Below are 116,004 nucleotides of genomic sequence, written 5' to 3'. Positions count from 1 at the left end.
TAGAGTATTCCATGCCGAGGGGGGAGCAAAGCTGAAAGCTCTTTTTCCTAATTCAGTCCTTACCCGAGGAACAGATAGAACAAGTGTAGTACAAGAACACAAGACATAGCGACTGCTTGTTCTCTGCAATAAAGCACACAAATATAAAGGAATCAAGCCTAAAAGAGCCTTATAAATTAGGGTCAGCCAATGTGCGTATCTGCGTGCACTCAAAGAAGGCAAGTTCGATTTCAAATACAATTCACAATGGTGGTTGAGACGACTACAGCCAGTGACAAATCTCAGTGCCGAATGAAAAAGAGTGTCCAAGGACTTGAGACATTTGGATGACGCACTCAAATAAAGCATGTCCCCATAATCAAGAATGGGCAAGAAGGTTGCTGTCACTAATTTCTTTCTGACCCTGAGAGAGAAGCAGGTTTTATTTCTAAAAAAAGAACCCAAGCTTCATGCAAAGTTTAGTGACCAGATTATTGATATGAGCTTTAAATGAATGCTCCTGATCTAGGATAAAACCCAAGTACTTGTAGTTTAAAACCTGCTCTATAGGTTTTCCTTTAGATGCTACAATATTTATAATGTTCTGTGGTAGCACCTTTGTATGAGGGAAAACCATGAGACTCAGGTTAAAAATATGTGAGAGAGGATCAGCAATAAAATCAGCAGCCAACTTTAAGAAAAATGTTTCAATTTGATCAGGTCCTGCTGCTTTACTTGTGTCCAGCCTCTTTAGTGCATTGTTTACCTCAGTGACCGATACAGACGTAAACTCAAACGGGCAAGTGATGGGTCCACTCACAGCCTGCGGAGTCAAGGGTGTGTTAACACTAGCCAGTCCAGCATTTGTCAGTTCAGGGTTTGGTGTATTATAGTTTGGTTCAGGAACGGCAACACAACAGAACGTAAGACCCTACAACGCACCATGAGAGCTAATGAGAGGATCATAGGGGTCTGTCTCCCCTCCATCCAGGACATGTTCCAGTTTCACACTGTACCCAGAGCCTCTTTCATTGTGAAGGACCTTTTCCACCCTTACACATACTGTGTCCCCCTCTTATCAGGCAGGAGGTTAGAAATGTATTAATTATCTACTTATTTATTCATTTACTTATTCAGTTTTCAAATTTTTCACACTGTGAAATATTTCAGTGACAATGCGTATTATTTACATCACCCATTGTATTCATGCTCAACAATAGCCTATATGTTTCACAGCTAGTTGAAATCATTTGGACCACACCTTGTAGTCTTGTTTTATGTTATCTTGTTGTTTTAAAGACATTTATTTGATTTGCACTAAACTCTCTTAACATCTGGTCTGTGAGAAACATCATTAGATTCAGACCGGTTTGGACCACGGGACGTGACGTCACGAAAGTAAGGACAAAGGCGTTCTGCACATGCGCTGCTGATCAGTGCCATCAATGACGTCATTCAAGACGTCACAGATTTGTCGAACCGAGGTTATGAATAGAGTCTGTTCAGACCATAAAGTAACTCTGGGACCTTGAGTTCCAGGGGTCAGGGCCTGCTCTGGGGAGTTTGCATGTTCTTGCCTTGCAGGCGTGGGTTAATCCGGGTTCTCCGGCTTCCTCCCACAATATCAAAACATGCTCGTTAGATAGGACGGCTAGTTGTTTGGTTGGTCGGATTCGTCGGTCCGTCCGACACAAACATATAGCCTATACGCAGCCGCGCGCGCGCACACGTACACGCACACACACTCGCGCGCACACACAAACAAACAAACAAACAAACATAGTCTATACATACATGTAGGCTAAATTTATATTAACAGAGATAGATATATTCATTTTGGAGCCATATTGGGCTTTACTTGTTCATTTATCTCTGTTCCAAGGATCCAGGTGTTTGGAGCCAGATGTGTCAATGCATTGATCTCTGTTTGAGACATAGATAATATTTTGTATGTAATTCACAAGTTGAACACTAGGAGGAGTCTTGGTTTAATAAAGCCAAGGCTCCAGGTGTTTGGAGCCAGGTGTGTCAATGCATAGATAACAGACAGACAGACACACAGACAGACAGACAGACAGACAGGACTGAATAACACACAGGAAGTGGCTTTTCATAATTACCGTTCTCTCTGACAAAAGATAAGATATGGAAAGGTATTCTGGTGTTTTGTCTGTTTATATATCACCTCTTAAGAGCACCTACCTACCTACTTACTTATGGGCTACCTATTTACCTACCTCCCCTTCTACCTACCTATACTTACCTTCCTCTCTCCTTACCTTCCTCCCTACCTGCCTCGTCTCTGAGGCTCTCTTTGGAAGAGAGTCTTTCAGGGATGACGTTGGATCATTACACCTGTTTTGAAGCTGCAGATTCTTAAGAAATATACAGGAACAATTCCAAAACCCACGTTTCCTGTGTTGAAATAAGGTCCAGGTTAAAAACTGTGGAGTTACCCTTTTCTTTACTACACCACCTTTGTTAATAAAGTTTCCCTATTTTAACAAACTGATTGTCTTGGAAATGTTCAAATCTAGTATTGTGTTTGTTACAATTCCCTTTCTTACCTGGATTTAAACTGAGATTTATTTTTATGTGTAAAAACTTAACAGGTGCTGAACCCTCAAATCAGAGGTCAACTTTCCCTGAAAAACATTTCTTACTTGATTGACACCAAAATATTTACAAGACATCTCCAGACAGTCCACCACAAAAGAAACAGACAGATTTTGTATTTCTCTAAACTGAACCCATTTCTACAGAAGCCCTTAGCAGACATGTGTCAATACATTTGATATAATTCTGTTTTCCCATAATTACCAGTAACTTTCAGTTGCCCACAGGAGAGAGAGAGTCAGGAGCACTATTAGTCAATGTGCACCTCTATGATGTCTACACCTCCCGGGGAGACTGATGAGAGCCAGTTTAGCCCCACCCATCCTCTCCACCTTATAGAGGTACAGTGGACAGAGTCCAGGCCAGCTGTATTTATTAACCTTTATTTAACCAGATAAAGAACCCATTGAGATCAGGATCTCTTTCACAAGAGTGACCTGGCCAAGAGGTCAGCAGCACATGTCATAAGAACAGTTACAATTAAGTGACAGTACAGATTAACAACATAGTGTTTTCAATAAAAAAGAAAGTGTAGGAGCTGTGACACAACAATAAAACAACAATTTAAGATTTTAAAAACACAGGCACTGTTCAGTGGTCTCACGCTGTCTGTCCCTCAAGATAGAACGGAAAGCTCCAAGTGGAATAAGTTCAGGTAGTTTTAATTCAGTCTGTAGAGTATTCCATGCCGAGGGGGGAGCAAAGCTGAAAGCTCTTTTTCCTAATTCAGTCCTTACCCGAGGAACAGATAGAACAAGTGTAGTACAAGAACACAAGACATAGCGACTGCTTGTTCTCTGCAATAAAGCACACAAATATAAAGGAATCAAGCCTAAAAGAGCCTTATAAATTAGGGTCAGCCAATGTGCGTATCTGCGTGCACTCAAAGAAGGCAAGTTCGATTTCAAATACAATTCACAATGGTGGTTGAGACGACTACAGCCAGTGACAAATCTCAGTGCCGAATGAAAAAGAGTGTCCAAGGACTTGAGACATTTGGATGATGCACTCAAATAAAGCATGTCCCCATAATCAAGAATGGGCAAGAAGGTTGCTGTCACTAATTTCTTTCTGACCCTGAGAGAGAAGCAGGTTTTATTTCTAAAAAAAAGAACCCAAGCTTCATGCAAAGTTTAGTGACCAGATTATTGATATGAGCTTTAAATGAATGCTCCTGATCTAGGATAAAACCCAAGTACTTGTAGTTTAAAACCTGCTCTATAGGTTTTCCTTTAGATGCTACAATATTTATAATGTTCTGTGGTAGCACCTTTGTATGAGGGAAAACCATGAGACTCAGGTTAAAAACATGTGAGAGAGGATCAGCAATAAAATCAGCAGCCAACTTTAAGAAAAATGTTTCAATTTGATCAGGTCCTGCTGCTTTACTTGTGTCCAGCCTCTTTAGTGCATTGTTTACCTCAGTGACCGATACAGACGTAAACTCAAACGGGCAAGTGATGGGTCCACTCACAGCCTGCAGAGTCAAGGGTGTGTTAACACTAGCCAGTCCAGCATTTGTCAATTCAAGGTTTAGTGTATTATAGTGTGGTTCAGGAACTGCAACACAACAGAACGTAAGACCCTACAACGCACCATGAGAGCTAATGAGAGGATCATAGGGGTCTGTCTCCCCTCCATCCAGGACATGTTCCAGTTTCACACTGTACCCAGAGCCTCTTTCATTGTGAAGGACCTTTTCCACCCTTACACAGACTGTGTCCCCCTCTTATCAGGCAGGAGGTTAGACATGTATTAATTATCTACTTATTTATTCATTTACTTATTCAGTTTTCTAATTTTTCACACTGTGAAATATTTCAGTGACAATGCATATTATTTACATCACCCATTGTATTCATGCTCAACAATAGCCTATATGTTTCACAGCTAGTTGAAATCATTTGGACCACACCTTGTAGTCTTGTTTTATGTTATCTTGTTGTTTTAAAGACATTTATTTGATTTGCACTAAACTCTCTTAGCATCTGGTCTGTGAGAAACATCATTAGATTCAGACCGGTTTGGACCACGGAACGTGACGTCACGAAAGTAAGGACAAAGGCGTTCTGCACATGCGCTGCTGATCAGTGCTATCAATGACGTCATTCAAGACGTCACAGATTTGTCGAACCGAGGTTATGAATAGAGGCTGTTCAGACCATAAAGTAACTCTGGGACCTTGAGTTCCAGGGGTCAGGGCCTGCTCTGGGGAGTTTGCATGTTCTTGCCTTGCAGGCGTGGGTTAATCCGGGTTCTCCGGCTTCCTCCCACAATATCAAAACATGCTCGTTAGACAGGACGGCTAGTTGTTTGGTTGGTCGGATTCGTCGGTCCGTCCGACACAAACATATAGCCTATACGCAGCCGCGCGCGCACACACGTACACGCACACACACTCGCGCGCACACACAAACAAACAAACAAACAAACATAGTCTATACATACATGTAGGCTAAATTGATATTAACAGAGATAGATAGATTCATTTTGGAGCCATACTGGGCTTTACTTGTTCATTTATCTCTGTTCCAAGGATCCAGGTGTTTGGAGCCAGATGTGTCAATGCATAGATAACAGACAGACAGACAGACAGACAGGACTGAATAACACACAGGAAGTGGCTTTTCACAATTACCTTTCTCTCTGACAAAAGATAAGATATGGAAAGGTATTCTGGTGTTTTGTCTGTTTATATATCACCTCTTAAGAGCACCTACCTACCTACTTACCTATGGGCAACCTATTTACCTACCTCCCCTTCTTCCTACCTATACTTACCTTCCTCTCTCCTTACCTTCCTCCCTACCTGCCTCATCTCTGAGGCTCTCTTTGGAAGAGAGTCTTTCAGGGATGACGTTGGATCATTACACCTGTTTTGAAGCTGCAGATTCTTAAGAAATATACAGGAACAATTCCAAAACCCACGTTTCCTGTGTTGAAATAAGGTCCAGGTTAAAAACTGTGGAGTTACCCTTTTCTTTACTACACCACCTTTGTTAATAAAGTTTCCCTATTTTAACAAACTGATTGTCTTGGAAATGTTCAAATCTAGTATTGTGTTTGTTACAATTCCCTTTCTTACCTGGATTTAAACTGAGATTTATTTTTATGTGTAAAAACTTAACAGGTGCTGAACCCTCAAATCAGAGGTCAACTTTCCCTGAAAAACATTTCTTACTTGATTGACACCAAAATGTTTAAAAGACATCTCCAGACAGTCCACCACAAAAGAAACAGACAGATTTTGTATTTCTCTAAACTGAACCCATTTCTACAGAAGCCCTTAGCGGACATGTGTCAATACATTTGATATAATTCTGTTTTCTCATAATTACCAGTAACTTTCAGTTGCCCACAGGAGAGAGAGAGTCAGGAGCACTATTAGTCAATGTGCACCTCTATGATGTCTACACCTCCCGGGGAGACTGATGAGAGCCAGTTTACCACCACCCATCCTCTCCACCTTATAGAGGTACAGTGGACAGAGTCCAGGCCAGCTGTATTTATTAACCTTTATTTAACCAGATAAAGAACCCATTGAGATCAGGATCTCTTTCACAAGAGTGACCTGGCCAAGAGGTCAGCAGCACATGTCATAAGAACAGTTACAATTAAGTGACAGTACAGATTAACAACATAGTGTTTTCAATAAAAAAGAAAGTGTAGGAGCTGTGACACAACAATAAAACAACAATTTAAGACTTTAAAAACACAGGCACTGTTCAGTGGTCTCACGCTGTCTGTCCCTCAAGATAGAACGGAAAGCTACAAGTGGAATAAGTTCAGGTAGTTTTAATTCAGTCTGTAGAGTATTCCATGCCGAGGGGGCAGCAAAGCTGAAAGCTCTTTTTCCTGATTCAGTCCTTACCCGAGGAACAGATAGAACAAGTGTAGTACAAGAACGCAAGACATAGCGACTGCTTGTTCTCTGCAATAAAGCACACAAATATAAAGGAATCAAGCCTAAAAGAGCCTTATAAATTAGGGTCAGCCAATGTGCGTATCTGCGTGCACTCAAAGAAGGCAAGTTCGATTTCAAATACAATTCACAATGGTGGTTGAGACGACTACAGCCAGTGACAAATCTCAGTGCCGAATGAAAAAGAGTGTCCAAGGACTTGAGACATTTGGATGATGCACTCAAATAAAGCATGTCCCCATAATCAAGAATGGGCAAGAAGGTTGCTGTCACTAATTTCTTTCTGACCCTGAGAGAAGCAGGTTTTATTTCTAAAAAAAGAACCCAAGCTTCATGCAAAGTTTAGTGACCAGATTATTGATATGAGCTTTAAATGAATGCTCCTGATCTAGGATAAAACCCAAGTACTTGTAGTTTAAAACCTGCTCTATAGGTTTTCCTTTAGATGCTACAATATTTATAATGTTCTGTGGTAGCACCTTTGTATGAGGGAAAACCATGAGACTCAGGTTAAAAACATGTGAGAGAGGATCAGCAATAAAATCAGCAGCCAACTTTAAGAAAAATGCTTCAATTTGATCAGGTCCTGCTGCTTTACTTGTGTCCAGCCTCTTTAGTGCATTGTTTACCTCAGTGACCGATACAGACGTAAACTCAAACGGGCAAGTGATGGGTCCACTCACAGCCTGCGGAGTCAAGGGTGTGTTAACACTAGCCAGTCCAGCATTTGTCAATTCAAGGTTTAGTGTATTATAGTGTGGTTCAGGAACTGCAACACAACAGAACGTAAGACCCTAAATTTTTCACACTGTGAAATATTTCAGTGACAATGCATATTATTTACATCACCCATTGTATTCATGCTCAACAATAGCCTATATGTTTCACAGCTAGTTGAAATCATTTGGACCACACCTTGTAGTCTTGGCGGCGCGGCGCTGTGCCATCAATGACGTCATTCTAGACGTCACAGATTTGTCGAACCGAGGTTATGAATAGAGGCTGTTTAGACCATAAAGTAACTCTGGGACCTTGAGTTCCAGGGGTCAGGGCCTGCTCTGGGGAGTTTGCATGTTCTTGCCTTGCAGGCGTGGGTTAATCCGGGTTCTCCGGCTTCCTCCCACAATATCAAAACATGCTCGTTAGACAGGACGGCTAGTTGTTTGGTTGGTCGGATTCGTCGGTCCGTCCGACACAAACATATAGCCTATACGCAGCCGCGCGCGCACACACGTACACGCACACACACTCGCGCGCACACACAAACAAACAAACAAACAAACAAACAAACACAGTCTATACATACATGTAGGCTAAATTGATATTAACAGAGATAGATAGATTCATTTTGGAGCCATACTGGGCTTTACTTGTTCATTTATCTCTGTTCCAAGGATCCAGGTGTTTGGAGCCAGGTGTGTCAATGCATTGATAACAGACAGACAGACAGACACAGACAGGACTGAATAACATACAGGAAGTGGCTTTCCATAACTACATTTCTCTCTGACAAAAGGAAATCTTTGCTGGTTTTTTGGCTGTTTATGTGATATCACCTCTTAAGAGCACCTACCTACCTTCCTTCCACCCTCCCTATTTACCAAACTACCTTCCTCACTCCCTGCCCACTTACCTTCCATACCTACCTGTCTGAGGTTGTCTTTGGAAGAGAGTCTGCTGGTGACTGGTCTTTTCTACATATATAAATGTTCATTTACCACAGTAAATTGTTATACATTAAAAGCAAACAAAAGCTATTAAAAATATGAATTTGTGCTCTAATTGTAGCTTCTCATGTAGGCCTACCTGTTTTATTATGTTGTGCCCTGACCTCTATTCTTTTGTTTATTTATTTTTTTAATAGTTTCTAACATATCAATCTTTATGGCTCATAAGAAACGTTAGTCTATCTCAAGACACTTTACAAAAGAGAAGGTAAAAAGACATTACTCTTTGTTATATTATCTAAGATCCAGCATTAATCCATCATGAGCACAAAGCAACATTTAGCAAAGTTACAGTGGGAAGGCAAAACGTCCTTTAAGAGGCAGAAACCTTGAGCAGAACCAGACTCATGATGAAAAGCCGCCTGCTGACACTGTGCTGGGCTTGGAAAGTGAAATAGAAGGAGATGTGATGAAGGAGAAGGATAGAAACAAACAAAGTACCAACACTGAATAAGATATATGTATAGGTACAATATCAGTCATAATGGTAAAAATATGTGTAGTGTAAGCAGAAACAGCTAAGTGTGATAATAGACTGATCAGTCTAATATGAATGTTAGAAACTGTAAAGGTGATGAAATAGGGAGCTATGTTATGTTAACGATATAGAGGTTGAAGCTGAGCAGCTCTGAGATTGACTTTAATATTCATAATAATGACAATATGTTAGGCTGTTATTAATAGTTGTAGCTCTTAGATTCACTCATATTCTCAGACACACACACATTTCTATGTACTTTTATTGTCACTTGTATTATTCTATGTTTACATTTCTACTCCGAATAAAGTTTAGGCCTACTGAAAATAAACTAAACTAATACAATTTTAACATTTTGTTGCAATGTCAAATGTAATGAGACCAATGTATGTTTTCTAATCATAAAAAAAAAGATAGCCATAGTGTTAAACAGATAGTCAGAGGGTGTTATCGTTCCTCCTATGGAGGGCAGTAACACTTGTTGAGGCGGTTAAACTGCCAGAATTTATAGAAGAAGAAGAAAGAGACCGGAAAACCCCGCCTTTCCGGGTGTGTATTGGCCAATCAGGAGTCCACATCCTGAAGCACCTCACTGTAACTGTGTGGCTCGAAAACAGGACTGCTAGTTAGCTTAAACGCTGGCAGAAAGCTAAAAACAAAACCGTTTTTTATTTATTATTTAGAGCAGTTTGTCGTCCTGAACTTCAGCCAGACTACCAGCTCACACACCAGCCGCAGACTGTACCATGGTGGGTGTCAAAGTGATCGGGAGCGACCCGGATTTCCAGCCGGAGCTAGCGGCCGCCGGCTCCAGGCTCGCCGTGGTGAAGTTCACAATGGCTGGGTAAGCTCGACAACCCGGCGTCGAGGCCGCGCAAGTCTCCGTGGTTACGACTTAAGTCTCTTCTCCAGGAAAACAGAAGATATGAGAAGTAGTCTGAGCTCGTCGTTAAACTGTTTTAGACTGTTAACAGTGTATTTAAGTGTTCTGACAGGAGCTGCTCTCTTTGGCATGCTAGCTGTGGTTAGCTCACTAGCTGTCCTGCTTGGGATGACATAGCACTTATTACAGTGCTGAGGTGTCCTGCGATTCAATCAAGTGTTGACCAACTAAATGAAGAGTTGGAAGTCAAATATACTTAGCAATCTTCACCAACAAAAGCAGGATCCTCACAATTAATTTAAATTAGATAAAAATGAAGCTGTAGCTTAGCTTACTGTTCAGTGTGGTTAACCTTTGTCATTTACCTGGTACATACTTTAGATTCTGTAGGACTGGTAAGTTAATCATTTCCTTATTTGATACATGACATGTATATATACATCTATAAATTGCGATATCTTTCTTCCCTTTGATTTGATAAAAAAAAAATCCATAATATGTTCTTACATTGTTAAATATTTCAATAACAAAACCAAGGGCAGTAAATAAACACATTTTAAAGTGTGCATATTAGCTATAACTCAGAAAGAAATGGACACTCTTGATTTGAATAGTGAAAAGTGAAGTTTGTTCACCAGAGATGCCTCTCAAGTTTATTTTCAATGTTCTGCCCTTTATCTGTTGAGTTATAGAACTACAAGAAAGCCTTTCCAAATGTATGTTAATATTCTGTTTTGGTGTAAGGAGGTGTTTTAGTTTTAAACACTTTTTAAACCATAGTATTGATTGAGATATTACCTGTACTTTTGTGACTCCATAACAGAACATAAAGGGTCAGATTCTTTGTTTTTGGGTCTTATCTTCTCCTGGATGTACAGTTAATCTAATCTGAAGTACAGTTACAATAACTTACTTAATAAAGAGTAGGTTTACTTGGTAATTGTGATACTTGCTACAGAAATGAGCAGGCAATCTTTGCATTAAATAAAGCTTAGTATTTTCAAATAACTGAAACATTGTATAGATTACAGTTGTCCGTTTCTTCTCCGTACATTGTTTTGTTTAATTGTTTGACATTGTTAGCAGAAGAAACCAGAGCTGATGAAAAACACTCTCCTCTGCCTCCTCAGGTGTCGGCCCTGTGTCAGAATTTCTCCGGCTTTCAACATGTTGAGCACCAAGTACCCACAGGTCGTCTTCCTTGAAGTAGATGTTCATGTCTGTCAAGTAAGTCTGAGCTGCAGCTTCCACCACCATGTTTTAATCCCACAGAGTCTTTTTACAGTTTGAGAGAAGATACACAAAGAGCAATATTTATTTCATACTGTATATCTAGAAAACCAGGTATAGCATGAGCCCTATTTCTTCTTCTTTGGTCTAAGTTACCAGTAGACCAAACTTTCTGCAAAAGGGATCTGGAGGTTGTGGAGATTTTAAGGGAGAGTTTTTTCTTATTCAATATTTTTATTCAACCAAAAGCAGCAATGTGTGTTGCTATATTCAGCTGCGTGTTCCAATAATGACGTTCTAATGCTCAGAGGAAGAAGATATCAGGCCTTACACACACACACACACATACAACCATTACTTGTTGTAAGGATGTTTGTTGTTGTTTTTTTTTCTTGAAGATTTGGACATGAGAAGAAATACAAAGCTTATCGAGACTTATTCTTGATCTGAAATGCACAGAAAATCTCTACATCAGCAAGATGTTAGCATCCATTATTTGGCTTTTAATATAGTGAATGTGGTGTGTGGTGAAAACCGTGATATTCATACAACTGACACAAGTCACCAGAGCATACTGGGAAAGATACGAAACAGGTAGATGCAAACTGTTGCAGTTAAAACTTGGTTTGGGCGGCTGTGTCTCAATTGGTAGAGTCTGTCATATCTCAACTGGAAGGTCAGGGATTCGATCCCCAGCTCCTGCAGCAACATGTCCAAGGTGTACTTGGGAAAGACACTTAACCAACCAAGTCGCTCCAGCTGCTTCGTCAGCAGCGTGTGTATGAATGGGATTAGTTACTTCTGATGGACACTTTACGAAGCAGCCTCTGCCATCAGTGTGTGAATGTGTAGGTGTGACCTGCGGTGTAAAAAAGCTTTGAGTAGTCAGAAGACTAGAAAAGCGCTTTGCAAGCTCAAGTCCATTTCCCATTCACAAGGTTCTGATGATGCAAAGCTAATTTTTCAAACTGTTTCTCTTTGTCTCAGGCGACAGCAGCAGCTAACAACATCTCAGCCACACCGACGTTCTTGTTCTTCAGGAACAGAGTGAGGGTGGATCAGTATCAGGGGGCAGACGCGTCGGGTCTGGAGGAGAAGATTAAACAACACACAGAGAACGACCCGGGAAACAGTGAGGACTCCGACATTCCAAAGGGATATGTGAGTGATCGATATTTCTGGTTGTTTGTGTCCCCTTTGTTGTACAATATGTATATAGTTGCATTTAATCAATTCGCAGAAACAGCGATGGCTGGATGCATTATATTTCTGGGATGTCTGTCCATCACGATAATAATAGAATAGTTATAAAAGTTGGTTCAATTGCACCTGGTCATGGCTAGTTGCACTTGCCCTACATTGATCACAGTTGTAGTTCTTAAACAGAGTTCAGTTCCTTCATAGCACTTGAAACTTGAAGGGATCTTTAAGAAGCCTTTTTTCAAAGCAGTCCAGGTGTAAACCTCTTCAGTCATTTTGTAAAGTTAACCTTATGGAAGGAGAAACACAGTTTATGTAACGATGCAGGAAACAGATGAAGCAGTAACTCTGCCCAGCTGTCATGTTGAATGTAGTGAACATGACTCAAGCGGTTGCTTTTCACATGTTTTTGTGTTTTAATGTAAACGATGAACGTGGTTGAAATAGACTGAGATGTTGTTTCTGTCTTGTTTGATTTCAGATGGACCTCATGCCTTTCGTCAACAAAGCCGGCTGCGAGTGCCTCAACGAGAGCGACGACTGCGGCTTCGATAACTGCTTAATCAAAGACTCCACCTACCTGGAGTCTGACTGCGATGAACAGGTATGAACTTCAACCCCTGACAAAGACAGGGCTTCTTAAAATAACGAGATTGAAGGAGAAGAATATACACAAAGGCCAACCTTATACTCTCTATTATGTTATCTTCTTGTACCTTCTGAGTTCAGCTGTGTGATTTATTTTCAACATGTTGCTGTCTTTTGATTTTGTCCAGTTGCTGATAACCATGGCCTTTAATCAGCCAGTGAAGCTCTTCTCTATGAAGCTGCTGTCCTCAGACTTTGGTAAGTCTTTTTAATACTGCTCTACACCTGAGTCATTCACCCTCTCTCATCTGGACGTATTTCAATCTAAATTATTGCCCTGGAAATAACCATCCAATCCTTTGATCCATCCTTCCTTTTCTCCACCTTCCTTCTCCTGCTTATTCCTCTTTGTTTGTGTCAGCCCAAGCCCCTAAAGTGGTGAAGGTGTTCATAAATCTCCCCCGGTCGATGGGTTTTGATGACGCTGAGAGGAGTGAAGCCACCCAGGCCCTGGAGCTTTCAGAGGAAGACTACAAAGAGGACTGTTTGATCCCTCTGCGCTACGTCAAGTTTCAGAACGTTCAGAGTGTTACGGTAAGAAGTAGATTTGTAACAGCTGAAACTCTGCCATGGTTAACAAATATAACAGACTGTGGGTTCAATTAAACCTAAAAAATATCAAAAAACGGAGCACACTCAAAACGATTACAAAAAGACTACAAAGAAAACAAAAAGGTCAACACATTAATTGTCCTTTAAAGTTTTCATCTGGATAGAGCAGCAGCGTACAGGTCAACAACGAACGTACAGATCATCAGACAGCGAACAGATCATCAACAAGGCGAACATTGATGAAGGTCTTGTGATGAAACACGTCAGTTGTCGCTGCTATTCAACCCAGATAATACATACCTTAAAGGACATTTAATGTGCTGATTTTTCTGTTGTCTTTCATTTAAATGTTCCAATCTTACATGTTCAAGTCATGCAGCAGTTCAAGATGTTTATAAGTTTGTCTTTATACCTTTTACCTTTGAATTAAGAGAAACCAAACCTCCAGAAAGGCTGACATGACCAAACATGTCTAAGACTGAAACATGGATACATTGTCTGCGGACACGGCTTCACACTCCCTCCAGCAGGAATGATGTTGGATCACTTGATTCAGACTTCTGATTAGGGGAAATTAAAAACAAAGTCAGACTTTGCCATCAAAAATCCCTTAAAAAAAGATGAAAAGGGGGATTGACTTAAGTGGATTGAGTTTCTCATATGCTAAACTTGGTTTCCTGTGATCTTCACTACTCCTGACCTGTTGGGAGCTGCAGGGAAATTCTTTAGAGGAACATATACATTAATGTAATAAAGTATTCTTGATACTGACAGTTGTTTGTGCCAGAAATGCCCTCTAATATTTTAATAGACACAGTTTAAACAGTTCATTTGTGATATTTCTCTTTTTTTCATACCAGTTGTTCATCAAGTCAAACCAAGGAGACGAGGAGACGACAAAAATCAACTACCTGACATTCATAGGCACGCCTGTACAGGCCACCAACATGAACGACTTCAAGAGGGTGAAGACCAGCCACAGCACTTGATCTTTATTCATGATGAGGATTGTTTGTCAAATGTGTTTTACTGATGTTTTATCCTTTATGTTGTGTGTCCGTGCAGGTTGTTGGAAAGAAAGGGGAGAGTCACTGAGTAAGACGACGAATGCCACAATGAGAAGAAGAGGAATAGGAGGCTGCAGATACATCCACAGACTTTCCCTCTGCCAAAGCTGCCACACACACTCACACACACCTACACTCATGCACACAGACGGACACACACACAGCCTCCAGCTGACTTCTTCGAGATCTGAATGAATTCTTCATCCTTGGAGAGTCAACCTTTAAATCGTTTGTATTGTAATTCTAATGAAGATCACTGTAAATAAAACACAATCCTTTTTCAAAGGCATGTGCGTTGAGTCTGGCTTCTGTGGGAACGGATTGACATAGAGGAGTAGTGGTAGTATTTCTGTCCTCATCTGTAATAATACAGGCAAACAAAAGTAGCAGTAAGAGTGACATAAGAGCACAGAAACAGAAACATAAGTTCATGTATGACCAACTGCATATGATATTTGCATTTTCTCTGTGGTGTTAACAGCTCTCTGGGTTCTACTAATTTTACAATCAGAAGCTCTGAATACTCAAGCTGTTCAGGCTTGGGCATGAAACAGGCAGAACATGTACATTAAAAACTTTTTCATGACAATTTGATGAGCCAATTAACCAGAAGTAATCACAAAAAAAGTGCATTTTCCACCACTTATGTAACCTACTGTGTGTCCCTTTCTATTAACCGTCCACAATCAAAAGCACTAAATCAAACCAAGGAAAAATGAATTCACAAAGGTGTTTGTACATGGCAGGTATAAAGCTCCAACCAGTGAGACTGCTGAAACCCAGGTGTACCCGATTATACTTTTATTTTAGCAGATTTATAACAGGCTTCATCAGGAAGTTGGTAAAGTCATACTGAGTTTACTGCTGTCTGCTCTGTTTGATGGGATCATGGACTAGTCTATGGGACATACACCAGAATGCTATGAATACAGTTATCAGTTATCCCCCTGATAAATTCCCCCAATGGTTCTCATCTAGTATAGCTTTGGGACTCACCACTAACTCTTAAATGAAAAGTTTTGAACCATATTTCTGTAGCAATCAGATTTATTTAATTAAAAATAGTGTAGTTTAGAACTCAGATGGTATGAAACATCAGACAGAACCAAGAAACAGAACAAAAACACATTTTAAAAACCGCATTTTGACACAGTTTTTATCCTGCCTCCCATTTATGGGTTGCGACCCACTTATGGTGCCCTAAACTCCAAAAAGTGTTAGTAGAAGTAGTGACATTGGCTCAATTAGTTTTTTTTAGTTGTCCTTTAAATTACTATTTTAGTTTACTTGTTTCCCTTTAACTATTATTTAATTACTTCCACATATTTATTTTTCATTGTATCATTTTATTTTATTTAAACTGATTATTTCTTATTAAAACTCTTCTATTTCCAGCTTTATTTTATTATTGCATGACTGTAATATGTACAGTCTATGCTACAAACCCTTTTTTTAATTTACTTTTTTCCTTTATCTTTTACTAATTATTTTCATATATTTATTTTTTATTGTATCTTTATTTTAAGATGATTTTTTAAAACTATTTTAATTCCAGATTTATTGTATTATTGCATCACTTTGACTAAGTTTGACCTCGGACAATAAATTAAATATTTGTTCCTGTGCCATCAACCTGTTAACTGACAAGAGAGACCACCAATGGGATTTACTGTTTCTGTAGTGACGTGGTAACACTAGCCAATCAGTGCTCTTTGCCCCGCCCTCTGTTCTTTCCTGTGTGGATGACGGCGAGCTGACGTTAAGTTGCATGTCCACGGCTTCAGAGTCGCCACCGGTAGGCAGTCGCTCCTGTGGTTTAGTTTCTATTTCTTAAATAGAAAACATTTTAGTTTCCCATCCTCAGCGGACTGTCACATCACCTGGACTGACATGGCGACAGAGATAGCTAAAGGTGTGGAACAGGTCTCAGTGGGTAAGGAAGAAAGTGGCTCAGTCTGAGCTAGCCTGATAGCTAGCTTTGTTAGCTAGTTCCCATAGACATGTGAGTGCTGCATATTGCATCAGTTTGATGTTAGCTGTTAGCAAGCAGGCTAATGCTTATTTCTGATCGTGTAATTCTTCGGTTTGAGTTATAATGAGCAAGCTTACACAGTCAATGAACGTATGTGCGTCCCCTGAATGAATGAAAGTCTGGGGATTAAAAGTAGAAGCCGAAATGTTAAAATATCTGAATATAATTCAGCCATGACAGCTGTCAGGTTGTATTACAGCAGCTAACAGAATGTATGAGACCGACCTTGATGTGTCATTTTACTCTCTGTATTATAAAAAAGGTGTAAAATAGACAGCAGGACCAAGTTCTGACACATTTTTCAGTCATTTGTCACCTGTTCAATGTAATTAATGTGGTTTCGGTTTCGTCCCTGCGTGACACCTGAACGTGTCAGAATCAGCTTTGACTGACCAGGTGTGGTTACACATACGAGGTGTTTGACTCAGGTAAACTGTGCTCTCCATGAACAAATGTAGAGCATAAAATATTAAAAACGAAACGAAAAGAGAAAGAGTACACGCCTACACGAGACACGAGTGCAGTGGTGAGGAGTGCACACAATAGTTAAATTAAAATGATAATACCTTATGTAACATGAGGTAGACTTTTTACTGTTTTTTACATCAAGGCAGTGTGCATAGGATGACGTCAGGTGAGAGGGATAACAGTATTTACATGATTAAGTGAGTGACCATAAAATGTGTGTAAATAATCTTATTTTCTTTCAGTCATTGGTTTGGTTATTTCACAGTGTTTATCAGAGTGACTGACAGTCTGAGAGGAGGAGATTGAACAGTTTGTGTCCTGGGTGTGACTGGTCTGCAGTGATGTTACCTGCTTGTTTCCTGATCCTGGACTGGTTTGAGTCCTGAAGGGAGGGCTGTGATTTTTTTCTGCAGTCTATTGATTGTCTGTGTCTGTCCTGTTTGGCTGCAGATACAAACCAGACAGTGTTGGAGGTGCAGAGGACAGACTGGATTATGGCAGTGGTGTACTTTATTTCATTGTCTTTATGTTTTATGTTTGGCTGGAATCATACGTCTACGCATATCGGTACTTCTCAGTACCGATATGCTTGTTTGGTATCCTTAACAAATCACATATCAAGTCTGTGTATCGTGCACAAAATCAAAATAGCAGAAGGCTGGTAGTTGCTCTAACTGAAGTAAAGCAAATGGAGAAATTTGAAGGTTTAATTCTGTAAGATTTTACACAAAACAAATGAGGTTAAAAACTTGAAGAGGGGTACACTATTTGGCCAAATATATTTGGTAACCTCTGCACAATTTGATGCATTTTTCACAACATGGCTTGTCCTCTTATCCCTGGTACAGTACGGTACGAGCTATTTCTCTCATAGATAACAGTCAGACTGTGTGTGTGTGTGTGGGGGGGGGGGGGGGCAGTATTTTATAAAAAAAATTCTTTAAACAGCTGAAAGCTTAAATGAATCATATGTGACTCAAACAGGAGTAAGTTCATCCAGGTGTCTGAAAGTGTTTACCAGTTCATAATGAGTTAATTTTTCTACATTCTGCCTCTGATCCTCAGGTGAGCTTTATGTGTCGGACAAATGTGGCAACGACCAGGACGGAGACGGCACGGAGCAGAAGCCTTTCAAAACTCCTCTGAAGGTGAACAGTCAAGAAGCTTAATGTTCCTCTGAAGTGTAATGTTGTTGTATTCAGGCATGTGATTGTTGTTGTTCTAATTCCCGCTGGTTGATCCAGTTTCACCAACACGTCTGACAGCGTCTCATTTTGTTGTTTATTTTATCCTCACAGGCTCTGATGTTCGTTGGGAAGGAGCCGTTCCCCACCATCTACGTAGAATCACAGAAGGAAGGAGAGGTTGGTTTCTCTTTTCTACCCGTTACATAAACAAGCATACACTTGGCAGATTTGATTTCAAACAGAGCTGCAGGGGCTGTTTCTAATAGTTTATAAAGTAGAGGCTTTTCTACAGCTCTACAATTCATGCAGCAGACGTTTTTGTCCAATGTGACGTACATCAGAGAGACTAGGGCTGCTTGATTATGGAAAAAGTCCAAACTGTGTTTTTGAGGTAGTGTTGATGTTCTCTTGTGGCCCATACTGCAAACACTTAGACACATTAACCACACATGACAAAGCCTGTGGACAAACCGAGTGTAACATTGAGGCACAGTAATGGTTTAATCTGGATTTTCTCGTTTTCATGGTCGTGGGAAGCCAAAATCGTAACTGAAATTGAAAGTGGATTAAAAACCTAGCCTTATATAAGTACTACACAAGCAATGTCAGTAAGTGCAAACAAACAGCTTTAAGTTTGATTGGTCACACAGGTGTTGACAGGAGGTGCAATTGCTGTTGTTCTTCTTCCCCTCATGAAGCTTCTGTAGTGTTGGGCTACAACATCAGGTCATCTTACTTCCTACAGTACATACAGTAGAGGGTGACACAATGCATCAAATATTCAGTCAGTCCAACAGAGGGACAAGTGGAGCTGCCAAAAAAGTCTGCATGTCATTTTAAATCTCCATGTACAGGGAAAATGTGACTTATTATGGCTTTTTATTTGACATCAGTTCACTGTGTTTTTCTCTCTCCTCATGTTTCTGTGTTTCTCCTCTTCCTCAGCGTTGGGCTGTGATCTCTAAGACGCAGATGAAGAATGCAAAGAAGGCCTTCAACAGGGAGCAGTCGAAGAACGAATCCAAAGAGAAGAAAGAGGTGAGTTTGTTCTGCCGCCAGCTCCTCCGACAGCAACATAAAACAGAAAGATTACATTTCTGGAGCCATAGGTTTTACTCCCAGTAATCAGTGACTGGATGTTTCTGCTCCATGTTTTTGTGTGCAGGCCGAGGACACTGACAGGCGAGAGAAGAACCTGGAAGAAGCCAAGAAGATCGTCATTGAGAAGGACTCCAGCCTGCCCGAGCCTGACGCTGTAAGTTTGTCACATGTCATTTAGTTTCAGCTCTTAAAGCTGCACAGGAAAATATGATTTCATTTTAATTTGGGTTGAAATAATATTTTTAATTTAATTAAAACAACAACAAACGGCGCTGGTAGCCTAGTGATAAAAGCTGTGCAGAAAGCAGCCGTGATGAAGGTGGTTTAGCATTGTAAACGCTGCAGCCTTCTTTATTTATACTTTTTTAATAATGATAGTATATCTGCAATTTTAATTTTGGTTTATATCATACACTATCACTTTGTAATAGTTCTCAGAACAATCAGGATATTTAACTTTACAAACAGGGTACCACACTCTGAATACGGTTGTCAAAAGCTATTTTAAAATATGCTTAACATATTAAACATATACACTACAATATGTAGATAATTCAAAGAAAAAATGTGGCTGTTTGCGTTCACACATACAGCTCCTCCTTCAGATCTCTGGAGTTTTTCTGCAAGTGTGAAAGCCCTAATGTTGTGTTATTTTTTTACAGGTTAAAATCCAACATCTTGAGCCCAAGCGAGGTCAGAGAGTCAAAGTGTTTGGATGGGTTCATCGCCTCAGGAGGCAGGGTGAGCAGCACGACACAACTTTACAGTCATAAAGTATCTGACGTCGCTCGTCACTCACTCACTGTTTGTGTTTTTGTCTCACACAGGGAAGAACTTGATGTTCATCGTGCTCAGAGATGGAACTGGTTTCCTCCAGTGTGTCCTGTCTGATAAACTGGTAAACATTTCACTTTTCTTTTCTTCTGCTTTCATTTTTAGCAACTTACCTGAAAGTGAAACTGAAGTCACGTCTTCACTCGTCTCTGATCAGGGTTGTGTTTCTCACTCCTCATTAGTGTGTGGCAAAACACTGATATCATTTTATTTATTTATTTATTTCATGCTTATTTAAATCGGGACGAGTATGGAGCCAGTAAACGGATGCCACACACACTTCAGCATTTAGCTAGTTTGTGATGCTCGTCCCTAGATGGGCCTCAAAAACAAGTCAACAACAGAAGTGCATCAATAAACAGAAGAGGATACAAACGATCATACAATCAAACAAAGTAAAACAGGAAGTGCGAGGTGCCAGTAGTTAGTGTGCCGCTCTCTCTCGCCCCATATAAACCATGTTCTTATCTCTGATTCTTGATCTAACTTGTTTTCTCGTTCCTGTCTTCAGTGCCAGTGTTACAACGGCCTGGTGTTGTCCACAGAGAGCACCGTAGCTCTGTACGGCACCGTCACTCCAGTTCCTGAGGGGAAACAGGTAAACACACCTGCTGCACAACATGTTTATATAAACCTGCAGAACGTCCACATGCACAAATGGAAAGGGGTTACACAGAGAAGTCAGGTTTGTCGGGTAATCAGTTGTAGCAGTCTGCTCCCTGTTATCAGCTTTCTGTCTGCATCTGTCGACAGTTTGTTTTGAAGATCAACGAGCAAACACAAAATATTCTTCCAGTTACACGGTACAATCTAAGCTTTTGGTTCTGATGCGTGCGTGCGTGTCAACAAGTCGCACACAGTAATGTTGTAGGATAACTATAGTGTAAAAACCTGCAGAAGGTCTTCAGTGAGTTCTTGTCTTCCTCTCCCAGGCGCCCGGAGGCCACGAGCTGCACTGTGACTTCTGGGAGCTGATTGGTCTGGCTCCAGCAGGCGGTGCCGACAACCTGCTGAACGAAGAGTCCGACGTGGACGTCCAGCTGAACAACCGGCACATGCTGATCCGAGGGGAGAACGTCTCCAAGATCCTCCGAGTGCGATCCACCGTCACACAGTGCTTCAGGGACCACTTCTTCAACCACGGATACTACGAGGTGAAACACTCAGACTGAAAGGACAGAAGCGTGTTCATAGTGTACTTTTTGATGTCCCTCATGAGGTTCCTTATCCCCCCCTTTGTATTTCACTAAAAGCCATCAGCCTGCTTCATCAGAACAAGACAAATATTTGTAGAGAGACGAGACTGTAACAACATTAGAAGACCAATAACATGTATTTCAAAATAAGAGTCATACAACAGTGCACAGGATCGTCTGGCTCTATAACTTTATGTTTGTCTGCTCCTCTGGTTGTAGATCACTCCTCCGACCCTGGTGCAGACTCAGGTGGAGGGCGGCTCCACGCTCTTTAACCTCAACTACTTTGGCGAGGAGGCGTACCTGACGCAGTCCTCCCAGCTCTACCTGGAGACCTGCATACCTGCCCTGGGGGACACCTTCTGCATCGCCCAGTCTTACCGGGCCGAGCAGTCCCGCACTCGCAGACACCTGTCTGAGTGAGAATGCTTCTTTTTTTTTTCATAAATCCAAAAAAGCTTAATTTTTTTGTTCTTCTAAAGGTTCAGCTCTAGATGGTATTTGTATACAATCCAGCTACTTTACAAATCAAAGTCGGAGTCGTTTACAGGTCATTGTATGAACTAATTTAAAATGTGTGTTAGGACTGGCTATTTCCCTCAACCCCAGGATACGATACAGAGGCCACCATACGATGCATATGGTGATATGACCATGTCCTACACAGAATTCACTACAACAGCTGTTCTTTATTGTTGAGAATAACAACAGAGGCGTAAGGATCCTCAAACACTTCAATTCAGGTCCTCAGAGATCCAGAAATATTTGAGTATTTATACAGAGCTCTGGCCGTAGGTCAATTGTTCACAGCTTTCAGAGCTGTCATCACAGCAATTCTGTAACATCTTCATCGATACATGTATTTACAAGGAGCACAGGACCATATATTGCCATATCGAGTTTTTGAGCACAGCCCTAATGTGTGTGCAGCTTTAATGATCTGCAGACCGATAAGATTATTTTCTATGGGGGCTGAGCGTGGACTGCACGACAGCTTAAATCTGATAATTAAATGATGCATTTAAATGTATGCAGCTATTTATTGATGATTTCGATTACCATTTAAAAAAGAGTTAAAGAAATCATCTGAAGCACTTGCTGTAATTTGTCGAGACATTCTTCGATCTTAAAAACACAAAACAGTGTTACAGCCGATCAAATCATCCTGCCTTCTGTTTTATTTATTGATGTTTGATAAATGTGTTACCTGTGTTCAGATACACTCACATCGAGGCCGAGTGTCCCTTCATGACTTTCGAGGATCTGCTGAACAGACTGGAGGATCTGGTGTGTGAGGTGGTCGACCGAGTGCTCAAATCTCCCGCTGCTGAGCTGCTCTACGACATCAACCCCGTACGTCCCCTTCTCTCAATATGACCGTTTGACTGTTTGTTAAATCCAGACTGTGTGATGAGGTAGCATCCTGATTAACACTGACACAAACCAGTTAGACTTCATGATGAGGTTTGTAGCATTTAGTCATGTTTCTGGAGCTTTTTGTTTAAGATGTTTAACAGGGATGCCAACAAATTCTTAAATGTATTTTTTAATATTTTTGAAGAACTTCAAACCCCCCAAGAGGCCGTTCAAGAGGATGAACTACACCGAAGCCATCGAGTGGCTCAAAGAGCACGACGTCAAGAAGGACGACGGCACCTACTACGAGTTTGGAGAGGTGACAACCAAACACACGAGACTGTCAATCAGATCATTGTTAGACAACAGTCGTCCACAGGGCTTTTCTCAAACATCCCTAGTTTATTCTTTTTCCTCTGGAAGATAATCCTCTGTGTTTTTGTCATATGTCTGAATCTCAGGACATCCCTGAGGCTCCAGAGAGGCTGATGACCGACGCCATCAACGAGCCCATCCTGCTCTGCCGTTTCCCTGCTGAGATCAAATCCTTCTACATGCAGCGCTGTGCTGACGACAGACGCCTCACTGAGTCGGTACGTACCTCAGGGGTATATCGATCCAAAAGGCAACTGGACTGGTTGAAGATCTTGAAGACCACCTCTCCTCTGAAAGGTGAAACGTCTTCAAGATCTTCAACTGTCCCGGTTGACTTTGGATCAAGCAGCGATTCACCATGACCTGGATGACTGAGAACCGACACAGGTCACTCGGGGGTCAAACATGTAATGAGGTTACTTGATATCAGGGTGTGTGTGGTACTGTTCTGTAAACCTGTCATGGAGATAAAGCTACAAACACACCAACATGTCTGTTTCTCGTCCTCCTGTGTAAAGAATGACTTTCCAATCAGGTATGAGGGATGGTAATGATACTTTTGGGATGTTAAGGCTTAGCTTCACTGACTGAGAGGAGACGTGGATGTCTGAATAATGAGCTGTGTTAACATCTCTCCTGATGTGTTTGTCTGTGCTGCAGGTCGACGTGCTGATGCCAAATGTGGGTGAGATCGTCGGAGGCTCCATGCGTATCTGGGACTCTGAGGAGCTGCTGGAGGGGTACAAGAGGGAGGGGATCGACCCGACCCCGTACTACTGGTACACCGACCAGGTAACAGAGAAGTGCTCTCGTGTGTGTGGAGGAAGAAATCATTTGTGATGCAGTTTACCATAGACCAGTGGTTGTCAGATTTAGTCTACGTGCAAAACACTAAAAGGAACACGCTCCGTCTTAAGACAAAAAGACACGTGCTTGCAGAAGTTGAGAATGGACAAAAGCCCTGCTGAATGGTGGATTGCATCAATCTGTCGAGAACCTGTCCTTTCTGGGTTGCCGTACTTCGGTGTCAGTGTGTGTGTTAACAGGACGGTGTGTGTTTGTGTGTTTCAGAGGAAATACGGCACTTGTCCTCACGGCGGCTACGGTCTGGGTCTGGAGCGTTTCCTCACCTGGCTGCTGAACAGACATCACATCCGAGACGTCTGCCTGTACCCTCGATTCATCCAGCGCTGCCGACCATGAACACACACACACACACACACGCATTAATGACACACACGCAGACCTGGCATGCGGCAGCACTCTGTGCCCTCTCAAATGTGTCCCAGCTTTTTTTTTTATCCAAGAATTCTTTGTTTTCCTTCAGCTGTTTAATTTTCTGCAGAGTTCAGATCGTCACGCTGAACTCCATCATCTCCATTTCTCTCTCAGAAAGTGAGAAATCTTCACAGCTTCCTCCTTGTTTGACCTGTCACTTGAACCCTGAACATGGATCATTTTCGTCCTCTGCTCGTGCTCTTTGCTCGTTACTTAAATAGTAAGAAAAAGCAGCTTGAAGTAGTTTCCTGTGATCGTACAGAACGTCTGCCAGTCTTGATAAAAAAAAGCCTAAATATTGCAAATGTGGTCTTGATTGCTTCTACACAACAGCTTGTTCCTGTTTTTACAAATCCCTTCTAAAAAAGATTCAGTAAAGTGTCACATGTTCTGTGTTACTCTGCAAAAAGCATTCAAAAGAAATCTAAAGAATAAGAAGGTTGAATTTACAGCTGGGCGTTTGTAGTTTTCTACATCACAGATGCTTGGAAACGAAACGCAGGAATTCACATCCGATCTTTGAACAAATACAATTAAGTTGCACAAAAAAAAGTTGCATTTAAAAAGTAATGTAATGCCAAGTTTGTACTGAAAATTAAAGGATCACCTTGGTTTGTCTGAAGACGACAGAAAGAACTGAAGGACGAAGTGAGTTAATTTGAAGACGCTAAAGTACAATTTGTTTCTTCAATCATTATAACGCAGCTCTGCAGAAAACATCCCCGATTTGCTTCTTGAGTTTACATTTTTATCTTGGTCACATACACTTTGGAGTGCCGATACAGAACATCTGAATCATGATCAACGCAGCACTGCCCCACACACACACACACACACACACACACACACACACACACACACACACACACACACACACACACACACACACACACACACACACACACACACACACACACACACACACACACACACACACACACACACACACACACACACACTGTCCTGTAAATCAGCTGTTCTATCTGTGGTTCTGTAAAGTTAGATGCCGCCCCTGCTTGGTTCAAATTGAAGTCACAGACCCCCTGTGCTCTGCTTTCGTGCTCTTTTCTTGTACCTGGGAAAATGACACTTCCTGCCTGACTTAAACGGAGCAGACTCTGGAGATCAAAGATGGAGCTGAAGGCCTGTCACGCGATTCGTTCAGTCTTTGGTGGTTCAGAAATCATCATGTGTATGTGCTCTGCCTCTTCATGTGAAAATACAAACTTGCCTCAATTAAAAACTGCACTTCAATAGAATCTGAATCAATCAGAGTATACGAGGGTTTCTTTTAGTCCGTCCTCATTTCAATCATTTCCTCTCAGACACAACCTGCCTCGTCTGTCTGAGCCAAACATGTCGCTCACTGCTCACAGGTTTGAATTGTTTTATTGTCCTGATTGTACATCCCTTCATCTTAAAGCAGGTTTGTTAATGTTGCACCTTTTTAATAGAGAAGCATTAAGATTTCTCTGCAAAGGCTTCAACGTCCCCTCAAGAGCAGCAGGCCACTAACCATCCCGAGGAACCTGCGAGACATGAGGGCTCAGAAGATGAAAAACAACTTCCTAAACACATGATATAAAGAACAAGATGTACAGAAGGTGTGATGGAGGGGGGGGGGGGGCTAGGAGCTGGTCAGGGGTGTTATTAATGAGGCTGGCAGCAGATGGGAAGACATTTATTATTCAGAATTTGTTATATTATTTGCCTTTATGAAAAAAGTGACTTTTAAAATTCTGATTGTGGCTTACTGTGTGTTAGCAACATTTCCATTGCTCTCAAGCAGAGACAAAAAGAGGAGACGAGTGGTGACATTAGTGAGGCTGCAGTTCCTCTAACGGCCGCTAGATGTTGCCCCGTGAACTGTGCAGTAAACAATGAAGAGAAGGAAACTCAACTCTCCTTCAATGTGGAGTAAAAGAAACTCTGGCGTCCAGGTTAAAATCTCACTCTTTCCTTCTCTCTCTCTTCTTTATTTCACACAGAAATCACAGGTTGACTTCCACAGATGTGTGCACTGTGCAGGGTGACCGAGACAAAATAGCAGATGCTAGGGGATAAACATTATGCAACAGCAAAGCCAGAGAAAATACAGATTTAGATAATTATATTAAAGAGGAACGGATTTTGTTTTTGTTTTGGGAAGAGAAAACGATTTGAATGAATTGTTTAGTTTCATGTTCCAAAACAAAAAACAGGGTTTACAGTTATTACATTTGGATTTGTGTAAATTAAATGTGGTTAAGAGAATGATCACATTAATAATAGACTGCTTGTTGCCTCTATTGAAACAAACCAATACATATAGACACAGAGTAAAAACACTAACAGTTAAGAGGACTAGAGCCCTTCATATAAAAAACTTTATTTCATTTTTTAAAAGTTCTTTTTGGGCTTTTTAAGTCTTTAGTTAGAGATCTGGTATAAAGAGTGAGGAATGACATGCGGGGATGAAGCCACAGGTCGGACTCAAACCTGAGCCGTCCGCTTGGAGGACTACAGCCTCTGGACATGGAGCCCAAACACTAATCACTATGCTACCAGCACCCCATATTTTAGAATGCTGTTAGATCCAGAGGTGTAGTGGTGCCTGGAGAAAACTTTTTTTTTTTTTTTTAAATGTCCATCCTGCAGAGGACAAACAGCCTCTGTTATAAAATGTGACATGTTCAGACTCTTTGAGTCATGTGCTGCTCGACTTCAGGGAGTTGGGATTGTTGTGAAATTAATATTAGCCACAGAAGAGGAGCAGATTTTATCATTTGAACAACAAGCATCTAGATTTAGCAAACAAGATAGTTAGAGTCAGGCCGCCTAAGTCAGCTGGTCACTTGGTGTATTAAAGTTTTCCTCTTCCTTTACAGTATTTCAGTGTTTTCTTTGAATGGATAGATTTCACATTATGAGGGAGAGAAGCTGATGGAGAGTGACAGCCAAGCTTACGACTAAATATTGTGAACCAGAGGGGATTTATACCCTATATAGAGACTGAAAAAGAAGTGGGTAAACTCTGTATGCATGTGTAATAATATACTGCACTAGGTTGTTTTCAAATATCATCCCCAGTCATCAAAATGATCAACATATTTATCACAGAAGGTTTATCATGTATGTTTGTCTGTGTTTGGGCTTCTGTTTCATGTTTTTATTTGAATTATATTGAATTAAATATCGTTCAGTTTCTGCTTCCTCTGAGCTCTATGCATCATTCTCACTCTCAAGTGTTTTTTTACAAGGAAGAAGGAAACAATGCTTTCAACCTGAGTTATGGACAAACTGGTTCGGGTTGAATGAAATGTGAGAAGGAAACGATCCAACAGAGACAGAAGATTTCTTCATCCTGAAGCTGTTCAGTTGATTAAAGCTTTTCAGCATAAGTTTTTATTTTCATAGCTTGACCTTTTTTTCCAGATCTTGAATCAAATATTATTTCTATTACATCTTTTTTTATTACAAATATACATACATATTTTTTTTTTTACAATTTTCCTTTAGCTTTTTATTTTATTGTAATTGAATGTAACTGACTGTCCATCCTGCTTTATTTATTTCTGGTAAATGACCACCAGGCCAAACGTGTGTGCACAATAATAGCACATAAAGAGTAATGTGAACAGGTGTGTCTAGCTGCTTCATGAACCAGGAAGTAGAATATGAAAACATAAGCACTGTTTAAAATATGTGTAGGCTATTTAAAAAGAACAATAACAGTGGACCAGCTACAGCGCACCTTGTATTACAAATCCCAGACACACAGTGAGCACACCAGATTCCATTCATAGTTTTTTGGTAGGCTTGTGTCTCTCTTTTCCTTCTTGCTTAAAAAAAGTAATTTCCTCTTTTCCCCACTCTCATGTATTTTTAATCCTCCATTCGCCTTCCCTGACTTCTGTCCTACATCTTAAACAGGTTTAAACAATCACTGTTATGCGTGAATATTGTAAACTACACCTTACACAATCACACACACACGCACGCACGCACGCACGCACGCACGCACACACACACACACACACACACACACACACACACACACACACACACACACACACACACACACACACACACACACACACACACAACACTTTACTGAAGTGGCAGGCTCTACGACGTGGGTCGTCATCGGCACGAGTAGGGGGCGGGGCTTGCTGATCATTTAATAACAACGTAGTTGTGACGTCGTACCAAGACACCAGCTCCACGTCAAGTGTTTCAAGGTTAGACCGGAATTGAAGCCAAATGTGTCTCTCAAATAAAAGCACGTCATTTCATCCTATCTCTAAATTTTCTCAAATGAGTTTCAATAAATATTTTTCAAATATAATGAAAGGTAAAAGTACCTTTTTACACCAACTCTATTTTTGTCCTCTCAGATTGCTATTATGTTTTTAATACCTTTCTGCAAACTTCAGACTCATAGATTAGAAATGTAAAGCTCCTAAGAGGAACTTTTGGTTATGTCAATTATGCTTCCCCTGGCCAAAGGACAAAGCATGACATTTTATCTCTTTGATGATCTGTGCTGTATAGCCTTCCCTTTTTCTCTTTCTTTATTTCCATCTGTCACTTCTAAAAGCCTTCCCTGGGACATGTGTTGCAAATGAGCAATTTTGCTATAAAGACTATGAGCAGTGCATCTAGGACTTGTGCGTGGTTAAATTTTACAGCACTTATGTGCTGTATGTCCATGTTAAATAAACAGACAAATGGTAAATAAATGATTCTTTAATAGGTGCAATATGTAGATTTGGTAGTGAAATTGAAGAAGTGAAACACTTCTATGTTATATTTTCTAAACTGAATACACAAACTTACTCCAAGAAAAAAAATGGTCCCTGGATCACTGTTTAGAGCTTAAAAGCTACCAGGAGAGTTACAGTTTCACTGTTGCGGGCCCCCCACTATAACTTCTCACATAGCATTTTATCTTCAGTGTTACAGGGTACACATTGTTTCTAGAGTTATGGACATATAGGCCTACCACAGAATATGTACACTTCTCTAACTTTCAAATGTCTTTACCAAAACTACATAATGCACCTTCAAACACGTGTCATCCAACCCTCTCGTTTTGATGGTTTTATTTTGAATGTGCAAACCGGAAGTGTAGAGGTTGCCGTTATGACGCTTGACAGGCAGCCGGTGGTCGCTGAAGGAATCTGGCTCACTGGGCACCGAGTCACACACGCACACCGGGGAAAGTACTCGTGGATTCAGCTGCTGTGAGGACAAGAGTCTGGCCTCTATTTCAGCGGGAAGAGAGTCTTTTATCGGCTGTAAAAACAGGAAATGACCATGATGGCTGTCCTTGGCAGTGCCGGTCGCCTGATTCAATGTGAGTGTGACTCTGCAGCTAAGTTAGCCTACTCAATGCTGTACACTGAAATATCTCGCTGTCACGAATACGCGTTTTATTTGAACATTTCACACTCCACTGTACTATTATGTTTGTGCACTACTGTTTGCATGCTGAGTCTAGTGACGGGATCGGCGTTACTTAGTGTAATGTAACGTTAACGTAAACTCAACAACACGCTGACATTGGGATGATTTCGTAAACGATCGTTATGCTAACAGGGATGTAGTGGGGCAGTTTCCTGTCTTTGACTTTCACAATAAAACTCGCGCTGTATCTTTAACCCGTAATATGGTGTATATTTGACATGTTAGACGTTGAAACCCCATTAATGCTCACTTTAACCACCTAGGTTTTTTGTTTTTGTCATTATTTGTCAAATGACGACGTCAAAACTCTCCCTTTGCGGAAGGCGACAATCGTTGATTTGCTTTATTTTTGTCAAACTTCCGCAGTTAGTCATGAGCTAACTTCCGTTGACTTGCCGCAGCCTCAACATTACAGTTTGTTACAGTTTAATGTTAATGTTACATAATATACTTATCCAGGACTTGTGCTGAATTAAGTAACATGCAGTTGATTCAATACGTTATCCGTTCACGGTTCGTGCCCGCAGCGAATTAGAAACAATTTAACATTGTCTCGTAGTTACACAATTCCAATGTTGTCAACTTGTGTAATAGCTGGGTCCCCTGGTGGCGCCTGTCGGTACTGCAGCTCAAGTTTAAAGTTAATCTGAGGGTACAGACGATGTTTAAATGCATTTACTGTGACTAGGTTCACATAATTCAATACTGATTAGCTTCTGTTTGTCCTCTAAGCTTATTGTATACACATAAGTGTTATTTCACACCCTGTTCTTGATCCCTGGGCTGCTGGTTATTAAAGTGTGTGTAAGGTCACTGTGTGTCCTCATGTGACTTTACGTCATTCATTTTTTAGACTTACTAAAATAAAGCTATAGTGCAGTTTAATGCATACAAATGTATCAGGTCTACACATGCAATTAAAAAGTTTTAATCAGGTCAGCTGGTAGCCTAGTGGTTAGTGCACACACCCCATGTGCTGTATGGAGGATACAGTCCTCGACTTGGGTTCAGATCAGACCTGTGGCTCCTCTCCAGCATCCTCGAATGCCACAAAAAGTTTTTATTATTATGCAAGAAATTTTTTTTGTGGTATTCCAGCTAGTGCGCACAGTTTTCCCCACAATGCACTGCCTAAAGTAAGATTAAATAAAGAACCATTCATGGAGTTGAGAAAGCCCCTGAAGCTCCCCTTTTTTACTAAAAACTGTTGGATCATTTCTGAGAATGGTTTTGATGGGCGAGTAGTTAACTTTACATTCATTTAGTCTCAAACTTCTCAAAATCTGGAGTCCGCCCAGTCTGAGACCGAGACAAGACCTAGTAAAAATGCTCTGATTCCGAGATGAGACCGAGGCCTTGAAATACGAGTCTCGGGTCCGGCCTTGAGGAGGTATGGAGTGTACAAATGTTCATGATGAAAAACAAACGGCATGCCCACCGTAACCCGTCTTCTCTCTTCCTTTAGTCGCCAGGAGCAGCGTCAGTCTGAGTTTGAGGAGACGATCCACTGCTGCTGCTTTAGCCCAGACTCCAGACACACAGGAGAGCAAGTGAGGCACTTAACACACACACACACACACACACACACACAGTGAGTCTGGTATCCCACTGGCAGCTTTAGAGGTCGCTGAATACATTCTGTGAGATTACTGTAATGACACATGCAGCAACCCTGACACAACAACACAGCAGTTGAACTTCAGCCGTCTGAGTGCTGTTTGGACGTCGTTGAGCATCTGTGACTGACAGTCAGTCTCTCAGATGGAAGCTAGTTAGCTAAATCTGGTACAAAGCATCTCTTCTCTTCTGAGACTAATGTTTTTGTTTGTACAGTTTCCCTGATTCAAATAAACTAATAAACTAAATTAGAACCTAAACTGACAACAATCATAATGAACTCAGTCATGAGTGCAGTGTATGGATGAGTAAATTGTTGTGAAGTGGAAACAAAACCAAACCAGCTGGTGGAGGCCTGAGAGGGAGAGAAGAGATGTTAGAGTGGAAGATACTCGGAAGAAGACGAAGCCTGATGAACTCAGGTGTACACACTTTCCTGACGTCCTTCCCGACTCTGCCTATTGGCTGCTGAGCCAGGAAGCCAAACCAACAAAATCCCAAGCAGAGGGGCAGAGAGGGCGGGGCGTCCCAAAGTCATCTGCGTCGTGAATGAAAGGTCTTTGAGGTTAAATTGTTGGTTCAACACAACAACAACAAAAAACATCCATTTAAAGGCTTCAGCTTCTGATAAACTCTGATGTGCTTTGTGAAAACTCAGTGATGTTTTATTGGCTAAACAATAAATCCAACAATGAAAAATGTAATCTGCAGATTGTTAAATTACATAATGAATCTCTAGTTGCAGCCTTCCTGTATTGATACAGTTGTGATTTTTTCCGAACTCAGCAATAAGCTCCTCATTAATTCACCTAATCTTCCATGTGAACCTTGTAGTTTGTATCAACATGTTGTTAAAACGTTGTAAAGAAACAGTGGAGCAGTCGGCACACAGATGTCCTGATTTCACCTTCCTGCTGCTTTTCATTAGAAATGTAACCGTCTGGATCTGTGCCAGGCGTCTGTTGGTAGCTTCTGCTCTCTGCTGATTTCTTCTCTGCTCTCCTGGCTTCTTTCTCTCTTATCAGTCATTTTGAAGATGGCCGCCAAACAGTTAGTTATGAATGAGTCTGCAGATTCTTCAGGAGCAGGCTGGAACGTGTTCAAAGCCAGAGCCGTCGTCATACAATCACTCTGAGTACAGTTAAGGTCAGGGCGCACGGCTGAAGCCTGTGCAGCACCCGGCTGAACTTAGTGACAAGCTAATGTTAGCTGGTTGTGCTAAAGTTGGCTCAACGGGGCAAGACGAGTTCTTATTCGGGACTTGAGCCATCTTGAGTTTCATTAACAGCACAAGCTCATACATGCTGCTCATAGGACTGATGAAGCTTCACATGAGCTGCTTGGACTAACAATAATTAGAGCCCGACCGATTAATCAGCCAGCCGATAATATCACTCGATATTAGCATATCAAATGACTATCGTATCTGCACATTTTTTGGCAGATATGAGCTGATATACCTAGAGTTATTCACCAGTCAAGTAGCATTACATTTGAGCATCAGAGTAGCAGTTCCCTTTTCTTTCATAACGAAAAGTACCAAAGCTTAAAGAAAAGTAGAGGTGCCCATCCCCTTTTTTCAGTTCCCAATAACGAAACTGATTCTGATATATGAAAAAAAAATCAGAATTAATGCTGTTGTTGTTGTTTTTGCTTTTATTTGTACACTAACACAAATCTGTAGTAAACCCATTTCCTTTTTTTATTAAACAAACAAACGCATAAAAAAGATTCCAAAGAAATGTATCTGAACTTTCGCTGGCTTCAAATTCAAACAGGAAGCAGCAACAACCGTCCGGTTTTCAAATTAAACCCAAAGCTGCAGCGGGAGAGAAAGAGAGAGCACAGTCTAGAATGACCACATGATAAACATGTGATAATATACAATAACAGAACATATTTTACAAAGATTCTCTTGAATAATGTATAAAGTGTGTGTTACTGATCTCTTTTTCTGTGCAGGAAACCCAAGACGGGAATCTTGATGCTGAACATGGGAGGACCAGAGAAACTGGAAGACGTTCACGACTTCCTGCTGCGGCTCTTCATGGACACAGACCTGATGAAACTCCCTGTACAGAAGTATGCACTATGGACACACACACACACACACACACACACACACACACACACACACACACACACACACACACACACACACACACACACACACACACACACACACACACACACTCTCTCAGCATAAGTAGATAATAATCAACACCTGCACGTCTCTTCTTGTTTCATGATAAAAGGCGTCCCAGTAATCAGCAGCCAGTCAATAATCATGTGTTATATTCACAAAGTATTAAGAGTATATGCAGCATGGTTGGTCTTGAACTCGCTGCAAATGTGGCAAAGAAAAGCACATGTGAAAACTTTTAGAGATCCTAGGGGTCCGCTGATGGTGAAGGTTGTTGGGTCACAGAGCGCTCTGCTGCTCTTCTGCCTGTTTCACAATAACTGACTGAACGAACAAGTGACTGTGTTAACTGACTGAACGAACAAGTGACTGTGTTAACTGACTGAATGAACAAGTGACTGTGTTAACTGACTGAACGAACAAGTGACTGTGTTAACTGACTGAACGAACAAGTGTTTCCTGTTGCGCCTCAGTTCCTCTGCCTCAGTTCCTCCTTTCACATGAATGATGACCAACACCGATCTCTTTCTATGATTTTTTTCTGTGCTTTTAAACGAGACAGGAATAAATATTCGCTTTTTCCCCCTCATGTCAGGTGTTATGGCTTTAGCGTAGCTGTGATTTCTAAGCACTATGAACAAAGACATCTTGTAACCCCACACGTTTATCTTCCCTCACCGTTACTCTGACTTCACCAAAGAATAAGGAGATCATGATTTGATCAAAGCTTTTATTTTGACGGTGATGTAACAGGAACTATGTGACCACAGTTCACCGTGTGGGGCTGAGACCATGACTACAAAGACGCTTTTGTTTCACGATGCAGAAATGCAAAAAAACATGCAGTTCCTCAAGTGTCCACTTGAGGCTTGATCCCAAAAGCGCCGGGAGTCACATACACACCCATTCAAAAACGCCCATTCAGACAGCAACAATTAACATGTTTACACAGCTGTTTTAAGCATGCTGATTGGCTTACATTTATTTGCATGGAAGTAATCTCAGCACATGCTACTAGGCGCGCTTGAAGACCATTGGTTTTCAGTTCAAGTGTTTCTTCTTTTTATGAGACTTGTGGGTAACATGTCTAACACATCACCATGGAAACAATTACCAAAATGCACAGAGAGACGCTGATCTGTATATTATCTCTTCATCCATGTGACAGACGTTTTCTTCAAATGTGATGAAATTAAATCTTTGACTTCATTGAAAGTTTTAGGGAATTTATTTCTCTTTGTGTTCTTTTTCACTCTCATAATGATGCCACCTCATCGTCTTTTCTTTTGGTGCTTTTATCTTCATATGATCAATCTGCTCTAAGAAAAACTCAGGAGTTAATAGATCCTTCCTTTTGCTCTGCAGTAAGCTCGGCCCGTTCATCGCCAAACGTCGAACGCCAAAGATCCAGGAGCAGTACAGTAAGATCGGAGGAGGCTCGCCCATCAAACACTGGACCTCCATGCAGGGCGAGGGGATGGTGAAGCTGCTGGACGAGATGAGTCCTGAGACAGGTGAGACGGTTTTAACAGGCAGGGAGGGTCATCCTGCACATGTGAGCGCTCAGAGCTGCGTAACACTGCTTTCAAAACGCTGCTTTGTGTCCTACTGGTCAGTTCATCTGTTAGCAGAGGAACATGTGTGAAGTTCAGATAGTGAGGGTGTGTCTGCACACGCCCGCTAACACCTCACTGATAAAAGCACAAACAGTGTGCAGCTGTTTGAAAACTGATCATATCTACATCTGCTTACCAGAATTTTCATCATGCCACATAAATGAATCTCTCTCTCTCTCTCTCTCTCTCTCTCTCTCTAGCGCCTCACAAGTTCTACATCGGTTTCCGTTATGTTCACCCTCTGACGGAGGAAGCCATCGAGGAGATGGAGAAAGACGGAGTGGAGAGAGCTGTGGCCTTCACGCAGTATCCTCAGTACAGCTGCTCCACCACAGGTGACCGTCTCAAACATTAAATATCTAACGTGTAGCTCCTTTAAGCAGCTAGAACGCTCACTTTCTGCCCTGAGGCTGCTCAGAGGTACTTACCACTTTTTCCAAGAAAGAAAATATCGCTGAGCCTGTTGGTGTTGCCACACCCAGAGCGCCGTTTCGCCTGTTACCCTCTGATAATCTTACAGAGAAACAGAGAAACCAGTTTCAGGGTGTTGCAAGATTGCTGTCAGTAATTAAGAGTAAAAGTCATAAAGGAGGAAAAAAAACAATGAGCAGAGTTCTTGGAACAAGAAGCAAACAGATTCTGCAGACCAGGAAGTCTGTGAGTGTTGCGATTAGTTTACAAGTCCAAAATCCATCTTTGAATAACAACTCAGATGGCACATCTTCTTTTTGTTGATTCAAATAGCTTCTGTCAGCTGTTTTCAAAGTTACCCCAGATTGTATTGATGCAATTGCCAAGAAATGCTACGCTAATTAAAATTGCAAGAAAAACTCGAGTTATAAAAAGAGTTATAGACTCATCATGTTTGCTTGCTTTGACAGTCCTGCCTTTGAGCAAGCGGCAGCGGAAAGAGGACGGTCTATGTGCAGATAAATATGATGTATTAATGTGTTTGACTGATATCCACACAGGGAGCAGTCTGAACGCCATCTACCGTTACTACAGCAACAGAGGCGAGAGGCCAAAAATGAACTGGAGTGTCATTGACCGATGGCCCACACACCCTCTGCTGGTGGAGGTTAGACACACACACACACGCACACACACACGCACACACACACGCACACAAATATGTCCTCACAGTATAACCAAAGTTCACATCAGGTTTTGTGAAAATAAATTGACAAAAGCAAGAAGTCGTCATAGCAACTAATGAGCTCAGAGTGACCATGAATGGTTATCATAGCAACCAAGAAGCATTACTGGGTTTTTTTTTTTTTTTTTTTAGACCAAAGCATCTTGTCTTCCTGGTGGAAAGCACGGATGAGTTGTGTGAAATTAAAGTCAAATAGAAAATAAGGAAGATGTTTGAAATCTAACTGATGTGTTCTGTGTGTGTGTGTGTTCAGTGTTTTGCAGAACACATCAGTAACGAGCTGCTCAAGTTTCCAGAAGACAAGAGAGACGACGTGGTCATTCTGTTCTCTGCACACTCGCTCCCCATGGCTGTAAGTACCATGAACTCCTACAAGGACTGCTGATAATAGAACTGCTGCCTGCTACTCCTCCTGAAGATGCTGATAATGTGTTTATACATACTCATCTATATTTACAGATTCCAAATATAAAAAGTAGAATCTGCACTCTTAGCGCGACTTGAGTACTAGAAGTGTTCTGGTTTTTATTTGACATATGTTTGATCTGTAGTCTGGTATGGTAAAACATGCTGTCACTTCACTTCAGTCATATAACCCACAGTGCTCCTGCTGTGTTTCTGTGTGCAGGTTGTAAACAGAGGAGACCCGTATCCTCAGGAGGTCGGAGCCACAGTTCAGAGAGTCATGGAGAGACTGGGACACTGTAATCCTTACAGACTGGTGTGGCAGTCCAGGGTGAGTACACACACACACACACACACACACACACACACACACACACCTCCACACAACACAGGAGCTGAGACTTTGACCTGTCCCGTCAGTGTTATAAATAAATCAGTGCTGCCCTCTGGTGGTTGTTTGATTAAACTGCAAAGTGACTTCAAATCTGATGTGAGTAAAAATGCTCCTTACCTTCGTTAGTGACACATTTAGTTCACGTTATATCTGTCAAGTTTATAGTCAAGTTTAGTCATATGGAACATTTCATATGACAAGCATAGACTCAATGTGCTTAAAAATACAATGATAATTCAAGATAAAAATGCAGGAAACAGCAACACAATAAAAAGGAGTATAAATATTTAAATATAAATAATATGTTGTAGATAAAGTGCAAAATGTACTCCAGTTATTTATGATTTAGCCAAAAGCTTGTGCAAAGAGAGATGCTGTAAGTCTGTCTTTAAAGGAAGACACAGGTGGAGCAGACCTTAGGGCGCGGTCACACTGGCCATCTGTACCGTGCTGTACCCAAGCACAATTGCCCCCCCCGCAGCGGCATTCCCCCGCTGGCCGGCGAGGCCCGCGGCCACACTACACAGGACTATCTGTGCCTAAGCATGATTACCTCTTTTACATAACGTCTTAATACAACACATGCACGCTTTATGTTATTATGAAGCGTGCTCAGTTTACAAACAGGCGGACGAGAGAGATAGAAAAAGAGACGCGCAGTCGAGTCCGCGTCTGCACATCAGAGAAAAACACAGAGAGCATGACAGCTACTTTACTGACTTTACAGCTTATTTTAAGCAATTTTAATCAGACACAGCAATAAATAAATAAAAAAAATAAAATAGACGTGCAGCCGAGTCCGTGCGTGAGTCCGCGCGGACGCCCGCACATCGGAGAACAACACAGAGAACATGACAGCTACTTTGTGTCTTATATTGTGTAATTTTAGTCAGATACAGACATGAAACTCTGGATTTCTCCATAATGAAGGCTGTCAGCGTTGTGTACCCGCGTGCTTGTGCTCGTGCATGAAGTGTACCATGCTGAAGCACACCTCTCTGAAGTGTGCCGTACCTGAGCACGATACAGAGCGGTCACACTGGTCAAACGAACTGGACTTTAGGGTTGAAGGTTCACGGTACGGATGGCCAGTGTGACCGCACCCTTAGTCCATGTGGTAAAGATGTGTTTCCAGAGAGTGAGCAAACGGAAGCCCAGAGGTTGATGCGCGCGCCCCCCATGTATGGAGGCTCAAGTCCTGCAAGCGGACTGCGCAGGTTCGAATCTGACCTGTGCCTCCTTTCCCGCATGTCTCCCCCCCCCCCCCCTCTCTCTCTCTCTCTCTCTCTCGCCCTGATGCCTGACTCTACCCTCTGTCCTGTCTGTAGATAAAGACATAAAAAGCCCCAAAAATAAACATAAAAAAATAAAATTCCAGAGAGTTGGACCATGTCTTGAAGCACCGTGAGCTGATCTGGAAATAAGTTTAGTTATGTCATTAAGCTGACAGTGAAATACTAACAGGCTCTTGCTAATTATGGATAATCTTGGTTTTGTTCATTTATTTAGATAGAAACTGGATAGAGTAGGTAGAGAGAGAGTGGGGGGAAGGAGTCACAGGTCAGGTGTGAACAAGCGGACCTCTTGTGTGACTATAACCTCTGTACATGGGGTGAGACGTAACCGCTTGTGCCCCAAAGTAAGAATGATTTTTAACTGGATGTGGAGTTTTAAGACATGAAGGAAAGGAAACAGGATGCTGCGTTGGCGCCATCTTGCAGGACTATAACTGCACACGCTGCAGGTTGTTCGGCTTGGCTGACATCAACAGATCCATCAGTAGACACAGTGAAAGATAGAGACTCAGGAGCTACAGGTCAAAAGATGACATCATTTCCTGCTCCTGGTTGTGCATTCATTTTACAGAGTGATCTCTAAACTCTTGCTGAAACCATTTTTTTGTGTCGATTTTTTATCTTCATCTTCAATTATTTACCTTTTCTTTTTTAATGTTTTTATCTCATCCCATTCATGGCAATAACCTGACATCTGAAGTGTACTTCCTGGTATTTTAGAGCATTGTGAGGATGTTAGTTGTATTTCTTTTGCAGCCAAGTCATCACAAAATCAGACCTCCAGTATTCACAAAGAAGTGTTGTATATCACAGCAATCTATAAGATAAGTTTACAACAGTGTGGAAACTGTTCTCAGTAGTTTGTTTAACTATGTAACTACATCCATAAACCGTTTTCAGAGCAGTTTCCTGTTTATTCTGGAGGAACCCTCTCTAGTCTGTGCTGCTGTAACCAATGTCACCACAAGATGGAGCCACTTGTCCACCTAATATTAGAGCTGCATCAAAGCAGAAAACAGCTTTTAGTCCGCAGGTCACAAAGGCTGACACTTTACAAAACTAATACCACGACATCATGAGTAGATCTCCCAGCCAATCAGCTGCTCACAATAAAAGAGGACAGGAAGGGGCTTTCCGTAACCAAAAGTATAGTTTTAGCTTCTTTACAGGATCTAACAAGAGAAGGGTTTCTTTCTCTTACAGTCATTTGGGCGTCCTCTCTCCTTAATGAAGCCTCCGGCAGTAGCTGAGACTTCGGCCTGTTTCAAAGGGTTGGATCAGAAAGGCTTTGTTCTGTCTGTAACAATCAACCCTGACTGTTGTCCCGTGTTGTGTTTTGGTCCTTCAGGTGGGTCCCATGGCGTGGCTCGGCCCCCAGACAGACGACGTGATCAAAGGTCTGTGCGAACGAGGGAAGAAGAACCTCCTGCTGGTGCCCATCGCCTTCACCTCCGACCACATAGAGACTTTACACGAGCTGGACATCGAGTACGGACAGGTGCTGGGGGAGGAGGTAAGAGGAGGAGAAGCCCCCAGGCTCTTCTATTTGCTTCTGTCTGCACGATTGTCCATCGGTTCCATTCAGCCATTTCCCTCCATGTTAATGTTAAAGATCCTGTGAGGAACTTTCAGTCGATTTTAACGCCCCCTGTGGGCAAGGGAGAGTGTCATCTCTCTCTTGTGTATTTCTGCACAAAATAATGTAAACAAAGTCTGTTCATATGTAAGAGGTGTCGGGTTAGTAGGTTAGTAAAGGTGTGTGTGTGTCTGTGTGCAGGCACCGGTGAGGTGACCACCAATCAATGTGACTGGTGCCACAAAGACACTCACACACACACACACACACACACACACACACTTGCACTTCTATACTTGTAAGAAACATTTTAAAATATCCAAAGCCTTCCATTTATCCTTCAAAAAAAAAAAAAGAATCCTGATTTTCCCAAATATTCACTTTTTAAACTTGTCAGCCCTTTCAAAGGTGTCCATACTTTCTAACATGTCCTTACCTGTTTGAATGTATCGTCAACTCTTTAGGCTGGCACATTAATATAAAAAAACCTAATTTATAACCAGCCACATCCTAACATGTCGGAAGTGTCCAAACTTTTCAAACATGTCCTCAATTGCCTAAAGGGTCCCCACTTTCTGAAGCGTCCTCACACTCGAGGTTCAAAGTTTAAACTGGTCCTCACAAAGACAGAGGTAGCAGACTACACACACACACACACACACACACACACACACACACACACACACACACACACACACACACACACACACACACACACACACACACACACACACACACACACACACACACACACTGTGTCCACAGTCAGAATGACTTTGACTTTTTACTCAGCCTGATGTTTGAGATAATTAGAAAAGATAAAAATGCTTTTTCTGATCTGACAAGATGACAAACTTTTTCACGTCTTGATCCTGAAGGTTGAACTTCCTGTAACAATATTTCTTGCTGAAGTTGTTTATAAATGCATATGAACTCCATGGGTTCTTTTTTCACCTAATATTATCATCATGGTTTACATGTTTGACTTTCTCCCTTTCTGTCTTCCTCCCTCTCTCTGTGTGCAGTGTGGGGCGGAGAACCTGAGGAGAGCAGAGTCTCTGAATGGAAACCCTCTTTTTATGAAGGTGAGTTCACACCGAGCTGAATCAAATCTACAGACATTAGAAAGACTGATGTTTACTGCTGGCAAATTCTATTATCCTGATCCCTGTTTTAAAACTCGCAATGCTGGATGTCCATACTGAATGTGGGCAAAGTTTCAGAAAACGGATGTTGGAGTCATACCTGGACAAGTCTGCAGATGGTGCTTAACCTCTTGTTCTGAAAATCATGTGATAGTTCCCCGATATGAGACGGCTTCAAGCCTTGTAAGCTGTTGAAACCTCTTACATAGGATCTCTTCTCCCAGCACTGGGGAGCAGCTCTCTCCTGGCAGCCCCGCAGGGTATAATATGGGATCTTTAAAAACAGATCAGGTTGGATTGTTTCAACGTGATCTTTTGTGTGAACAAGATGATTTTAACTCCGAACAATACAAACAGAAAAATACTAAAATAAGTTAGGACAAATGAAGATGATAAAGTTCTCATAAAAAAAAAAACTATACAGTGAAATTCAAAAGGAGGAAAGACAAGATGTGGTCACTACATAGATTCCTCTGTCCTTCCTTCCTTGTTTCCTCACCTCTGTCTCTCCCTTGTGTCCTTTCATCCCTCCTTCCTCTCCCATTCCACCAGTCTCATCTCCTTCATCCTCAGCCCAGCAACCTTTCATACAACAGGCAACTCCTCCAGCTGTAACAGCTGTGTGTGTGTGTGTGTGTGTGTGTGTGTGTGTGTGTGTGTGTGTGTGTGTGTGTGTGTGTGTGTGTGTGTGTGTGTGTGTGTGTGTGTGTGTGTGTGTGTGTGTGTGTGTGTGTGTGTGTGTGTGTGTGTGTGTGTGTGTGTGTGTGTGTGTGTGTGTGTGTGTGTGTGTGTGTGTGTGTGTGTGTGTGTGTGTGTGTGTGTGTGTGTGTGTGTGTGTGTGTGTGTGTGTGTGTGTGTGTGTGTGTGTGTGTGTGTGTGTGTGTGTGTGTGTGTGTGTGTGTGTGTGTGTGTGTGTGGGGTTTATTAAAGGAAGGGGGCAGATCAATGGGAACCTTTAGAGCTGACTACAGTAGAACTGAACCGCCCGGCTGGCTGGCTGGTCAAACCCGCCGCGCTCAGAGACCCCTCGCCAGGTCTCTGAGAGAGAGAGTGTGTGTGTGTACAAATCAATATCCAGAGGATGATTAGTTGGTAGTTACTGAAGGATGGTTTCCTCGGTGTAGTTTTAGTTTCTCACTGAGCTGCATCAGTCTGCTGCCGTCTGCAAGCTGGAAGTAAAAATTACTTTCAAAATCATTTTAGCTGCAGAGACGTGTTTATGTTCTAATCAACCTTTAATCAAAAATAATCTAACACCATTTATTTCACTCATCTTTTAGACATACTTGTTCTTGAATTACTGCTTTTTTTCTGATTGCCGTAAAGAAAACACAACATGGGTTTATGGTGCGTCCCATTTGATCTGGGAAGCTGAAAAATTCAGAGTAGCAGTTCTGATATGTCATCAGTAACGCCCCCTGAAGTCTGAAATCTGACTTGGAAACTCTGAGAACCTTTATGTAATCAACTTAAGAAGTTTCTTGACAGATTTCAGAAAATCCAACATGGCCGCTCCATGCATCAACAGTCATGTTTAATCTGTAACTTTTATATTTATTAGCAGCTTAGTTTATCTTTTTGTGTAACTAAATCGATCACGCTGATATTATCGTGCAAGTTCTATCTGTGAACATGTTGTCATGTTATTTACGAGCACAAACGATCATGTAGTGTGACGTCAACACCAGGTGTTAGATAACAAATCAAAGTGGAGACTTTTGGCTGAGGAGCAGGTCCTGGTTCAGGAGGATTCACATGTTCCTTCTTCTGAACTGTCTTGATAAGCACCTTGAGTGACTCCAGTACATCAACTTATTACTATCTTTTGTCTACAGTGATGAAATACAAACAATATAAAAACTAATGAGCAGAGCCAATATCAACCCGTGTAGTCGTCAGTCCATTTAGAAATTGAAAAGTGTCTCTGGAGCAGCAACAGCCAATCAGGAGTCGACTAGTCTTGTCTGGCCAGAGGAAACAAGGTGTTAAAACACTATAAGGAAGTGCATCAGACCACCAGCTGCTCAAATCAAGGCCTTCGAGGGAGAGACATGTCTCTCACAGCTCACAGTGTTCACGGCTGTTTTCTGTCTCAGTATTGAGTATATCTGATGTTCTTCTCGTTCAGGCTCTGGCAGACCTGGTCCAGTCCCACCTGAAGTCCAACCAGCCGTGTTCCCGCCAGCTGACCCTTCGCTGCCCGCTGTGCACCAACCCCACCTGTGGAGAGACCAAGGCCTTCTTCGCCAACCAGACGCTCTCATAGAAACACACACACACACACACACACACACACACACACTCACACTCTCTCTCTCTCTTAAGGCCTTGTTGAGTAAACAGAAGACTCAGACACACAAATAAGCGCACACAGTCTCTCCAGAAAGATTGTCGTTTACAAAGAATACAAAGAACTGTCCAAATAGTTTCTGCAAATTCCTGTCGACGTTTGTTTTACCCGGCCTTCGTGTCACTCTGGAGAGTCACAGCATGTCTGTGATAAAGTTAATTCATACATTAGTTCCGGTCATAGGGGAGTTGATACTTAGCGCATAGATGTGATTGTCCTGAGTCAGCACTTTCAGAGAGAAATAGAGGAGACCAATGAGCACTGAAATTATTTAAGAATGCACTTGCATCAAAACTTTCAACTTGAACCAGATTAAAAATACAATCATTGCAAAGGTTGAGTCCTTGTTGTCTTGCAGGCAGACTCGAAAAAAATAATTTATTGTTCAAACAGACCCCTAAAATTTTAAGGATTGATAATATTTTAAAAAACACAAGAATTTGCAGAAACTATTTTGTAAAACTCAATGAACTGACGCTCTGCAGAAACAGCCCACGTTGAATCAAAGCTTCAGGAAAAAGACACTTTACACAAGTTTATTTTTTTAATATGGCTCCCCTGCTTACATTCCTTTCACTAAGCCCCTGCAAAACCCCTACAGAGACCCTGTTGCTCCTACTGCTGGCGCTAATTAAGAAACAGTTGGCCGTAATGACTGCGGTGCCATCCTGCTGCAATCCCTGCAATGTGATTGGAGGAGGTTAGTTCTCCTTAAAGTGCTGCTGCTTGATAGATTGAAGCCAGGATTGCACGGCTTCTTTAGGTAATTAACTTAAGCAGTGTCACTTAAACCATGCATGGATCTCAAACTACACTTTGGACTGTGTAAAACATTCAGCGATGACTTCAGGCCTTTAAAGAAGATATTGTATTTCACTCGTACAATTCAGATCTTCATCTTTGTCTAGCTGCACAAAAAGCAAAAAAAAGGGACAGCACAAATGTTCAGCGAGGCGGACATTTTTAAGTAGCAGAATCGTGTCAAACATCGCAGACGGCAGGTGTAGAACTAGTTTTTTTTCAGACTTCTGTCTGATACAGTTCTTCATGTTGCTTTGTACACTCAGACCTCCTCGATCACATTGCAGTTACTCAATGTGAGAAACGTTTGATTGACAGCTCCTTTTGGTTATTAAAGAATGCTAACATAGTTTCACATTCAGGTGCTACACCTCCATAGAAATGCTGAAACGTCGGAGGTTTGATCCGATCTCACGTCCTGTTGGTTTGGATGCGACTCCCTAACAATGTGTAAATATGTGACCCGTTTACATGGGTATGTTATGACGTCTGCTTCCCCTTTACTCTTTTTGTCCTGTTTTTTTTTTGCAACGATAATGTGCCTTTAACACTGGCTGAACTAGAAAAACTGGACTTGTGTGTCTTCATGTTATTTTTTTTGTTTTAGAGTGCTTAGCCAAATATTGACAGGAAAAATCCTCCCACAAATCTGAATTTTCATGTGCCTGCTGTGATGAAAAAAAGGTCCTGACCGAGGTGTTCAGAACGAAGCTAAACAAAGAAGCTTACCTTCGTCAGCGAGATAAAGGAAAACAGGCGCACATCCCCAGAAACCCTGGGTTTATCCTCGGGTAGCTTGAAGAGGCAGCAAAGTGAATCCAGATACAGTTCTTGAAATTGGTCAAATTAAGAGAACCTTGTGTGCCTCGAGATTATGTTGAGATCCCAGATACCAACCTCAGAAAACTCACTCGCCCACACATAACCGACCGAGGGAATTAAAGACGAATAATCCTGCAAACAAACTTTGTGCAAGGACAGAAAGGCAAAACATTTGCTTCACTTTTAGTCTGAGCCTTCATGCTCGCTGTAGTGACGATACAGAGCAAACAAAAAGACGCCAATACACTTCTTGTTGGTGTGACGCTGAAGTTGTTCCAACACCATCCAAGACTTAAAAAAGACCAGAGTCTCTCATTCCCCTCTTGTCTTTGTGTCATCTTGGTGACATTAAAAGGCATCAAGCTTGTTGCTAACACTCAGGTCATCCTTGTTTCATGGCAGCACAGAGAGCATGCACGGTACTAGTTGCTTGATTTTGGTGCTGTTGGACGTGGTTGCCTTTTTTGAGACTATGTTCCCACAACACGCACTGTAACAAGGATCCACCGTTTATAGCGTCTTTGTACTTTCATGTTGATTCTGCAAAAGCGTGATATTGGTGTCCCAGTCTGTGATTTCACCCCTTGTAGCGCCTCTGATGGCGGTACAGAAGTGGGATGACTTGGTAGGCCTCTGTGACATTCATAATAAGGGCAGGAAGTCACAGGGGTGAAATATCGTGCCTTGAACAGGCGATCTGTATCGAGCTTTTGAACACCATCTAAACGTCACCATGTTAATGTGAAGTTTGAAGACTTAAAAACCCCAAATCTAAGTCTTTGCTTTGCATGTGTAGCCTCATCAAACCTCCTACAAGCATTTCAAATTTCCAACAATGTTTCCACGAGTTGTACAGTTGTTTTTAAGGGGTACAGTTTCTTCTTCCACTGTGTAATTCATACAGCCATGCACTTTTATCAACTGTCATACACCACAAACAGCGTTATTTTCAGAACTCTTCCACGGACTTCAAAAGGGATTCTTTAGATTTTTTGAGGAAGATCTAAATTAAATTTAGAGGAGCATTTTTCTAATTTTGGCTGGCTTATCTCACACGTATTGAGGACTCAAACCAGAATAAACTTTAAAGGTCACATATTATTCAAAATCCACTTCACCATGTTCCTCTAACACTGTCTTCTACAAACCCTCAAATGATGACAAAAGTCCATCCTCTCCGTCTTCTGCCTGCTCCACTTTTCAGAAAATGTGTGCTCAAACAGGCCGTTTGGAGATTTTCCCTTCATGACATCACAAAGGGCAGTAACCCCTCCCCCAGGTGGGTGACACTCCCACAGCAAGGTGTTTGTTCTGCCCTCTGAGTCTGCCTTCTCACCATAAACAATAGAACATGGAGCAAATAAAGACATCCAAGCCCTTCCAGAGAGGAGGCGTGGTCAGACACAGCTCATTTACATTTAAAGGTACAGACACAGAAACAGCCTGTTCTGAGCAGGGCTGAAATAGAGGGGTTTATAGTCATGATCAAATACAGGATCAGAGTGGATTTAGAACAAGAAACTTCACACATGTTTTGAGGAGCTCTGAGACTTATTCAAACTGGTTGATGAGGAGAATAATATGTGACCTTTAAACGGTATGTTTCTGTACTAATAAGAAAAAAAAGTCTATTTCCTCCAAAATCAAAATGATCCCTTTAATACATTTAAAATTTGGAAATGAGTGCAGGGATGACTTCATGTTTAGCTCACAGCAGGAAGACATGCTAATGCCTGTGATGGGTGGGTTTTTCCTCCATTAACATGTTTCTTATTTATTTCTTGATTATCCTCTGTGTGTCAGTTTTACAACGATGTGTAAGAATTCTGTGTGTGGGGGGGTGTGTAGTGAGCAGTGAATTGAACTCAGTTTGTACATATTACAAAGTCGCTAAAAGCTTTGTTTCAGTCTCGGCATACTTCATTTTTGGTTTTGTATTTTTTCTTGGATTTATTTATTCATGTTTTTTTGACGTGTTCCAGACCACACAAACCATCTATCTCCACTGTTTGACGTCTTTTTTTGATATTTGAGAGTCACTGTATTTACAGTGGGATAACGCATAACGAGTCTTCCTCTAAAATAAAACTATTTGCGACTGATAAAGAAAGTATTTGTGTGTCTTCTTTGTGAAAAACGTAACACGGTTTGCCTACCTCCTGTTCTGTGTTTGCACCAAAGAGAAATCTGCTAAATCTACCTTTGCCTGCACATTACAATCGCACGTAGCCTCGCAGTCTTAAAGCAACGATATGTCAATTTCCCACCTTCAAACAGTACTTTCAGAGGTCGATTTATGAGCAAAATAACTTTCAGCATGGGGGAGAAGGGCGTCTCTCTCATGCCCACAGAGTGACCAAACGCTTGTTTACTGCACTATGTAACTTTAGCAGCGTGCAGAGGTCAACCTGCAAAAAGTGTGTTCGGCTTTATGGCACTAATTCACACGTAAGCCTTTAGTTATAAGAAGAAGCCAGTTAGCCCGTCTCTGTTTGACAACGGCTTCATCATCTAGCTTACATATTCCAAACCATGAAAACAACACAAAGCAGTTTTACGAGGTTAGGCTGAAGTGACGCCTCCTGACAAGCGTCACAATGTCTCCTCAGTTTGTCCCATGTTTCCCTTTCACCTATCCTCCCTCCCTCCCTCTTTTCTCCCCTCCTTACCTTTCTCTCCCTCTTATCGTTTCCAATCTGCTGTCCTCCCCCCTCCCCCTCCCCTCCCTCTCCATCCTCACCCCCATTTTTCCTCCTTTTCCAATCTTCTCCTCATCTTCCAGCCCTCCCCCCTACCCCCTCCTTCCCATTCATTCCTATCTCGTTCTCTCCCCTCTCCTCCTCCCCACTTCCCTCCATCTTTTTTTCCCAGCAGTCCCCTGCGGTGTTGCAATCACCTCTGCTGCTGTTGATTAAGCTGAGAGAGATTGGCTGTCCACGACCCAATAACCCCTGAGGGCGCCAGGCTGGGCGCCTCCTCCCCCTCTTCCTCTCTCCCTCCCTGCATCTGAGCCAGCTACAATCTCTCCTTTCATTTTATTTTCTCCTTACCTTCTCTTTTGTCTTGTCCACCTCCCTGACCTCCTTTTCTCCTTTCATCTCTTCCGTCTGCTCTTCCTCTCCTCCCTCCTCACCTCTTGTTTTCTCTTAATTTCTCTCCTATTTTATCTCTGCTTTTTTCTTTTCCTGTTCATTTTATTTTTCTTCTCCTTGTTTTGTCTCTTCCTCATCTCTTTTAACTTCATTTAATTTCTCCTCCATGTGCTATCAACGGTGGTCTTTCTCCTTTCCTCCTTTTCCTCTGACCTTTCTTATCGCTTTCTTTAAATCCCTCCTTTTTACACGTTTCCTCAGGCCTCCCCTTGCCTCCTTTCCTCCTCTCTTCTCACCTTTCTTTGAGCTCTAACTCTGTCAAACACTGGCACATGGGTTGATACAACTTTAGGCTCCATTTATTGTCTTTTTCACATTAAACCAGGAAATAGTGCAACACAAACAGCAGTTGTTCCACTGAAATCTATGGAGAAAAATAACGTACACATTGCTCGTTGTAAGTTAACATATTTGGCGCTCTCTAAAGAATCATGTCAGGTCGCATTTTTAAGTTGTATGTTTTTTGTTTCAGTCTCTGTTCATTATCAGAGATGTAATCCTTTATTTGAAGAGGGACGGGGTACATTAATCAACATTCGGACGGATATAAACGTACCTGTGTTAGCCGAAAGTCTAATGTTACAGCTATTTAGATTATGCTCCTGCAGGCTGTCAGCCCGTTTGCCCGTTGATGCTAGATGCTAACCCTACATGTGCAACATTAGCTTGAATTGTATTAAATATTATATGATTATGTATTTGTTATTTCATTCTGTGGCATAAAGAGGAGCTAAATCTGGAACCAGAGAACAGGGTTCAAGTCCCCAGAAGCCAAACTAAACAGAGTTGTATTATTAAAGCCAAATTCAAATGATGTCATTGATCCTAACTGACTAGTTCTGTTGTCTTAACTAAACTGAGTCCACTCCACATTTATCTTTGGTCAAGTTTAAGCACCAGACTTCTTCTTCTTTCAATTTGAGTTTAGTGTCGGACAGAAACAGAGGTCTCTTTTGGTTTCTCCGTTTCAGACAAATAAACCTTCTGAAGCTTAAAATGCAAAGTGACTCATGGATTTCTTCACAGTGTAGAAGGGTTGGACATGCTGCAAACTTCTGCAAAGCATTCGGACAGTCGCTGTTTGAATTAAACTTTTTTAAATATCCCAGAGTTGGCTTTATGATAAAATGTCCGTTTGCCATCTATAGTGGGGAAACATCCAGTAGAAAAAGATACATTGGTAGTATAGGTTGATCTTTATGAGAATACTGAAACAAACAAGAAGGCTTCACTGACCCTTCAGACTCGTCTCTGGAGGTTCTGATGGCTGTCAAAACCACCTCCATGGGGGTCTCAACGAAGACTTTCAGCAGACTCTTACCTGCTTTGGGCTAGAACTCTATTGGAACTTAACGTTTAATTACCACCATTTACTATTACAACCCTTTTTTCTGATAGGTGACTAAATAGTTAAGTAGCGGAGGTTTATGAATGTGGTCACAGTCCTCAAGTTCAGAGCGGGTCATTCACATTCAGCCTGAGAAAGATCTCTTCTTTTCTTTTGAGCTCTTCCTCCTTTCACCTCCTTGTCCTCTTTCTTCTCAACATCCAAACAGCTTTTTGTCCTTTTTAAAATCTCTCCTCTGTCTCGTCTGTCTGGTGGCCATGAAGCTCGGCTTGGGAAGTGTGTGTGTGTGTGGGTGGGGGGGTTGCTGTTCAGGACGAAAGGTGTGTGTGTGTGTGTTGTGGTGACTGCAGGCTGCTTGTAATTGAAAAGCCGGGACGTCAGTGCCTGCAACCCGCGTGACCTCCTATTGAGAGAATGACCATTGATTTCTACGAGAGAGAGAGAGAGAGTGAGGAAGTCAGAGAGACATTTAAAAAAAAAAAAAAATTGGAACAGAACGGGCTAAGATGCATGAGGGGAGGAGAGTGTAAAGGAAAACAGAAAAAGGTGCATGAAGGGAGGATGGAGAAAATATTATGTAAATTTGCAGAAGAAGTAGAGTGGTGAGCGATCAAAGGAGGAAAAATGATAACAGTTGGGGAAAAAAGGAGGAGAAAAAAACAGGAAAGGTAAGAAAGGAGGCATGCATGCTTACTCAGCAAAGAAAGGTGGAAAAAAAAACACAAAGAGGGTCCAACAGGAGAACTGAAGTGTGTTCGAGATCAGTCTCTCCTGTCTCAGCAACATGCTCTATTTAAACTCTCTGCAGGATGAAGAGACAGACCGCAAGTTTGTAAAATATGATGATGTGCTGACTTGTTCTGTCATAAGATAAACGTATGACCACACAGCGTGATCTGTCAGTCGTGGATGCTTGAAAATGTGTTGAAAATTTCAGAACAGCCGGCCCCTGACAGTTTCATGAGTTCCCTTTGTCAATCATAACCCCTCACTGGTTTTTTTTCAAAAAAGTGGAAATAACATGATGGCGATGACACGCTCCATTAAACAGGTTATGTTCTTTGTTTTTTTGTATATTTTCATTACTTCCTGTTTTATTTTGTAGCCTTTACTCACCATAGTCTCTGTCTTTAAAGATCCTGCTCCTCTTGTTCCCGCCTTGTGTATCAGCACCGCCCTGTTTACCCTCACCTGTGTCTCGTTATCCTTTAATTGTCTGTTTATTTAATCCCAGTGTGTTCCCCCTCATGTTGCCAGTTCTTAGTGTTTCCCTCGTGTTCCTAGCGGGTTTTTTTCTTATAGGCCTAGTCCACATGTAGGCGGGTATTTTTGAAAACTTCTGTTTTTCAGTGCGTTTTGGCCTTTCGTACACAAACACGTTTCAGGTCACTAAACTTGTGCCTTTTGGAAAACTCTTAAAACTAAACTCTGTTTAAGGTGTTTATGTGTAGACGGGGACAGTGGCGGTTCTAGACCACTTTTACTGAGGGGGTCAAACTGGGGCCAGTTGTTTTGTCAGAGGGGAACATTAAACCCAGGTGAAAAATGGACAAAGATAATCGCTTTAATAGATATATATATATATATATATATATATATACATATATATATATATTATGCCAAATAAAAGCGCACATCATTAAATAACACAACATAAAATACCATGATTTATGTTTGTTTCAGTAACAGAATTAAATACTAGATTGTGAGTCAAATACTGTGTATGTGTTGTTAGGGGGGCTCTTCCTTTTTGAGGGGTGGCCACAGGGGGGGACCAAGCTCAGTTTTACAGGGGCATTGGCCCCAGTTGGCCCCTGCCTAGAACCGCCCATGGACGGGGGAAAACTGAGTCTTGGTCTTGTGACGTCACACTGTGCGCTGATTTCTCCTCCATTTGACGCCATGGTGCGACGCTGTCACTTTTGTGTACATGAGATTAGTAGGATAGCAGACGTAACAAAACGAGTGCTCCCACTATGTTGACATGCAGAGGCCCCTGAATTGAAGTTTTTCTAAGAAGGCTAGCAGGAAAAGTCTGGTGTAAAAATCCAAAAACTGTTTGTGTTCACACATGCAGCCCACATTTGTACTTAAAGTCTCTGTGTTCCTGTTAGAAAAGGGAATCAAATAAGTGTTAGTTAGGGTTCCAGTTGTTGTCCAATGGGAGACTTAAATCTTTGCACAGCGTTTGTCGGGCTGGATTTGAAATGAAATAAATCCTGTTGAGTTTGCAGTGTTTGATTCTGAGTGTGTGAAGGAGTACAAAGGATGTGGGATTGATGTAATATAAAAGACAAATCTAATGTCAAGGGCGGCTCTCACACAGCCTCAGGGTGGGCTCAGGTTGTGTCAGATGGTGTCACAGAAACTGAACATAATCACCATCATAAAGACAGAATAACGGCTCGTTTACACGCCTGCATGTGAGAATAATGTAGTTTAGCGCCGTTAACATGTTCCCCTGCAGGCTGCTCTGTCACTCGCCTTAATGAAGACCAACATTTTACAAACGTTTAAGAGTGAGTCGCTCTCCGGTTTCCCACCCTTTGTCCTCCTTATCAGGCATCTGACCCGCAGGTAATAGAAAGACAATGTCACCAGATTAACAGCGGCAGAATGGACTGCTGTTTCCCTGGCAACAGAGGGAGAGGAAGAGGAGTAGGTGGATGGGACGGAGTGATTAAAACAGGAGAGGAGGAGAAGTGAGGAGGTGGATGCTGGGATGATTACACAGACAGAAAACAGAGAAGAAGAAAAGAGAGACAGACAGGAGACAGAGGAGGCGATAGAGTCATTAAAGAGAGACGGAGAAGAAATAGATGATGGGAGTGAAAATGAGGAGGTGAGAGGATACGCTGACATAACTTTTTAAAATGTTGGCGCTGATGATGCTGTAACAATCTCTGAAAGAGAAATTATTCCACAACTCCAAAGAGAACATCATCAGTCAGGAGGAGCAAGAGAAAACAAATCACCTCTATTGTTTGTCTTTTTTTGTTTTTACATTTATTTAGGATCTCTTTGTTTTACGTCTTTAACGTTTAAGTTTATCAATGGAAAACATCACAACCTGAAAGCTGATTAAACTAGACATCTCAAATGTGAAAGAGCATGAAGATATGGTGGAGCTGAGCTAGCTTTAGAATCAGGCCCGGGTCCATGCTGCTTTGATTGGGGGGCATTAAGTAACATAACTGGTCACTTACTGCCCGACTTAAAAGCCTTTTTCAAGCCACTTTTTTTTTTGTTTTTGCAAAAGTGCCGGAACGAAGCTCAACCATCATCACGTCTTTGGCACAGCAGGAGCTCCACAAACACACACAGTCAGACATGCACACACACAGAGCGCTGCCCTCCCCCGCTGGCTCCTCTGAAACCGTCTCCCCTCTGTACCTCTGAAGAGAATACAGACAGGGTATCCCTTCGTCGCCCCATTACACCAACGGGACATTCAGATTGAAGGTGAAATGTCACAGGGGCGTACTGGCCTTCTCTATATGCGTGTTCTTTAAGCCTGTAAGCTACAACCTGAAATGTTTTTTTTTTTATATAAATCTAAAGCCTTAGAATCTAAAAAAACACAAGTCATAAAGTATTTTATTTTTAACCCACTGCCCACCCTCGCTTATTGGTGGACAACTTTATTTTTATCTAACTATTCTTACATGGACTGAGACCCCCAGGAGGCAGTACAAAGGTTAAGGTGAAAAAAAATACCCTTTGGATAACCAGACACCTTCGTATAAAAAGTATGTGTATATCTACAATATCATTGAGGGAGTGAAAAAATCCTCACACTGGTGAGCAGAAGAGTATAAAGCAGCTTCATTTACTGCAAGAGGAATACACAAGTTGTGACTGTGGATATTTTTTTTTTTTTTGAGACGCCAACAACGACTCTCTTCCTACATCCACATGTACCGTGCAGATCACAGAATGGAATGGGCCCTTGCTGGGTGGATACGACGGTTTAGGAAGAGACAGGAGCGGTTATCATGTCCGGGAATCTTTGGGTGTCTCACCATTCGATTCGATTTTGATTCTTGGGGTCACGATTTGATTCAGAATCTATTTTTGGTTCAAAACGATTCTGGATTCATGATTCAAAGTCTATTTTTGAGTAAGTACATACTCCAGGATCTACTCCAGTCATCTTTGAGACATTTGGCATTTTACTGAGTGAAAGAGCTAGCCTTAGCACTTAGCAGGGAGTGACTGATTAGTCGATTTTTGGAAGTTATGAATCTATTTAAAATCTCAGAAGATAAGAATTTCGATTGTTACATAAATGTTTTTTTCCCCTACGTCATACAGTGGTCCACTTCCTTATTTGAGCACGGTTACATATATGTTTCCAGCAGACTGTATTAGAGTACACATTGTGTCAGAGACCATCTCTTCAAGTGGACCTCGGGCACAGTAGGACTACGGTACGTTCACACTTATCAAATGAACTGAAATTTGGGGTCAAGCGTTACTCAGATCCGAGCCCGGGTCCAGATTGTGAAACCCCCCAAACGACTTCTAATCAATCCAAAACACAAAGTAATCTAAGCACATGAACGTTGTATTGTCTCCCATTAGGGCGGAGAATAAATACCAGCAGGATCAATTGTACATGGATAAGACCATTGTGATTTCTTTATTGATTTTTTTCTTCTTTTATACATTGAGTGGAACAACATTAATTCTTCAAATATCTCCTTCATGTTTTTGATCATCGTTTTATTCCACACCACAAGTTTTCAGTCACTTCTCTTTTTCTGTTACGACCGAATGTAGAAAATTAAAATTAAAAAAAATGCATCATTTGATTTTCGGTTACTATGACAACCATGAGAGAAAATGAAAAGAGTAAAAATAAAACAGAAAAGTACAGGAGAGAGAAAAAAAAGGAATGAAAATTTGATCTGGGATGAGGTGAGAATTCGGTGGGAGAATGTGTGATAATATAAATTTAATGACACGTTGGGTTTGGGGCTGAAAATGTTTGGACGTGTTTCGCCTGTTTGTGAAGCTTTAAGGACCCTGCGGCAACTTAAAAGTGGATTAAATATGATTTGACCTTTGACCTCTTGCTGTTGTTGCTGCTGTTCTGTCATTTTCTCGTTATTACAATTAAAGGTGCATATTAATACGATCAGGTAATATGATTTGGTATCACATGAAGCCGGTGAAGACATAAAAAATTAGATTAAATCGTTTTATTTGTTGTTTTGTGTGTAAAACTTAATAAATTCATAAATATCTTTTTGACCAGACTTCAGGGACTCTTCAAATGAGCGTCTCACTGATTGCAGCTCAGACAATGACCTTACTTGAGCTGACATTCACAGATTGAACTAAGATAGTGTGATATCAGCAAGCTCCTTAAAGTAACCTTAAAATGACCTTCAGGAAAAAGTCTGCATCAAAAGTGACAACAACCCTAACCCTAACCCGGGTTGTTGAAAAGCCTTAAGAGCAAAATCCTCCTTGTAGTAAGATTTGACATAAATCTTGAATCTAAATTTGATGACTCTGCATAAAATAAATATAAACGTATTCAATTTGTCGGCCAATTGGATGCTGTGAGCAGTTATGGAAGACAAGTAACAATGGAAGTGCTCCAAAATGAACTTCGACCCTTTTTTACATAACACTGCAGGAACTTGAATACAAAAATACAACACTTTGGGGTTTTTTTTTTGGCCGTTTTTTAAATCATTGAGTTGAGTTTAAAAACACCTTTTGATCTTCCTCTCATGAAACACTGAAGTAACATTTAGCAAAACTGTCATTTGGTCTGTTAGTCCGTTAGTAACTGAAAACTGAGGTTCATTTGAGATATTTTTCTCAGCTGGTCTCGTCATTAAATAATACTTTTGGTTTCCCTGGCTGCTGATGTAACATCAATCTATATTTATTAAGATCTGCCCATTGGCTCGTTTGATCTGTGGCTCCCCCTCTCTCCATCTGCTACCTCTGCAAATAGATACTGCAGATAGCGAAACAAGCACTCAAATATGATTAAGTTACTGTGTGTTTGACCATCACAAAATATTTTTGATGCCTTAAACGTAACTAAATCTGATCAATTATGGCCTCTAGTCACTTTCTTCAGAAAACACTTTCAATAATTATGGGCTTCGTTTGTATTTTAATAAATTAAATTATTGGATCGCTGGTCGATTGGTTCTATCTTGCTCAGCGATGAACAGATCCAAACTGTATCTGACAGTCATCCGCTCACGGTTTCTACCTTTTATTTTTTGAGGTCAGTCCACTAGGTTTCTACTTCCTATGTGTCACATTGTATTTTGAAAATGTCTGGTAATTCAGGGCACGTCTTTGGCTGCTCATGAAAACCTCATTATTCCTTCTCAGATCTAAATGGAGTAAAACTTTACAAGTCAGCAGGTCAGAGGTCAAACTAATGTAAGACGCGATGCAAAGTTTTGTCTGCATAGCACAATGAGACTCAAATGAAATGAGAGGATGATGATAATTAGGTCAATAATAAGAATCACAATGCATTACACGGCTAGCTAATCGTAAATATACTCATGCATAAAATCTGGGCTATAGCACTGCTGAATGGGTGATGTAACTGTGATGCTACAGAAGCATTATAACACAGGACACCAAAAAGAGTTTTGAAAAAATGATGCATGAAATTAAAGTGAACTGTGGTTGGATTTAAAATAAATTTGATGGTTCAAAGAAGCCGGTATTATTTTGGGTAGAAACACGTCAAATTCTGGCATCGTTCCAACAATGTTCCCAATCCCCAAAAATATCCACATTTGGGGACAATAACCCCTCAAAAAAAGAACCAGAGAAAAATAAAGATTTAAAATCATAACTCCCCTCAATCCTCGGCAAATCGGACCGAGAGAAATACATCAACAAGAAAGAGAGCATAGAAGAAGACAAGCATTTTTCATTTTTGGTTTCGGCGCACCTTTTTCAAACTATTACAAAAAGAATTACAACTGAAAAATGTGTAAAGCTTTTTCCCCACATTTGTTTAAAGTTACAGTCACCGAAATAAAAAAGGAAGAAGAGCAAGTGAATAATTTATGACATACGCTATTATAACATCATCCTAACACTAGTGTCTATGAGGTATATCTGCAACAGTTTGGTAAAGAGAGCACAGTCTGCGCACAACTCTCACACAAGTTTGTCTCCATGTTTTTCTACATTTAAAGCTTTGCAACCATTTGAGGAAAGATGAGGAGGAGGACTGAGAATGGGAGGGAGCTACTTTTCCACCGAAGAAAGGTTCAAATATTTATATGTAATCAACATTTCTTGTGAAAACATTTTCAAATTTAGCTTTTAAGCTTCTTTGGCCTTTCATATAAAAGCCAAAGCTCATCATCTGCTGCACCAACCAGCATGAAACAGACAATTTCCAATCGATAGACGACTAATTTACTGGTATTCTGCACCTTTCAGACATTGCAGCTGCAGTTTCATTCGCTCATATCTGTGTAAAACCCAAGGACAATCTGATTTGACTTGATTCTCCTCTGCACAGCTATGAGAAAATGATGAGATCTGGGCTACAAGAAGCTGAAAAACAAGACCTCTCAAGTGGAAACCAAGCTCAGAAAAATAATAGAAAGAGAGAGAAAGGGGGGAATCGAAGAGATGGGTAGAACAGAACAGGTAGCCTTTGGTATTACCTCTGGATTCCTTTGCATTGATTGCATTGCAAAGTACCAGAGAACAGAGAGGAAACTCAGGCGCTCTGCATCAGCAGCGCTCAAGGTTCTTCTTTTCCAGGAATAAAAAGTTTACAGCACAATAGAGAGGTCAAGACTTCGCTTTGGTTCAAGCAAGGCACTCATCCAAGGTTATCTCATACTTTGCAACTAAAGCGCTCTCTACCTCTTTGTCATTGGAGTGGCCCAATTTGGAAATGCAACAGTGAGAGTCTGAAAACTATATCTCAAACAAGAACAAGTAAAGGATGTGTTGCCATTTGGCTTCCCTGGTTGATTTTTAAGCCAAATGCTTGTTGGAAGGGAAGCCAAATGGCACAGCTGGACGTATGGATGCCAGGTTTCTAATCCTACTTGCATATAGTCGCAATGATTCAAATTATAAAGAGATGCCAGTTCAAAGTTTTACAAATATATGTGACTCTTGAGCCTTTGGATTATGGGCTTGTATGTATGTGATGTGACTCCTCAACCTCTATTCTTAATGCTGGTGAAAGATCTCCCAACTTGTAGTTCTCCTGCGTGATTTTAGCCTACTTTTATTCCCCAGACAGGAAAGTGTCATCAGCATAAGGTCAAAGCTGCAGTTCAGTATTCTTGTATGTCTCTCTCTTTTTGGGATGTCCTGTTACATTTTTTGTGGATGTTCTTTGGTGTTTCGTAGCATTCGTTTAAGGACCCTGTAATTCTGTTTTAAAGGGTGTCTTCTTTGTATCTAACACTGGTTAGGTGTGTTTCAAAATATCCTTTAGGCTGTTATTTTAGGTATTCCTTTGGCATTGTGTGGCCCTACAGGGGATAAGGAAGAACACTTTTTGTTGCGTTTGTTGTGCTACCTGGTTGGTTTAAAGCATACTGAGGCCTTAAAACTCAAGTTTTCTTCTTCAGCATTGGTGGGCACCCAAACTACTTGGTTAGTTTTTAGGAAAAAGTCATGGTTTGGGTTTAATGCCTATTTACATATGTTATGTAACACCACTCAAATCCACCTGTTAAAGCCAGAGGGGTTAGTGTAGAGTTGATCTTTTGAAATGTTTGCCAATGACAGCCTACGGTATTTGACAAGTTGGGAGTGGGAACTGATGTTCATCTTATCTTTACTTGACGACAGTGGTCACACTGGTGAATTGGGAATGAAAACGTACACTCCCAAAAGATGTAGAATAGTCTTTTTCTGCTTGTGTTACCTGATTTCCAGCATACAGCCTGACCCTGCACTACACCTGCCTCTTTACCTTCAACACTTATTCTTTTCAAGGGGAAGAGACAATGCAAGGCCAAGAGAGTGGGGTAAGAAAGAAAGAGAGTAAAAGTGGAGGGGAAAGGGGAAAAGAGGACTTAATGTGTCATCGTCCTTAAGAGAAGAGCGAGAGCAAAAGCATGGAGCTGAGCGCAGACCGCACTGAAGAGGACAAAAATCTTTGGTTTCTTTGGTTTCATCAATACGATTAAAAGGACAAATGGAAAGTCAGTGAGGTAGCCTCTCTGGTTCTCACTATTGAAATAGAAAGTTTTTTTCTTTTTACATACACACAAAGTCAGTCTTGGAAGCAGCTAGCTTTAAGGGACTCCTCAGTTTTCCTTCCTAACAAGTGAAACAAGTTGGTGTGTTTGCATTCACGCAGTCAAGACCACACAGCTGGAGATATACCATACAGGTGGTTTTTGGTAACCTGGATAAGCTCTTCAACGAATAAGTGGGACTCTGTTTCGTGCTTGTTTTTGTTAATCTAAATCTTGGAGTTACTTTAGAATACATTTTCTCTTGATTCCAGTTTTCCATTTACTTGTGCAGCTTATGTTGAGATTACAAATGAGTAAGGAAGCATTGTAATCTAGATCTGGTTTAAATAAGCATTCATTTTAAGCTACCTTAAGCTATAGTCAGATGTTTTCACAAATGCATTCCTGAAAATGTCTTGGTTTTTTAGTCAGTCTGCCCCTGAAATCTTCCTTTCTTGCTTGTTCACACATGCACTCCCACTCGCTTGCGGTGAATGTTCCTGAATATTTCCTGCTATATTCTCACATAAGCTTGACCTTCATGTGAAATATTTTCTATGGGGCTGGCAGGAAAAGTTTTATGAGTTTTAAGCTTGTGAGAAAACCCCACAAGAGAATTTGGGACATTTTGTAATTTAGTTTGAACGGTGTTTGAGCTATGCAGCAGGAAACAGGCAATTCAGTAATTCAACAAATAAACTTCATGTGTATGAAACTACACAGACGCTCATTTTACATTCAGTTGTTTTTCTTTGTGGAGTTTGTTTACTACAATCTAATTGGACGAATAAGACCTTAACCAGGCTGCGAGCTGCGTGGATGTAAACACACTCTGTTTTATTGGCCTCTCAAGGATTCCAGTTATCTTTGGTGAGTCAGTTTATATCAACGTGTGGCCCTTACGTCACCTGATCAAGTGTCACTAGAACATCAGTCTGAAATTCATTGCTTGTTCAACAATGGCCAGTGGGATGCAAACAAATTAAAAAACAAATCAACCAATAAATTAGCCATTAAAAATCACAAGGAAGAAAAAAAACTGATGCAGTGCTCATCATTTGGTCAGTTTTTTTCGTCACAGCGAGATTGCTTCATTTTAGAAAAAAAGAAAAATCGTATCCAGGACAAAAAACTAGATTGGCTAAAGAGTGAGAGCAAGTGTTGACATTCAGAAGTACTAATAGTCTAATCCGACATTCCTACTTTGTTCTGTCATCAAATCTAAACATTCATAAAACAACATTTCATTTGCTTCTTAAAGTAAAGCTAACTAAGAATAAATTAACAGGCCTGGCATAAGCACTGCATCTTTGATGCAACTAACATTCTTAAATACTCATAAATATTCGTCAAAAACAATTACATCTAATTAAATAAGGTTAAATTATTATTAAGTACAAAACTAGCGTGTTCTAAAACACCTCATAAATAAATACAGCATTGAACAAAAAGAAAAGGGAACAAACAATGTAAACTTTGGCAAAGCTAATCATTAAGGGTAAAGGGTTCAGAGGGAGATTTGGCAACAAAATTTGTTCGCTTAAATTAATTCACAAATTAAAGAAAAACATAAATCACATTAAATAAAAAATCACATATTGCAAAAACCTAAGAAGGAACATAGTAGTAATAACAGACACATACGTATTGGCAAATAATTTGTAAGTACTTAAAAACAAACAAGCAATGAAAACCTCTTTGGGAAAGTTTTTTGGTTTCATACCCATTTTTCTTTTTTTGGTTTGGCAGGTTTAGCCCGTGTTACATCCAGACAGAACTGCAAGTGGGAATGGAAAATGGCCGCCACCCCCCTGAGCCATAGACCACGCCCCTCCTTTGGGCGTGGCCAGCATGATGGGAGGGTCAGGTGGGCGGAGGATTTCTTTGGACTAGAAGCTTTACATACAGAAAAGAGAGAGAGAAAACTCAGGATAAAGCTATTTGACCGATATTTAGCAGTTTCTCTCAGCAGGTGTAGCATTTTTTGGTTTTGTTTCATTTATTGTTGTTGTATGGAGCAGCAGCTTTGTTCCTCCCCCGTAAAGAACTAGCTAACGTGGGTTTGTTAGCTGTGGACAGTTAACATGTCCAATAATCACTCTTTGAGGTGATGGCTTCTCCTCCAGCAAGGTAATAACAAACATGGATGTTATGACAGATATTTCCAAGATTTTGCTCTTCAACTATAAAGCTAACAGAATTGGTAGCCAGATTGTGACCAAAACAATCATTTCTTTGTATGGTATCATTTTTCTGAAATTTAGCAATCCACTATCGTTTTTTTTTCCCTTTATGAATTCATGTTATTTAGCTAACTTTGTACATATCTCAAGCAAGGAGCCTGTCTTCTATTATCTTAGATTTTAAAGGTTTTAGTTGAAAAGTAAAAACTTGGAGTAGGTTAGTTTAACAACAGTTACAGACTTAGTGAAAAGTGATTAAAAGGGCTATGGCCAAAAGAAAGGGTGCCAGTGTGCTACTGTTTGTACAGCAAAAAATCTTTGGTATGCACTGTACGTTTCACATAGCATTTCTTTGTCACTATCTCCGCAGTAGTAAGTGTGCCAGACAACAGAGACTTTAACGATAATAAGCATGTTGTTTGAATCCCAAAACTGGGAGGAAGCAAAAATGGAAGATGGAAGCATTTGAGTTTTCTCAATGCTGACACACAAAGCGGCTTCCTGTCCGGATTTGTCAAAACATGAATAAACCGTCCCTGTACTGTTGTCTGGCAGCTTTTGTTACTACTGATGGAGATTATTGGAGGTAGACTTTGTCCTGTGGAGCAGGTCATGACTTATGGCGGGAAAAAGAAAACAAACACAAACAGCTACAGAAGCCATCTTAGAGGCTTTTTACTCTTTTGATCATCAGACGTTTGTAAAAATGAAATAGTTCATGTGTGTGACAGATTAATAACTGTGATGGATACCATGCTGGAGGAACACCAAAAATCAATCCTGAATGTGTTAGCACTCTAGGTTAGCTAGATGTTTGTTAGCGTTCAAGTTAAATACTGGCCCTTCTGATCTGAATAATGACGAGCATCATTGTTAAGTTTGTTACCTAATGAGGGTATAAGGATGAAAGAAATGCTTCTAGCTTAAAAGTCAAATTTATACCGTACATGCTAATTTTGCTAGCATCAAATGTAGCATTATGGTTTGTAAAAGTTGAGATTTTCCTTTAAGGGGGAGGAGAACTGCTACTGGAGTTAACGGTGAATCTTTGGTTTGTTAGCTGATGAGGTTTCTGTTGTTCTTTAACCATTTTTTACTTTGAAAAACTGCATAGGCACACGTTAAAGACACTCTTCAACCGTGAGAGACACATTAATGTTCTGCCTTTTTGGGGGGTTGGAGGGAAGAAAATGGGCGACGGCATCCTCCGTTGGTTGCTTCCCTCCTTCCCCCTGTGGATTAACCCTTTTCAGTCCCAAACTTGCTTCCCCTTAAAGATGGCCTGATGCAACATCAGGCAGAACAAAGCTACTTCTTCACCACTCCCTTGATGTCGTCCTTCTTTCTATCCCCCCTCCATCTCCTCGTCGATGACGTCATCCTCTATCCTCGACATCATCACCACTCTTTTTTTTGATTTTTTTTTTCTTTTTTGGTAATAATTCTCTTCCATCTTCAGTTTTTTCTGTTTGTTGGAACAGTTAGGTGCAGAAAAAGGATTTCTTTGGTTTCGATTTGTCAATAAATAGAAAAAGTCTCAAGTGTCCATTTTTATTTTAAATCGTTCTTGAAGCCTTTGGCTTGCCTCTAACCAGGCCGGGACTCAGCCTGGGGTTTCTAAGGAGCAGGGGCTGCCGACTGACGCCTTTCCTTTGGTTTTGTTTCTTTTTTGGTTCAATAGCTTGAGTGAGAGATGATTGATGAGGTGATTGCGGATGGTGAAGCCTATTAAGACAGAGTAGGAGGTGGTGGTGGTTGAGGTTTTCTTAGTATTTACATCAGGCTGTACAGTGTGACAGTATGAAACTAAAACCAATGGGTTTAGTGGGATTTGGTAGCGAAGGATGCTTGGTGAATACTGTAAAGACAAAACAGTCAGACAGGAAATGTCCGTCTGTCTGTCTTCAATCGTTTTTCTCAAGCAGCCGACTCTCCTACGCTGCAACCAAATTAAATTGAGTTTGTCCTCCAAAACAACTTTTAAGGGGAAGATTTCTCTTTGTCTGAATAAAAAGTCTGACTTTAATAATTTGTTTGCAGCTTTTATCCCTGTTTTATTGTTTTCCAGGCCGCTGACCCTCTGAAAAGGACGGACCTGCCAAGCATCGTCTTTAGATTGTCCTCTTTAACTATTACAAAGGCCCTGATTCGCCTGGACAGTTCGCCCTCCGAGGGATCAGACGGTCTCCTGGTTCTGTTGCTGTGACAGTCACTTAAAGTGGTTAGTAAGATTTTTGGTTTATCTGGTTATCTTTGATGGCAGCTGGAAGCTTCCAAAAAGCATCTTAGTTTTGAAGATATATTTACATCCAAAGGTACAATCTGGTTCGTAAGGCATCGAGCAGCCAAGAACCTCGTCACAGTCCTAAATTTGCACACAAAATCTGAAGAAGAACGCTTCAATATTTGATTGATCTATGAAGAAAAGGTTTTGGTTTGGTATGGAACAAGTTTTTATAGTTAAATCACTCTTTGGGTTACAACAACGTCTAACAAGGACAGATTGTCCAAAGAGTGTGTGCCATTTGACTGTATGGAGTGAATTTGGTATTTGGAATTGGTGAAAACTCTGATGTCATTTAAATGTAGTTGGAGGAGTATATTGAGCCTCTTGTTTTGCACTTTGTGTGCCGGTCTCACAATGATTCCATTTAAATTTAAAAAGGGAGAAGTCATTTGTCTGAGACTAAATACATGTTCCAGTGTGAGCGTTGTAAATGATGCTTTTCAATCCCAAATTTTCCTCCAGCTCACCACCAGATTTGGCTCTAATTTGCTAGAAATCACGGCTAGAGTTAGGTTGTTCTACTAGTGCCAGTTTCACATCTACGGGCATCTTTGGTCCGACTGAAACAAAGATTGTGCTAATGCTAAGATGCTAAATGGAAGCTGCTGCCTTGATTATGTATGAGTTGCTATGGTAACACAAATGATGGGTGGGTGAAGCAAGGGTAAACTTGGAGCTTAGCTTTGGTTTTGCTGAAAATGTTTGTGTCATGGTTGGAATTTGGGTTCTTTGTTCAGTAAATTACTCTTTAAATGATGAGAGTGTGTGTTGGTCAAGCAGATGCATTTGCTTGTCGGCAACTAAGTGTATCTGTGTGTGTGTGTGTGTGTGTGTGTGTGTGTGTGTGTGTGTGTGTGTTAGTTCTTTGTTTTAAAGTGTGAAACGACAGATACCGAATGGAATTCAACCACCGTTTAGAAAAAATGGTATCCTGAGTTTTTCTAAGATGTGAAGACCATTCGGCTTGGCAGAGAGCCCCGGTTCTATTGCAAAGAAAATGTGCTTCAAGATTGTGCTCACATTATGTTGTATTATATTCATAGACTCATACGCCACCAGGTTTGCTGGGAAAGCTTGTAACTCTACATGTCGGCTCAAATCATGAAGAAAGCTGTGTGCCTTGGAGAAAGTTTGTGTATCTGTGTGTTTGTGCTTGCATATTTAGCCAACTTTTAAAATCCTCGCTGCCCCTCATAAAGAGTCAAATCCTTGCATTTCACAGAAAGTTTGTCATTTTGTAAAAGGAGTTGGCAAGTTTTTTTTGTGGAAGAAAATTATGATGACTTCACAAACTATACCATTTAGATACATTTTTCCATTTCCAAATGGATGTGAACGAACTTAGGGCCCAAATTGTCAACTTTGCCTCGGATTTACCAGGCAGGTCTTTCTGTTTGTTTTGGTGACCTGACAGTTTAAGTTAGAGACTGCACAGCCGAATTAACAATTCATAACTTAACACATACATAAATGAATAATTAAATCGTTGAGCCAGTCAATTGGCCGATAAAGCTTGTGTTTCCAGGGTCAACAACAACTTTGGTGCTCTAGGTTTCTTTTGAGCGGGAAATAAGGCTTTAGCCATCTTTGGTTTAAAAAAAATAGATTTGATGTTCCTTTGTTTGCTTTAAGTTTCAATTCAGCCATGTCAGCTTGGTAAATCTGGCTGTGCAATTTCCAAACTACAACTTCCGAATGTGTCAAATAATTGCGCCATTGCCATCTTTGGAGATTTGATGGCTAAAACACTATCGATGGTGATATTTCTCTCCGATCTTTGATCTTCCAACACGTCATAAAGCTCTCGTTTGTTTCTTGTTTCATTGGTTGTTTGGTGGGTTGGCTCCTAGCTTATATTGCATAATAGAAAACACACTTTGTCTTCTTGTCTTTGGTATTTGGGCTAGTGTGTCTGCAGTGAACGTTTAGTTTCCTACAGTGAGGTTTCTGAGTTTACCCTAAAGCTTCTTTATGGATGTACGATGAATTTTGCAAAAGGCGGTTAGGCTACATACAAGTCGCCGCAGTGAGCAGCCCCTCTCTCAGTTTGTCACCCTCGATAAAAACAAACAAACAAAAGAAGTAAAAAGTTTGGTTTTCCTCGTTGCTGCGAACGGACAAAACCACGACCCGCACCCTCAACCCCTCCACCCCTCCCTGGATCCCCGCCCAAGCCCCCATACCCTCCCAGTCACACCCCTCCCCCCTCTTTGCCCATATTTTATCACGCTTTGGTACAAGTGCTGGACGCCGAAGATTGGCCCCCAGGGCTGGCTCCATCGTCTGTCCATTTGTCGAGGCTCCGGCGGCGGGCGTTCATGAAGAAGTTGCTGACGGTGGTGAGTTCGAGGCCCAGCTGTTGCGAGATGGTGAGCTGCATCTCCTTGGACGGTCGCTTGTTCTCCTTGAAGATGGCCAGCAGGGTGCGCCGCTGCAGGTCGGTGAAGACCAGCCGCGACTTCTTTGGCGTACTGTTGCGGTCCTTCCCCGTGTCCTGCTCCTTCCGTTTGCATGCTGAGAGAAGGGAGGGAAAGTGGAAAGAGGACAGAGGAGGGGAGGGAGTCGGAGAGGAGGGGGGGGGGGGGGATTGGGAAGAAGAAAGAAAATGGTTAAAGAAACTGTTATATATTGGAATAGTATTCGTAATTGTGACTATGATGAAGCACAAAGGTCTTGTTGAGCCTTTGTGTCTGTCTGACTTTCAGCCGTTCATTACCAAACTCTACCACAATGATCAGCTTTAATGGATTATGACGTATAAGAATCATGTAGAAAGTAAAAGTATGATGAATGAAGATGAATGATGCTTTCACCCATGCTTTACTTGTGTGGTTTACTCCAAACATGTACATTATCTGTTTAATTTGGTAATAAGAGCTCTCGTTTATTTGACCATTTGACTTAAAAACTTCAAACTATTCCAGCCAAGCGTTGTAATTTTGGAGTGAGGATTCAAAGCAGACAAAAAAATGTGACCATATGATCCAAGGTATGTGATGATGAATCAAATCCATCTGCTAGAGAGCTTCAGGTTCTGACCATGAACCTCCACATCCCGAGCTAGAACCAGACTGAGAAACCTTTGTGGAAGGTCTGTCCACATTTCTCTTCTCTTGTTTCCAGACCTGTTTGCAGTCAAGCCTCCAATAAAAACTAAATGTTTGATACATTGAGGCTACTCGCAGAACAAAACATTTATTTTCTCACAACCAATTACAGTTGAGGCAGATTGCGGTCCACCTATGAATCTAGTTTTGCTCAATGTTTCTGCCTGTTGAAACAGGTCATTTTCTCGCTCTTGATCGTGGTAGTTTACATTATAAAATAGTCATTTGAATGAACTGTTGTTTCTATGTGAGCTATATGTAATGTTAGGATGGTTAAGATTTTGCTCAGTAAAGTGTACACTGATTTGCAGTTAATTTCAGTTCAGTAGGACAAAATAAACAGCTGGCCTGGTTTACTGACTCACAGATTGTTCACCTTTACGTCCACTTTATTGACCTTAACTGTTGATGACTTAACTGTTTATTTTAAAAACACGTAAATAAAATCTTTTTGTCCCATTGGCAGATTTATTTAACTTGTAATATCATAAAACAGGACGTTAATCTGGTCTTGTTAGGTGAGTGGCTTATATAAAGTGTAATGAGACATTTATGACTAAAATAAACGTGCTAAGATTAGAGTTTTCTTGCAGTGTACTTCCTGTGACGTGTGTGGTCTATTTAAAATGCAGTGTAAATCATGTTTTCCCATGATAACAACAACAACTCAAACATTAATAGCACAGCCTCTAATGTGTCTGCTGTTTGTGTTTCAGTCAGTCAATAAGGAGGAGGAAGTCAGGGTGCGTTTGATTTGATTACCTCTCTGAATTAAGTATGCAGAGTCAGCGCCCGGCTGATCAGTACGAATCAGGTTAACGACTCAATCCAGTCACAAAACTATTATGTAAGGGGAGACACACACACACACACACACACACACACACACACACACACACACACACACACACACACACACACACACTCCCCCTCTCTCCTCCTCACAGCTTGTTGTTAGTCCGCTGCTCTGTCTCTTTGTCTCATGATAGATGGCCGAGCAGCTTTGGAGCCTTCAGAGCTGTGCATCTTGTTTCAGGAGCGAATGACTCAAACCTAAGTGTCCCTGTTGTGTGTGTCGCTTTAAATGTGGTGATTATTCTTCTTCTGTTCTCCCGGTAATTAAACGAAATGTTATAAAGAATTCATGTTAATCCTGCTGACTGTCAGGAATCAGACGGCTGTGGTTGCAGTGCCCTCGCTCACAGACAGGTGGCACTCTTGATCTCCGGATATTAAGAGCACTGACCCACACTGTTTTTTTTTTTTTACATGTTCAACATCAGTGTGTGTGTGTGTGTGTGTGTGTGTGTGTGTGTGTGTGTGTGTGTGTGTGTGTGTGTGTGTGTGTGTGTGTGTGTTCATAAAGGTACGACACCAACATAGAGCGGAGGGAGACTTTTCTTGGAGTCTCGACATAGAAAATGACAATAAATGGAAAAAGACACAAACAAACATAGATAAATGTAATAATAATCACAGCAGGTTCATCCTGGTTGCTTTTATCACTTGTAGAGGATTTTTCACCTTTTTTAATCTATCTGCTGGCATGTTTTTTTTTTACTATTATTAATATAATTAATTTTTTTGCTGGAAACTTATCGCCATTGGATTTCAAAGTTCTGTTCAACAGACGGGACAAAACATGTCGTTAGGAATTAATTGGTGAACTATGTAATCTTTGAAAAGACAAAAAAAAAGGATGACACATTTTTGAGAATCATGCTTGTGTTTTTCTTTAAGTCTAAACTAGAAACAATCTCGGACATTCAACCCGCATATTTGATTAATTGGGCTCTTTGATGCCAAATAACTTTTTAAAAATATATTCTGTTGATATGTTACCTTGTTGTAGGACTGGGTGATATATTGATATATTCTCAAACAAGATATAGGTTAAGACAGTATTATACGTTAAAAGGCATCTTCTGTAGAGCTGCTAGTTCACCTGTTTCTCCCTTCACAGTCTGTCCCTCTTCATCCTCCTCCTCTCTCTCTCTCTCTCCCTGAGCCGAACTAAAAAAAACACCTGAATAACAAAACACACAGCTTGTTTGTTTTGTTATGTAGAAAAAGAAAAGGAACATTTTGTATTTATTCTATTGTACTTGTAAGGGACATATTTATATTATAATATGACTTTTTTTTCACAAACAGGTAGATTATTTTTCATGTTCATGTTGATCTTGTGTAACTGACTGTTAATGAAAGACATATCGATAGGGGCGCTGGTAGTGTTTTTTTAAAATATTTAAGCATCTGTGCGTCCACTGGGCTGACACTGTGAACTGCTTTGACAATCCTGTCTTCAACTTCAACATGATGTGACACCAAACAATGAATTCAACCCTAACAATCTGAACTATTAAACATACATACTCATTTACAGACAAGATAAAGCAATGATATCATAAAGCACAGGAGGATGGAGAAGATGATCAGTGCATGAGCTGGCAGGAGCGGAGGAGGAGGAGGTGATACCGTTAACAAACACACACAAACATGATGACAAAATGAACCGATGAAGACGTCGTTTAGTGATATGAGTGGATCACAGATGTCGACGTTTGCACTGGTGTAGTTCTGATTGACGTATAAATATCACATGTGTTGGTCGAGCATTGCTTTTTGAAGCTGCTGGATTTGTTGAGGATTTCAGTAGTGTGTGTGTGTGTGTGTGTGTGTGTGTGTGTGTGTGTGTGTGTGTGTGTGTGTGTGTGTGTGTGTGTGTGTGTGTGTGTGTGTGTGAGTGTGTGTGTGTGTGTGTGTGTGTAACATGGATATGTCTGCTTATTGAGCCTCAGTGGATTATTTAGAAACACTTTATATGAAGGTCCTTGTAATAAGCGGTAATTTGAAGTTAATAAAAAAAATTAATAATGTGGTCTTATTATTGTTAATTAACATGTTATTCATTTGAATAAGCTGTCTATATATGTTACAGTTTTTTAAAATAAGTTCCTACATGTGTCTTAGAGACGAAGAGTGGAGAGTGACATGTGCCAAAGGAGCCACAGGCTGGATCCAAGTCCAGGTCCCCGCCCACCAGGAGGACTACAGCCTATACTACTACAGCCTCCGTACATGGGGCGCGCACTCTAACCACTAGGCTACTGGCTCCCCTTATAAAAGAGCCTATAAGTGTTGTTCTATTATTAACACTAATATAGATTTAAGTCTGTTTATAAGCATCTTATATGTGACTCATTAACTGTTAATTACCGCTTATTACAAAGACCTTAATATAACGTGTGAATGATTATTTCACTACACACAAAAAGTGCTCTAAAAACAGCCAAGTGCATCAACATTTAAAAGGCAATACTGTGAGCTTTCATATGAAATAGACTATGGTGAGACTGATGTATAAGGTGTTTGTGTTTGGTTTAGCACCTGTCATGTCCTCAGAGCTCTGACTGGACCTGTAGGGATCATCATGAAGCTGTCGAAGCTCTGAGAGACCGGAGCTACTTCCACCTGACAGGAAAGAGTACACAGGACTTTACTTCCAATATAATCTCTGCACAGACACATCCACTGCTTTCCTGTATGGCATTGTTCTACGTTCAATCAATTAGTGTGTAACATAACATACTGAGCATTGCTTTTATTTTTATTTTTTTTGGGGGGAGGGGGGGGGACAATGACTGTGTTTCATAGTGGTGAGCATTATACAACCTTTAGCCTTCCTCCTCATCTTCTCTCTGTTTCCTGCCCTGTCCATTTTTCATCTACACATCTACACACACAGAGTGAGATCTGTTTAAGATGCAATATGATGGCAACATTTTGGTCTAAAACATTGCGATTGTGACAGTTTCACAAGAAATCACCCGATATTAGGTTCCCAAGACTTCTACATGTGTTGACATGGCATCAATACAAAATGTTCAATGCTTTTGTAACCCAGTGTTTCAAACTAAACAATCTCTGTTATTTTAACAATCAATAGTATCGACAAGTACCCAAGTTTAAAAAAAAAAAAAACATTAGACAGCCAGTCAAATTTCTAAACAAAAAGCTGCATCTAGCGTAGACATGGATGTGTATGCAATTTAGACTGTGCTAGAGGTGCATTTAATGGTAATTTAAAAACATGAGATCACCTAATATTGGGTGCCTATATGACTTGTATTTTTGTTGCCATGGTATCCAATGAGTCATCAATATCGTAGATTTTAACCAGAATCGTAACAAAGTTTAAAATCCTTGCATCATGACCGCCTTGTGAGCTCTCTTTAGAAAAGAGTTGTGGAATTTCATAACGTCCAACAGTGCTCACTCATAGGATGACGCCCTTCAATCTAGGGCTAATTATTTAGTTGATACACTTTATGTTAAGCATATTGCGCAACATTCATAATTTCCTCCAAAGAGACAAAACATCATGCTCTCACTAAAGGGGAAATCATTGCTGAACAGATAGCAGCCAAAGTCTGAAATGCTGACCGAATGTTAGCATGCAGCTAGCTCAAAAAAACAAGATACAAGCAGGTCAATCATTTATTTTAGCACCCTTTTTCTTCCAGAGAGGACAGGTACATTCAAACCCTTAATACTGTCAGTCTGTCTCTATGTCACTTCTTCTCTCCTCAAAGAAATGACGCACTAATATGACAGAAGACAAAAACCTTAATATTTACAACTAAAAGAAAAGGTTGTCAATTATTCTAAAAAATGAACTATACCAGGCTTTGTGTAGCCGAGTTCCAACCCCTACAGTTTGTCTCTAGATGTATTAGTGTCAGGATTTCCCATCCTTCTCAACATTGCTTCATATCTAATCCTTGTATCCTCCCTTTTCCTTAAATGTTTTTCTTTCAGGAAACTTACAGAAAAAACTCAGTTCTAGGTCATCTATCCTTGCATCCCACGACACAACAGCTTTTAGATATTTTCTGATGTTTGCTTGCAGACAAAAGAGATGAGACATTTACAAAATGCACAGCTGCAAGGACGAGCCCTGAATCATTTTCCTTCCTATGTGGGCGGGACTTCAATGCACTCTGTCTCTATGAAATGGGCTTGGATTTTTATAAAATGAGTCAAAATTTGAAGAGGCAGTAATAGTCAGAATGTTAGAGTTTTAAAAAGATTTTTGTTTTTAACTAATTTAAATCACGATCAGTAGAAAAATCTGACTTGAAAAGAACATCAAATGTTCTTTTGGGACGATGAAATGTTATTTCCAACAGTGTACACGGATATCAAATGTACACAGTCCCTCCTGTCTCTGCCTGTATGCTTTCTGCTTACTGTAGCTCGATGAAAAGCAGCTCGGCAGCAGTTCAGCCCAGACAGAGGTTAAAAAAAAAGAAAAGGAAAACTGCAGACATTTACGTGTAAAAAGGGAGCAATCAAAACCACCCGCCCACACACACAAACACAGTCTGCTGTCAATGGAGAAAAGAGCACGCTTGAGTGATTCAATCAGGCTTTTTTTCCTCTAGTCGAGGTTACAGTGAGGATCAAATACGCAATTATATTATTCAAAAGGGGTTTACCGGTTTGAGGAGGGGTGAGCACGAGGTAGGGGGGAGGGGTGGCTTTCCTTTAAAGGTAAAGGGTGAATCAATAGGATCAATAAAGCAGGGTTCCTCTGTCTTTCATCAGCTCTCTCTCTCTCTTTCTCATAGACATCAGGGTGTTGCTAAATGCGTCTTTAACTGCAACGAGATCAGCAGTAAACACGGACATCCTTCTTTTTTTCTCTGCATGTGAGTCAGCTGTAGTGTTGCTCTGTCACAACGTCTACCTCTCATTCCTTCTTTAATTCAGTATTACACAATGAAAAAACAAGAACAGTGATCTTTCCACAAATAGAACAACTATTATGACATCATCCACTGTAAGACCGTTTCTCACAATCACAAATGAGCATCTTCATTTAACCATTTAATAATTTTCCAACCTGCTGTCCCATTACAGTCAAGTCATCTGCATATAAGTGGAGATTAGCTGGGAATTTCAACATTGAGTATGGGCATGGATGGCCTAGCTGTTAGGTAGCATCCCATGTTTGGAGGATATATAGTCCTCCAAGCAGGCAGACCAGATTTAAATCCGTCCTGCGACTCCTTTTCCGCATGTCTTTCCCCACTCTCTCTCCCATTTCCTACCACGGTGCATTCAAATGAAGGCAAAAGTCATCATCCAGTGGATCGGCTCTTACTGTGTGAGAGTATGCAGTAATAAGAGAAACATTTCAGACGTGCCAGAAATTCATCCAATGGGTTCCTGATGGAGCCATCACCACGGCAATCAAGCATGCGATCAAGCTGAATTTTGCACAACTTCAAAATCAGTCATGCAACTATAAAAAATTAAGTCAGAATCGGCCTGATATCACACATGCCAAGCCTTAGACCGCCTCCGCCAGAGCAATGCGGAACCACATCCAGCACAGGCACCTGGACCTGCAAGGAGGACCAAACTCCTCCAAACAGCAATTAAATTAAGGTTTTGAACAGTTTTTAGATGTGTTGAATAAATTATGCTCTATTTCAAACATCTCAAACTGTAGTGAGACCACTTGTAGTCGCTGTTAGTGAGTTGAATTAGTGAGCCTTGGAAAGAACCTAGATGTTAAGGTGAAGGCTTTTTGCCTCAGTCTTTCGGTCTAACTCAGAACGATAGGGCTTTCAAAAAATTTAAACATTTAAAAAGACATCCAGAGGCCCAGTTTTAACTGACTTCTTGGGCTCATGTTAATTCCAGCTGCATATGTGAGAAAGGCTAGCTAACCACAGCTAATAAAGCCTATCATTGGTTAATTTTCAATGTTTGCAGTCTAGAAATAAAATCAAGAAATTTAAAATCAAGCCTGCTAATTCAAACATCCATAATACAAAACTTCATTTTGTGGAAAACTGCCACAGCTATCACTGCAACAATGCACGAAAAACAAACAGCTGTTTACACCAACCGCTGACCCAGAGGTCAAGTCTTCAATATGAAAGCTGAGAGTCGTCATTCCACCTTCAAGCCCTTTTTCTATTCACCTGAATGGGGTCAAGGGCTGGGCCTCGAGAGCAGGTAACACTCACAGGAAACACATCAACATACTATACAGAGGTTTTAAGAGTCACAGGCTGCTTCATGTCAATAGAAACATGAAGGTGATGTTTTATCGAAGCAGCCATTTCAAATGAGTACGAGAAAGAGAGAGAATAAACAGAGCGGAGAGGTGAGTGGGGAGAGATGAAAACTGAGATGAAACGATGGATAGTATTACAGAAAGGGAAAGCATGAGGATGATGTAACAAACTGGCTCACCTAACCTGAGCCAGATTGTTATAACAGGTGGCAATTTTTTGTTTCAAGACAAAACAAAAGAAGAAGAAATGCCTCATGGGAAAACCACTCCTCTGACAGAAAATAACAGATTCAAAATATTGTGTCCTTCAGGACTCTATCTGACATGCTAATCAGACAGCCTTTGGCAAATTTAGTTCAAAAACACATCATTATACCTATGTAGACGATACCCTGATGTACAGTTATATATAAATATATCTTTCTATCCAGATGATACCCTGATGTACATCTATAAATATATATACCTATGCATATGATACCCTGATGTACATCTATATATAAATATATATATACCTATGCAGATGATACCCTGATGTACATCTATATATAAATATATATACCTATGCAGATGATACCCTGATGTACGTCTATATATAAATATATATACCTATGCAGATGATACCATAATTTACATCCATATGTACATAACCAGCTTACTCCTGTTGACAACTGGATTGTATTCAAATATAATACTAATGGTTGGATGATATAACTTACAAACAAACAAAAAATACTGAATAATTTATATTACTGGTGCGAGAGGTAAGAGAGAGAGATACATCTTTGCACATATTCCACAAAACACTGTACTTTTTGTGACGTAGTTTGTACACCATAAAATAATCATTATTAATTAAAAAGATAAGAATGTATTAGACCTTTTTTTTTCTATCACTACTTCCTAAAGCATTATGCACTGTATTTTATTCATGGAGTTTATTAAATGTAAAGTTTAAAGAGAGGAAGTGAGTGAGCCAGCAAGCTCTGGTTTCATTTTACAGACAGAGAGAGAGCGAGCGAGAGAGAAGAAAGAGGAGCTTTGCAGAGTCATTAGAGACTGTTTTCGTCCTCACCACAAAGATAGATCACAGCCTGGCAGCTTTACCATGACAGCCTGAGTCTACACTCTGTCACGCCTGTGTCCTGTTGCTGATGGACTCTGTTTTCCACAATGTAATGTGTGCAAAAGAAAGTGAGGAAATTCTTTGAATTGCTGAAAATCTAAATAAAACAATGTGTGCCTGAAAATAGCAGGTTTCTTAACAAGAATATTTCAAAGAAATTGGTAGGCAAACACCTGATAGACATAACAAATGTAATTCCAGTGAGAAAGGTGATAATGTCAATGATAACCCAGTTTACTCAGAGATAGTGTTTGCAGCTGGGGAGAGATGAACTTTGACAGTCTACAACCATCAACCAGCAGCAAAGGTTAAAAAGAACAGGCGCTACCCTCACTCAAGTAATGTCAGCTCACAGAAATAAAGACCAACGCCAACGTAACACATGCAAATATAAGATGGTGGTTTATGTGACAAGTAAAAAGTTAGGATCAGACATCCACTCCCATAAGTAATCTACGCAAACATTTTCATGTCAGTAGCCCATATGGCATGCATGGTTTTTAACTGCCACATAATTAAAAAGCAGTCTCCCTCCCAAAAATCTTCAGCATAAATATTAAACGCTAATACTAACACTTCAGACATTTTGACTGTTACCTTTCATGCAAGTTAACAAAAACAAAAAGATGTTAATATTCAGGTGATTATACAGTACTTTAAACACACCTATGAATACTATGTTCCATTTCTGCCAAGTCTGTTCTGCTAAATACCACGAAAATATTACACACTGTACCTTTAAGTGCACTCAAGCCCACTCACACGACTAGTATAATCAGAAAAAAAACAATTATGTATCAATAACACAAGCATTGATAAAATGCCAGCTAGTTATTCACTTCATAAATTAGAGCACAGAAGGCCCAATAACAAAAGACAATTTAGCTAAATAAGTTATATGCCTTTATTTACTATATTCTCAACTCTGTTTTTTTCCTCTTTGCTCCACAAGTTAACAAACAAATTATGTTAGGGGGAAAAAAGTGAAATGTTTATGCTATGTTGTTATCCTAGGTGTAACATAACTACAAGATCAATATGGTTACATATCATATAACTGCTGCTGTTTAGTTTCTCTACAAGGTAACGGCACAGATGAAACATTAAACTACGAAATAAATGTTTATACTGACGTTAAAATTAGTATTTACAAATTTCCTGATCTGTACCTGCTGCAAACATTTATAAGTGAAATGCTAACGTAAACATTAGCCTACATTGAAATTCCTACTTTATGCTTGCTGAACAAGTAGGGAGCACAGAAGCTCCGTTAGCATGAAAATAAAGATATATTTCAATATTGAAATAAATGTTTGCCGTTTGCTATCAGCATCCACCCCAGATGTCTTACATTGATGCAAAACTAATACAACTACAAGATCATCAACATAGAATGATGCAAAGCAATATTTATGAACTATCACCAGGTCACACACTGATACTTAAACTACAGAGTAAACCGATCTCTAAAGCATTGATCCTGAGGCCTTAAATGGCTTCATGCTATTTTCAACTTTGCATTCTGCGCTAACAAGGGAGCATCCTTCTTGGGATATTGAATATTTTCTGTTTTAGCCTTTTCACAGGCACTAGACCTCTGGCCAGACACAGACAGAGGTAAAAGAGGGAGACTGAGATGAAATGGTAGATATTGAGAGGTACAGACACAACACAACACAGTGAGAGATTAAAAGAAGGGAGAGAGCAGAGAGTTTAGGGATCAATAAAGCTGAATATAAAGCCGTTTATTTTCTGTCAGGACTCCACAGACCGAGACAGACAGGCTTCATTCTGTGAGAAAAAAAAAAGATTTATAGCACAAAAGGCTGCAATCATCTGAAGAGCTCCTTCTCTATTTACTATTCGTCATGTCGCTCTCAGTCTCTAGACTTTCTTTGTGAGACATTTTATTGCTGTCTTGCTTTTCCCTTTGTCTTCCATCACTGTTACCTCCATCTTTCTTTTTCTCTCATTCAGTCCTGAATCATTTTTCTTCTTCAGCTTGTCTTTGGTTCTCCTTTTGTCTAACCTGCCATCTATCTTTTGCATCTCCCTCATTTTCCTCCATCTTCTCCGTTTTGTCTTGAACTTTCCTCTCCATTGTCTTCCTTCATTGTCTTCCTCCCTAACTCTTTTCTTCCTTCCTGTCTCCTCGTCTCTGTTGTGTCTCCTTCCTCTCCTCCATCTTCCTGCCCCTCCTACCTTTCTGTCTCTCACTCTTTCTCTTCTCTCCACGTCTCTCCCATTCCTTCTCTCTCTCTGTATCTTTTTTTTATTGCACCATTACCACTTAAGCCTTGGTATCCATTACACAGAGGGCATATAAGTGCAGGGTAAGTAGTAAAGTCGCCCTTCAACATACACTTCACTGCTTGTGTGTGGCGCCACATTTGGACACTTCGACACTCCGTCATGAGCCGGTCGGGCTGAGCGATGTTTTGATGAAACCGTAAATAAGCTGTGACACTCTTAATGTGTGTGATGTCAATGTGATGTCAGAGGTGACTTTTCACCCAAAAAATACACAACAGTTAGTGGGTTATTTCTGCTTCAGGCTTTGAACTTTACTATTTACATGGGCCGAGTCCTCAGCTGCAGCTGAGACGCGTTGAAAAATGATGAAATTATTAACAGCATCATGGTGGTTGGCTAGTGCAAAGCAATTCCCTAAGAAGTTGAAATTAAATGAAAACAACTGAAGTTTTGGAATGAATTATTAAAGGTCCTATTATATTCAGTTAAAGGTTTCTTCTCAGATTTAGTGGCCTTTAGTAGTCAAATTGAATACCAAATCTAGTCCCACACAAGTAGGAGAATCTATGGTGGCCTGGAAACTTGCAAAAGCGTGTAGTATTCTCTTGAGCAAGTCCTTTGTTTGTCCATTCTTTGCAACAGTAGAACATTTGAGTCCTTTCTTTGCGGTATTGAAGCCAAATCCCATAGCGGCCTTTTTGCTATCAGCCATTCTAAAAAAATAACTTTGGTAAAAGTGTTGACATTATTTGTGCTTTCACTCATGCACAACACTCCTGAATCATTGGGGCTGAAGTGCAATCTTTACAAACAGATCCTCATTTGTTGCCAAATGACACTGACACATCTTTGGTTTGGTAGTATTTTTCACAAATATTATGCAGACGGTATGCTTTTGGGCTGACCCAATTGAAAGATGATAAATCTTGACTCTCCGACATTGTCTTTCAACAAAAATTGTGATCAAGGGTGGAAGACAAAAAACATTTATCTCAATACATAAAGACCAGCCATGACTGCAATAACCCATTCTGTCTACAAGCCCGGTGAACCATCTCCAATTCCTTCTTATAGAAAATCTTAATTCAACTTGTATGACTTCATCTTTGGAGTTAGACTTTCAGGCCCAAGTCTCAACATCACAGAATCTATTAATGATGCTAAGCTTTACCTGTTTCCAGTAACACTGTCCATATGTTTTTAAAGACAATGTTTTCATAAAAAAAAACAAGAGTCAACTAAAACCGAACATGCAAAATTTAAACAGAAGAAAGCATGTAGTGATTTCAAACACACTCAGCATGGAAGCCTCACAAAAACACTGATTCATCATATCGAAGCACTCAAACACACAGACGTTTCAAGGCACGTACAACATAGCAGCAATCAGCACTCCACTAAAAGTATTTGTCTGTGTCTGTGTGTGTGTGTGTGTGTGTGTGTGTGTGTGTGTGTGTGTGTGTGTGTGTGTGTGTGTGTGTGTGTGTGTGTGTGTGTGTGTGTGTGTGTGCTTAATGCACCACTATGCTTTCCTTCCTTTGTTTTGAGATGATAACCGGAAATGAAACAACAGACTGAAGACTCTCCTCAGTGTGTCTCTGCTCCTCTCTCTCTCTCTCTCACACACACACACACACACACACACACACACACACACACACACACACACACACACACACTCAGTTGAGAGCATAAATTAATGTGTGTCAAATGTTTCTCCTCTAACAATGCTTCAGATGAGAACTAGTGGAGCACTTGTGTTTATTTTCATGCAGATTATTTTTCGCTCCTCTATATTGATTTATTTTTTTGGTATGACATAAAATAAAGTCATTCAATAAAACCAACCAGCCACTGACATGCACATTGTAAACAACCAATAGGAGTGCTCTCTATGTCACCAACCAGGAAGTAGCAAACTAGGTAGATAGTAGAGCTGCATGTTTTGATCATATTCAGGATATGGTGTGTACATGCACACAGAGAAATTCATACCCCTGTATAGATACAGATAAAAAAATGATAAAAACTAGAATCCTGTTCTGATGTTTCCAACAGGACCTGACCTGCTCCACTGGACGTGTTGGAAAACTGCCATCCTGCAGCCTGTTCACCACAGACTTGAATAGGTCAGCATTTTGATTATTTTTCCCATCTAAACATCAAAATTACATTTAATTATTTCATGACACAAAGACAGAAGTAATACGCCTTAATTGCAGCCGCCATGTTTGTTTGGTGATACGTCATTTGGCTGAGACTGCACCTGCGCATGTAGTCTGCAGCGGTCCAAAAAACCGAGGTAAGGCGTTCACATGCCACGGTATCTGTTTTTCTTTCTGAATTCTCCAGGTAGCAAAATCAGGTTTGTTAAAATCAGGGTATGATGTTTACAAACACAAACACAGGATACCTTAAAAAACCTGATCAAACCCAAGATACTCACAGTAATCACACTCACTGTGTCTTACTAACTGTCCACTCACAAATCAAGTGTGACATCAAGTACCCTCATACAACACGCCGTAGTAAATAGTAAACATAGAGGTGAAACAATCTTCACATATACTTAATAAATCACATCATGATGAAATGGTCCTAAGGTATATCACTAAGCTGCTTCCATGGCTCAACTGTTTCTTTAAGTGCTTTGGCTAATTAATAGATTTTCCAAGACAGTAATTAACTAATTACTGATTAGTTAATCAATAAATACCAACCAACCAATCATGTCCGCACCATTAAGAACGTATTTATAGCAAACAGAAATACAAGTGTCCACTAAAACATCTTCAAATGCCTGAATATTCTGTCAATTTAAAATAAGCCCTCATAGTGACTAAAATCTTTAAATTCTTCTCTTCACTTGGAACTGACACACTTCAAGGAGCCACAGACAGGATGAAGTACTGACCAGTAACAAACACATTATGGCCTACATATAATTATGGGATGTTTTTCTGGGATTGGAGATAAAATGAGTCCATAGTTATGCTGATACCCATACCATGCAGAAAGAAGGATATCTGCTGTTTTTATGACTGATTGTACCGAAGACGAACAAAGAAGGAGAGAGGAGTGTGTAATCACTGAATCAATGTGTGTGTGTGTGTGTGTGTGTCTGTGTGTGTGTGTGTGTGTGTGTGTGTGTGTGTGTGTGTGTGTGTGAATAGAGAGAGAGAGAGAAGGTTTATCAGTGTATAATCTGTATGTCCACACTGCCAGTGGTGACATCACCGAGCAAAGGTCTCTCTCTCTTTCTATCCATCACACACACACACACACGCACACACACACACTCACATGCAGACACACACACACACACACACACACACACACACACACACACACACACACACACACTGTAATGTATCGCCAGTTGTTTACCAGGAGAAAAGGGTTGACCAATCACAGATCATTTCGGCTCAGTGATGTCATCGAGCTGATGGGGAAATGGCCTCAGAGGAGTTTGATGTCATCCCCACCCCCCTCTCTCTCTCTTTATCTCCTCTTCTGTTTTATCTGTTTTCAGCCTTTTCTGAAGTTTAAACACATCAACATCTACATCTATACTGTTATGCAGAATAAAACATAATACAACAATACATACACCAATAATTTAAAATGAAGAGGGTTAAAAGACTGTTGCTCGTCCCTCATGACATGAAGATTCCTAAATCCAGCTATTGAATGATCCTTCCCTGTTTTGAAACCTCCGACTCCATGCTAACATTACCGCCTGTGTACACTAACAGGGTTTCTGTACAAAACCAACGCAGCTCAGCGTTTTCAGCACTGATTCGAATGGTTGCAGCTGCTAATGGCTCCAAAGGTTGCACATGATTGGCTCCAACTTTCTGCTCCATCTCAAGATCTCACGGCGCAAATAATGCAGTTATTTAATGCTAAATCTCTGAGGAGGTGTTTGTCCAAGTGTAGCAAAAAAGCTTTTGAAGAACTCAGAAATTTAGGGTGCATTTTAAGCAAGTATCTTAAAGAGAAATTCAGCTTTAGTACTGTTCAACGTGTTCAAGAAGACCTCAAGAGATTTTATATGAGAATGCTAAAAGCTTGTAAGGAAAAAGTCAAAACGGGATACAATGCATTAGTTTTATGTCAGAGTCAAAGATTTATGTAGAGAAGTAAAATATATTCAGGGAAGATATTTTATAACCTCTGACCTACTAAATGTTGACAGTAAGGTTGAGTAAGATGGAAGCTCTGTGTGGAAATCAAACACACAAACACACACACTGACTCACTAATAGATGATGAGTTAACCGGCCTCTCGGTGCCTTTTTTCTTATCAGTTTTGTTTTTTTGGCAGCCTAAAGCCGCTCAGTCTCGCAGCTCCAGCGGAGAGCAAACACAGGCGGACAGATAATATTCTCTGATCAATAAGCTGTATTGTAATCTGTGATTGATCAAAAGGAGGTCGGGCAGCTATAAACGGACATCCTGGCAAACCGCTCACCGCCGTGTTTGTCTCCTAACGATCAGCGGCAATCCATACCAGTTGATCAGATTTCCTGCCGCGAGAGATGAAAAGCAGCTCGGAGATAAACGACTGACGTGACAGAGAGAAGTCACGACCCACTTACTTTCGGCCATATCATCATTTTTGATCCATTTTACCTTTTTTGCCTACAAAGTTTTATTCTCTCACCTAATTTCTCTCCTTTTCAAACCCTTGTGATTGTTTATTCCCACTTTCTTCTTGTCTTGTCTCAGGTTTCAGCCTGCTTTGTCTGACTAAACCTGTCCACTTTGAACACCATAATATCTACAATTGGATCCCATCCATCCAATATGACACGTAATCCAATAACAGACAGATTCAGCTTCGTTATGTGGCACAATCAAATTAAAGAGGATTCCCTTCGAATCACCCCGTCTGATACACATCATTCAACTGTCTGCTTTTAATGATTATACGAGAAAATCTTCATGAGGGAGAAAACAAAAAAAACAACATTTGACCCTCAAACTGAGCGCTTTGTTTGGTTTGGGCTTAATCAGCACAAACAGTACCAGTGATAAGACAAAAGGTCAACACAAGAAATACAAACTGTGCAGGTGAGATAAAGAAACTCATGTGTCATCCTGAGGAGAAGAGGACAGACAAAAACCCAGGTGTAACTGCAGGTCGCAACACTCGCAGATGGACACACTTTTAAAATCTCTGATCGGGTATGGTATGGTGGCCCTTTGAGCTCAAAAAACTGCAACTCAGGTAGACAGAAACAGGCGAAACAAAAACAAAGGAGCCCTACATCCATAAGGATTTGACAACACGTGCAAAAAGCCCATCAAAGACATGACTCACTGATTAAAACATCCTGCATATTACTGCATCCTTGCAAAAGTTTCTGATTTTTTAAAAATCCAGCAATGAAAGACCAAAGTGAAAGAAATCGATCCGGATAAGGATATTGTTTTATAAAATTTAATGTAGCACTCTTTTCTTTAACACAGGGGTGAGATGTGAGTCATGACCAAGTGGCAACCTCCGGTCTTGAAAAATGAAACCAATGAGGAAGTGCAAAATCCTGTAGTTTGTCGTGTGTCTGCTTGAGGCTCCAGGAACACCAGAAGTCACAAAGACATGACTGACAAAAAACTAACTTTTACTATATGTTTGCAGGCGGCATGGTGGTTAGCGCTTTTGACTTATAGGTTCCTTTATGGTTCAAATTCCTGTCAAACAGGAGCCTCTCTGTGTGGAGTTTGCATGTTCTCCCTGTGCATGTGTGGGTTCTCTCCGGGTACTCCGGCTTCCTCCCACAGTCCAGAGACATGCTCGTTAGGTTAACTGCTGATGCTTAAATTGCCCGTAGGTCTGAATGTGAGTGAGGCTGGTCGTCTGTCTTTGTCTGGAAACCAGTCCAGGATGTACCCCGCCCCTTGCCCAATGAGCGCTGGGATCGGCTCCAGCATTCCCCGAAATTATTACTACATGGCACTTAGATGTACCTCCATCACCATGAAATGATTTTCATGTACTGTTGAAATTTAGTGATCCAAAAGAATGACAGAATACCTCATCATCTTGGATTAGCCTTTGCCCGTAATGCAAAACCAAATGCAGAGGACGATACCAACAAGGGCACATCTTTACGTTTTATCTGGTTGACAGAGTTTTAGTTATTCGAGCCAGAATATACAGTATATGCCTGAAGATTTACAGCAGCAATGCATCCTGGTACATGTAGGCTCTGCAAACTCAACAAGAGGAGAAACACTTTTTTGTCAGTAAAACAAATATGAGCGATTTATTGCTCCAACTGAAAATATTGAAGCTCAACAGTGAATGGATATCCACTCAAATAAAAACTTGGCAATAATATTCCCTATAGTTGCCGCGGTTACGAGCAGATATTGAATGTATTATTTGAGTTACAGGGTCATTAGCACTCTTTGAAGACCAATCAGATGCCCTTCAATTACCAAGTTATTAATTTAGTTAAAATTGCAACACATTACAAAGCATTACGGCGTCTCTCTTTCTCTCTCTCTCTCCGTCTCTCTGTCTACACTCTTTGCTCCTCCCCCCCTCCTTCTCCCCCCCCCCTCTCTCTTCCAGGAACTGGTCTGGATCAGGTTCCTGCAGATCAATGGAGATCTGGGTCCGCACCGTTTACGTTATCGTTGCCAGTATTAATGCTCTTTTAATCTGCTCGGGATTACAGCCATCGATCCACATCATCCATCCGCACGCACGGCCGAGCCCAAAACTGCTGCTTCACACACAAACACACACACACCCACACACACACACACACACACACACACACACACACATTTCAGAAAAACAACACGCACACTCGCAGACAGCGAAAGAAACCAAACTAAGAGAAAACAACGTGAGCAGAGACAGCAGCAGGAAGCACAACAAACAGAACGTGCGTCCACTTCCTTGTTTGTGTGTGAACATCAGAGTATTGATCCGTTATAGATACACATCAGCTCATTTACATACAGAGCTGCCAGCCGAACCAGCAAACAGACGTTTTACACACTACATAAAAAGAGGAGAACATTTCCAACGAGGTCTGATGTGTAGTTTGTGACAGTGTGTTCTGTTGAATAAAGCCTCATCATCATTTGTTTATTTTTTCTTCATTATTATTGATTGAAACATTTAACCAGCTTTAACTTCTCTGCTGAACTTGGCTTTACAATGATGCACCGCTGGATTTATTTTCATATGGAACACATTGATTCTCAATTATTATGGGTATCGGAATTTCATATATTCTATTTCCATGTGTATTTTTACTTTCTTTTTCTTTGTTTAGATTTATTTTTGGGCTTTTGTGCCTTTATTGGAGAGAGAGGCCGTTGGGAAATCAGAGCGAGAGTGAGAGAGTGGGGAATGACATGCAGGAAAGGGGAAACACGTTCGGATTCGAACCGGGGCTGCCCGCTTGGAGGTCTACAGCCTCCATACATGAGGGGCATGCACTAACCACTGGGCCACCAGCGCCACTATTTTGACTTATTTTAATCACTTGGGTTTTTACGTCGTCTTTCCTTTAATGTTCTGTATTATCTTCCTCATTCTTTCTAATGCTGCTATAATTATTCAAGTGTGCTTACTGTCTGTTTAAGAAACTCTCAGTTCTGTAAATCGTGGTGCAAGACTCACCCGTTTACCGATGCCTTTCATTAAACTATTTTAATACATTTAGGCTACTTTAATAAGATTTTAAACTACAACTCTGCACTTAAACTTTTACGATTGTGTTTTTTTATTGAACTCTTTTGATGTTTTAGCTTCTGTTTTAACTGCTTTTTTTATTTTATTTTTATTTGAATAATGTATTCTAACATATAATCAGATTTCATCTTCTCTCTGATTTTAAAATTGTCTGTTTGAATCTTTCTTTTCTTCTGTCATGATGCTTTAGATGTCTCGTGTGAAGAACTTTGAGTTGCCTTCTTGCTGAAATGTGCGACATGAATAAACTTGTCTTGCCTTTATTATAATAATATTTCCCCTTTTTATGTTAAATTACTGTGAAATTTAAATGTCATAGTCATTTTACTTGAGACACTTTAGCTGTAATTCTTGTATAAAGGTTTTAATAAGTAGTGCTCTGTGTAGTTAATAAAGTAGTGGAAGTGTTTGTCACAACAATAAAACATCTGACTTCTGTACCAGTTAAAAAAATTACTTTTAAAAATGAATTTCAAAATAAAACAAATCCCCAATATCAATTCTATTAATATTCTATTTCTATTTTATTAACTTAATGTTATTTCTTGTTTTTTTTTTAAATTATTTTCAAAATAAAATGAATCCATAAAATGTATGCCATTTATTTGTATTTTATTTTATTAAATTATTTGCGTCTAATTTTAAATTATTATTATTTTATCATTTTATTTTCATTATTAATGAATTTTTCATTATTAATGAATTAATTAAACATAATTGATTATGATCATGATATGGTAATGAATAAATCTTTCATGATGTTATTTAAAATATATCTCTAAAATAATTATAATCATAGTAATAATATTCATCCTGATGTTGGTGGATAAAGAAGTGTTTGCCTTTGTTTGTTTTGCAGGATGTTGTTCAGAAACAAGGTCAAACCAGACCTTCTGTTTTTATTCCTGTTTTATTTTAACACCGTTTGTCTTTGACCATAAACCCTGCTCGCTGCCTGACAGGTTCGTCCCGCCTGTCGTCGTTCATTACGCCTCCGGACAGAGTTATTTCAGCCGCACTGTGACACCAATACTAATGAACCCGGTGGAGGGAGGGAGGGGAGGAGGGGGACACCGAGAGGCAGGAAACAAGAGAGTGGCGATAGAAGCAGTGAGAGGATTCAAAAGGAAGAAGACATAAAAGCCGAGAAAACTAACCACCAGTGACAGAGAAGAATTAATGGGATTTGGAGATGGGCGTTCACAGTGGGCTCGGTCTATTTAAAGGTGCTCTATCCGTCTCAGATGAACATCAGTGAATTAACACAGTGTAATGTTTGAGACATATTGTAAACAAATAATCATCCTCTGCTCTACACGGGCCTCAGATCCACACTCTTAGACTTCCTGTACGCTCTGACCTTAAGTTCTGTGACTCTCAAATATTGATCAAACAAACGACTTTTGAGCAAATGCAAAGCGTATCGCTGAACGAATCGGATCACGTTGAACTGTGGACACACTGTGCACAATTGACACGCATCTTCATTTAATCAGAAGGGTTGAGTTACTTTCTGCACTTCTGGTAAATGATTCTAAAAAAAACACTAGAAACGAGAAACAACAGATGTGTACTGGTAATCCTCTAAAGCCAAAAAAATGTAGACGGAGCTAATTCAAGATCAAAATGGGGTTTTTATTGGTATCAGATTGTGAATTTTGCTTCAAAAGTTTTGTATTTTGGACTATCACACCTGCAAAGTTTAAAATGGGCGAGTTTAAAAAAAAAGGTTCTTAAGGCTCAAGACTCACAACGATTTTCAAGCTTTATATAGCGCACAATTTCCTAATGTTGGGAAAAGTCATATAAACTTTGCTGGAATTGTTGCTGTTAGCACTCTGGCAGAGGCTGCCATGTAAAGTGACCATCACTAATAACTAATCCCATTTATACACATTCATACACCGGAGACAAAGCAGAGGTGTCTTGCCCAAGGACACATCGTACATGTTGCTGCAGGAGCTGGGGATCAACCCCCAACCTCCCGGTTGAGAGACGACCGACTCTACCAATGGAGCCACAGCCGCCCCCCACTGCAATCAATTCAGGTTGATGTAAGGCCTTACGTTAGAAAAAGACAGCTTTTACATTCACAGATTGTTTTGGGTCTTAAAGGAGAAAAGGACTGATGGAGAGAAATCACTTCTGGCATGTTTATCTCAGAGGAAGAGGAGGTACCCATAGCAACAGGACTGATGGGAAACATAGTCTTTCATTTGTTAGAGTCAGGTTTATGATAATGTTCCCGTGGTGAAATATTACCATTAATGCACATCTTTGAGAATACGTTTGATACGTTTTTTATTAAAAAATCAAATGTGCTCCCTACATTGTGCCGTGTTGTTGTGCAGCTCGGGCCGATTGTGTCGGTGTGTATTCTGGTGTCTCGATGAGCTCACAGTCCAGGTGTCACCTTTGATTTGACCGCTGTAATAAAGAGGCGACAGGACCATTTTCTCCTCTGAACCCGAGTGGCTCAGCGTGCTCCTGCAAACACTTCTACCGCTCCAACAACACCGGGGCGCCATAATTAGTGTGGACAGCCTTAACAAAAAATCACTACACTATTCCTCTGATTTTCTTATTGGGGGCTACAGTGAAGGTTGTAGAGTCGAAACAGAAACACACTCGGCTGATGTTTGGAGTTCACAGATTTGATAAAGAAACAGGCGCGCTGTAGAATAACTATGAAGCGGTCAACACGATCTCCAAACATTATACAGGTAAAGGCAACGGTTAATAACGACTGGTATTCATAGGTGAGTTCCAGAATAAGAGAAATTGACATCAGTGGGATTTCTGCATCATGTTTCCAGTGTTGAGATTGTTCCTATAAAGGTTGCCTTTAAAACAGCATAAATGTTGTTTGCAGACAAATGACAGAACAGTAGCGTCTCACTGTCTGCATCACGGTGCTGATGTTTCAACATGCTGCAATAAAATCAACAAAAAGTTATTTGTTGATTTGTCACGCTTTTAGAATCCTATATAACCTCAAGCAGCAAGCCTCAAACCAGAGTGAAGTTAGGGTTGCGCAGATAGCCTAGCAGTTATGACACATGCCCTATGTACAGAGGCTATAGTGCTCGTCGCAGCAGCCGTGGGTTTGAATCCGGCCTCGTCAATTTGTTGCATGTCGTTCCCCAACACTCTCCTCCCTATGTTTCCTGTCCTATCCAATAAAGGCAAAAATCTGCAAAAAGTACAACTTAAAAAAAAAGAAGAAGTTGGTAAGCTCCCTTCTCGCTTGCTCCATGTTTTCTTCTTCAATCTTTTACTCTTCAGCCTGAACAATCGCAGACCCCAGTGACATCACCTCAGGAGGGAGGTGAGCAATAATTAATCATTTCATTTCAAATATGATTTCATTATTTTCTTCCTAAGGCCCTCTAACCTGATCCTGTTTCAACAAAAAAAAATGTCATGAGTATAACAATTCAAAAACATAAAATCTCAAAAAATGATATTAATATGATATTCTACATTAAGTTTTATCAACACTTGTTTTTACTAACTCTGCCGTCCAATAAAATGACGGCCCGTATGATTTTTAGTGTCTGCCTGAATCCATGTGAATGCAGCATCTCTGGTAGCCAGGCTGGGCTGGGTTCAGTTTAGCTTGAGGGAGGATGACCGTGTTTACAGTTTGTGTTAAATAATCAGGACTAATGATTGTCTAAAAATAACCTGCTTGTGATTTTTGCCAAAATCGAACCGCCATGAGGACATTTATAAAACAGCTCCAACTAAAGCTAAAAAGAGTCATCATTCACATTTTTCTAAAGTAATAATTCCCAACATCTGTCAACAGATGTTTTCCATGTCTGTGCTTCCTTTAAAACTGCCGTCGACGTGACAGTTCAAAGATACCGGATTTTATCAAATCTTCTCACACACTCTGACACACAAACAAACATCAGAAGCCTCCTCTCAGCAGCCAAAAATCCATTAATACAGATCAATAGCAGCCTGTGAATATGCAGAGGGTCAGAAAAAGAAACCCTGAAAACAGACACAAACTCTATTCCCACAGTCTGGAAGTGTAAGACCCAAACACGCATATACACACACATACACACACACACACACACACACACACACACACACACACACACACACACACACAGCCACACACACACACAGCCCCACACACACACACACACACACACACACACACACACACACACACACAGCCACACACACACACAGCCCCACACACACACACACACACACACACACACACACACACACAGCCACACACACACACACACACAGTGGTACTGCTGGTAATCTGTGTCATAAAGCAGAGCCCGTCTCATAAATAATGCACTGTGTCTGCTTGCAGCAGGATGCGTAAAATGGAAAATATTTAGGTTCAGTCATTCAGATTTTCTGCTCAGTTTGACTCTAAGTGGTCTCATTCTGCTCGGTTACAGAGAAGACGTTAAGGCGTACACGTCTGGGGATTGAATATATATTTCTTGTAATCAACAAAAACAATGACAAGACCAAAACCGGTAATAAACTGATCCCACCAACAATGATTGTTTGTGCATCCAAAACCTATTATTACTTTGGACCATTAAGCTCCATTATTGTCCAAAAACGATTGAAAAACGCGTCAGTTAACCCCGTCATTATAACCACAATAAGACAAATTGCATGGTATTCCTCCGACAAGCTTTTAAGGCGAAGCAGCTGCAGGTATTCAGTTTCAATAGAAACAGGGGTAACCAGCTCTATGAAGTCAAATGTTTTTTTCATTCATTTCAAACAAGAAACAATTTCCAGTGTAGAAAAATGAAGCCAATGCAAAAGCAAAACACTGCAGTCCCTCGATTGTCCACTAGGGGTATGCTCCAAAAGCCTCGGAAGTCCCATTAGCACCAATATTAAAAGGCCCATTTTGACCATAGAAATAAACATATAAACATCCTGGTTCGAAATACATTAATCATTCCACACTGAACAGAGGAGTGATTTAAAAAAGATTCTGTTTTGATGATATTAAGACTAAGAGTTATTCATATTTAGGAGCAGGTTTTTGTGTGTGTTTTCCTCCCTATTTATGTGGAAGTGAAGTCAAAGACATTTTTTTTATGTTGTTGTGGTATTGGCTGCCAAGTGATTGTAATTGGGCATACCATCTCGATATTTCTTGTTTTCTTTTTGAATGAGGAGTGGACAAAATAAGATTTATTCTTTTCTCCCTGCTCCTTTCCGAACTTGGATTAGAATTTTTAAAAATATGATAATCATTTTCTGTGAACATTGTGTGTTTTGACATGTGTGGAACAAAAAAAGAAAAGGAATGAAATAATAAGGAGCGTGGATGATCTGACCCACTGCCCTGCCTCACCTCTTCATCTTTCCCCGTTTCTAGATTAATTTTAATAAGTAAGGTTGAAACAGTGTTTCCAAATTGGCGACCGCCATAGCTGGACTTCAAAAATGCACTTCAGAAACCAATGAGTGACTTCACTAAGACTATGTCCATGTTACATACAGTCTATGCTTAAAGGCCTCAAAAGTTGCAGAGTCAAGTGACATCCCTTGAAAACAGGGCTAGCTGATTAATTGGCTTCCAATGGTTATGAAAACAAGATAATCAAGATGACACAGTCACTGTAAACATTATGTACGCTTGAGCTTTGTGCTGTTATAAATCGAGCTCACTATTTTCTTTTACAGCAGTGCACCATAACCCCTCAATATCAATTTAGAAAGGCAGAAAGTGCACACAAGATGAATCAACCTTGTTGTTGACCCACAGAAAATAACATCAGTACAATAGAATCAATAGATAGCTTAAACATTAGCTTCTTCCTGACCTGATCACCCTGTTTCCTTCTTATACTTGGGAGCAAAGAAACATGATTTCACATAGGCATGGGATACCTTTGGATCACAGAGTTATTTACTGTTTACTGCTGCAGATATTCTCAAATGTTACCTTGGAACCATGTGATGCAGCACTCTCAATAAGGCAGTGAAATCCTTTTAATTATTGTGATCTGGACCAAATCATCAAATTGGCTCTTTAACTGAGATACCCTAATTGAAAATGGGTGTTTGTGTTTGCAAGAGAAACTGATGTAGATAGATGAGAGCAACAGAATAAGGGCTGTGAAAATGTATTATACTGATTTATTAACTGTTTCATCCATTGGAATAAGCTACAACCAATCTATGGTTTTGTGTTTCAGCTTTTCTGTTAGCTATTCTGTTCGAACTGACTTGAGTATCATAGTCCTTTCTTTCATTATTTACTTTGAGTCCAAGGCTGGGCAGCGTTCTCCAACCAAACAATGGACTCCACCTCTCTCCCTCTCTCTCTTTTCCTCTCTCTATCTCTCTCTCTCTCTCTACCTCCCTCCATTTTGCCTGGTTAACCCGGCTGCGAGGTGAAGAAGAAGTGAAGTGAGCAGACCGAGGCGGGTCACGCCGAGATTCCCATCAATAATTCATCGGGCCGCTGCTGCCTCTGCTCTTGTGTTCAATTCCCTGGACAATCACATAATACCTCCCCCCAAAAGAGAGAGACAGAGAGAGGTGGGGAGGGTGGGGGGGAGGGGGGTGAGGGAGAGGCAGGTCCAGGGAGGAGAGAGATGGTGGTTAGAGGAAGAAAAAAGATTCAAAATGAGGTAGAGAGAGAAGAAAAGGAGGCATGGAGGAAAATCACCAGAAAGACATTCAGACTAAGATCAGTGTGAATTTAGTCTTCACAGTTTCATGAGTGTGCATACTTTTGAGTTTGAGGTTGTTGCTGTTTTAATTTTTATTTAAAAAGGAGAATTTTGTCATTATTGAGAATTAACAATGGTATCATGCTTTTGCAGTATTCTACTTAAACGACCTGTTTACGGTATGTGCACCAATATGTACCTGGAGGAGGAGACAATCTGGGCCTTGCATGTTTTCTTGTTGTTGCTGAATGCGCCGTTCCAAAAACATCTCAGCTTATGAGCTTAAAACATCTGCTGCTGTACACCTCCATTCTTTAGGGAGGTCCTTCTACAAGGGTCTGGAAGCTGTTAGCAGGTTCTGATGTTTAAGGATGTATGTGAATGTTTAAAGTCCTGCAGTAATTTGTATTCTGATGCTACATCATTCTCAAAACACTCCCATGTTTTGAATTATTAGTTCACATGCAAAGATCTTTTGCATTGGTTTAATTCTGTGTTGTCTCCAGACCACAAACATAACCAGTATGTTAGCATGCACAGCTAAGTCGAGCTACATTTACGGCTAGATTAGGCCTTTTAAAGGACCAACTGTCCGTGTCCCAGTATACAAGTATCAGGGAGAATCTATGTATTGAAGAGTACGGTAGGTGGCATTATGCCCCCTTTCAGCTATTTACTACTGGACCTCTTTCTGCTTCACCTGGACTGATTGTATGTGGACACTACCAGCTCTGTACATTTCAAGCGATGCAAGCTATCCCTGCAGCTTACACATGGTGATATTTGAAGGCTGACGACAATGCGACTTCTGCCATGCTACACATTTTATTCTCTTCGACATCCAGGTCCGACACGGTAACTGTGGATTACGTGCAAAACGCCCAGGCCAGTAGGGGTCTGATTGAGGCCTATGCATGCAAGAGTATACCGACCACCAACTGCAGGATCTTGGTATGTTAGGCCGACTTTGAGTAATTCAACAGTATGATTTCAGCTGGACTCATTTGTTTACATACATTTAAAAAGTTTTAGTCGGGCTAACACAATGAGTCAACATTTCTAACTGCATGTAAACATACAGAGTGAGAATGAGACAGGGAGAAGTAAAAAAGGTTAAACTAAATAATCTCAGGGAACAAGCAGAGTCATAAAGGGCGCAACATTTCAGTTTTCTTACTAAATTTTGTCAGATATCTTGATTTGTTTTCCTGAGTCTTGGTGCCTTTTGTATCTTTGGGCTCTGTAAAAAAAAAAAAAACAGCCATCCAGGGAAATGCTCTCATCTTTCTTTCCAGAAATACTTATACTGATTTTAAACAATACAAAATGTTTGAATCAATTCTTAAGTCTGCCTTTTGGTTTCCCAGAACTTTTCAAACAGTGCCCATCTCAGCTAAGCTTGTTAGCATTTTAGCAGCTGGATTTCAACACTATACTTTTCCTGGATGTTGTTATTTGTTAACAGTCAAATAAAGATGAAGTCCTTATTGCTAAAGTTCCCTTAAAGGTCTCAGATTGCAAAATATTGGGCACTCTTGGGTCTAAGAAAAACACAAACACAAACAAGAACATCTTATTTATCAGAGGAACAAAACTAGAAAGCCACCATTACTCAACATAAATCTCTACCAACAGCCCGTTTACAGATGGATATCCACACTCTGGGCAATGATTCATAATAACCATATTAAAGTATTCAGCAGATCCTACAGAACATGTGCAAGTTCTGTGAAGCCCAAACCACATAGACTCCCTGGTCGTGACCAACATTACATAAGACAGGAGGAAACATATTCAGAAAAATAGGAGTGGAAAGAAGGAAAGAAAGGAAAGATAAGAGCAGAGGCAGGAAAGTGAGGGAACTCATGACAGAATTGTTATTATCATTGATATTTTAAATGTTGTGCTTGAAGAGATTTTGAATGTTGCTAAAGATATCTAAAGAACCAGAAACAGCTCAGTCTCCCTGTTCACTACAGTTTATATTTCTTATCTCCCGGCTTTCTTCCTCCCCTCCCCTGCATGCGGCTCCTGTCTCTCTCTGCTCGTCTCAGGGTCAGGGGGATATTTGCTCCATCTATTGTCTCGGTGTTGCAGCTATGACCTTTGACCTCAGCTCTATTGGTTGCTTGCAGCGTTGTTGATGGAGGAACTGAAGCTCCCTTTGTATCTGCAGACGTTTTAAAGTCACCGTGGAGTAAAGAGGGAGCGATCAAACGAGCTAAAAAAAATAAACTAAAATGACTTTCAAACGTCTGCAAGGAGTATCGTAGCAGAACAACATTTGTGCTGACAAGCTGGACAAAAGAAATACTTACAAGATGCAGAGGACTATGTAGGATATTTGTGGTTGTGTTTCCTGTACAGGCACGTGGTTACATTAGGGTGACCATCTGTCCCGGTCCCGTTTCCAAGCTCCAACAAATATCTAAAACCATGCAATACACCATGCTTGCACCAGTGATTTGTTTGTATTTGTGTCAATCAATGTCTTTGCCAAGGCTGTTGCTATTTTGACCAATCAAAAAAAAACATGACTAATGCACCACAGGTCAAAGTTCAGTACTGATTTGCCTGCAAATGTGTCAATCAATCTTGGGGCTGCAGCTGTTGTTTAGCTAGCACTAGCTTATCGAGCTAACAGGACTTGCTATGTAACCACAGGTGACGAGCTGTCATGCCGAACAGGAAGTCAGCGTTTTCCAAAGAGCTCCAGGACAGTTACAGCTTCCATTCAAAAAGTAACAAAAAGTAACAAAAAGTAACAAAAAGTAACAAAAAGTAACACGCGCTGCATTTGCTTCGTTTTCCATGCACTCCAAGTGTCCATTTCAGTCGCCCACCGTGATGAAAAATCCAATCATGCTTATACATGTGTTTTTGCAATCAAATTAGTGTCCCTATCTGGAGGTCTGAGAATATGGTCACCCTAGGTTACATTTATAAATATCTTGGGGTTAGCTTCTAGGATGTAGCACCTAGCTTAAGTGGATAAAACAACTTTTGTTTCAGAAGGGTGGACAGGGGTGACATGGGCCCCCCTAGAAATCTGATTGGCCACCTCAGGTGCCAACCCAAAACTCCTAAACTCTTGTTGGCTATTTTTTAGAGGCCTTCGTATATTAAAAATGACCATTAAGGTTTTTTTTGTTTTTTTTTGCAAAATGCTGCTAGTAGTTTTCCCTTCATATCAATGTTGCATATTTTCATGTGTTGTTGCATAAGTTGTTAATAAATACTTTGCACAGTGATTTCATAAGACAGGTTCAAAGGAAAGTAATGCACACTGTCTTACTGCACAGAACTAATTTGCAAAGTTTCAAACATTTAGCATGCAATCACACTGCAGGCCACCCTGATCCAAAAAGTCTGGACACGCCCCTGCTTCTGGGAACAAGCTTAATTGAAACGAATTATTTTGACGACTGTAGCTAACTTCAAAGATGCAGCATGTAAACTTTAAAGTTAATAAGTGCATGCAGTTCTTGAAAGCAAGAAGAACAGCCTATTGTCTATTGTTCGAAATGTTCTTATTTTTAGTCCTCAGAATAAGGGTCTGACAGTCATTTTGGCACAATGAGCCTTCTATAACTCAAGTTGCCTACTAGAGCTTCATTTTTGGCACTTTTTGGCAAGAAATCCAAGTCTAAGAGCAGCCCTTAATGAGAATCTCTGGTTTGACTTGTGAATTTTGGACATTTAAATAACAGAATTAAATCTGATATTCATCAGCTAGTAAAGCGTTTGCATGAAGCAGACGAGTGCAGCTCCATTCGACAGCAGTCTGAGGCTGATCAGTGTCCTAACATGATGAAATGTTTCAACAGAGAAGCACAGAAAAGCTCCTTCATTGTCCTCGAGCTCCACTATTATATCATGTCCTGCAAACACCAGCCCTGAAAATCAAAGAATCCCTGATGAGATAGCAGTAAAATCCTGCAGAGATAATAGTACTGCAGGTTATAATGCACGCTGTACTAAATGACTGAGTCTAGGATGATTAAATGCTAATTAATTAAGAATCAATTATTTGGGAGAAACAGTCGTCCATGCTGGGATTTTCCTTGTTTTTGTTTAACGATCCATTTAAAGCAGTTCATCCACTTCAATCTGTAACACATTTCTCCCATAAATCTTCTGCCTCGTTTCAACCACGACACGCCTAACAACACACATTTAAAGGCTGCTGAGCTATCATGAACCAAACATTGTAACATGTAGCAGCCACTAAATATGAGAAAACACACCAGGATGAGTCAGAAGAAAGCCTGACCATGAAATATGATGTCATCTCCATAACCCCACAATTAAAAACTCATTAAAGTAAGAAGGGCTCAAATCATTGGATATCAAACAGATTAAATTAATGATCATCTTGTGAGGTGGAAGTTTTATTTCTTTTTTGTATGTTTTTGGAGGAGGGAGGGGATGACAGAATGTTTTAAACTACAGAAAATAGAGGTGGGGGAAAAATCGATTCAGCATAGTATTGCTATGTTTTTCACGGCACAATTCATGTTGATTACAAATTACTGAAGTTGTACCGTCATCCGTACATGTTTTTAAGTTTGATGAGACTGAAAACAGTTCAGATTGCGAGGTGCATGCAGCCTTTTAATGGGTTCATCTTTAATCACATTGTCCTCAGCCTGTGGGTTTGACTCACATTGAGTAGAAATAAAAAGACTGAAGTAAGATGAATAGTCTGAGAATGTTTTCTTATTTGACAAAACAGTTCTTGAAAAAAAAAAAAAAAGAAAACTGATGTTACATTCACTAACATTCACTGAAGTCTGAATAAACTGCACATAACAGGTGTGATGTGAATTTAAAGGTTATTCTTAATACAAACAAAGGCGTCATGAGTTCATTAATGTGTAATATTTGTTTTTATTCAGAAGTGAGATGTTATCTGAAATGTTCCTCAAACATTTAAATACTAACTAATGCTTTGAGTCCTTCATATATTTTGTGTATTAAATAATCTAATACAGAACTCTGTATCTGCTCTGCCTTTAATTTGTTTTTCCTCTATTTCCCCCTTATTGTTCCTGATCTCCAGTCTGTTTCTGGTTCATGCTAAATGTAACATTTTTTAGTCTCTTCAGGGACGACATCAAGTTGATTATTTCTAACATTAGGATTCTTACGGTGGTTTTGAAAGAGGCGTGTGGTGGAGTGTCTGAAGAAGAAACAGATGTGATAGGCTCAAGAGACTCAAACATCACATCCTGTGTTTGGTTCTTAGAGTCGTCTTTTTTTTAAAGAAGTCTACAACGTAAAGGTGAGGACTCAGAGTTTTCAGATGGATTAAAGGGAGCGTTCATAAGATGCTTTACCTCGACTGATACACGATGACTGACACTACATCTTCACCTTGTTCTCAGGGCTTCAATTTATTTTGCATCCTAATGCTTTTTCAATGATTATATTTAACTTGCCACAAGTGTTTGACGAATTAAAAAGTGTTAAGAGCAAAGGGGACACATGCTGCAGATTAGCAAACACTATTAGTATTGGATTGCTGTTTTCAGTTTGTCTTTATTGTATCTGTCCCTAAAATAAAATATAAATAAAAGCTAACACAGGGAAAGGACAGGTTTGTTGTATTTGTAGCTTCTAAATTTTCTTTAATTTCTTTGTTAAAATAGATTGCGTACCTTATGTTTGTTTAAATTGTAAAAATGGAGCACACACACGTCTTGTCTTTGTTTCCAGAGAGATTACTAAAAGTGAAATGAAAACGTGTCACCTTTTTTAATTGGCCTGGTTTAACCTGAGTAGTTTTAAGGCTGATACATAATTAGATTTTAATACATTTCTGTACTAAAAAAAATTCTAACCAAAGAAAAATAAACATTTGTTGCAACATGAATGAACATGAAATCATTCAGAGAAGTCATAAATAAAAATCATTACGTTTGGATATTTGTTGTTTTTCTTCAGAGAGCAGATTTCTGTCAAAAAGATTTCTATATCTTTGTCATTAAAAATATTTTTTGAATTAATAAATCCCTGCACACTTCATTAGATTAACTGTAGGACAGAGTTCCTGTTAAAGCCATGCTGTTACTCACCGCCCCCGGACGTCAGAGCAGCGAGCTCTCTGAGAGTTTTTAACACATAGACTAAAAATCTGGCTTTTAATTAGGAGTCATTTTAATCTTGTCTTTATGATTGTTTTTACATTTCTTCTATCTCTTGTTTTCATTTCCTCTTCGTCTACTTTTCACAACGTGTTATTCATTTACTGATATTTTTACTCTCTTTTATAGATTTTATTTATTACCTTATTTCATTTATGTCTTCTTTAAATTAGTAATTTATTTACAGTCCCTTATTGCTTTCATCTCTTTCTTTCCATTTCTGTTCTTCTCTGTCTGTTCTTTTGTGAAACACATTGGGTTACATGTATTTATGAATGAAAGGAAAGGAGCTCCAAAAGAAACATTTCAGTCTGCTTACATCTCACTGCTGCTCACAGCTTCAGAAATAATCACCACAGTCTGCTGAGAGATTTTATCTGAGTCATTTATATCAGATATAAATCTATTTTAAAAACATGTTCTATACCCTTCTTTAGCTCTAATTTAGGTCAAATATATTTGATTAATAACACATAAACAACATCTGATACCTTCAGAAATTATGTTGATGCAGTTTTATATAAAGGTCCGGTCAGTGAACGTTCAGTTTAAAGACAAAATACAAATGATTTAAATGAGCCTTTATTTCTTTAAGGAGTAAATATATTTAAATGAAGTAAAAGCACTGATAGTGAAGTAAGATAAACGGGTTAAAACTTGAAAAATCAATCATTTAAGAACAGTAAATATCTAATATCACTCGTTAGCTGTCTTCAATGTAATCATTATAAACTCTACCATTCACCGGCTTTTAGGGTCTTTTATTTTGGTGCTGTGAACTTTGCACGTTTTTGATTTTTTTTGGGAGCTGAAAACATTCAATGCTGTCCAGTTGAACCTGTGAGTCTGTTGATTTGGATTGTGGAGCGTTGCTTTATGTGTTTAGAGAAACATCTCCCACAAAATAAACTATGGAAAAGTTCTGAGCATGCAACATTTTCATTTTGACGAACATCCTCAGTCATGAAGCTTCATCTGTCACTTCAAACTAAATAAGCAAACAAAATATGTCTTTTTCTATTGTGTATGCATGCTACCTCTTTTTATAAAAGAGTTGGGCCTTCATATTTGACTTCTTTGAATACTTTGCATGTTAATAAAACAAATTAGAGGCAGGCAGCATTAAATCCAATAAGACAACTAAATGATATAAATCATACAGGCAACTTAATTTTTGTTATCTGTGAAATGATGCAGGCTGACAAAATGCTGCTTTAAGAACATAAACTCCTCTTAAAGATTTAGAGACTTATTTTGTATAAAGGCACTTCCTGTCTAACATTTAGATTTTCTAAAGTTTGTCAATGTTTTCCTTCTGATTGTTATCCTGTCTTACACTGAGCAAATTAAAGCATGCAGCTATTTATTTGGCAGATATCAAACATTGTATTAATCCCTTTAAAACATTTTGTATTTAATTCTTGATAAGAATCCTAATCAAGAGAGCGTTGAGTCCCACTCTGAGCAGCCTATCTCCTATGATAATTCAGATGTCTGCAGTTTTCACTTTTGCAGGATATTACGTGAAATTCAAACACTGAATTCCAAACGACCATGAAACCCCCTCAGTCCACTCTGACAATCAGATCTTAACAGAAACTTTCCACAGACAAACTAAAGCACTAAAGCAACACTCACTAATCCGATAATGCACAATGAACCTGAGCCTCTAAAATCCACCTGACCGTCCCCCCCCTGCAGACAAAAGAGGCTTCTTGCTGTGGGGACAGAGACCCGGCTCCTCACTAGAGGGGGCACCAGACCCACTGATGCTGCTGCAAAACCTTCATGTTTGTGTCACAGCCTGTGTGATCACCTCGGGGTGCTCGCCCTCAAACACAAATCCTCCTCGGAAACCTCTCTGTCTGTTTAAACACACCTCTCTGAAGACTACAAGTATTTAACAGAAAACACCAGCTGAGGGTAAAGTCTGCAGCGTGAAACCATGATACACCTGAATCAACATTGCACACTAAACTGACTTCAACTAAAAACAGGCAAACTGAATTATTTGAAATGGTCAGATCATTTCCTAAAATTCGTTAGAGTGTGCCAATTTGAAACATAATTTCAAAGTGATAATACAGAAATATTTTTCTTAATATACTGTTATATTACTAAACATACTAAGAGCAAGTAATTCACTTTAATTCTATTCAAATGCAGTGTTTCCCTCTTCTTGATTAAAGTAAATCTGGGTTACAGCACGGTGCAAACACAGAGAGAGGGGACTGTTTGTTGGAGGGAAATCCCGTGACCTTGTCATTTTGTATCGATCCCTGTTTGTTATTGATCAATAATGGTAATCATAACACCAGTGATGCTAAATAAATTTCGTTCCTCTACACCGGAATGCATGCAGTCACGGGGAAACACCAAAACAGAGTCAGCAGAGGATTTCATACAGAAAGATCATTTGTGGAGTGAGATTAATTTTTTTTTTTTTTTTTTTTTGTTATTCCAGCGCTCAAAGAAAAACCAAACAGCACGTCTGTTTGTTTTGTCCGCTCTTACCTGCCAGTCTGAGGGCCGACATCCTCTGAAACTCAGGCTCCTGCAGCCACTTCCACATCCTCCTGAAGGTCTCCCGGCCTGACTTTAGTTTACTCCAGGGTTTGGGGTTCCTCAGGAGGTCCGACAGGGTTCCCTGGGAGCGGCACAGCACCCTCTGAGCGAAGATGGCCTGGGGGATGCTGTACCTCTTCAGCTCCGCCGTGATCCTCTGCGCTACCTCCTTGGTGTTGATTTCCTCCAGCTGCCCCGAGCTGTTCACCCCCTGCGTCCCGGAGGAGGAGGGCGGTCTTTCCCGGCTGGAAGCCAACACGGGCCCGTGGGACGGAGACTGGAGGTGGTGGTGGGAGTGGGGGTGATGGCCCGCCGAGGATACCGCCGGGTGCCCGGGGTGGTGCATCCCGTTCAGGTGCGGCATCATCCCGGCCGTGGGGCCAGCGAGGCCTCGGTGCTGGTGGTGGTCCCCTCTGGCCAGCATGGAGGCTGTGTGGTGCGCGTCGAAGTTCAGCATCTTGTCGTGGCCTCCGTGCGTCGTGGTGCCATAGTTGTGGAGACCCTGCTGGGTGTTGTGTATGGAACCCAGACCGTTCCCCAGCACCGGGGAAAGACTCTGACCCATCCCGGACATGTGGTCCTTGTGGTAGGGGCTGTACAGGTTGTTCATTCCCGGCAGCCCCCGATCGTCCCGCATCAGGGTGAAGCTCCCGCTCACGTTCCCGGAGAGCCGCTGGTGGTGGTGATGGTGATGGTGGTGAAACTTGTCGGACACGGTGGAGATGGGGGGTAGCGGCTGCAGCGGCGTTAAGGTGGTGTATGTGCCGCTCATCCCCATCCCAGGAGAGGACGTGTCGCAGGGGACGCTCATGGCGTGGTGCAGCGGCAGGGACAGCTCTGGACGGTACTCCCCGCTACCGTCCAGTATCGTGGCCATGCCGGTCACCATGGCCGAGCGGGAGGATGCGGCGGCGGCGGCCAGGTCCTGATGTATCCGCAGGGTGGACGCAGCCGCCGCCGCCGCTGCCGCCGCCGCCCCGTGTCCCCCCGAGGAGCCCCCACGGCCGTGGTGCGGGCTGTGGCCGCTCATAAGCTCCAAGTCAGGGGCCATGGAGCTCACCGCCACCCCGCCATGCAGGCTGCCAATGCCGTCCATTGTCATGTCCGTGTTCATGGCGTAAGCGTCCAGGTCCTTGGCCAGGCATCGATAGGCGTTAGTGTAGGCAGTCTTCATTCATCTGTCCTCTCAGTCCATCAGGTCGAGCGGAATTATCTCTCCTTCTGTCCTCCTTCTCCTCCTTTCTCTCGCTGCTTCTCCCCTGATGCTCCGGGATGGGTCAGTATCCGTATCCCCGCTTTTCCTTCACTTCCTCGGTTGTTTCCCCGTCCTCCTGGGGCCTCTCCAGCTCCTGCTCTTTGTGTCTTTTCCCCGGTGTGAACACATAAAAGTGTTTTGTCTTTTTTTTTTTTTTTTTTTTTTGTCTTTTTTTTTTATCTCGATCGTACGGGCCTGTGCGGTGACTCCCCCATATCCAGCCCTCTCCTCCTCCTGCGTTACTCTGCTCTTCAGACGGGAGCTGTCCACGGTCCCCTAGCAGACCGCTCAACCCAACCTGCTGCGAGAGGAGGAGGGGGGGACGAGCGGACTGGGCTGAAGGGGCGTCCTCTGCTTGAGTGACGGCACAATCAGCCAATCAGAGAGAGGGATGGGATCTGGAGGGTGTGGCAAACGGGAAAAATGGCCAACCAGTGTATTAGGGGAATACAGCGGTGTGTGACAGTCTGCTGTGGGTGGGAACACAACGAAAAATCATTACTGTGTAGTATTGCTATAAAATGATGCCAATGTGTTATGCTATTGTGACTTCTCTCTAGGATTTGATTGTCACTTCCTGTTGTCATATTTGGCTCATGAACAAATACAAAAATCAGGTCCATTTAGGTCCATTAGGCATTATTTATAATGTTTATGGACTTGTTAGGGCCTACTATATACATCTTCTGACTTGTGCTGTATTAACCTTGCCTTGTAAAAAGCTTCCTGTTTATTGGCTGCTCATCTGCCTATATATATTTCTATAGGCCTAATAATTAACCTATAGTCTTTTGACTCAACAGTTAATAAGCAATTTGAACCAGAAGCTCATGAAATATGTTACACGTTCAAGCTGTCCTCCAAATATCACATTTATCATTTTTAACTTTGATCTTCATCTTTTATTATAATATAAATACAAAATACTATTTTTCATGAGTTTGGTTCTGCTCGAGGTTTCTGCCCATTTGAAGGCGTTGTTTCCTTGCCACTGTAACTTTGCTAAATGTTGCTTAGTGCTGTGCTCTTGATGGATTCATGTTGGGTGTTTGTAGATAATAAAAACAAAAGTACAGTCTAGACCAGTGGTCCTCAACTGGTGGGTTGAACCCATTGGGTGGGAGCCGTTTTCACAGAGGGGTTGCAAATGTGTGCCTGGAAACAAATTGTGTCAATAAAAAAAATCTATGAAGTGCTTTATAAACAAGTTTGTTTTGTTTGGTTTCTTTGTTATGTCACATGTTTCCTACTGTTGAGGTCCAAATTGCACCATTTTTTATTAGATAAATCTGATTGGTTTAAAGATTTACCGGAATTTTGATCACAATTTTTCATGTAGGAGTTCAGTCCTGACTGAGGCTAGACCAGTTGGAAACCATTGCTCTTTTTGTAAAGTGTCTTTAGACAACATTTGTTATGAGATGTCGCTATAAAAATAAAGATTGATTGATTTTTATACATAATAAAAATAATGAGAAAACAAGAAATTGAAAGAAAAGGGGAAAATAAAAGGTTATGGAAAGTTTGCCCGGGAATTCACAATTATAATGAATAGTTTTCTGATCATCGTTGCTGAGCTACAGTCAGGCCGAGAACAAAAAGCTGAACAAAATATTGTTTTCTACCTGCAGATATTCCCATTCAGTGTGCAGCTAACAAATGTGATTAAATCAGAGTTTTTTTTCTGTAACAATCTGAGGATGCTGGTTGGTCTATATTGCTGCTACAGAGACAAAATTTACCCACAGGGATCATTAAAATTTGATCTCATCTCATCACCTGCTGCCTCTGATCGTTCAGATGAAGAAAGGTGAGAGGAAATGACACATGATAAACACATGATTAAACCAGCACTTTCTCTTGAGACACTTCGGTTTCAACAAAGGTTTTACAAAATGTAACTTTAAGCTTGAAGTGTATCTTGGCTGCTGTCATCTTTTTATTGTATTTTTTTGTGTGTGGAGTTCAGTTTTTAGCCAACACTGGTGCTAGATGTGTGGACAAACTGGTTCCATAACAGTGATGATGTTTGACCAATTGCAATGCTCATTTTACCCAAAATCAATCTTATCAAAAAGAGTTAAGACAACAGCTCTGAGTGTTTTTAAGTAAAACCAGAAAAGACATTTTTCAGTCTTAGTGCTAACTCAGTTATACATCCATCTGTTCATCCATCCATCCAACCATCCATCTATCCATCCATCCATCCATCATCCATCCACCCTACCATTCATCCTACCATTCATCCATCCACCCTACCATTCATCCTACCATTCATCCATCCACCCATTCATCCATCCATCCATCCATCCACCCATTCATCCATGCATCCATCCATCATCCATCCATCTATCCATCCATCCTACCATTCATCCACCCATTCATCCATCCATCCATCCATCATCCATCCATCTATCCATCCATCCACCCATTCATCCATCCATCCATCCATCATCCATCCATCTATCCATCCATCCACCCATCCATCCATCCATCCATCCATCCATCCATCCATCCATCCACCCATTCATCCATCCATCCATCATCCATCCATCTATCCATTCATCCATCCATCCATCCATCATCCATCATCCATCCACCCATCCATCCATCCATCCATCCATTCATTCATTCATCACCCATCCATCCATCCATCCACCCATCCATCCATCCATCTATCCATCCATCCATCCATCCAGCCATCCATCCATCTATCCCTCCATCCTACATCCATCCATCCATCTATCCATCATCCATCCATCTATCCCTCCATCCTACCATCCATCCATCCATCCATCCATCATCCATCCACCCTACCATTCATCCTACCATTTATCCATCCATCCATCCATCCATCCACCCATCCATCCATCCACCCATCCATCCATTCATTCATTCATCACCCATCCATCCATCCATCCACCCATCCATCCATCCATCCACCCATCCATCCATCCATCTATCCATCCATCCATCCATCCAGCCATCCATCCATCTATCCCTCCATCCTACCATCCATCCATCCATCCATCTATCCATCATCCATCCATCTATCCCTCCATCCTACCATCCATCCATCCATCCATCCATCATCCATCCACCCTACCATTCATCCTACCATTTATCCATCCATCCATCCACCCATTCATCCATCCATCCATCCATCCATCCATCCATCATCCATTCATCTATCCCTCCATCCTACCATCCATCCATCCATCCATCCATTCATCCATTCATCCATCTATCCCTCCATCCTACCATCCATCCATCCATCCATCCATCATCCATTCATCTATCCCTCCATCCTACCATCCATCCATCCATCCATCCAGCCATCCATCCATCTATCCCTCCATCCTACCATCCATCCATCCATCCATCTATCCATCATCCATCCATCTATCCCTCCATCCTACCATCCATCCATCCATCCATCCATCATCCATCCACCCTACCATTCATCCTACCATTTATCCATCCATCCATCCACCCATTCATCCATCCATTCATCCATCCATCCATCCATCCATCCATCCATCCATCCATCATCCATTCATCTATCCCTCCATCCTACCATCCATCCATCCATCCATTCATCCATTCATCCATCCATTCATCCATCCATCCATCCATCCATTTTCTTCTGCTGATCCAGGGCTGGGTCTCAGTGGCAGCAGGCAAAGTAAGTTGACCCATATGTCCCTCTCCCCACAACATTAACAAATTCTCCTCGGAGCACCAAGGCCAGAAGAGATACATATTCCAATCAGCACGTTCTGGGTCTATGTGTCTTTGCTTGCAAAATGATGACCTTTAAAAATGTTTCACCTGATGAAATAAACAGTGGAGTTCAGGTTTCTGGTTCAGGTTTCTTTATTTGTACCAGCATGTAGACTCTTTAGTGTTGTTTAAGACAATCAACTGCTGAATAACTCATTTTTCACTTTGCCTTGGCAGTGACTTTAAATCCCAAGGTAGCATGACCAATTCACTCTAAATGGGACCGTAGTTTACAAAATGAACATCATGCTGAATTGAAGAAGACTTGCTTGAGACTATAAAGTCATTACGAAAATGTTCACTGAGGTTTACAATCATCTGAGATGAAAGCTCATTTCTCATAGACTTCAAACTATTTGAATTCTTTTTGAAATCAGTGAAGTCTCCCCCTGCTGTTGGTTAAAAAATGTAAGATAGGTGAAGTGAGTACATTTCAGTCTTTGTTGGGCCGATGCTTGTAGCTGTGTAGCTCAGTGTTGAGTGCAGACTGCTACTGTGAAAATAAAGTGTTGGTGTGTTAGTGTTTGTTGTATGTGTGTGTGTGTGTGTGTGTGTGTGTGTGTGTGTGTGTGTGTGTGTGTGTGTGTGTGTGTGTGTGTGTGTGTGTGCGTTGGGACGTTATCGACAGTCTCTGGGCGGAGTGATGAGCGTGGGAGCTGCACTGAAAGAGCATTATGGCCTGTAGCCTGTTCACTTTACAATTCATTACACTTCCAAGGACAAACGACTGCTAAATAACTCTCTCTCTCCCTCTCTCTCTCTCTCCCTCTCCCCCCCCCCTCTCTCTTGCTCTGCTTCTGATCCATCATCATAAAATAACAACAGTTAAGACATCAGAGAAAACAATCACACTCTCTTTTAGTAAATTAGTTACTGGACGTATGTGTCACCTCTTTCATTGTCGATTGTGTAACAAATGCTCACAGCATAGCCTCGGGGTTAAAGTAAAGACCCACTTCAGTTTGCATACAACAGTAGAAGTAGATGTAGTAGCTGCTCTTCAACTCTAACCTAATATATATTTATACAGAAATATTTGAAGCACTCTAGTGGTCTAGAGGTTTCCTACTGCCATTGCAAACCTTGCACATTTTAAGTCACTGTTATGGCCCCTCAGGGTCCTCTATCGGCCTCGGGCCCCAATCAGTTGCCTGCCTTGACTGTTGACAAGCAGCACCTCAGATGTTGATCAAACTCTCAACATGTGTGGACGTTTTTTGGCAAGTGATGTCCCCATTCATAGTATCGCTTACAAAGCTCTGATTGGCCAAACGGTTCTCCAACTAAGTAAAACAAAAGAAAGAAAAAACACAACACCAGATATATTGGAATTACTGAAGATTTAATGAGTAGAAAATATAAGTTCTCTGATTTGGAAAAACATCCCTTTGCAAAGAATTTCGGAACTGTATTTTGTGTCTGTTTTCCTTTATTTAATAGGACGGTGGATAAAGTAGGATATCGGGGAGAGCGAGTGGGGAAAGACATGCAGAATTGATTTATTTTCAGGAAATTTCTGTTGCCTTAATATCAGAGGTCTTCTTCCCTTCATTGGCATCAATATTTACCTCATATTATTGAACTCTGATTTTGCCATTTCACAAAATCATATTTTACATTTTCAGCTGACCTGCTGGGCGATCTCTCTGCGTCACATGTAGAACCAAGTCCTTGGAAGTAAACCATTGTACAAAGGCTATATTTACCCTAACCAATACCTCTTTCAAGGATCTTCCAATTGTATTGAGTTTGGGTGATGAGGATGGGGATGGAGGGGCTGTAAAGGGGAGAAAAGGTAGAGGAGATGGGACAGAAAGAGGAGGAGGAGCAGGATGGGTAGTTGGGCAGATGTTGCTTTGTTTAAAGACTGTTGTGTAATTAAGGACAGAAGAACAGAAGCCTGACCCATTTTCTCCTTTTGATCAGCTGTCAGTAGGACAGGCAGGGGGTCTGCTGACTGAGGGACGACCTGTCTGTCGGTCTGTCTGTTGCTTCTGTAAACTTTTGGCTTTCATGCAGATGGAAGCGGATTTAAGATGAGGCTGGGTCACACCAGAGGAGAGGGGAGAAAAGAAGAGGTGTGCAGAGGAGGAGGAGAGGGGGGGCAGCAGGAGGAGGAGGAATAGGAGGTGGAGAAGGTGTAGGAAATGGAGGAAGAGATGGAGAAATAAGAGAAGCATGGGTTGAGGAAGGGAAGAAAAAGAAGAAGAAGGGAGATGGGCGAGGTGGAGGTGGAGGAAAGAAGGGATGAAGTAATGAGTGACGGGGAGGGGAGGGTTGTGGGGGAAGTTTTAGGAGGTGGGGGAGGGGGGCTGTAAAGGAGCAGCTGCAGGGGGAGGAGGAAGAAGAGGCGGAGGAGGAGGAAGTGATAGAGTTTGGAGTCAATATGACAATGTAAGCAAAATGCTGACATCATTTCTATCCTGGGACTGAAGCCCCGCCCCCTTAAGGATGTTATTCTTAAAACTGCAGAAGACATTTTTTTTGCTGCTATTTTTTTGCACTTTTCTTTTTTCTTTAAAATGTCACCACTTTAGCAAGTTTATAACAAAGGTTATAAACATTAAAATCAATATGAAGAAAATTCATCTCTCATGATTCTTTGCTGTGAGCGACCTGTAAACGCTGACAAGTTTCTCAACACTTTTACTCTGAAGTCACTTTAACTGTCCTCAGTGTCGTAACAGGTCAACTGTCCAACGGCTGCAAATACTGCGAGGCTGAGAGACATGACTGACAGGGTGTAAACAAATCAATACACACTCACACTTACACACACTCAGGGAGAGAGGAGTTGCTTCTGGAAATATAAATCCCTGCCTCAAATATTTAAGTACAATATAAAAAAAGTTTTGAGTTATTGCAAAAAATGTACCCGTGGTACCCTCGAGATTTTGAGAGACTAGATTCTGGATTTCTACAACAACTGTTTTATTTTTATCAAACTCAGCTTGGAGGGAAGTGTTCATGCTTTTTTCCAGGACTATTTTCTGCAGCGGATGAATCCACATTTGTTGCTTTGAAGACGTCTGTGAGCAGGATACAGAAACACCTCTGGTTACTTTTAAACTGGTTGGGTTTGATATCAAACTGACCCCTCAGATTCAGATTTATGGTTCCTTTAACTCAATCCTTTGAACTTTGGTGTCAGAGTAGATCATATTTCCAAATTAACTCCTAAGATAGTGTTGATTTCCATCTTTTTATGGGATCTGTTGTCCCCTCACTCCCTCCACCTTCCCTAAAAACTCACCTCTTCAACATCACCTGTAACTCTGTTCTCATCCTCCTTCTCTTGGATTATTTCTTCTGTGTTTTGTTTCTTGTTGTTCTTTGTTTTGCATCTTTGAGTATTCAGAAAAGTGCTTTATATTTATCTTAAATCTGTAATTTAAACTGGTTTATAGCATGTTGTATGGTCATATTGTTGTACATGTATTGTAATGTATCCTCACATGGTGTTATGTGGTTTTATGTGATTTAAGTTTTATATTTTTACTCAGTTTGTTTACCTAAAGAACCAACAAGGGACAAGAGTCGGACATTAGCATTAGGTATAAACTCTTTCTGCAGCACATCAGTTTCATGTATGTATTGAAACGATGTGAAATTGTCCCTACTGGATAAATAAATTCAATAAGTCTAAATTATGATTATGATTATGATGATTATTATTATTATTATAATCAGAAGCAAAATAACATCAACACTATTTGTATAAATCGATTAAATCAGAAAGCACTTTGGTTATATTTTAAATAAACAGAAATGTTTTTTTATAGTTCATTTTAAATTTAAACCAATAATTTGAACTTATTTCAGAATAAAAGTATTTAACATCTGTGACAGTCATCCTCAGCTACATTGAATTTAATTTGGTACTAAAAAATAAAGATTTGAAATGTTGTATCTATAAATGAATATAAAACATTTGATTATTTATGAACATTATTGCCCATTAGTGCCTTCATTATTGTAAACTGATCTTTTTTTCTCTATCTTAATTATATAAAACTGAATCATTGCTTTGAAACTGTTTAAAAATTAAATTGTGAGACAACAACAGCAGCCAGTCAGTCAAATATTATTATTATTTTTTTTTTAAGTCTCCTTTCAAAATAAAAACATCGACTTGTCTAGTCTTAAATATAAAAACTCTTTTAGTTTGTATTTGTTTATTTATAGATTATAAAATGTAGAAAAGGATGTATGGGGACAGCAAACTGCAAAATCTTCTTTTAGACTCAAACAAGAACCATGTTTATTCAAACATAAGCATGCACACAGAAAGCTCAACTCTCCCTCAGCTCTCTCAATGTTTTAAATCTTATTTGTATATTTTATCTATACATTTCATTCTCTATCCTGTCTCCCGTATATCCCCTTTCTGTCCAGCTCTAACTGAATCATTTTATGTTAATCATTTCATTTTCTTATCAGGTCAGCAGAGTCAGTTTATAATTAATGACATAAAGCAGACAATTCAACATTACACACAAAGATAATAATTAGCCACATCAGGTGTAATAAACATAAATAATGATTACAAGATGAGAATCAATATGGCTTCTTATGAAACAGTTTAAAAAAAAAAAAAGAAGAGGCAGGATGTAGAGAGCTGTGGTTATAACATGTGAATAAAACTGCAGAGCTGGAGGCTGATCAGGGCACTTCCTCTCTCTCTCTCTCTCTCTCTCTCTCTCTCTCTCTCTGTGTCCCGGGCCATCTGCTGTGTACGGAGCAGCAGTATTGATCTGCAGCTTTGTGCTGGAGACCACATGCTAATCTATAGCGTTAGTGACAAACACCGCTCCGCTTTGCCTCGCATCTGTCCCACTGACTCTCTCTCTCTCTCTCTCTCTCTCTCTCTCTTCTCTCTATATAACCAGTGTCATCCTCTCTCTCCAAATGACCCAGCAGTTTTAGGACGGGGGTCCATCTGTCCGGCTCTTCCCCCCCCCCCTCCTCCTGTAGGGGTGTGTTTCTGGTGAGTCCTGTTCTCAGTGTTCCGGTGTTTCATGGCAGACATATCTCATGTTAGATATAAACACGGACATTTAGTTAATAAGTTTACCAAAGGACAAAGCTAGGTTTGTATAAATGCGCAAAGTGATTAAGAGCTATCATAAAGTGTGAGTGTGAGACTTGCAGAGAATATGATAAATATGTGCACAGATAACGTCATTTACGTAAACATGAGCTAAACAGAGACAAAACAGAGAGAATAATTCAGACTAATTCTAGAGGTTTCAAACACATTTTAGAGATTAAATATCTTACAGAGAGAAACCATTTAGGAGCTAGGCTATTAGTGGAGATAAAAAAAATAAAATGTATACATGCCTAATTGAGTGTTGGTTTATATTTTATATAAACCTCCAGAAATCTATAAAAACATATAATAAAAAATACTTCAGGACTTCTCTAAGAGCAGATTTTATTAAGGTAAAATATAAATGTGTATTTATATATCAATAATATTAAGATAAATAGTTATCACATCATATAAGGATGCATGAGGATGAATTTGAAATATATTTAAAGATTTATAATTTCATATTGATAATTAAAATATCTTTGTTTGTTTAACACCTTTTTTTAAATAAAGTTTACAGAGTGCTTTACATAAAACATAAAATAAATAATACAACAATGAAAAAGATCATGAAAGAAATACAAGACATCAAGTATTTTATTATTATTATGATGATGATTTTATTATTATTACTCATCAGTGAGGAATAAAACAGGCCGTGTTTTAAATATTACAATAGAAATTAAGTCATTTAAACTAAAGCTTGTTTGTATAATTGGGTTTAAAGAAAAGATTTAAAAGATGAAAATGATTATTGTAAAAATAATTATGATAAATTAGACTCTGAAATAAAAACCGTGTGAAACAAAGACTTTGTTGAAGGAAATGATAAAGAGACATATTAACCAGTCAGTCCTTACCCTGAACGTGGAGCTGAATCTCAGATCTACATGTTTGAGGCCTCTGAATGTTTGATTGCTGTTTGAATATTTTGTCAAATGTTCTTTGTGTCATGTTTGTAATTTTTATGTAGCAAATGGAGCCGCTGTGATGTGAGACACATTTCAGACCATGTGTGACAATAAAGTCATACCAATCATTCAATCATATCAAATGTAATATTTCAAAAGACTCAAGCAGTATAGTTATAGATCCTGATCCCTCATGTTGCCACTTCGTAGTGTGTTCCTTGTGTCGCCTAGTTCCCGCCTTTTTGGTGAGCCTTCTAGTGTTTTTTTTTAACTTGCCTGCCTTCTCTTTTTGACTTTTGCCTGCTGATTGTGGATTTCTTTGCTCCTCTTTATGCTTACCTGTGTTCCGACAGGGTCTCATTTATAGAACAGTTTATAGAAACTATAGCCTGGGTCAGAGTTTGCTTACCGGTGCACACATTTTACCTTCAGGTTTGTTTTTATAGATCACAATCGTTGCATGGGAAATGGCGTACTCCAGTTTCAGGCCAGGTTTTGTGCTCAAGTAAAGGTTAGAAATGAGACCCTGGACTGGATATTAAACTGTGATTTTACTGAACTCTGTATGTTTGGTCCTTTTATCTGTCTGGTTCTGTTATGCTTAGAGAGATGTCCATACTTTCATATAAGGTGGATCCAGCGAGAGATAAAAAAAAATGTATTTATGTAAAATTATAGTAGCAATAAAAACCCAAAGTATAAATATTGTAATTAGATTGAATGGAGTTTTTTGAGGCTCATATTTACTGAGTAAAAACACAAACTGAGAATTTATATGATAGAAAGAGATCAGTAGAGATTTAAATGTAACATCAAAAGATTTAAGATTTGATCAAAATCTTTCCATAGATGTATTTATTCTGAATAAAAAGACGATATGAACATTTTTAAAGTTGTCCAAAATATGGAGACAATATAAAGATTTATATTCTCTGTTTGACAGATTAAACACACACACACACACACACACACACACACACACACACACACACACATACACATACACACACACACACACACACACACACACACACACACACACACACACACACACACACATTATACTGTAGCATCTCAAAGCCATTCTTTGCAATTTAGAGGGAAGAAAATGAAACAGAGTCCGGCACACTTCCATTGTCTTCTTTCTTTTCTTCTTCCATCTTCTCCCCCTTTTCTTCATATCCCCCCCCCCCCCCCCTCCTCCTCCCTCCACTCTCTTCCTCCTTTATTCTCCTGCGGTCTTTTCAAACTTTTGGACCTGCTGCCTCTTTTGTTGCGGTTCTGCTGGCCGTGAAATCGGCTTCTAATGTGAACACAATGGCCGCGTGCGGAGCCGACCCGCTGTATTCAAATGTGAGCGCACGCCATTCTCACTGCGTTTACGACTTTAAATAAACACCCGGTTAACAGCCTTTCATCTCAACAACTTTATGAATTCTCATCATTTATCGTGTACGGCCGCTGACTTTTGATAAACTCCAGTGAGGTGCGACCAAACAGCCTCAAGAGATTCAGACATTTTAAAGTGATTCATTTTCACAAGGGAAGAAAAGAAAGAAGCAGAGGGAATTAAAGAGTTAAACACACGCTACAACACTTTTAGAAATGAAGATGTAGAAATGAAGGACAAGCACATTTGACATCTGACACACAACGATCAACATGTATATAAATGTGTGATTGTTAGCCAGCAGGCTCATTTTCATCTTCAGGCCTTTTAGGAAGACGTTTCAAAAGTGACAGGAGGAGATACTAAGGTGCTCAAATGCTGCTAAAAGCAACAGCATGTTTTTAAATGTAGTCTTTGTATCTGTGTATCCAGGTCATGGTCAATTCAAAGTTAGATCCAAAGGGCAGCTGGACTTGGCTGAAGATGTAGTCGGGCCCGGTTCTACGAGGGTGCATTTAACCCTCATGTTAAATTTCTGCACGCTCAACTGAATGTACACAACTAAAAAAAGTCATCAAGGCTTTCAAATGAACAACAGTGACTTGTGTTTATTACATCTGATGCTCATGACATGTGCACGTGACCGGTCTGTTCACAGAGGACCTACACGCTATTTTTGCATTGTTGCTGCCGGTCACTGTAGCTGCTGCACCCTCTAAAATCTCAGACATTTTGTTCTAGAGCCGGGCCGGGATGTAGTCATTGTACGAGCTGGCCTCAGCTCTACAGACCTATACGTGCACATTATGTTGAGTCTGAGTCTATTATTCAAAAGATTTAAAAACATCCCGGAGGAGCTCAGACTGTGAGACTTATGAGAGGCTCAGAATGAATCTAATTTTCTTCTGTATCGTCCTTTTTATGACGAGTGAAGTACACCTTTGATTCAGGAAATGATCAGAATTCTGAAATGTTTTGGAGCCCTGATGATGACGGGATGGAGCGGTTGATTAATTTAAATGTTTATAAGTCGGCCCATGTTTGTCTCTAAAGCCTGGAGGAACACGTCATGATGGTTTATCTCGTTAGTGTTGTTATTATCATAAAGTTTTTGGTCTTTGGTCTCTGTGTCTTCATAATGGTGTCTTGTCAGACAGTTTTGGGCTGAGCAGATTGTTTATGCATGACACAATAAAAAAAATAGACAGACTATTAAACAGACTTTTATTTCATTATATGAACATTATAAGGCGAGAAACTCAACACTGATCTGATCGTTTGAATCAGGACACTGTTCATAATTTATGTCATCAAAGGGATCATCGTGATCCCTCATTAGACTGAGTTCAGTCACACACACACCCACACACACCCACACACACCCACACACACCCACACACACCCACACACACCCACACACACCCACACACACACACACACACACACACACACACACACACTGGTATATATTTGTGGGTTTTTTTGCAGAGATCAGAGAGAACATGGCCACAGGCAGCAGCAGCTCATGCTAATTTAGATCAATATTAGTGATGAATGTGAGCTCAGTTTCCTCTCAGAGAGCACATTTACTTTCTCATCTCTGCATGTGAGTTAACACTTATTAACGAGTGTGTGTGTGTGTGTGTGTGTGTGTGTGTGTGTGTGTGTGTGTGTGTACCATGTAAACACACATATTAATAGAAGTTGTTTGTATGACTTTGTACCTGATTTGTTGCAGCCTCTCACATAAACGCAGCATGTCCTCGAGCAGACGGTGCAACGTCTCTGCAGCCAAAAAACATCCCATCAATGTTTCTAACTTTGTTCTCTCAGAAAAAAAGAATAAACTATCAACAAAACTTACAGCTGACAAGAATACAGAACTTTCTGAAACTAATACAAGATAAGATAAACCTTTATTGATCCCTCAGTGGACCGATGCTCGGTGTTCACAGCAGCAGATAATCACAAAATCAGGCAGTTAAAAAAGAAACAAGCAGTTACAGAAACACAAGAGTATTACACAACCAAAGAGAAATGCATATTTGTATGATTAATGTTCTTACCTGTTTTGCACATAAGGAAATAAGTGTGTTTGTTGTGGGTGGTGTTTTTAACTGTATCTCTCCGTCACACAGCGCGGGTGAAGCAGAATTAAAAGGTTTCAGCTTCATTGGTTTGTTTCAGCAGCACATTGAGTTAAAGTCAGTCTGCAGAGATTACAGATACATAAAGATTGACAGTTCAGATATCGTCCTGAGCTCCTGCTGTGAGTCACAGACATGTAAAGCTAATTTCTGTTATTTTCATCATCCTTATTATTTTATTGAGCGTGATAGCATTTTTTATTTTGTGAATGTGTTTCCAGTTTAAGTGCTTTTAAATGTATTGCTATTAAATACGTTTTAAGAAGCGCTCTGTCTGTGCACTCTCCTTATTTATTTCTCTCTTCATCTAATCTCAACTCTTACATGAAGATGTCTTACTAAAGAGGGGGATGCAGACCAGCTGGGTCCCTGAAAGGCCCAGTGGATGAGCCCTCCATATGATTTAAATCAACGTATGCACATTCGATCAGTACCGTTAGCGCTAGCCTCCCATAAGCCTTTGGGGCCGACTGAAATAAGTTTGGTAACAAGTTCTTGTTGCAGTCAAATGTCTGATCCAGCTCCTTCCTTTTCTCCTTCTTTCTTTCCTGACTTTGTGCAGGTCCTGGAGTGGATATACTTCTTCCAACATAACTAACAGTTAAAAGTTCAAAGTTTCATATCATTTTAAGAAGAGGGGGTTTATACTTTGAAACTACATTTTACTGAAACAACAATCAATAAAGCTTGTGTATTTGTAGCTTTAAGAGGTCATTTTCTTAACCTCCATGAGCCCTCATCACCTGACTGAGCCCCAGAAAGCTTTCCCCTTCATCCCCCCTTATGGGCGGCCTTGGATGGAGTGCAAGTCTTGCATCCAAAATCATTTTTTTATCCATAAATAAAAACACTGAAAACAAGGAGAAATCACATGACCAAACATATTTACACCAGCGAAACTTTAACTGAAAACAACAACAACATGTCAATAACTCTCCTGTGCAGGCGCGTGGTTCAGACCTCGTCAGGTTGAGGACAATTATTTAAAACTGTGCAGTGCTGAAGTTCTTTCTCGGCCTAATCAGACTTTGAATCTCCTCAGACTGTTTGATCTTTCTCTCAAATATAATTTTTAGTTTAATCTATTCTTAAAAGACAAAAAGGAAACATGTTTAATAATTTATAAAACTCCAAATCGTTACAGAGAATCTGCATTAATGAAGTGCAGGACTAAAGAAGCGAGGCCTTCCTCCTCCTCCTCCTCGTCTTTGCCTGACTCTTTAATGTCCTCTGGCGTGTTGCTCTTTTAATCATAACATTCGACTGATTGATTTCCTCTCGACCTGAAGACGGAGCCGACAATCAGCTCTACGGCTGCAAACTGAGGGTTTCACACTCCTGATCAAAGAAGAGGAGGAGGAGGAGGAGCTGCTTTAATATTTCACACCTCCTCATAGTGGAATCAGAGACGACAGCAGATTAGCAGAGCTGTTTTATTGGCTCTCGGGTCAAATTCAGTTTTTCAAAGTTAACGATGCACTGCTTTGATATTTTCCCAGAATGTCATCGATGTGGTTAGATCTTAGTTTTAAGGATAACCTTTAAACCTGAACAGACTTTTACACCTCTATGTGAACCTAGATTACTGACATGTCCTGTTGTTTGTACAGAAGATTATTGAAAAAAACCATCTTGAATTTTGTCA

General features: G+C 40.5%; 4 protein-coding genes across 6 annotated transcripts; 3 read left to right on the top strand and 1 right to left on the bottom strand.

Moving 5' to 3' along the window:
* The first annotated feature begins 9,288 nt into the window (after nt 1–9,288).
* txnl1 (thioredoxin-like 1) lies at nt 9,289–14,591 on the top strand. The gene is made up of 8 exons (XM_061061382.1): nt 9,289–9,566; nt 10,736–10,832; nt 11,823–11,996; nt 12,517–12,639; nt 12,812–12,881; nt 13,045–13,217; nt 14,096–14,200; nt 14,301–14,591. The coding sequence occupies exons 1-8, from the start codon at nt 9,469–9,471 to the stop codon at nt 14,328–14,330; spliced, it is 870 nt and encodes a 289-aa protein (XP_060917365.1). The 5' UTR covers nt 9,289–9,468; the 3' UTR covers nt 14,331–14,591.
* Nucleotides 14,592–16,051: 1,460 nt separating this feature from the next.
* Nucleotides 16,052–24,605, top strand: nars1 (asparaginyl-tRNA synthetase 1). 2 transcript variants are annotated; one of them, XM_061062031.1, is made up of 15 exons: nt 16,052–16,235; nt 17,868–17,950; nt 18,101–18,166; nt 18,935–19,027; nt 19,155–19,244; nt 19,753–19,831; nt 19,918–19,988; nt 20,436–20,522; nt 20,857–21,078; nt 21,340–21,539; nt 22,338–22,473; nt 22,682–22,795; nt 22,938–23,069; nt 23,512–23,643; nt 23,923–24,605. In XM_061062031.1, the coding sequence occupies exons 1-15, from the start codon at nt 16,193–16,195 to the stop codon at nt 24,052–24,054; spliced, it is 1,680 nt and encodes a 559-aa protein (XP_060918014.1). In that variant the 5' UTR covers nt 16,052–16,192; the 3' UTR covers nt 24,055–24,605. The 2 variants fall into 2 exon arrangements, with proteins under 2 accessions (XP_060918014.1, XP_060918015.1); XM_061062032.1 differs by having other exon boundaries at nt 16,054–16,214.
* Nucleotides 24,606–29,266: 4,661 nt separating this feature from the next.
* On the top strand, nt 29,267–47,007 carry fech (ferrochelatase). The gene is made up of 11 exons (XM_061060931.1): nt 29,267–29,467; nt 31,043–31,127; nt 33,157–33,276; nt 34,703–34,851; nt 35,154–35,288; nt 35,925–36,031; nt 36,363–36,461; nt 36,738–36,845; nt 39,552–39,716; nt 40,805–40,864; nt 43,053–47,007. The coding sequence occupies exons 1-11, from the start codon at nt 29,422–29,424 to the stop codon at nt 43,188–43,190; spliced, it is 1,212 nt and encodes a 403-aa protein (XP_060916914.1). The 5' UTR covers nt 29,267–29,421; the 3' UTR covers nt 43,191–47,007.
* Nucleotides 47,008–65,293: 18,286 nt separating this feature from the next.
* Nucleotides 65,294–101,314, bottom strand: onecut2 (one cut homeobox 2). Of its 2 annotated transcripts, XM_061061684.1 has the most exons (3): nt 99,728–101,314; nt 69,580–69,663; nt 65,294–65,596 (listed from the first exon to the last, which is right to left on the bottom strand). In XM_061061684.1, exons 1-3 carry the CDS (start codon nt 100,950–100,952, stop codon nt 65,307–65,309), a joined length of 1,599 nt encoding a protein of 532 aa, XP_060917667.1. In that variant the 5' UTR covers nt 100,953–101,314; the 3' UTR covers nt 65,294–65,306. The 2 variants fall into 2 exon arrangements, with proteins under 2 accessions (XP_060917667.1, XP_060917668.1); XM_061061685.1 differs by lacking the exon at nt 69,580–69,663.
* Nucleotides 101,315–116,004: the final 14,690 nt, after the last annotated feature.

The sequence above is a fragment of the Labrus mixtus genome, chromosome 17 (genome assembly GCF_963584025.1).
Source record: "Labrus mixtus chromosome 17, fLabMix1.1, whole genome shotgun sequence".
Classification (NCBI taxonomy): domain Eukaryota; kingdom Metazoa; phylum Chordata; class Actinopteri; order Labriformes; family Labridae; genus Labrus; species Labrus mixtus.
This window is presented reverse-complemented; position numbering and strand designations above follow the sequence as displayed.

Excerpts from the sequence above, each read along its gene's own strand:
- txnl1 (XM_061061382.1), top strand. The coding sequence starts at position 9,469 with ATGGTGGGTGTCAAAGTGATCGGGAGCGACCCGGATTTCCAGCCGGAG. Across the intron at positions 11,997-12,516 it reads CCGACATTCCAAAGGGATAT|ATGGACCTCATGCCTTTCGT; the intron begins GTGAGTGATCGA and ends GTTTGATTTCAG. Across the intron at positions 12,882-13,044 it reads GCTGCTGTCCTCAGACTTTG|CCCAAGCCCCTAAAGTGGTG; the intron begins GTAAGTCTTTTT and ends TGTTTGTGTCAG.
- nars1 (XM_061062031.1), top strand. The coding sequence starts at position 16,193 with ATGGCGACAGAGATAGCTAAAGGTGTGGAACAGGTCTCAGTGG. Across the intron at positions 19,832-19,917 it reads TCATCGCCTCAGGAGGCAGG|GGAAGAACTTGATGTTCATC; the intron begins GTGAGCAGCACG and ends TGTCTCACACAG. Across the intron at positions 23,070-23,511 it reads ACAGACGCCTCACTGAGTCG|GTCGACGTGCTGATGCCAAA; the intron begins GTACGTACCTCA and ends TCTGTGCTGCAG.
- fech (XM_061060931.1), top strand. The coding sequence starts at position 29,422 with ATGACCATGATGGCTGTCCTTGGCAGTGCCGGTCGCCTGATTCAAT. Across the intron at positions 31,128-33,156 it reads CCAGACACACAGGAGAGCAA|GAAACCCAAGACGGGAATCT; the intron begins GTGAGGCACTTA and ends TTTTCTGTGCAG. Across the intron at positions 34,852-35,153 it reads CGAGATGAGTCCTGAGACAG|CGCCTCACAAGTTCTACATC; the intron begins GTGAGACGGTTT and ends CTCTCTCTCTAG.
- onecut2 (XM_061061684.1), bottom strand. The coding sequence starts at position 100,952 with ATGAAGACTGCCTACACTAACGCCTATCGATGCCTGGCCAAGGACCTG. Across the intron at positions 69,664-99,727 it reads GTCGGCCCTCAGACTGGCAG|GTGGAAGTAGCTCCGGTCTC; the intron begins GTAAGAGCGGAC and ends CTTTCCTGTCAG. Across the intron at positions 65,597-69,579 it reads GAGCTCTGAGGACATGACAG|CATGCAAACGGAAGGAGCAG; the intron begins GTGCTAAACCAA and ends CCCTTCTCTCAG.